At 55.6% G+C, this 121,896-nt stretch overlaps 4 protein-coding genes, 1 long non-coding RNA gene and 1 pseudogene across 7 annotated transcripts in view; 5 read left to right on the top strand and 1 right to left on the bottom strand.

Annotated features, from left to right (window-relative positions):
- Nucleotides 1–2,393: 2,393 nt before the first annotated feature.
- LOC124524737 (uncharacterized) lies at nucleotides 2,394–5,072 on the top strand. Its single transcript, XR_006965304.1, has 2 exons — nucleotides 2,394–2,901; nucleotides 4,845–5,072. It is a non-coding gene; the product is annotated as an uncharacterized LOC124524737 (long non-coding RNA).
- On the top strand, nucleotides 3,367–3,465 carry LOC124525218 (uncharacterized; annotated as a pseudogene).
- Nucleotides 5,073–10,533: 5,461 nt separating the features above from the next.
- TLE5 (TLE family member 5, transcriptional modulator) lies at nucleotides 10,534–18,720 on the top strand. Its single transcript, XM_047095369.1, has 7 exons — nucleotides 10,534–10,640; nucleotides 11,757–11,854; nucleotides 14,195–14,258; nucleotides 15,533–15,577; nucleotides 16,188–16,250; nucleotides 17,665–17,739; nucleotides 17,822–18,720. Exons 1-7 carry the CDS (start codon nucleotides 10,614–10,616, stop codon nucleotides 18,041–18,043), a joined length of 594 nt encoding a protein of 197 aa, XP_046951325.1. The 5' UTR covers nucleotides 10,534–10,613; the 3' UTR covers nucleotides 18,044–18,720.
- A 13,356-nt stretch (nucleotides 18,721–32,076) lies between these two features.
- On the top strand, nucleotides 32,077–55,600 carry TLE2 (TLE family member 2, transcriptional corepressor). Of its 2 annotated transcripts, none has more exons than XM_047095368.1 (20): nucleotides 32,077–32,114; nucleotides 32,189–32,286; nucleotides 32,742–32,805; nucleotides 33,203–33,247; nucleotides 35,660–35,722; nucleotides 38,416–38,490; nucleotides 38,722–38,902; nucleotides 39,260–39,279; nucleotides 43,991–44,098; nucleotides 45,321–45,365; nucleotides 45,913–46,062; nucleotides 47,519–47,657; nucleotides 48,383–48,543; nucleotides 49,596–49,672; nucleotides 50,388–50,637; nucleotides 50,837–51,084; nucleotides 51,174–51,321; nucleotides 52,863–53,013; nucleotides 53,910–53,986; nucleotides 55,295–55,600. In XM_047095368.1, the coding sequence occupies exons 1-20, from the start codon at nucleotides 32,091–32,093 to the stop codon at nucleotides 55,400–55,402; spliced, it is 2,232 nt and encodes a 743-aa protein (XP_046951324.1). In that variant the 5' UTR covers nucleotides 32,077–32,090; the 3' UTR covers nucleotides 55,403–55,600. The 2 variants fall into 2 exon arrangements, with proteins under 2 accessions (XP_046951324.1, XP_046951323.1); XM_047095367.1 differs by having other exon boundaries at nucleotides 38,719–38,902.
- Nucleotides 55,601–57,592: 1,992 nt separating this feature from the next.
- On the bottom strand, nucleotides 57,593–66,759 carry TLE6 (TLE family member 6, subcortical maternal complex member). The gene is made up of 16 exons (XM_047094711.1): nucleotides 66,691–66,759; nucleotides 66,078–66,136; nucleotides 65,677–65,722; nucleotides 64,628–64,669; nucleotides 61,502–61,630; nucleotides 61,096–61,414; nucleotides 60,966–60,988; nucleotides 60,620–60,680; nucleotides 60,437–60,540; nucleotides 60,308–60,345; nucleotides 59,485–59,737; nucleotides 59,141–59,391; nucleotides 58,712–58,853; nucleotides 58,143–58,293; nucleotides 57,853–57,929; nucleotides 57,593–57,697 (listed from the first exon to the last, which is right to left on the bottom strand). Exons 1-16 carry the CDS (start codon nucleotides 66,757–66,759, stop codon nucleotides 57,593–57,595), a joined length of 1,869 nt encoding a protein of 622 aa, XP_046950667.1.
- A 32,284-nt stretch (nucleotides 66,760–99,043) lies between these two features.
- LOC124524862 (zinc finger protein 77-like) overlaps nucleotides 99,044–121,896 on the top strand; it is a 23,236-nt gene continuing 383 nt past the window's right edge. Inside the window, exons 1-4 of one of the 2 annotated variants that reach the window (XM_047097289.1) lie at nucleotides 99,044–99,130; nucleotides 118,303–118,429; nucleotides 119,676–119,856; nucleotides 120,264–121,896. The exon at nucleotides 120,264–121,896 is cut by the window's right edge and continues 383 nt beyond it. In XM_047097289.1, coding sequence (XP_046953245.1) covers nucleotides 99,128–99,130; nucleotides 118,303–118,429; nucleotides 119,676–119,856; nucleotides 120,264–121,896 — 1,944 coding nt within the window. In that variant the 5' untranslated portion in view covers nucleotides 99,044–99,127. Of the gene's footprint in view, nucleotides 99,131–118,016; nucleotides 118,430–119,675; nucleotides 119,857–120,263 lie in introns of those variants that run through there. The other variant, XM_047097288.1, reaches the window with a different exon arrangement.

Below are 121,896 nucleotides of genomic sequence, written 5' to 3'. Positions count from 1 at the left end.
GCCCCGCGTCGGGCTCTGCGCTGACAGCTCAGAGCCTGGAGCCTGCTTCCGATCCCGTGTCTCCCTCTCTCTCTGCCCCTAACCCACTCGCATTCTGTCTCTGTCTCTCTCAAAAATAAATAAACATTAAAAAAAATTTTTTTTGTCTCAAATGGCTAAAATAGGGGCACCTAGGTGGCTCAGTCGGCTAAGCGACCGACTTCGGCTCAGGTCATGATCTCACGGTTCATATGTTCGAGCCTCTTGTCGGGCTCTGTGCTAACAGCTCAGAGCCTGGAGCCTGGTTCGGATTCTGTGTCTCCCTCTCTCTGCCCTTCCCCCATTCACACTCTGTCTCTCTCTCCTTCAAAAATAAATATTATTTAATAAACATTATAAATAAATATTATTATATTTATATTGTATTATAATATATTATATTTATATATTATTAATATATTATATTATATTATATATTATTATATTATTATATTATATTAATATATATTTATATATTATATTATATTATATTATATTAATATATAATGTTTATATATTATTGTATTATATTATATTATATTATATTATATTTATATATTATATTAATATTTATATATTATTATATTATATTATATTATATTATATTATATTATATTATAATAAGTATTATTAAATAAACATTTTTAAAAAAAATTTTAATAAAAAATGGTTGAAACGGTAAACTTTTGTTGACCCCGTCGTCTGCTCACAGACGTTTGTTTCTACTTGGGCTATTATACAGACTTCTGCTATCAACGTGGGGGCGCTGGGGTCTTTGGGGGTCCCCGCTTTCAAATCTCTTGGGTCCGTACCCAGCGGTGGATGTGCCCGGTCAGCCGGTGACTCCGTGTGTAAGTCTTTAAGGACTGCCGGGGTGTTTTCCCCAGTGGCCGCCCCGATTCCTGCACATCCTCAGCCACGCTGGTGTTTTCCAGTTGTTCACGATAACCGTCCCAGTGGGTGTGAAGGGGCGTCTCACCGAGGTTTCGATTTGCATTTCCCTGACGGCCAGGGGGGTGGGGCATCTTTTCATGCGCTTCTCGGCCATTCGAGGGTCACCTCTGGAGCCGGGTCCGTTCAAGTCCTCTGCCCGGTCTTGCACGGGGTGCTTTATCTTGTGTTGTTGAATTGTGGGAGTTCTTTATATATGCTGGACAATGGAGTCTTCTCAGGATTTGCAGCGGTTTTCTCCCATTCTGTGAATTGTCTTTTTATTCTCTCTTATTGTCTTTTATTCTCTCGATGGTGCTTAATTTCCATGAGGTCCTGCGTGTCTAATTTTCCCCTCCTTGGCTAACTTTTGAGGGCGTTTCACTGAGTTCGCAAGCCGGATTTGCCCGTGCCCCCGGCCCCGTCTGCCAGGCCGGCTGGCTTCCAGGATGGCTCTGCCGTCCGTCCCTGCCACCTCCCCCCCCAACCCACCCCGGTAGCCCGGTCAGTGGTGATCTGAATCTCCTTCAGACCCAGCCCCTTCCCTCCTCGCCAAGCCCCCACCCCGGTCCAGCGCCTCTCTGCTCTCCGGGTGGCTTTTCCTGCCTGGCCAGCATGTGCACTAAGCAGTGCCCAGGGCTGACGACAGTTTAGGGGCCCGTGAAAATGTTTTCATTCCCTCTAGAATCAGAAGAAAACAGCGACTACAATAACCACGAACAGGTCATCGTATTTCCACCCTGGATTATATCAGTCTGTATACCAACGCCATCATAAAATATACTCTTTAATGTCGTTGGTGGAGGAGGGAACCCACAAAAGTCAGGAGGCCACCCTGCATCCTGGTGATGGGAAGGAGACAGAGGGAGGTCTCCAAAGCCAAATGGGACCGTGCTGCCCTCTTGTGATACCTGAAAACCTTCTGTGGCTCCCCAGCAGCCCCAGATGGAGGTGGAGTCCAAGCACCTGGGTGGTCTGTCCCCTCCCTCTCCCTGCCTCGTCCCTTCCCCTCCAGCTTCTCCCGCTGCCTCCGCCTCCGGGCCTTGGCACAAGCTGTCTTCTCCACCTGAGCACTTGTCACCTAGGTAACCCCCACCCCCTTCACTTTGGGGGAAGCCCTCTGACCTCCCAGCCCCCGGCCAAGGTCAGTTCCATTGTTAAAAGCTCTCCTGGAAAGAAACCCCCCACCCCTCTTCTCTCAATTTGCCATTTGGCTCTTATCAGAGACCGCAAAGCTCTCCCGCCCCAGCTCGGCCGACATCCGACGTCCGGAGGTCACTGTCTGTGGGGCATCCCTGGCCCCCACCCATTCCAGACCGGGAGCAGTGTCCTGGTGTGACAGCCACAGACGTCCCCTGGAGGCAGAATCCCCCTGGCTGGGAAGGGCCTCATTAGAGCGGTAATCAGATAAATGCCCGCAAATGCCCGCCTCCTGCTCGAGCTGCGGCTCTCAAGGCCGCTGTCTGCCCTTCCTGGGGCTCCAGGGCCCCGCACAGGCCACCACGTGCTCCAGTAGAACTATACCGTGGGCCGAATCGTGTCCCCCCCGGTTCCTGTGGGGCGGCCCTGACCCCAGTGTGGGTGCATCTGGGGGTGGGGCTTGGAGGAGGAAATCGGGTGAGTGAGGGCCCGATCTGAGAGCACTTGGTGGCCTTGTGATAAGGGGAGCTGCAGGCCCGGAGGAAAGCGCCCCCCACCCCCGCCCCCATCCCCGGAGGACACAGCCGGCCAGCAGCTGTTTGCAAGCCGGGGAGAGAGCTCTCACCAGACCTCATCCGCCAGCACCTTGATCTTGGACTTCCCAGCCTCGGAACCGTGAGAAATAGTGGTTATGGTTCGTAAGCGGCCCAACCGTGTGCTGTGTGGTTACGGCGGCCCCGGGCTGACCAAGCTGCGTCCTGCTTTGCCTGGGCAGCGCAGTCCTGAGGAAAACGACCTTCACCTTCACAGCAAGTAGGATTTACTGAGCACCTACTGTGTGGCAAGCTCTGTGCAGGGAGTAAGAGCCTACATCCCGGCCTTGTGGAGCCGACTTTCTAGAGACAATAAACACAGAAAGGAAAATATAAAGGCAGAGGTGTTCGTATAAAGAAAAACGGGGAAAGGTGAGGGAATGGACGTAGGGCTATTTTAGGGCCCAAGGCGGCCTGTGTGAGGGAGTGATTCCTGAGCTGAGACCTGCAGGAAGGGATGGGCCAGGAGAGTTCCAGAGGGAGAGCCTCCCAGGCAGGGGGCACAGCCTGTGCAAAGGCCCTGGGGCAGAACTGGGTCTGGCGTGTTGGAGGAACCGAGCTGGAGCAGACCAAACGAGGGGAAGAGAGGGAGGAGGGGAGGGCAGGGAGGGGACGGGGCAGGTCATGCTAGGCCTTGGGGGCCACGGGGAGGACTTTGGGTCTCATGGACACTATATTAGGGCACTCGCTTCCTCAGCATATACACTTAAGTTGGGACGATACAGAGAAGATTCGGCCCCTGTACAAGGACAACACACAAAGTCATGCAATGTTCCAGATTCTTACAAATTTAAGCCAAAAGTTATAGGTTTCTTTATTTTTCACTAAACAGGCAATTGAAATACATAGTACAATGAAAGGCACGGCATAAATATTCAATTTCGTTTTCCACCTATGGGAATCTCACAATAAAATCCTAGTTATTTTGTACAAAGAAAAAGGAAGTAATAAGCGTATTAGGGAGGGGCGCCTGGGTGGCGCAGTTGGACCGGGCTGGGTCCAGGTCATGGACTTGGGCTTGGGCTCAGGTCATGATCTCGCGGTTTGTGGGTTCGAGCCCCACGTCGGGCTCTGTGCTGACGATGAGCCTGCTTGAGATTCTGTCTCTCTGCCCTTTCTCTGCTCCTTCCCCACTCATGCTTTCACTCTCTCTCTCTCTTTTTAAGTTTAAATAAACTTAAAAAAAATTTAAATGTGTTAGGAAATCCAGGGAGGCTCTTTCCCAGGGAGGGACACCACCTCATCTCTGTCTTCAAAACTCTCCCCCTGAACCAGGCAAACACAAAACAAAACAAAACAAAACAAAACTCTCCCCCTGAACCTGGTTCCCCTGCTGGAGAAGGAGATAAACTATGGGAAGAGGGAAGGAATAAATCCTGGGGTGCCGGAATGGGATCGGAGGGGTCAGGGGGACTCACAGTGCCCAAGAGAGACAGCTGAGAGGTAAGACAGATACACAGCCGAGAGACAGACGACCAATAGATCATAGATAACAAGAGAGACAGACAGCTGGATAGATGATGCAGAAACACACAGTAGATAATACATGAGCTCAATGGATGTCAATCAATAGATTGACAGATTATAGATTTAGATGCACACACGTGAATATTAGTGTGTGTGTGTGTGTGTTTCGCTCACTGGAAGGGTCTGGGAACAGCAAATCCCAGAAGTCTGAACACATCCCGGCATCCTGTTCTTGGATCCCAAATATCACTCCCGTTCCAAAGGAACCAGGCTCCCCGGAGAGACAGCTGAGACCAGGAGCGGGGCCTGGAGGACAGGTGGGCTTGGGTGGTCTGGTGGGGCCAGACAGAAGGCTCAGAGAGGGGGACGGCCATTTCAAATGACACAGGGCCGCCTCAGGAGGCTCCTGAATGGGGGACAAATTCGGGGACCGCTTGATTCTGGGTACATTTGTGAAGCTGGGCCCAGTGAGGGCACTCGTGGATCATAACAGCCTATCTGTGTTTGTTACTTAATTCGCGTCTCACTCCCCTGCTGGACTGTGAGGTCAGGGTCTGAGTGGGTCACTGTATCCCTAGGATGTAGACCAGGGTCAGACACACACAGGGGGCGCCTACTAAATGCTTGTGGAGTGGCTGAGCTCTGGGGATGAAGAAGGCAGATACGTAAGTAACAGAACCTGTCCTCGCCTTCCAGAGCCTCACCTGCAACATGGAGGAAATAATTACCACGCCATTCGTTCATTCCAGAAATACCTAAAATACTTTTTGCCGGACCCCGGGCCCCAGCTCTGTGCTGGGACACCACGGAGAATAAGATAGGACGGGGCTGAAGGGCAACACAGACGGCCATAGCTCAACGTGATCTTTCCAGCGCCATACGCGCCGCTGAAAATAATAATAAAGCAGGGCGATATAATACAGACCGATTTCAGCGTTGGTTTGTTTTTCCTGGTGGGAAAGAAGAGGCCAGAGAAGGCCTGCCAGCCAGCGCATGTCATGTGATCCACGCCCGGCCAATCGGAGGATCCCAGCAGACCGAGCACCTTGAATCCAGGTGGCCTGTGCCAGCACCGGGTACAAAGTGCTTTTCCGGGTCTGTCTTGGGGGGATCCTTCCAACCCGTCCGTCCATCCGTTCGTTGCTTTGTTCATTCATCCGTTCACCATTTGTCCAGCACTTAGGGCGAGGCAGGCACCGCTCTAGGCAGGCAGCAAAAACCCCTGCCTCCCGGAGCTGACATTCCGGGGGTTAATTCTAGAGAGTCCACAAAAGCAACGCGTCACACACTTCCTGCGTCCAACAGCGAGGAGTCCTCCAGCTGGGAGAAAACGCTGAGCTGTTACCGGTTTGGGGAAGGGGGCCCGGGACCAAGGGCACGCTGCCACAGGACTGGCAAGGGGCGCGGGGAACAGGTGCGGCGGGCAGCGCGTGCGGGACTGGATCCCGTTCTTACGAAAATTTCGAAACGTTGCCCGTCACGGAGTGTTTTTCATTAATTTCGGTTTGTTCAAATATTGCCTTATGCAAATCAAAACTGCATCGAGATACCGCTTTTCACCCACCAGAATGGTTATTGAGTTTTCTTTTTAAAAAAATTTTTTTTCAACGTTTATGTATTTTTGGGACAGAGAGAGACAGAGCATGAACGGGGGAGGGGCAGAGAGAGAGGGAGACACAGAATCGGAAACGGGCTCCAGGCTCCGAGCCACCAGCCCAGAGCCCGACGCGGGGCTCGAACTCACCGACCGCGAGATCGTGACCTGAGCCGAAGTCGGACGCTTAACCGACTGCGCCCCCCAGGCGCCCCGAGTTTTCTTTTCTCCAAAAGGGACAACAGCGAGTGTTGGCAGCGACATGGAGAAATCGACAGCCTCGCGCACGGCTGGCGGGGAGGGACGCTGGGGTGGGGGGGGGGGGGACGTGACATGGGGCAGCGCCGCGGGGGAAACAGTTGAGCGGCTCCTCGGAAATGAAACGTAGAATTACCATGGTGACCCAGCAGTTCCACTTCTGGGGATCCATCCGAGAGAAAGGAAATTAGTCATCCGCGTGAAGACTCACGCACAAGCGTGCACAACAGCGGGATTGACAAGAGCCAAAAAGTGGAATCACCCCGAGTGTCCATCAGTGGGCACACGATGCAAGCACGTGGTCTGTCCAGGCAGGGACACGGCCCTCGGCCACAAACAGGAGCGAGGCGCCCGCACCCGCCACCCCGAGGACGAACCCCGAACACAGGACGCCCAGGGAGGGAACCAGACACGAGAGGCCACACGGGGCGGGAGTCCACGTGTGTCAAACGTCCGGAACAGTCTCATCCACGGCCAGGAAGGGGGTTCGTGGGGACAGGGGGCTGAGGCATGGGGATGGGGAGTGACTGCTGATGGGCACAGGGCTTCTTTTTTGAAGTGACAGAATGTTCCGGAACTAAAGGTGATCATTGTACAACGTGGCGAATGGATTAAATGTCTCCCGTGGTAAATTTTACGTACATTTTACCACAATAAAAAAAAAAAAAAAAAGTTGCATGAAAATAGTGTTTAGCGTGTAGACTGAGATCTTTGGTGCCCCCTTAAATGTTATGCCTGAAGAAAGTGCCTCACTCAGAAGTGCACTCGTCCTAGTCCCAGCCCTGCCAGAATTAAATAGGGAAGTCACAACGAGGCCTCATTGAGAAGGTGACCTTTAAGCCAAGGCTGGAAAGAAGGGAAAGAATGAGCCAAAGTGGCATTTGGGGATGAGTATCCCAGGCAGAGGAAGTTGCCCATGCAAAGGTCCGGGGGCAGGACCGGGCCGGGGGTGTTGGGGCCCGTGTGGCCGGAGCAGAGGGAGTGAGGGGGAGAGAGGGCGGAGGGCAGGGCAGGTCGGGGATGCTACGGTTCGAGCAGGGCCTTGGGGGCCGTGGGGAGGACTCGGCTTTTACCCCAGGGAGATGGGAGCTCTGGGGGGCTATGGGCAGAGGAAACGCAGGACTTGAGCCAACTTTTTAAAGCCTTTTAGCTCTGCAAGGGGAGGGATTTCCATCTTCCTCCCCCCCCCCCCCCCCGTCAGCGCCATAAACCTCCACTTAGAATCCCACCCGGCCCACAGTAGGTGCAGTAGATACTTACTGAGGGAGTGAATGAATACCAGCTCCGTGTGGGGGGGTGAGGGTGCAAAGTAGGAAAGTCACACTGTCCCGAGTCACGTAGCCAGGTTAGGGCGGGCCAAGGGCTCAAAGCCGGAGCTGGGCAGCGGAGGGAGGTCGAGGGCCGAGCCCGCGGTGGCCACCTGTTTCCTCCCCCGCCTGTGATTAATGGCCCTGCAGCCCATCCATCATGCACCAGCCAGTGCCTGGCTCTGCCCCGGAGGCCGCGGGGCCCGGCGCTCATTTGTAAGCAGGCTGAGAGGCTGGTCTCAGACGGTTGGATCCACGAGACAGACAGATCCCTGCTCCGACCTGCCCCCCCAGACGTGGGCCCCCCCCGCCCTGGAGCAGAGGAAACACCAGGATGCCGGTGCAGAGGCGGGGTTGGGTGGGACGGGAGGATGCCCCCCCACTGTAAGCCCCAATCCCTCCAGATTAATTAGACAGTCAAGACTGTTCCGTCCTGAACACTCTCCCTGCCTTTCCCGCACCTGCTACTCCTCCGCGCAGGGCCCGGCCCAGCCTGTCCCCCCCCTCCAGCCTTACTATGGGCACCCCACCTCGTCTCTCGGCCTCCCACCCTGTCCCCCACTCGGCCACCCAGCACACGGCCTTCCAGGGGTTCTCAGCTGGGGACGATCTGGCCCCTGGGGACACTCAGCGACTGCCCACACTTCTGCTTGTCAACACTGGGCGGGGGGGGGGGTGCTCCTGGCACCACGCGGGGTGCCCAGGAGGGGCCCTCACAGACAACGATCCAGGCCGGCACGGCAAGGGTGCAGAGGAAACCTGGAGAGGCAGTGACGCACAGTGGTTAAAGGCCCGGGTACTTGGCTTCACATCCTGGCCCTGCCATCATCTCGCTGGGTGATTTTGACCAGGTGACCTTAACCTCTTGGTGCCTTCATTTCCCCATCTTTCCAATGTCGTGACACCTAAGGTCAAAGTGCATTAAGCAGAGACTGGTACATAGTGAAAAACATAGACAGGTGGATCGGTTGGTTTTTGTTCATGGTCTGGGACACAATTCTGGGCCTCTCCACCTGCTGGAAGGCCCAGCCCTGACCCCACCCGACTTGGGGTCTCTGCATCCAGCTCTGACCCTGCCAGCCTCATCTGGGGTCTGCTAAAATGGGAGTGTCGGGTCCCCAGATGCCCGAGTATTGGGATGTGCCTACCCAGAGCAGGCTCAGCCCCAGGGGGCTTCCCAAGGGAAAGGGCGCCTGGCGCGTGGCTCATGTCGTCCCACGGGACCCGGCACCCGGCTTAATGCTCTGTTGTCAACATCCTGAAACGCCTAAATTCCTAATCATTTTTCAGCAAGAGGCCTGCATTTTCATCATGCTCCGCCTGAAAATTCTATAGGCCGCCCCCATCGGGGACTCTGATTGCATTTGTGGGGTCCACGGATTCCAGAACCTGATAGGAATGTGTTAGAAGCTTTCCAAACATTTGTTCCTTTTTTCTACAGCATTGGGACTAGGGGGACCCACGTCTTCCTAACTCATCTCTGGCCCATCAGATGCTGTCTTTATTTAACGCACTGACATTCTGCTCATCGTGAATATTTTTGGCATTCATTTTTATTTTAAAAGATATCGTGTTAAAGTATTGTTTATCTCGAAGGGCTTTGGGGGAGGGCAGGAAGAGGCCTTACGTTTTGCTTTTTCATCTCGTACTGGTCTGGCCTTTTCATCTGCCCCGGAAAGGTGTCTGGGATCCTGACTCTCCATCTTACAGACTGGGAAAACCCAAGGCCCAAAAAAGTACCAAATAACCAGAGGCGAGCTGCAGAGCTGACGATGGTAGTGATGGTGGTGATTAAGAGCCTGTATTTAGCACTTGCCGGATTAGTTGGGCACTATTTCACTAGCTTCTCTGGGGCCTGTTCTCCACAGCAAGTGAGATCCTATCAAAATCCCAGTTGGGCCGGCCCTGATGGGGCCAGGGCTCCAGCCTCCCTGCCTCCCTTGGAGTAAAAGCCCAACTCCTCCCAGCAGCCTCCAAGGCCCTGCACCATCTGGAATGCCCCTGGCACCAGCTACAGAATCTGCATGGGCCAGCTATAGAACAACATTGCGAGACCCCCTCGTTCGAAAGCGATGAGGAATTTCCAGGCCACAACAGCAGGTCACGAACCCAAGCGCAGGCCCTTCTGAGTGCAGGGCCCCTGTGTGAATGCATGAAGTTGCCTGCCCTGCCTCCCTGCCCTCCTTCCCTGCCCTGCTTCTCAGTACCAGGCTCGCTCGCTGCCTCAGGGCCTTTGCACTTGTTATTCCTGCCTCCTTGAGTAAGCTGCCAGCCTCCATCCCTGCCGGCTCCCCCCTCTCACCTTCAGGTCCTCTCGGTGGTTAAGGAGGCCTCTCGGACGTTCCCCTGTTTGAAAATCGCACCTTCCTGGCCCTCCCCGCTGCTGCTTCATTTGCTCCATAGCCCTTACCACCTACCGACGTGCCAGGGATTCTGGCTCGCGCGCTCGGTCTGTCTCATGTCATCGCCACCAGGGCCGGGACGTCGTGCCCCGCCACCCCCACCCCCGGGTCTCGGAGCAGGGCCTGGCACACAGTAGGCGCTCAACAAACGTGCGCCGAAGGAATGGCTCCCATGAGGTCGGCGGGATCACCGCGGCCTTTCTACAGAAGAGGAAACCGAGGCTCGGAGAGAAAACAGTCAGTGAGCCAAGGTTACAGAGCACGTCCCTGGCACGCGTCCAGGTCGCGCCATGACAGAGCCGGCGGTTTAGATGGGGGCGGCCGGGCCCTTTCTCCGCCACATGGGGAAACCGAGGCCCGGCGGCGGCGGCGGCGGCGGCCAGGGCCACCCCGCCGGGAGGGGCCGCGGCCCGGGGCGGGGCGCGCCGGGCCCAAGGTCACCGCGCCGGCCGGCCGGGGAGGCGGGCTGGGTGGGGATCCGCAGGCCTCCCCGGGCGCGCGCCCCCCTCGGCGGCGCGCACGGGGCCCAGGAAGCAGCAGCGGCGGCGGCGGCGGCGGCGGCAGCAGGTGGAGCCGGAGCCTCCGCGCAGCCGAGGCCGCGGCCACTGCCGGCGTCGCCGCCATTAGACAATAGGAGCGGCGGCCGGGCGTGCGGGGAGGCGGGCGGCGGGGAGGGGCGGGGAGGGGCGCCGGGCGCGCAGGAAGCGGGGCCCGGGGCGCGCCGGGGCCGGGCGCGCGGGGAGGGGGCGCAGGAAGCGGGCGAGGCCGGGCGCGGGAGGCGGCGGCGGCGGCCCCGGGAGCTGCCGATCGGCGCCGGGACAAAGGCGCGGCCGCCCGGCGCCCCGAGCCGCCCGAGCCGGGGCGCACAGCCGGGGCGCAGCCCGCGCCCCCCGCCGCGACTGACATGATGTTTCCACAAAGCAGGCATTCGGTAAGCGGGGCCCGCCGGCCCGGCGCCCCCCCACCCCCGGGTCCGGGCCCGGCATCCCCCTAGGTCCGCGCCTGGAACCCCCAGTTCTCAGCCGGGCCATCCCCCCCCCCCCCACTCCGGTCCGGGCCGCGCGCACCTCCCCCAGGTCGGCGCCTGGCACCCCAGTTCCCAGCCGGGCCGTCCCCCCCCCCACCTCCGCTCCGGCTCGCGGCTCGGCGCCTCCCCCCCCCCTCCAACTCCTGGGCCGGGTCCCCAACAGCTCCCGGCCCAGCGCTACTCCCCCGCCCCCATCGCCGCCAGCCCCCGGGCTCCCCCCCATCCCCCGTAGGTCCCGGTCCCTCTCCCAGCTCCCAGCCCAGATTCCCCCCCCCCCCTCCACCCCCAGTTCCCAGGCCCGGTCCCCTCCAGCTCGCGGCCCGGATTCCCCCCTCCCCCAGCCCCTAAGGCATGCTTCCCGCCCCCCCCCCCCGCCAGGCAGGGCCTTGGGGCGGCCTTGGCCTCGGGCCTGGGGCTCCCCGGGAGCCCCACCGGGCACCTCTAACACCGGGGCTGCTTTTGGGGCCTAGGAGTGGGGGGAGATCCGAGGCGCACCCCTCCCGGAAGAGCGCAGCCCGGAGGAAGGGTGCTGGGAATCTGGGGTGGAGGGCCCCCCGCCGGGTGATTTCGGGCGCTGGGAGAGGCCCCTTCCCCAAGGGGACTCTGCGGGGAGGCCTTGCTCCCCCACCAACTTGGGGAGGGGCACTCCAGGACACGTTCTCCCCCCATCGCAGAGGCAGTTGGGGCTCTCTCGGATGTGCACCCCCCTCCGGCGCTGTGGAGGGGCGGTAGAGGGCGCACGCTGCCCCCCACCAAGGGCGGACCTTAAAACGCACCCCCACAGCCTGGGGGTGGCGGGGAACGAGGCGGCTCGGGCGCACCCACCCCCTCGCCTTCCCCCGGGAGAGGCGGGGGCAGGAAGCGAGGGCGGGGGCCGCGCCAGGGGCTGTAAACACGAGCCCGGGAAGTGGGGCGAGGGGGGGGGGGGCGCGCTGCAGCTGCGCCGCCGGCCGGCCGCTGGCTGCCTCGGGGGTCGCCCCGCCCCGCCCGGCCCTGACCCGGGCCGCCCCCTCCCCACAGGGCTCCTCTCACCTACCCCAGCAACTCAAATTCACCACCTCGGACTCCTGCGACCGCATCAAGGATGAGTTTCAGCTGCTGCAGGCTCAGTATCACAGGTGAGCTGGGAGCCAGGGGCCCTGCAGGGGGGGATGGTGGGCACCCCTCGAGGGGAGGCCTAGAGGGGAGGTTGCGGCCCCTACTGTATACGTAGACTTGAAAAAATGTAGGTGGAGAGTGTCCTTTCATGTGGTAGGCGCTGTCGTGAACACTTTTCCAATATTAAACTCCCCTAGACTTCAAAACAGCCCATTTCGCAGGTAAGTAGACGGAGGCACAAAAAGTGAAATTATGTGCCCAGAGCGGGCGGCAACCCTGCCTGGCTTCAGAGCCTCTCTCCCCACCCCCACCCCCACCCCCATTGGATAGAAGACCTCCCAAGAAGTTGGGGGATGGACCCTCCACCACCCCACCCCACAGGAGATCTCTGTGTCTTAGTTTTGGAGGAAGAGTTCCTGGGGTCCTGAGGCTCCAAGGTGGTTCTTCCTCCAGAATTTAATCTTCTAACGTTGTGAAGGGCTTGCCAAGTGCGGGATCTAAGGGGAAGGAACTGGTGCTACCTTCAGCCTTCCACTTAAACAGGTTTAAGCCCAGAGAAGTTAAGAGATTTTTCTGGGGATGCCCAGCAAGGAAGTGGCACAGAGACACTTGCACCCAGTCCCTGGGTAGAAGAATGCGAGCCGTCAAGGCTGTGCTCTCGAGTGTGGGGCTTTGCCTGGGAATCAGAAGGGGGTCCTTGGTCACGAACCCCAGCGGGGCCTCGGGCCCTCTCTGGACCTCCGTTTACCCACACAAAAGCGATCTAAGAAGCTTCCTGGATTTTCTTCAAGGAGAAAGGGAAATAGTGAGATAGAGAGATTTACAAAAATCTCACCTTTTGAGGGTACTTTCCACGCTCCCCATGTGGTAAATACTCAACCTACATCCCCTTATGTTTAATCTTCCCCCAGTGTCCTGTCGCTGGGCCTGTTTTGCAGATGAGGAAACTGAGGCACAGGCAGTTGAACTTTGTTCCATCCCCTGGAGAGTTTAGGGGCTTGGCTTGGCAGGTCTGGCTTTTATGAGGCCCCCACCCCCAGGGGGTCCTTCCCTCCCTGCCTGGCCCGTGCCCAGGAGTACTGGGCCTGGTCCAGTCCCATAGACTGGAGGTCACAGTACGGTCACAGTGCTGTGTGACCTCAGGTAATCCAGATGCCCTCTCTGAACTTTGGGATCTCCATCCACTGGACCTGGGGCTCTCTCCATACAATGAGGGGTCCTACCGTGTTGGGGGTACACACGGGATTTACCAGATCAGAAGTGCCTGATTTTTTTTTTTTTTTTTAATGTCAACAAATAGCGTTCTTAAAGAAAATGAGAGGAAAGAAACTCACGGGGCCCCTGGCGTCATAGACTGTGGCCTGTCTCTGAACCTGGATGTACAAGGCAGTCGGTTTGCTGGAGGGAGACGCTAGGCCCCACAAGACCAACATGCGTTCATTGGGTGCTTACTGTATGACAGGAGCTGTTCTAGAAGCTTTCCTTGTCTTAATCGGTTGCATTCTCCCCACCCCACCCCGGGAGGTTGGCACTTAATAGATGCTGGGGGCTTGGCACTTAACAGATGCAGAGACCAAGGCCCAGAGAGGTAGAGGGTCACACAGCGTCAAAGCAGCGGGGCCGAACTTTGAGGCCAGTGTGCCTGGCTCGAGCCGGCCGTCTGCTTTCTGCCTCTTTCTCTGCCCTCCTCGGTAGGGCTGGCGGCAAGTGGGCTTTGAGAAACGCTCTAAGCTCATCCTTGCGGGGAGAGCCTGCAAGAGGCCAGGGGCTCCCCGCCTCTGTCGTCCAAAAGTGGAACTTGAATCCCCTAGTGAAATCAAGGCTTGTAAGAGGGGCCTGGCCGGTCCCCTTGGAGATTCCTCGGTGAGTCCAACCCAGCTCCCTGCCAGCCAGCCAGCCCTGCACCCTCTCTGCCCTTTTGTGGTTTCTATTCCTTCCTCCGTGGCTGGATCGTTTTCCCCAGCGGTTGGGACTGTGGCCTCTGTAGCCAGCTTTCTGGCTGTGTGACCTCGATCCACTTACTCAACCTCTCTGGGCGTCCATTGCGTCATCCGTGGCACGAGGGTCGACGCTACTATCACGGATTCCATCGAGTTTCTGGACGGGGTCCCTGGCGGACCTGGGGTTCAGGGTGTTTGTAATCCGTGTGGTTACCCGCAACTTTCTCTGCAGCCGTGTCTCCAAGGCTGAGTTCTTGATCCTCGGTTTACAGTCCGGGAGCCCGAGCCAACCCACCCCCTGCCCCATCTCCACAGAGGGGCGCGTCGTTCTGCCCCCACCAAAGCTCTGGGCTCCCCTGCGCGGTGGTAAGGGGGGACCTCAGCCCGGCCCCTGGCCCTTCCCTCCTTGTTCTGTTGCAGCCTGAAGCTCGAATGTGACAAGCTGGCCAGTGAAAAATCAGAGATGCAGCGTCATTACGTGATGGTAAGCTGGCCCCGGGTGGGGGGACCCCAGACCCTCCGCCGCCTCCCGCGGGATGTAGGAGGATTCGGGGTCTGCTCTCCATTCAGCCGGCCCCCGGGGCCTGGCTGAGTCCGCCTTGCCGGCCTGGCCGCCGGCCCAGGCGGTGGCCGAGGTGCCAAACCACCGGGTTGCAGCCTGGGCCTGCCAGGTCCCCCGGCTGTCCTTGGCAGCAGAGGAGGCGGCTGCCGTGAAAGCCAAGGCCAGGAACTGACGTGGGGGAGCAGCCGGATCCCTCCCTGCCCCCACAGTTTGGGCATCCCAGCGTTTAACCCCTCCTGGCCCGGGGCGGGGGGGGGGCAGGAAGCTGACATCCTTTGAGGTCCCAGGGAGGGAGGGGGTGACACTGCATTCTTTGCCTGACATCTGAGACCCTGCCTGTGCACACTGCCAGAATCAACTTGCCGGGATCCACACCCACCAGGTGGCAATTTCTACATCAAAAACCCCTGCGTTGGTCCAGCCCAGAGCCCAGAGCCCGGCTCTCCCAGGCTACAGGGGAGGCAGAGGCAGATACTTACCCTCCTGGCCCCAGAGGGATGGGGCTGGGGCGGAGAGAGGGACCCAGGACGGGCGGGGGGGGGGGGGACGGTTCCAGAGAGGGGCACACTGCCTAAGGAAGGCTGCACGGAGAACGGGGCATTGCGGCTCGGGTCTTGAAGAATGAGTAGGAGCTTTCTGGGCAGAGGAGAAACTGCAATGTCCTGGGAATGAACTTGGCTTCCCCTGCCCCACCCCCAGGGATGATGGGGAGCCATGAGGGACTTGAGGGGAGGGGAGGGGGCAGGGTCAGATCTGGGACGTGAGGAGGGGGGCTCCTGACCCCAAAGCCAGACCCAGCAGGCTTTGTTTATCCTGATTATTTATACCCAGGAAGGCAGACTTCCCGGGAGTCTGGGGCCACCCGCCGACAAGACACATAAAGAGAAAAGATTAGGAGCCCTGGAATGTTTGTGTGCCGGAGAGGGGCTGGATAATTATTCCAGAACCCAGGGGAGCCAGGCCAGGCTGGGGCCCTGAAGCCCCCTCCCAGCTCCCTCAAGTGCCCCCCCCCCCCCAGGGGCCTGGGCCCCTGCTCCGGCTCTGGGTGCCTCCTACATGCCTCTCCTCTCTCCTGCCTGCACACTCTCATCTGGCTGCCTCCTGCCCTGTCTCTCCGTCACTCCCCCGTCTCTGTCTCTGGAGCCCCCCATCCTTTGCCCGCCCCCCATTTCTCTCTCTCTCTCCTCCCCCAATAGTACTACGAGATGTCCTACGGCTTGAACATCGAGATGCACAAACAGGTACGCCCCCCGCCCCCCTTGAGCACCCCCAGGCAGGTGGGCCCGGCCCCTTGGCTACGAACCAAGTCTGTCCTTCATGCTGTTACTTCCGAGCCCTCTGCTCTTTCCTGGGCCCCCCCGGGAGGTTTATCTCCCTGAGGGGGAGGGGCAGAGACTTTCCCCCAACCTACCACCCCCCTGCCCCGTCGACCCCCCTTTACGACAGTGGGGGAGGGTAACGTGCCCGCGCACCGTGGACCCCCAAATTGCCCCTCACCCTGCAGCCTCGCTTTGGCCATCCGTGCGCTGAGGAGGCCAGCTGAGGGGTGTCATAAAAACAATGATGCTGGCCACCCCTCCCCTACAAGCAGCCGCTCCTTACCAGGCGCCGGCCATCATCTCAGGGCCCCCCGGCCCCCCCGAGCCCGGTCCTGCGTCTTCACTGTCAGCGGCAGGGCCGGGAGCCAGCCTCAGATCCCACCTCTCCCGCTGGTTGGGTACCCCTAGGCTTGAGGTGTTGATCTGACCCCGGGCCGAGCTGGCCTCTTAGCTAGAACCTCGCGGGCCTCCTGGGGCTGGTCTGCACCTGCCCCCGCCGCCTGCCCTGGACTGAACCCTCTGTGCGTTCCAGGCTGAAATCGTCAAGAGGCTGAATGGGATTTGTGCCCAGGTCCTACCCTACCTTTCCCAAGAGGTGAGTGACCCTCCGCCCCCCGAGGGCTGCTGGGAGGAGGAGGTAGACAGACCGTGGACTTGCCCCAGGCCCTCCCCGCTGCAGCTGCAGCCCTCAGGCAGCGCTGAGCCGGCTGCCCCGACCACACACCTCCCCTCTCTGGACCTCCCAGACACCAGCCTGGCCTGTGCGGAAGAATCCCCAGGCTGGAGAAACCCCCCGGGGGTGCAGGGCAGTGGAGGGAGGGGCCTCCCCCTGCTGCAGAATTCCCAGCTGGAGTGAGTCACTTCACTGGTGAAAATGTCAGATATGCCCAAGAGTTGCTCCTGCCTGTCCTGCTCCTGCCTCGGACCTTCCTGAGGTTTGTCTGCCAGGCCCCGCGGGCCACCTCGGGCCACCTCAGGCCACAACACCAGAAGTGTGTGTGTGTGTGTGTGTGTGTGTGTGTGTGTGTGTGTGTACGGGGAGGGCACTCAGCACACGTCTGCAGACGTGCACGCAGACGTGCACAGACGCGACACCCAGATACACGAGGCACACACATGCACGTGTGCACGCAGATGCACGTCCGTGCAGCCACGCAGAGACCCACAGGTGGACGCGTGGACACACGCACGCGCCCTGGGGGACCGGGCACCGGGCTCTCACTTCTGCTTTTTGAGATTTTAAGACTCTTGGTGTGAGACCCGCTCCGCGTTCCCCGCCCCTGCCAGGTTTTGCTGTCGATAATTCATTTCCTCTTTAAGCCCAGACGATCGTGGGGCCCTTGGGGAACCTGCGTGCCCAGGGACAGTTCCAGAAGGACACTGTGAAAACCCCAGAGAAAGGGGTTCTTGGGGCCTGGAAGACCTGGACTTGGGCTTTCCTTTCGTGACGGGGGCTTCCTGGGAGGCAAGGCAGAAAGAGACATTGGCAGATTCTAGCGTCTGACGGCAGAAGAGACGGACGTTCAGGGAGTGCTGGGGTGCGGAGGGGGCAGATTGCTCTGGGGAGGGATTGTGCTGAACCGAGACTCCTACTCCGGCACTGCCAGAATCCTCCGGGCCTTCCTCAGCCATGGAAGGAGAGGAGCTTGGATTAGCAGATGTTCGACCGCAATCTGCGAGATCTTAGGATCAAGGCTCGCCTGTACAGTTGGCCACGCTGTGCACTGTGCATCTATTTCTTTGTAGGTGGCAGATCCAGGGTGTCTCTCAGACTCACCCAGTGTTGTTTTCTTAAGTATGTTTGGCACTGGCTGAGGCTTGGTAAACAGAAGGGGATGGAGAGGGGTTTTCTGGTGGGGTCGAGAGCCATGGGGGTTGGGGGGGGGACGGTGCATGGCGCTAATAGCCTGGATGGGAGAGTGGCTTCTCTTGGGCTCTGTGCCCCAGAGCCCCACCTGAGATCAGGGTGCAGCACCTGGCTCCTCTCTGCCCCCCACTCCCCTTTCCAGCACCAACAGCAGGTCTTGGGAGCCATCGAGAGAGCTAAGCAGGTCACGGCTCCGGAGCTGAACTCCATCATCCGAGTACGTCTGGGTCTCGGGTGGGCGGGCAGGTGGGAGGGCAGGTGGGCCCGGCAGCTAATGCTCCCCTCCTTCTGCCCTGCAGCAGCAGCTCCAAGCCCATCAGCTGTCCCAGCTGCAGGCCCTGGCCCTGCCTCTGACCCCGCTGCCCGTGGGGCTGCAGCCGCCTTCGCTGCCGGCCGTCAGCGCGGGCACCGGCCTCCTCTCGCTGTCCGCGCTGGGCTCCCAGGCCCACCTCTCCAAGGAAGACAAGAACGGGCACGACGGTGACACCCACCAGGAGGATGACGGCGAGAAGTCGGATTAGTGGGCGGCCGGGATGGGGAGGGTGGGGGGACAGAGGGGAGACAGACAACGGAAGAGAGAGGAACGTTTAGCGCAAGACACAGTAGAGCTCGGGATTGGCTGAACTCGGTAGTATTTATGGTAGCCGCCTGCTGGGGCCCTAGCCCTGCCTGTGTGCCGCCCCTAGCTTCGCTCACACCCCCGGCCTCCTTCCTCCTCCTCCTCCTCTTCCTCCTCCTCCACCCCCCACCCCTGCAGCCTGAGTGGGTGAATACCTTGCTCACGCTCATTCCACACCGGAGGCAAGCTGAGGCCTGGAGGCACAAACGGGAAGCCAGGTCAGAGGAGAGCAAAGCCTCCAGAAGCCCCGCACCCCTGCACTTCCCCGTCCGCACATGCGCACACCTGACGTCCGCCCACAGGGCCCCTCAGGGCGCGCCCCCCAGCCTCTCACCCCGGCACTGCATGCAGACAACACGCTAGCTGCCCCTTCCTGCCCTGGGCACCACCCCCCCCTCCCGTCCTCCCCCCTCCCTCACCTCCTCTGCCCGTTCCGGAGCCCACGCCCACCTGTCCTCGCCCCTCGCCCCGCAGGAGAGGGGGCGGGGAGAGTGAGCTTAGCCAGGAGCAGGGGGAGGGGGGGGCGGGCGTCCCAGAATTCCCTTTCTCCCCTTCCCGAATAAAGATGAGGGTACTCAAGTTGTCTTGGTTTTTATTTTATTTTTTTCCTTTTTCCAGTATACTAGCTTGTCTTTTAAGAAAAGGGATATTACGGGGGGGAAAAAAAAAAAAGACAGAAAAATGTTAAAAAAAAAAAACAAGCAACACCCACACCTGTGTCTGTATATAGCCTTTTAGACTGTCAGCTTTTGTTGTGCTCAGTCGTCTGATCGCTGCGGAGAAGTGACAATGCTGTGTCGAGGGTGGGCTTAGCTGTGCCTTTCAAATAAAGATGTGAGAAGGTTGGTCGCCTTGTTCCTGCCTCTGTGTTGCGGGCTGCCGCGGTGCCCCCCTTCCCAGGGGAGGAGGGGGTTCCCTCACGTCTGAGCTCCCTCCTTATGGGGGACGGGTTAGCGAGAGTCCCGGGTGAGTCCGGCTTGTCGGTGTAAGTCTGTCTGCAGAACTTGGTGCATAGACCAGAGAGGGTCAGCTGGAGGATCTAAGTCACACAGCCCCGCCCCGGTGCCGGAGGCTTAATGGAGCTGGTTTCTGATCACCAGGCCACAGGGCTCCTAAGTGGCGTTCTTTTCCCTTAGAGACAGATTTCCAGACTGCTGGGATCAATTGCCACTGCCCACACGAAGACCCTTTTTCCAGAGCTGAGAAGACAGACCCCCAGCTGAACGTGACCGTGACCGTGCCAGGACCTCTTGAAGGTCCTCGAGCCACCCCCTGAGCGGGACCACCTGGGGGAGCCAGAAGGAAAGGAGGTTCCCAGAGTGCATCTGGCGCTTGGGCCAAGAGGCCCTCAGGCTGCCCGCCCAGGACGTGGGGAGAAGCTAAGGGTGGGGCTGGGCGGGGCAGCCAAGGAGGGCTGGGGCGTAGAATTCCCACCCTCAGGGACCTGGGCACCCAGGGACTTTTCAAGTCCAAGAAATTCTCACCTGCCCCCCATCCAGTGGGTTCCCTTGGGGGACCAAGGGCAGAGGGGAAGGCGGACTGCTCACCGCACAAGAAATGGCTCATGTCCCTGAGCAAAGAGGAGACAGAGGAGTGGGGACAGGGACCGAGCCACCCAGGCGCCCCTGCACCTCTAAAAACGCCAGTGTGACGGGGTCACTCCCCGCCTAGCGTTTATCCTCGGGTTAAAACCCCAAACTCGGGCACCTGGGTGGCTCAGTTGGTTAAGCCAGACTCCTGGTTCAGCTCACGTCACGATCTCACGGTTCCTAAGCCCTGCCTCGGACTCCACAGTGACATCGCGGAAGCTGCTTGGAATTCTCTCCCTCTCTCTCTGACCCTCCCCTCCTTGTGCGTGCGCTTTCTCTCTCAAAATAAATAAATAAGCATTAAAAAAAAAAAAAAAGGCATGAGTACTGAGTGATTCCATTTATATGAAGAACAAAGTCCAGCCCAAGTGACCTGTACTGTCAGGTGTCATGGGGTTACCCTTGGCAGAGGGCGAGGGGCACAGGGGGCTTCTAATGGGGCCGGTCGTGTTTCACTTCTCAACTTGCCTGCTGATTACATGAGGGTGTTCACTTTGTAATAATTCATCAATTTGTTCACTTCACAACCTGTGCACCCTTTTGTGTGTTACATTTCACATATTAAAAAAATCATAAAAAATAGGTTTGTGGCCTCCGTGGCATTTGGATCTGCTCCCCACCCCTCCAATCATCCCTCTTCCGCAGGCGGCAACCAGCTTGAAACATCTCGCCATTCCTTGCCTAGAGGCCTTTGCACATGTTGTTCCGTCTGTCTGGAACAGTGTTCTCTCTTTTTTTTTTTTTAACGTTTATTCATTTTTGAGAGACGGAGAGAGACAAAGCGCAAGTCGAGCAGGGGAGGGGCAGAGAGAGAGGGAGACAGAATCCGAAGCAGGCTCCAGGCTCCGAGCTGTCAGCACAGAACCTGACGTGGGGCTCGAACCCACAAACCGTGAGATCATGACTTGAACCGAAGTCAGAGGCTTAACCGACTGAGCCACCCAGGTGTCTCCAGGTCCCTGGATGACATGTTTCTTAAGTCCTCTCAGGCCCCTCCACCCAGGTCCTGCAGGGAACAACAGGTGCCATTAATATGTCACATGGTGGTTCCAGGCATCTGGTCTCTAGCCTCAATTTAAATCCTGGCTCTTCAGGGGTGCCTGGGTGGCTCAGTCGGTTGAGCGTCCGACTTCGGCTCAGATCATGATCTAGAGGTCCGTGGGTTTGAGCCCCGCGTCGGGCTCTGTGCTGACGGCTCAGGGCCTGGAGCCTGCTTCGGATTCTGTGTCTCCCTCTCTCTCTGCTCCTCCCCCACTCGTGCTCTGTCTCTCCTTCTCTGTCAAAAATAAATAAACATTAAAAAAATAAATAAATCCTGGCTCTTCCTCTCATAGCTGGGCCATCTAGACAAGTGGCTTCTCCCCTCTGGACCTTGGTTTCCCTGTCTGTAAAATGGGTGTAATCTCAATACTACTCCTTGTTATGAAGGTCATACTATTTAATCCGTGGAAATGCTTACAGCACAGCCTGGCACGTCCCTTCATTCCTTCATTGAGACCTACTGTGAGCCCCAGGGACACAGAAGACATAAATTCCTGTCCTCTGGCTGGAACAGACAGATAACCAGGAAAACACAAAATGTGTCAGCGCGTGTGTTGACGGAGAGCCGGGCAGAGAAGGGATGGGGAGTGTTGGCTGCAATTTTTTTTTTTTTCCTAATTTGCACATAGAAGCAGCTCAATAAACGTTAGCAGTTTGCTGAGGGCAGACCTGGGTTTGTAGCCGTCTCAGAGCCTAACCAGTGATTTGAGGCAAGTGAAGTCACTTGTCTGATCTCAATTTCTGGGAAACTGTTCCCGAGAATTAGCAGGAAGCCTGCAAGGGCTCACAAGCTGTCAGCTGGTGTTATTATTACTGATGTTGCTGGCAGATGAAGGGCTTCGTGGGGGGGGGGGGGTCACAAATCCGACACCCCCAAAACAGGGGTCTCCTCCGGAGAAGGGGGCGCCCTGCCCAGCCACGGAGGATCTGGGACCTCGGGGGGCCTCCCTTTGGGCCTCGGAGCACCCCCCGCCCAATCCCACCTGCGGGGCTTGGATCTGGGAGCCCCCGGTGGAGCAGAGGCTGACAAGAAGGTCGGGGGGGGGGGGGGCGGGGGGTGCTCGAGAGCGGCCGCGGAGCCGGGGCGGGCGGAGGGGCCGCCTCCGGTGCCCCCTCCCCACCGCGGCCTCCCGCGCTTAACGACCGCGCCGCCGGCGACCTCGGCTAATTGATCCGCTAATGGGCCCCGCGCCGCGGCCGCGCCTAATGAGGCGGGAGGAGGGGGCGGAGGGGGCGGTGGGGAGAGTGCAGGGGAGGGGGAGAGGAGGGGTCTAGGGAGGGGGAAGGAAGACAAGGGAGGGGTGGAGGGAGGGGGTGGGGGAGAGAAGGGAGGGGTGGAGAAGGGAGGGGAGGACAGGAGGAGGGAGAGCGAATGGAGGGAAGAGCCGGGAAGGGGTTAGGGAGAGAGGAGGGGGAGTTGGAGGAGGATGGGGAGGAACACAGCAGGAAGGGGGAAGGCTGAGAGGGAGGGGCCCAGGGAGAGGAGGGGGGGGGCAATGCCCCCAGCCCTTGGGCACAGGACTGGAGGAGAGGGGAGCCGTGCAGACAGGATGAACCCAGCCATTTCTGACCACCCAACCCCCTCTCAGACCCCATCCCTTGTGGGGGGGGGTCCCTTCTTCTTAAAAGCCCCTCCCCTTCTATGATCATTCCCCTTTGGAAGGGGCTTTTTAGCAGGGGGATGTGCGCATCAGGGGTGTGAGCCGCCCCCCTACTCTATCCTCGAATGTGCGAATGTCCTCAGTGTTGGAGAATTCCCCCAGGCCCCTGTGGCCTGAGAGGAACCCAGCCCCTGTCCCCAAACACCCCTTCTGTACCTCCACCGACTCCTAGGCCTGAGAGCACCCCAGTGGCTCAGAAAGCCAGCCCTCTTCCTCCGGCTCCTGGTTTGAGCTGGAACTCCCCACGTGATCCACGAAATGGCCACAGTCCGGCGGGCCAGGCGCACCTGCAGCCTTCCTCCTTCCTGAGTCCTCTGGGCATCAGCAACTTGGACTTGGATGCAGTCTTGGGGGAGAAACAGTGCTGGTGGAGTCTGGGACCCGGAAATGTCACGCTGCCCATTTCGCAGACAACAGAACTGGGGCCCAAAGACGGACAACAGATTGTCAAGGCCACAAAACAAGGCAGCGCCTCAGAAGGTCACCCGACCTCAGGTAAAGGAGCTCTTGGCCCCACTAGGAGCAACCAGAAATAATCAGGAAGCCAAAGCTATAGTCATCAGGATAACAGAAATCATAAACAGCTACGATTTGAACATCTATCAAGGCCCCAGCCTTGGCTGAGGGTTTTGACTACATGTCTGTTAATTCCTTTTTTTTTTTTTTAATTTTTTTTTTAACGTTTATTTATTTTTGGGACAGAGAGAGACAGAGCATGAACGGGGGAGGGGCAGAGAGAGAGGGAGACACAGAATCGGAAGCAGGCTCCAGGCTCTGAGCCATCAGCCCAGAGCCCGACGCGGGGCTCGAACTCACGGACCGCGAGATCGTGACCTGAGCCGAAGTCGGACGCTCAACCGACTGAGCCACCCAGGCTCCCCTCCTTTTTTTTTTTTTTAAGTTTATTAGTTATTTATTTATTTTTGTAATCTCTATGCCTAATGTGGGGCTCGAACCCACGACCCAGACAGCAGGAGTCACATGCCCTTCCCACAGAGCCAGCCAGGCGCCCGTCTCCCAGTTAATTCTTGAAAATACCTGTGAAGGAAGGACCATTAGACAGACAAAGAAACGGAGGCAGTGACTTGCCCAAGAGCACACAGCCACGAACCTGGGTTCTGATGCAGGAAGGTCCAAGCTACAGGGCCCAGGGTCTTAGCCATTTTGTTTAAGGGAAAGAGGAAGCTTCTGGAACCAGTGCTGGAGAGCAGGGCTTCAAGGGTGGGAGTGCCGGGCAGGGCAGGGCAGGGCAGGAGGCAAGGGTGAGGGGGGAGTGGGAGGGACTTTGTGCAGGCCTTCACCCTAAGCGCTCCTGGCCTCTTTCTGACACCACCTGAGGGCCTTTCCCTGGCCTGGAACACACTGTCCCCAGAGCCGGGGACTGCCATCAACACCCCCTCTTTTGCTGGCTTTATCAATCACAACGCACAACTTAAGGCAACAGATACTCCCTTGTTCTCCCTTCCCCCACCCCCGACCCCCACTCTGAGTCTGTGACAAAAGCATTCGGCCTGATGTGGTCACTACTGCCTCTCCAGGCTTGGCATTGTGTCTGGCTCGCGGTAGGTGTTCGGGGAAGATCGAACGAGCGGGCGAGATGGCGGCGCACGAACCAGCCCCTCCGGACCCCGCCTGCCAGCCTGGGAGCCACGGCAGGTGTTAGAGCGGAGGAGGGGCCGGGCTGGAGGGGAGACGGAGGCTCGCGCCGCGTTTACACGCGTTCTGACCTTAGACGCGGCGGGAGGGAGCCCAGGCACCATAGGGCCCTGCCCGCCGAGGACTCCCCCCGACGGTCTCTCGGGCTGTCGCACTCGTGCCCTTCCGTGTGTCTCCGCCCTTGTCTCTGGGTGTCCCAGATCCTCTGTCTCTCCGGGTCTCTCTCCCTCACCCGCCCCGCCCCCCACCGTCCTTCAAGGTCTTTCCAGCTCTCCCTCTCCTCCCTGTCTGTCTCTCCTTCCTACTCTCCCCACGTGTCCCCGCTCTGTGCCCCCTCCCCGCCACCCCCGCCCCGCAGCCGCCCCCGCCCTGGATGCCCACCCCCCACCCACCGCCTCTCCTCTCCCACCCACTCCGGCCCCAGGGCCCGGACGCTGGGCGCCAGCCAGGCCTGGAAGCCCGCCCCTCCCCCGCCCCGGACCCTCCCGCCCCTTCCCACCCCCTCCCCCCCTGCCCCCCCGCCCCTCCCTCCCCCTGCCCCCCCCCCGCCCCTCCCTCCCCCGTCCCCTTCACCCTTCCCCTCCTGCCCACCCTCCGCCTCCTCCCCGGCTCCCCAGCGTTTCCTCCTCCCCGCGCCCCGCTCCCCTCCTCCCTTTTCCTCCCCTCCCCGCTTCCCGATCCCGGCCCCGAGGAGGGGCGGGGCCCGCGCTCCCGGTGCCCTGCTGGGCCTGACCGGGCCTGTTGGGTAACGTGCAGGCCCGGCCCGCGCGGTTAATGGTGGGTTTCCCGGCCTGGGCGGCGGGCTACCTGGCACACGGTCTGGCCGACCCGGGACGCGGGGCGGGGATGCCCCCCCCCCCCCCCGGGCCCCTGAACGGCAGCCGCTGAGCGCCCACCCTGAGTGAGCTTGGCGCTGTGTGACCCCGCACGGGTCCCTAGGCGTCTCTGGGCCTGGCCGCTTCCACTCCACCCTGCCCTGCAGCCAGACCCACTGGTCACCGGCATTTATTGGACGCCTGCTGTGTAACAGACCCTGGGGTGGGTGCCCAGGGACCCAGGACAGCGCTGCTCTTGACCGTGGTGGAGCCCACAGCGTCTAGGAAGACAGATAATAAACCAGCAAATAAGAAAATAAGATGATTTCACAGACCAAATGCTACAAAGAAAGATCCAACAGGGGCTGCAGACGGCGAATGACAGAGGCCTCTCTCTGTGGAGGTGACGTCTCAGCTGAGACTTGGATGGCAGGAGCCTGGGGGGGGGAGGAGGGGAGGGAGATGGAGGGGGAGGGGCTGCAGGCCTAGGGAACCAAGAGGGCAAAAGCCCAGAGGCAGGAGGACTGCTGTTCTGTTGCAGGTTCGCGCACAAAGTAAAGGGAATAATCCAGTTGGCCCCGCAGTAAAGGCAAGAGGTACCGTTATCAAGGGCTGGCTCACCCCCTTTTCAAGATGAGCAAACTGAGGCCCGGGGAGAAAGGGCTCCCAGCAAACCTGAAGCTGGGAGAGTAAGCTTCCGGTTGGGCCACACAGAGTGTTCCACACACACACACACACACACACGTCTGTGCGATGCCTGCTGGGGACTGGGCGAATCTGGGGTCCAGCAGGAGCCCCCCAAGAGTAGGGATGGAGACGGGGTTCGCGGAGATGCCGGGAGCGGGGGTGGGGGGTGTAGAGGGTGAGGCCCAGGCTTGGGATGGAGGGTCCCTGTGTATGGTGTGGGGTCTGGAACCAGGAGAGCCCCAAATAGAGGTTGCCTTTTCGGGCCAGGTCCCGCCCTGCTTCGCCCCTGCCCACACTCACAGGACAGGCAAAGCCAGCCTCCCCATCCAGCTGTTTGATCCTATGACAACACAAGGAAGGTCCTGTTGTTCCTCTCAGTTTACAGAATCACGGTGGCACAGCAGCAAAGTCAGATTGGAACCCGGGCCTCCAAGGGAGGTGTGACCTCAGGTGGCCACTGACCCCTGCAGGCTAGGTTAGCAATGGGCAGGAGGTCAGGGACTCTGGATCCGTGCCCCGAATATGAATACTGGGCGACCTGGAAGGGGTTCTGCCCCTCCCTAGGCTTGCCTCTTCATCCTCCCAGCAAATATAAGGGGCAGGCACTGTGTTGGGCCTGGGCCGACCGTAAAATAATCAGCGTCCAGAGAGGGATGAGACTTTACCGAAGGAAATAAAATGAGAGGGGCTGGCCAAGTAGGGAGGTTGAGGGCTGTTGTAGCCAGGCTGGCCGGACCAGGCCTCACTAGGATGTGATGTTCCATCCAAGACTGGAAGGGAGAGAAGAGTCAGCCGTGATCCAGGCAAAGGAAACAGTGCATGCAAAGGTCCTGGGGCAGGGCCTTACCTGGTATGTTAGAGGTAACAACCAAGAGGGCCGAGAAGCTGCAGGGAAGTGAGAGTGATGGGGAGAGAGGGAGGAGGTGAGGGCAGGAGAGGACAGGGGTCAGCCCATGTAGACACAGGTGGGAATTTGGATTTTATTCTGAGGGTGATGGATTTTTAAGCAGAGGGAAGGATGGGATCTGATCACATTTTTTAAAAGCAAATCTCTACGCCCGAGACGGGGCTCGAACTCAGGACCCAGAGATCAAGAGTCGAAGGCTCTACCGGCTGAGCCACTTTAATGCATCATCAAAAATGTAGGGGGAAGGGAGCGTGTGTGTTAGTGTATTAGAAGATTCTGTCACCCACCTCGGCTTCCAGGTGAGGAAGCCCACTGAGCAGGGGCCATCCTGGACTGCCTGAGGCCCCTGCTTTTCTTTCTGGAGCTGTCCAGTTCTCTCAGAGGCGGCAGCTGGGGTTGGGAGCCTTCGGCCAATCCTAGTGCCTCCCGACACTGGCCGCCCAGTCCCCGACTACACATGCACTGCTCAAATGAGGCAACTCCTATGCATTCTGCAGAACCCCAGCTTACACACCCCCATCTGACATCCAGGAAGCCTTCCCGACTTCCCAAGCAGGGACCTCACTCCTGGCTCTGTCTCTGCCCCCACCCACAGTCCCGTTTCTCCGTCCATCTCAGCCCTGACTGCAGGGGGCCCAGAGTGCTCTGCTCTGTGGGCCTCCCACACGCCCCGTTTCCCAATCTCGGGAACCCCTCCTTGAGTCCCCATCATGGCCCGGCCTGGCTGCTCACACACGGGACAGGGGACAGCAGAGCGCCAGCACACTGGTTTCACGAACAAGTCTTGCCCAACTATCTCACAATACAGGTGAGCGAACCGAGGCTCAGAGAGAGGCGCGCAAGTCTTAAGGTCACGGTGGGGGGCGCTAGAACAAGGGGGAGGCCTCCCCACGTTCCCAGGTGGAAGTTAACGTGTGTGATTCTTCCGAGGGGGGCTCACCGCCAACCTTGGCAGGAACAGAGGCTCCGAGGTCACCTGAGAGCCCTGGCCCTCAGGAGGGGACAGGCCTGGCTGGTGGCCCAGGAGCTCGGCTGGGGGCGGGGGCGGTAGGCAGAGGTTGGCGAAGTCGGAAGCCAAAGGCTTGGCCTCCCCGAGGGAGCCGCTTTCCCGGCCCGGGTCGGATCAATGGGCTGTAATTATACCGCGCCGGGCCCGGAGCCGGCGGGGAGGGAGCGGGAGCTGGCAGGAGAGAGGCGGCGGGCGGGGGAGCGCGGGCCGGGAGAGGGACCCACGTTACTTTGATTGACAGCCCGCGCGGGCGCCGCGCGGGAGCTTCTGGGGATCGTAGTCTTTCCGAGAACCCCGCTGCCGCCTCCTCTCCCGTTTGCGCTCAGGGAAACCGAGGCACGGAAACGCGCACGTCCCTCCCCTCCGCCTACACGTAGGCTTATCCTCCCCCCGCGGGGCCTGGAAACAAAAGCTGAGTCGTGCCAGGGGCCTCCAGTCCCGGCTGAGCGTCTCCGCTCTTCCCGGGGATTGGAGGTGGGAGGTGTCCAGCTTGATTTGAAGTCTGCCTCGGTTTACCCATCTGTGAAATAGGGCGAAAGGCGCCTAGTCGGCCCCGCCAGCTGGCCGGGCTTTTTCAAGGCACTTTGCTGGACGAGGGGCTCCTGCTTTTAAGGAGAGACTCGCCAGCCTCAGGGGGTGGCTGGCGTCTCCGGATTTTCGGATACTAAACGGACCGGATCCCCCCCAACCCCCACTCCTGGTGAGCTCTGGTGTCCACGAGGCTCTCAGCGGCTCCAAGGGAGGGGGCGACCCGCACTCTCCATACCCCGCTGGCAGCCTTCCGATTGGCCCAGCCGATCCTAGAGCCTCCTGCCATTGGTCGCGGGTTTCTTGATTTCCATTGGCCAGTGCCCATTGTGATGTCATGGACCCATGTGGGAGCGCCGCGGGAGGATTGGCTGGCACACCCAGCCAACCACCGCGGAGAAAGGAATTTCCACAGTAGCTGAGGCGGCGAGGCTGATTTAAGGTGGTCTGAGCAATCCCGGGTCCCAGCGCTGCTTCTCAGCTTTTTCCTTTAAAAAAAAAAAAAAAAAAAAAAAAATCCACATCATAAAAACCCAGCCAGGAACCGGGGCTGAGCTTTCCTAAGTGGAAGGAGAGAGATCGGAAGCTAAGTCCCTTCCCCCATTTTGCAGCTTCTCCCTGGATTCTGCAGATGGGGAAACTGAGACCTCGGGAGGTGGGGCGAGACGCCCTGTAAGGCCCAAGAGTTAGCTGGGCGCAGCCTTCTCGGTGTAGCGGGAAGGTTGTGCTAGACTGCCCAGACTGTAACTCACCCCTGGCGAGTCCTTTCCCTGCCTCCTGCTCTGGCTGGATGTGACATTTCAGCGAGTTATGGAGTCATGGGCTGCCTGGGGGTCTCCCATCTCACAGGTTGCTCTCAGCTAAGTCTTCCCAAATTCTCACAGCTGCTGCTCAGAGCAGAGTGTCTCTTCCTTCCTGGCAGATCATATACACCGTAGCGTGTGTGTGTGTGTGTGTGTGTGTGTGTGTGTGTGTGTGTGTGTGGTCTTGTGGCTTCTCAGGCAATCCACAAATCTGTATTTACCCTCCCTTGTGGCGTGTGCCTGGTAGAAACATCTAAAGCCTGGTGGGTAAAGGTGCCCTCCTCCAGGAAGCCTCCTCTGGACTCACCAGGCAGAGGCCCTGGTCCCTCCAGATGCTCCCTCTGTCACGACACTAACTAGGTGGGCCCAGGAGTGAGTGCTTGACTCTGCCCCCCCACCCCCTGCCTCCCGGGCCCTCCCTAGGACCCCAGCGTCTTCCGTTAGGAGGATGGGTTCTAGAACAAATCCCTCCCTGAACAGCCTGAGTTCAGTGTGTGTAATGGAGGGGTTGCCTGCAGGAGATGCTTTGGGGCTGGGCCTGGAAGACGTGGATTTGCTCCAGGCAGAAAAGGAGCAGGAGTGAATTCCAGGAAGAGGTAACAACACAAGCAAAAGCCCAGAGGTGGGAGAGAACACAGAGTAGGTACTGGGACTGGTGTGGCTGGAGCAGAGAGAGTGTGTGAACCGGTGGACAGGAGGTGAAACCTGGATGGGGGGCGAGGGTGTGTGTGTGTGTGTATGCAGGGCATCTGATGCTAGCCTGAGGACCTGGGGATTTGTCCCGAGGGCAATGGGGAGCCATGAGAAGGTCTGAAGTGAGGGAGGGCCAGACTCACAAAAGGTGACAAGAGTGAAATCCACTCGCATGGGGGAGGTAGGTGGCTTGAGCTCAGATGGGAGGGGTGAGGAGGCCGGAGGGGGGTGCCGTGGGGAGAGGGAATAGGATTGAGTGGTAGGCGGAGGGGAGAGAAGGGGCTGGGTTGAAGCTCTGTGTTGGGGGAGCAGGATGGACTGTGGGGCCTGGCAGGGTGAGGCACGGTGGGGGGGGGGTGGAATGCTACATCTAGCGCCCCGGGGGACATCCAGGGGAGGCACGACACTTCCTGGAAAGGTTTTGGACACGGGACTTCACAGACCCCCCAGAACCTGGAGTTCCTGGCACCGCAGAATGGCGGAACTCTCGTTTGTTACAAGTTCCCAGCAGGAGTGTGGCCAGCGGACCTCTGGCTTTAGCTGGATGCTGTGTTTCTGTTTCTGGATGCACTGCCCGGCCTGTTCTATTCATTTATTGAGCACTTACTGTGTGCCTGGCTCTGCGAGGGAGAGGCTCTGTCCCCACACAGCCTCATCGTGATCCTGTCAAAACAGAACAAAACAAACCGTGCTGGGGCCCAGAAGGATCCAGAACAGGGCACAGTGTTGGAGGATCACAAGACGGGAGGCGTGAGCCATTTGTGAACACCACTTGAATGGGCAGCTGGAAGGGGGTCTCCTTAGGAGGTGACATGCGAGCTGAGACTTAAATGGTGGGAAGCATTCCAGGCAGAGGGAACGGTAAGTGCGAAAGCCCCGAGGCAGGCCCCTGTCTGGTCAGCTGGGAAAACAGCGAAGGGCCTGAATGTCCCTCTGTCCCTGGGAAGAGGGAGGAGTTTGGGTGTTATTGTGAGGACAATAGGGAGCCATTGAATACTCCAACACACACACACACTCAAATCCTTATCCTCAGGATCTCTGTTCCTCCCCACCCTCGCCTCCTCCAGATCTCATCTCCAATGTAAACCTCTTCAAAGACGCCTCTCCCAGACACCCCGGATAAGCAGGTTCCCTCTCATTCATTTCCATACCTGCTCCCCAAACTCTTCCTTTGTACACACAAATAATTCCATAATTACCAAGCTGTGGTCTTGTCTTGTTCCCGGAGCTCAGAGAAGGCAGGAATCTGTATTCCTCCGCTCTCCCTTATATTCCCGGTACCTGGAAGGGTGCCTGGCAGGTAATAGATGTTCCAGAAACACCTGTTGGCTGGAAGGCAATGCTCTTTTAAGTTTAACAGGGTTTGGGGCACTATTTGCTCACTCCCCTGCAGACACAGATGCAGGGATTGATACAAAGCAAGGGTTTCTCTCTGTTTCGCTCTCTGCTGTGCCCAGTGCCCAGCGCAGTGTGCCGTCCACAACAGGTGGTCGATACGCGTTTGTTGATCGACTTAACAAAAGGCCCATGAGGTTTTCCATAAGCAGGATGGGAATAAGAATGTCCCCCCTCCCAGGTGAGTGTCAGGTGTCTGTGGTCTGTGGTGGGAGGTGCAGCCCCTGCCCTCAGACACCTGAGTCTGATGGCAGGGATTCAACTGCCGTTCTCCTGGGAGCTGAGTCTGAGGGAGGAGACAGCCCAGTCTGCTGGAGGTAGCAGTGGAAACACCAAATCCCACCTGTGGGGGTTTTTACTCTGTGCCGGGCCAGGCTGAGGGCTGTTCATGTACCGCCTCGGCAAAAGCAGCCCCTGTGTCTGCCATTTTACAGGTGGGAATACTGAGGCCCAGAGAGGGGCCCAGAGAGACGCAGGTGTCCCCGCCAGCACCGGGCCAGGCCGCCTCCTAAGTCTCAGCCCACTCCCTCAGAAAGGCCATTTCTGACCCCAACTGTCCCCTGCCCGCCACGCTGCTCCCCACTGCGGGCCCCCAGGTATTTCTTGGTTTCCTCGCGTGTGTCTCTCTCGCTTGGGCCCTCGGGTAGGGGGGGGGGACGACGTGCCGGGAGGGGGAGGGGGACTGGGCGCGAGCCTCAGTTTCCCCACGGGTCGCCGGCCCGGGGTGGGGGAAGGGGTGGGTTCCCGGGGGAGGGGGGTGCCCGCAGCCCGGAGGTGGCAGGGGCGCGGCGGGCGGGCCGGGTGGGCGGGCCGGGGGCGGCGGCGCCACCTTAAGGCGGCTCTGCCCGCGGCTCCCGGCCGAGCCCCGCCGGAGGGAGGCGGCTCCGCGCGGGGCCCGCCGCCCGCGCCTCCGCCGACACCGGCCGCGGCTCGCGCGACCTTCCGCGCCGCCCCGCGCGCCCCCCGCCCGGCCCGCGCCCCTCCGCGTCCCCGTCCCCCGCGCGCGCCCGGGGAGGGGGGGCCTGCCCCGCGCCGCCGCGCCCCCTCCTCCTTTCTCCGGGCAGCACCCCCCCCCCGGCCTCGCCCCCCACCCCGCCGCCGCCTCGCGCCCCCGGATCGCCGGGCTCCGGCGGCGGCGTGGGTGGGGGGCTTCCGGACCGGCAGGATGTACCCCCAGGGAAGGCACCCGGTGAGTGGGGGCCCGGGCTGCGCGGGGTGGGGGGCGCGGGCGTCCGGGAGCTCAGACGCCGCCGTCCCCCCCAGACCCCGCTTCAGTCCGGCCAGCCCTTCAAGTTCTCGATCTTGGAGATCTGCGACCGCATCAAAGAGGAATTCCAGTTCCTTCAGGCTCAGTACCACAGGTGAGGGGGGGCGGGGGCGCCCCGCCCCGGGGGACCCGGAGCTCACGCGGGAGCCCACCTGGGAGCCCACCTGGGCGCCCCCGGGGAGAGCGGCCGGGCCGCTGGGGGGCCGGGGGGGGGCGTGAGGTGCGCAGCCAGGCGGGGGCGGGGCCTCCAGGGTGCGGGGCCGAGGGAGACCCCCCTCCCCCAGGGGCGAGGGAGGGCTTCCAGGGGGAAGCGCAGCCGAGGTGGCTGGGGACCGTCAGTGCTGGGACACTTGGAGCCTGAGAAGGGGCGGGAAGGGACCGGGACCTGGAGGTGGGCCGATAACGAGGAAGTGGGGAGGGGGCCAAGAGCCAAACCCATCGCTTTGGAAACTGGCCCAGATGGGGTGTCCCTGGGTCTTTCGCGGGGTGGGGGCGGGGTGGGGGTAGAGGCGGGCGGAGCAGGACCCCCATGCCTCGTCTCCTTTCCAGCCTCAAGCTGGAATGTGAGAAGCTGGCCAGTGAAAAGACGGAAATGCAGCGACATTATGTCATGGTGAGGGGGTTTTCGTGCCAGGATGGGGCAGCGGGAGGGCTCCCTGTGAGTAAAAGTGCCTGGGGTGTCAATCCCCACTCACCCTGCCACTCTGGGCCTCATTTTCCCTGTCTGTAAGTTGGGAGCCCCCCAACTCTTACAAACAATGGGACAAGGATGTCCCCTCTCCCCACTGACATCTCTGAGGGGCCAGGGTCTCTGGGCACTTCCTACCTGCCCCCCCCCCCTCCCTGCTTCTTCCTCTGGTCTTGCCCTCTGGGCTCCCAGGAGGCTGGGAGGCTCTGCTCCCTGCTGTGATCCCCCAGCCTGGGAGCCCTTGGAAAACCCAGCATCACCCCGAGCGGGGCTGGGCACCCACTGGCCCAGCATACATCCCAATTGAGTTTCTCCTTTGTAGTACTATGAGATGTCCTACGGGCTCAACATTGAAATGCATAAGCAGGTAACTGTGGTGGGGGGTCGGGGAGGGGGGTGCTCAGTGGGAAGGGTGAGGGTCTGGAGCTTGAGGAGAGACCCAGCGATCTGGCAGTCTGGGGCAAAGCAGACCCAGGGAACAGGGGTCTTACCCGGTTTCAGCCTCACGAAGGAAAGGAAAGCACTTCTGAACTTCTAGAGATACGGTTCAGCAGAGGCAAGAAGCGGGCAGGGAGGGCAGGGGCCAGGTGGCAGAGGCTGGCAGCCAGGTCAGGGAGGAGGTAGGGGAGACATCTGTCCCAGGGTGGGGGCCGGCCACACGGTCTTGGAGGAGGTCCCATTCAGCCCACGGGGTCTGATGTTTGGACGTGGAACCTGACGGTCTGCGATGGACCTCAAGCTTCTGTTGGTTCGGAGGTTGACCGCGATGTTCTGAGACTCTCCTAAGCTTCTAAGTCTGATTCAAGGTTCTCAGTTAGACCAAAAGGTTCCGAAATTGACTCCAGTTGTTCAAGATTGACCCCTCCAACCTGAGGCTGAACTCAAGGCTCTCTGATAGATAAGAGGGGCCCTGAAAGATTCTGAGGTTGATGGAATCTTAGATTTGGTCCCTGCGACTATCAGGGCAGTGGGCGGAGCCTACTGGGTGGGAAGAGGAGGGGGGTGGGCTGAGAGGGTGGGGTGGCCTGGGGGTGCCTGCCCTGGTGTGCTGTTCTGGGATGTGCGGGCTCTACGGGATCTGGGGATCTGGTGCGCGCCGGAGGGGGCTCGTCCGCCCGGAGCATGGTGTGGTCCCTTGGGTGCGTGAGATAGACTCTCTTGCAGGGTGAGGGGCATGTGCTAGGATCCGGTCTCTGTCCTCCTGCTGGGAATTCAAACTCTGCCCAGACCCAGCACCCAGCACCCCTCTAACCCAGGCAGAAGCAAAGCATGGACTGGCCGGGCACACACCTGGATGTGCCCTAGCGGCCCCCCGTCCCCACCCACACAGCCCTCGCTGTGCTCAGCCCCCGTGGGGCACCCCTGGCCCAGGCCCTGCCCCCGATGAAACCTGCAAGTAAGACCAGACTGTCTCTACTCCACTCCCTGGATTTCCCTCTACTGCACCCCCTATACTTTGACACCAAATATGGGGGTTTTCTGCACCCCAACCAGTTCGCACCCTGGCACCAGCAGATGTCCTGCGATCTGGCTCAGTTCTGACACTCTCTGCCTGGAGTTAGTGCGGACCCCCTCCCCCCACCACCACCAAGTTCAGGGCTCAGCCCCACCGGACTGCCCCCATCGGACATGCCGATCAAAAAGTCTGGGTCTCTGGCCCAAACTCCTGACCAACCGGCTATATATACACGTCAAGGGGTCCCATAATCCCCTTCTCGGGTTCAATAATTTCCACGGAACTCGGGAAAGCGGTTCACTTTCCTGGATCACCCGTTTGTTATGTAGGATCTAACTCGGGCACAGCCAGGGGCAAGAGAGGTGCAGAGGGGGCGGGGGCGCACCACACTCCCAGAACCTCCATGCGGTCACCCCCCCAGAGCTCTCCACCAACCCAGTTACAGACATTTGTGGAGGTTTCTTTCACTGGACAGGCCTCACTGATTAAATCACTGGCCATGGGGCGCCTGGGTGGCGCAGTCGGTTAAGCGTCCGACTTCAGCCAGGTCACGATCTCGCGGTCCGTGAGTTCGAGCCCCGCGTCAGGCTCTGGGCTGATGGCTCGGAGCCTGGGGCCTGTTTCCGATTCTGTGTCTCCCTCTCTCTCTGCCCCTCCCCCGTTCATGCTCTGTCTCTCTCTGTCCCAAAAATAGATAAACGTTAAAAAAAAAAAAAAAATTAAAAAAATAAATAAATAAATCACTGGCCATCGGTGATTAGCTCAAGCTTCATCCCTCTAGTAAACTCAGGTGTGATCGAAAGGGGCTTGTTGAGGACAGAAAAATGCCTCCCCCCCCTTGCCATTACCCATCACTGAGAAATTCCAAGAGTTTTAGAGCCTCTGTGCCAGGAACTGGGGACAAAGCAGAGTAAACAGGTTTTTTATCCCAACACTACAAAGCCCTCCTGCTGAGTGTGGTGCATGGGGGTCTCTGCCTGGCAGTGGCCTCAGCTTGCAGACGCGACCCAGACCCAGAGACGCGGCCCGGTGAGGGCCACTCCTTTGTTCATGATGACCCCACGGCTTCTAAGTGCCCCATCTGAGTTGGGCGTCTGCGTGGCTGCTTCCTGGGAGTCTGTCGATGGCGTCTCGCGGCTGGTGTATCTGTCCTTGCCTTCCGGCTCAAGGCCGCCCTGGGCATCAGCTCAGCAGATCGCTTCCTCAGCAGCCCCTCCGTCTGCCCCCGAGCCTGTGTGCCACTCTGGCTTTAGTGCCTCCGTTTGCACCTGCTGGTGACAGCCCGCGCCCCCTCCAAGCTTCCTCCTCATTGTTTCCCGCCAGGCCGAGATTGTGAAGCGCCTCAGTGGTATCTGTGCTCAGATTATCCCCTTCCTGACCCAGGAGGTGAGTGGGCTGCTGGGACGGAGGGGAGCTGGAAGATGGGGGGGGCGGGGGGCTGGCTCGATGCCGATGCCGGTGCCACAGGCACTGGTTCTGCCAGGTGGCCTGGAGGGTACGGGGCTGGGGCAGGGGCTTCGGGGACGGAGGGAGGTGATCGCTGACGGTGACGAGCGGGTGCAACCAGGCTGCCTGGGTCCGAATCCTGGCCTTGTGCCCTTGGCGGCTTGCCTTGTCTGTGTCGTTGTGGTGATCAGACAAGCTGATCCGTGCAAGGGTGATACTGGGTGCTAAGGAAGCACCCGATAAAAGTTAGCCCTTACGTATGTCCAGTGAAATAAGCCGGTCACCGAAGGACAAATGCCGTCCAGTCCCACTCACAGGAGGTCCCTAGAGGAGTCCCGTCCTGTCCGCAGAGACAGAGAGTAGATGGTGGGAGCCAGGGGTGGGGCAGGGGGCGGGGCACCAGTGTTTCATGGGGACAGAGTCTCCGTTTGGGGAGATGGAAAGTTCTGGAGACGGATGGTTGCACAACAACGTGGATGTGCTTGCTGTTGCTGAGCTGTGCACTTAGAAATGGTTGAGAGGATAATGCTTATGTGTTTGTAACCACAATAATAATTTTAAAAAGCTGGAATCAGGGCCGGTGAAATGATAAGCAGTGTGAACAGCTCACTGAAACTTAAAAAAAAAAAAAAATCAGCCCTTCTAAGAATGCTCTGAGTGTGTGCCAGCCTCAGGACCTTTGCATCAGCTGCCCCTGCTTCCATCCGGAGCATTCCGTCCACAAGAGACATGAGGGCAGGTTCCACTGCGGGGTGGATGAGTAGGGCAGCCTCACTGTGATGGGGAACAAAAATTTTGGACCCCACTGAATCTGAGATTTTCTGGAAGCTTGGGATGGAGGGATATCCTGGCTGGGCTGAGATTGTAGACATGGTGTCTGAAGCCGGGGGTGGGGACAAGGTGGCTTAGTGCATAGGGAGAAAACGGCAGAAATGAAGATAAAAAAAAACAAGAAGTGAATAAAGACACACATATGTGCCACAGCGACTCCCTTCTTCTAGATCGAGACTCAGCAAACTGCAGTCCAAGGGCCAAATCCCCCCCTCTGCCTGTTTTGGTTTTTTAAAAAATGTTTTTAATGTTTATTTTTGAGAGAGAGAGAGAGACAAGACCGTGAGCAGGGGAGGGGCGGAGAGAGAGGGAGACACAGAATCCCAAGCAGGTTCCAGGCTCTGAGTTGTCAGCACAGGGACTGATGCGGGGCTCGAACCCACGAACCACGATATCCTGACCTGAGCCGAAGTCCTATGCTCAACCCAGGCGCGCCCTCTGCCTGTTTCGTTTATAATAAAGTTTTATTGGCACAGGGTCATGCCCACTCACGTGCATGATCTCTGTGACATCTTTCCTGATAAAATGGCAGAGAAGTTAAGACAAGAACCTTCTGACCTGCAAAGCGGAAAATATTCTCTGTGACCCTTTGCCGAAAAAGTTTACCAACCCTTGGCTCAGACACGCTGACACACAGGTGTGCCACACACGGGAGCTTCCTGTGTCTCACACGTCCTCAGGGGGAGCAGCTCAAACCCCCGACCTCAGGAGTGTGGATAAACAGCCTTATACTCATACAGGAGCCACCAGCCACATGTGGCCATTTAAATACACATTAAATTGTATTTCTTTTTTTTTTTTCTAAATCCATTTGTTTCTGAGAGAGAGAGGATGAGCAGGGGAGGGGCAGAGAGAGAGGGAGACAGAATCCGAAGCAGGCTCCAGGCTCCGAGCTGTCAGCACGGAGCCCGACGCGGGGCTCGAACCTACAAACCGTGAGATCGTGACCCGAGCTGCAGTCGGACGCAACCCACTGAGCTACCCAGGTGCCCCAGGAAAGCCCGATTTATAATTACTGGTGTTCACTGCGCTTGTGTGCCTGTTTCTTTGGCTTTGTGTTTGTTTCACGGTTTAAAATGGAAAGGGAGAGGGGCGCCTGGGTGGCTCAGTTAAGCGTCCGGCTTCAGCTCAGGCCATGATCTCACGGTTTGTGAGTTCAAGCCCCGCGTCGGGCTCTGTGCTGACGCTCAGAGCCTGGAGTCTGCTTCAGTTTCTGTCTCCCTCTCTCTCTACACCTCCTCCACTCTCACTCTGTTTCTCTCTCTCTCTCTCAAAAATAAATCTTAAAAAAAGTTTTAGGGGCACCTGGGTGGCTCAGTCAGTTAAGAGTTCAACTTTGGCTCAGGTCATGATCTCACGGTTGGTGGGTTCGAGCCCCCCCCCCCCCACCTTGTCAGGCTCTATGCTGACAGCTCGGAGCCTGGAGTCTGCTTTGGATTCTGTGTCTCCCTCTCTCTCTACCCCTCCCCTGATCGCGCACCGTGTGTGTGTGTGTGTGTGTGTGTGTGTGTGTGTGTGTGTGTGTGTCTTTTTCAAATATTCTGTGTCTCCCTCTCTCTCTGCCTCTCCCCCGCTCATTCTCTCTCTCTCTCTCTCTCTCTCTCAAAAATAAACATAAACATTAAAAAAATTAAAAGAAAATAAAATGGAAAGGGAGAGAGACAGAAGAGAAATAACAAAGCTCTGGGAACAAGGATGGGGTGGAGGGAGGCGGGGGGCCTCAGAGGGCACTGCCTGGCTGGGTGGGGGCTCCCAGCAGACGGGGAGCCTGAGCACCCCCTTCCCGGCCCCCCACCTCCCAGCATCAACAACAGGTGCTCCAGGCCGTGGAGCGGGCCAAGCAGGTGACCGTGGGGGAGCTGAACAGCCTCATCGGGGTGAGTCCGCCCAGCCCCTGCCCTGCCCTGGGGAGACCCCACCCCTGGGTCCCCTGCACCCAGTAGGTGCTAAAGCTGGAGGGTGCCGGGCGGGCAGCTGGCCTGGGCTCCGGCCTATCCCTGGAGACTCTGGGGGACCCCCCCCCCCAACCTCCCCCCCGGCCCAGGGGCCCTGCTGGGCTCCCGTGTGGCCCGGCCCCGGCCCCGGCCCACCTCTCCTCTCTCCAGCAGCAGCAGCTCCAGCCACTGTCGCACCATGCTCCCCCCGTGCCCCTCACCCCTCGCCCCACTGGCCTGGTGGGTGGCAGTGCCACGGGGCTGCTGGCCCTGTCCGGAGCCCTGGCCGCCCAGGCTCAGCTGGCCGCCGTTGCCAAGGAAGACCGGGCAGGCGTGGAGGCCGAGGGACCCAGAGGTGAGCGGGGCAGCACGAGGTGGCCCTGGCCGGGGAAGGGGGTGGGGGAGGGGTGAGGGTGGCACGGGGACTTAAGGGTGAGGGAGTGAAGGAGAGGGCCTGCAGGGCCGTCGGGGTCAACTTCACTCCCCGCTGGCTGTGTGTCCTGGGGCGAGTTACTGCCCCTCTCTGGGCATCTACCTGAACGGTTCAGGAAAGGAACGATCCACCCCTTTGCAAGGGTGCTGGAGAAGGGAGATCCTGAGCCTGGAAGAGGGCTCTGCCAACGCTGGAGGGGTGTGCCCTCTGGCACCATGGGCTGTGAAACCCTCACCTCTTCTCCTTCTCTCTCTCTCTGCCTCACCTCCAACCGGCCAGCGGAGAGAGCTCGGAGCAGGGTAAGTCGAAAGGCATCCGGGAACTTGTGCGATATTGGCCTTGCACTCGAATGCGGCTGAAGCCAGTGGCTCTGAGCTGCTAAGGTCCTCCCGGCAGGACGCCCGCCCAGTGTTGCAGCTGGGTCCTCTGGAGCGTTTTGGTATAGGGGATGCCCCTACCCCTAGAGTTTTCTTTACGGAAGGTTTTCAATCGCGAGCTGGCTTTTGGGGGTTTTGTTTGGTTTTTTGCAATTGAATACATGCATGCACGGTGGCACCTTCCGCTCATGAACTTATCCATCATCCACTCGATATCACCATCTATCAGAGCGGTGCCCAATGGGGAAATAGAGGTGAGCCCTGTGTGTAATTTTTTTAAAAGACTGCTTAATTTGGAAACAGTTACCAATGCATCGGGCATTGCAAAGAAAAGTGCAGGGAAGCCCCGTGTACCCTTTACCCAGCCTCCCCCAACCGTAATGTGTCGGATAAAACACAGTACAGGATGCAGGAAACCGCACACAGGTGCAGCCCACAGTCTCCTCAGCATCTGTCATTGTGCTGTGAGCTTGGTGTGTGTGTGTTGGGGGGGGGCGGGTTCCGTGTGGTTTTTTTGCCTTTGTTCGCAGCATCACAATCTGCTATGTGATTGCACATTTTCTAGTAGCCACGTTTATTTTATTTATATTTTTAAATTAAAAAAAAATTTCTAGCATTTATTTTTGAGAGAGAGAGCACACGCGCACGTCAGCAGGGGAGGGGCAGAGAGAGAGGGAGACGCAGAATCCGAGGCAGGCTCCGGGCTCTGAGCTGTCAGCACAGAGCCCCACGCGGCGCTCGAACCCACGAGCCTCGAGATCATGACCTGAGCCGAAGTCGCATGCTTAACCGACTAAGCCACCCAGGCGCCCCTCTCGTAGCCACGTTTAAAAAGTTAAACAGATGAGATGAATTCCGATAGTATATTTTACTTAACGTCATGTATCCAGAATATTTCAACGTAGAATCGACATGAAAACTACTAACGGTATGTTTTGTGTCCTTTTTATTGTGCTAAATCTCCACGATCCAAGATCCAAATGTGTTTCGCTCTTAGAGCTCATCTCAGCTTGCACCAGGCCCCCACTCCCACCCCCTGCCGCCGGGGACACTGGGCAGTGTCTGGGGACATCTGTGGTTGTCACGACCACATGGCTTCTGCCCTTAGAAGGTCCCATTTCCCAGATGCGAAGCTTGAGGCACAGATCTTGAGAACAGCGGCGGGGACCCTCAGTCTTCGCTGGGCCTAGAGACGGGCATCTCGATCCCCGTGTCCCTGTTATGTGTGACACATATGTTCGTGTATGTTTAAGTACAGGTGACAGTGGTACCAGTTTACGTCCCCGCCCTGGGCCCTGTCTGTTTAACACAGTGTGTTGGAGACGACTTCAGGTGGCCCTTTCTCACCTTTGGGTCGGAGAAGAGAATGCCCAGAGAATACTCAGCTGTAAATGCCTTTGCCCAGGCGGAGGTTAAGTTTGCGATAAATGCTGCCACTTGCCAACTTGCCTTGTTTGTTTAATGTAAGACAATTGTGGGCACCCGGGTGGCTCAGTCGGTGAAGCGTCCGACTTCAGCTCATGTCACGATCTCGTGGTCCGTGGGTTCGAGCCCCGCGTCGGGCTCTGTGCTGATGGCTCGGAGCCCGGAGCCTGCTTCGGATTCTGTCTCTCCCTCTCTCTCTGCCCCTCCCCTGCTCACACTCTGTCTCTCTCTCTCAAAAATAAAAATACATAATATATTATATAATTATATAAATATATATATCATATATAAAATATTTAAAAAATATAAGACAATTGCTTAAAAAGATTTTTTTTAAATGTTTTAATTTATTTTTGAGAGACAGACAGAGCACAAGCCAGGGAGGGGCAGAGAGAGAGAATCCCAAGCAGGTCTGAGCTGTCAGTGCAGAGCCTGACGCGGGGCTTGAACCCATCAACTGTGAGATCATGACCTGAGCCGAAATCACGAGTCGGAAGCTCAACCGACTGAGCCCCCCAGGTGCCCCGAAGACAATTCCTACAGAGAAGGGGACCATGTGGAAAGGGGGCTGCACTTGTTTGCCACGGTTGTTAGAACACATTAGCACACACTGCATGGCTTAAAACAACACGGATTTGTTCCCTCCCTTGTTCTGGAGGCTACAAATCTGAAACCGAGCTGTGAGCCCTTCTAGCGTCTGGTGGCCCCTGGGCTTGGGGCTCCTTGGCCTGTGGCTGAATCATTCCGTCTCTCCTTCTGTCCTCAACGTGGCTTCTGCCCTGTGTGTCTCTTTCCCTTTAAGGACACCAGTCCGGGGCGCCTGGGTGGCTCAGTCAGTTAAGGGTCTGACTTTGGCTCAGGTCACGATCTCACGGTTCGTGGGTTCGAGCCCCGCGTCGGGCTCTGTGCTGACACCTTGGAGCCTGGAGCCTGCTTTGGATTCTGTGTCTCCCTCTCTCTCTGCCCCTCCCCCGCTTGCCCTCTGTCTCTCTCAAAAATAAACAAACATTTAAAAAACTGAAAAAACAGGACCGTAGTCCCGTTGCATTAGGACCTACCCCGACCCACTATGCCCTCATCGCAATTAATCACTTCTGCGAAAACCCTACTTTCAGATAAGGTCTCCTAGTGAGGTTCTGGGTGGGCACGTGACTTTGGTGGACCCTGTTCAACCCCGTAAAGGGACCGTGACCCCCTGACCCTTGCCCCGAGCCCCCTCCCATCCAAGTCTCCTGAACGACCCCTGTCGTTTTGCATGCAGCGCCTCCTTCCAGACTTCTCCCCTGTGTAACACGTGTCACACACACAGAGACACAAGTTCGAGGCAGTAGAGGCTCCGCGGTGGGAACATAATTGCCAGAGAGGGAAGGGGTATGAGGAAGTGGCCGTTGTCGCACAAGAGATCCCGCCCCCAGGGGACACCAGCCCGTGTCTGGGGACATCTGTGGCTCTCACGACTAGGGGTACGCCTGGCATCGAGTGGGCGGGGCCAGGGTCGCTGCTCAGCCCCCACAGTGCCGAGTGGGGGGAAACTCAGGGACATCCTATGCGTTTCTGCGTTTCCCTGCACGAACGTGGGCTCACCGCGCGCCGGGCCCCGCGTCACGCTAAGTGTCCGCAGCTCGCTGTATCTTCCCCGCAACCCTAGGAGGCGGGCACTGTTGCGGTGATCCCCGTTTCACGCGGGACACGGGACACGGGTTGAGCGTGCGACAGGTTGTGTAACCTGCCCGAGGTCTCAGAGCCAATGAGAAGCCGGGCTGGGATTTGCGCCCAGCCAGTCGCCTCTCTGCCGGCCGATTTCCGCCTCAGTGATACATTGAGGCCATCTTTCCGTGCTGTCACATCTCTGACGTCTCTACTTGTTTTTTTTCTTTTTTAAGATGTTATTTTTGGGGCGCCTGGGTGGCCCAGTTGGTTAAGCGGCCAGCTTCAGCTCAGGTCATGATCTCGCGGTTCGCGTGTTCGAGCCCCACATTGGGCTCTCTGCTGTCGGGGCAGAGCCTGCTTGGGATCCTCCGTCTCCCTGTCTGTCTGCCCCTCCCCCTCACTCTCTCTCTCAAAAAAATAAAAATAAAACCACTTTTTAAAACTGTCTTTAGGGGCGCCTGGGTGGCTCAGTCGGCTAAGTGTCCGACTTCAGTTCAGGTCACGATCTCACAGTTCGTGGGTTCGAGCCCCGCGTCGGGCTCTGTGCTGACCGCTCAGAGCCTGGAGCCTGTTTCCGATTCTGTGTCTCCCTCTCTCTCTGACCCTCCCCCGTTCATGCTCTGTCTCTCTCTGTCTCAAAAATAAATAAACGTTAAAAAAAAAATATTAAAAAAAATACTATCTTTAACAAGAGATTTTATTTTACTATTTTTTTATTAAAAATTTTTTAATCTTTGTTTATTTTTGAGAGAGAGACAGAAAGCAAGTGGGGGAGGGGCAGAGAGAGAGGGAGACGCAGGATCCGAAGCAGGCTCCAGGCTCCGAGCTGACCGTGAGATCGTGGCCTGAGCCGAAGTCGGAGGCTCAACCAACTGAGCCCCCCGGGCGCCCCTCTGCTTTCTTTTTTAAGCGGCTGCACACTTTTGCATCTGTGGCCTGCTTTATTTCCTAGTGGCCCATCTTGCTGAACGTGGCTTTGAATCCTGTGTGTGGTTTGCACAGAGCCACCCAGCTCTCAGGGCCCAACGTCTCATCTGCCCATGAAATCAGGCTTCAAGATAAGATCTCAGTTGAAGAAATGGTTCCATCCACAACTGCAGTGCTTGAGAAATCACTGTGTGGGGCATCCCCTGTGTACAGCTGGAGAGACTGAGTCCCAGGGAAGGAGAAAACTGTCCGAGGGCACACAGGCAGGTTGATGTTGTGTCTCTGTGCTGGCACACCCAGCCCTTGACCTTAGAAGGTTGGTTGTCGACACCTGGTGGGCTGGCTTGGCATCCTGCCTCGGCCCCTAATTCGCTGTGCAGCCCTGTCTTCCTCAGGCTCAGTGGGATCCCTGTGTGTGCAGTGGGATTAATCGTCACTTCCCCAAAGAACTTGCTGTGGGGTCAAGACCTTAGCATCGAGCCTGCCCTCGGGAAGGTCCCATTTCCCGGATGGGAAGCTTGAGGCACAGATCCTAATAACTGTGTTTGGGGACCCTCGGTCTGGGCTGGGCCAGGACGGAGTCTGGGGCCCCAGGGCCCTGACCCTTTCTCCGGCCCTTGTGTCTCTGCAGAGCGCGTCCCCCTCCCCCCCTGAGAGCGTGGTGGAAGAGGTGCGACCCGGTGGCCCAGGGGGCAGTGGGAAGCCGCGAGCTGAGGACAAGGATCTGTCGGGACCTTACGTAAGTGGGGGGCGAGCGGGAGATGGGTGGGCCCCCCAGCCCCGCCCCTCAGGGCCTCCCAGAGCCCAGCTCTGGCCGTGACGCTCTCACTCTGGGGCCTTCCATAGCTCCCCACTGGGCACGGAGCACTGAACAACGAGAGGAGCTGTGGGGCCAGGCCCAACTGTAGTTGTTCTGTCTCCGTGGCCTCTGGGGCACAGATCTGTTTGCCCGCCTCCTGGCTTTGGCTCCGGCTCTCCAGCGCTCTGGCATTCCCCTCCCTCTGCCCCTCCACGAGGCACAGAACACTCTCTCCGGGGCCCTCCTCCTGGGTCAGGACCACCCCCGCCCCTCGCTGCACCTGCAGTTTCGGGGCCAGGCTGCAAGTTGGGGCTGGGACTGGCTGGCTGGAAAGCACCTGTCCCATCCACAGGGACAGCCTTCTCCTCCAGCTGGCAGGCCCAGTGTTGGCCAGTCCTGCTGTTTCTCAGAGATGCCTTTGATCTTTAAAGAACACAGCAGCCTGTTCTATACCCGTCAGCAACGGGTATTTTAAAGAGGAAAACTGGGGACGGGGCGGGGGGTGGAGGGCAGGGGGCAGTCAGCCCCCCTCTGCTGGGAGATGTGGCCTTCAGGCTGCAGCCTTGGTCTTCCCTTGCTTTCCAGCCAGACCAGAGGGCAGCCCCACACGCCAGGGTTTCTCCCAAGGGCAGTGGGAAGCCACAGAAGGACGTAGTACAGATGTGGGGACAGGTGTAAAGAAAGTCCTCTGGGGCAAGCTTGGAAGGCTGCCTGGAGGGGGCGAGGCTGAAGGCCAGGAGCCTAAGGAGGGGATGAGGTCTGTGCTAGGCCATGGGGATGGTGCTGGGCAGACGATCCCGAGAGGTTGACTGGATCCGCGGAGAGAGAGAGCCGGTTGGGAGTTTATGGATGAGTCCTGGTCCCCGGCCGTCCCATCCCGTCACCGAGGAGGAGACTGGGACCCAGGGAGGGCCGGGAGGCGCTCGGGGCCCCACAGCAAGTCTTGGGCCCTAAGTTCCATCCCCTCATTTTTCTCCATGAGAGACCCGCCCCCAACCCCTTGCACCTGAGCAAATGGCAGCCTTCTCTCTGAACTAAGCACATGGGCCTCTGAAGCCCCAGAATCCCGGTCAGACCGCGGCTGGCGGTCTCCTGAGATCAGTAAGGGGGCACGGAGGTAGCGGCATGGCCAGGGCAAGCTCTTTCCCCCGTGTCCCCCCAGGAGAGTGATGAAGACAAGAGCGATTACAACCTGGTGGTGGACGAGGTGAGTCGGGGTCTGGGCCCAGAGGGTGGCAGGCTTTCCCGAGTGTTGGGGGACCCAGAGGGAAGGGGGGGTCCTGGCCCCCTCTGTGGATGGCTGTGTTGAGGGTGATGTGGGGGTAGGGGGAGTAGGGGATAGAGGGACACCCCAGGCTGACCCCCTCTCCATAGCACAGGTGGGGAAACTGAGGCCCAGAGAACCCTGGCAATGGGGCAGCAGAAGTAGCATCCGGCCCTGGCTCACTGTGTGACTGGGACAGTACGCCCCCGTCCCTGGCCTCACTTTTCCCCATGTGTTTAATGGGGGACAACAGAGCCAAGCCCTTACACAGTCGTTTCTATGTGGGTTTATGGAATAGGTACTATCAATCCCATTTTACAGATGAGTAAAGTAAGGCACGGGGGCGGGGGGGGGTTCATAATCCTCCCAAGGTGGATCGTAGGAGGGACCCAGGCTGGAGTGCGGGGTGGGGTTGGGGAGGGGTATATAGAGAGGGGCTCTCCTTCTTTGCCCAGTTCACCTCCACTCAATGTCACCTCCTCAAACCCAGGACCAACCCTCGGAGCCCCCCAGCCCAGCTATCACCCCATGTGGAAAGGCGCCCATATGCGTCCCCGCCCGTCGGGACCTCGTGGACAGTCCGGCCTCTTTGGCCTCCAGCCTCGGCTCCCCGCTCCCCAGAGCCAAGGAGCTTGTCCTGGTAAGGAGTAGGGGAGGCCTTGAAACTCACTTTCCGCACCCTGGGGACCTGGAAACAGATGCCACCAGGTTAGATGTCGAGCAAGGAGACACCAGCCCGGCTGGGGTCTTTCCAGCGGGTTGTCCAGCATTTCCTTCGTGATTATTTGCCACCTTCCTAAAATCTGCCTCGACTTTATCCAGGTATTTTCCCCAAGTCCACGTGCTCTGTTGAACCTAAATACATATCAAAAGACCACTCACCCTCTTAGGGAGAAAGGGAAGCATCTCTTGCAATAAATAGGAAATCCCTTGGATATAAACACACTCAGCTGCAGAATGGCTGCTCTGGGACTGACTCCAGCCTGGCAAGTGTTAAGGCCTTGGCGAAGCAGGAGATACAGCAGCCCCACCTGAGAGGTTGTCCCCCGTTTCCCCCCCCTCCCTTCCAGAAAGGCAAGAGCATTACTATGGGAACAACTTTCCCGGTGCCAGGTGTAGGAACCCCTCAGAGCACGCCCCTTAGGCATTCACAGCCGGGCTCCGTTTGGTCCCACCCCTGCCCTCACCAAATCTTCCCCAGACCCCTGCCCTGCGCTTACCCAGAGAGTGCGTCGGTTTCTAGGCCTCCCCTCCCAGCAGGTTGCTATGGCAACCGCCGAGGCTGGGGCTGACGGTTGCATCTCCTGTGACCTCCTCCACTCCGGGAGGCCAGAGGGGGAGGGGCAGCTCTGCTCTCCAGGAGAAGCCCCCAGAAGGCCTCCCTTGTCCCACGTGTCCCCACCCACTCCCCCTCGTGGAGTGGGGTTGGCAGGAAACACGTGATTGTGTAGTGGAAAGACGGGACGGGGACGTGAAGTTTCTTGAAAGGCAAAGGAGGTGACAGCAGAGAGACGACAGCGCGTGTGCTCCTCCTTGGAGATCCCCTCCCCCTCTCCTCAGGTGTCCCCGCAGGGAGAGACAGCTGCAGGGGCACCCCGCCCCCTGAGAGCAGCCAGGGGCACCCCAGTGCTGGCTGCCGGTCCCTCGCCTGGGTGCAGGCCTGTGCTCCCCCCCTCCTGAGTCCTCCGACTGTCGCCTTCCTCCGCAAGGCCCGCTCCCTGCCCCGTGTGCCCTTGCTTGAGGCCTGTCTGCACCCGCGCTCCTCATACCTGATCATGTGCCCGCTGGGCTCTGGCAGCGGGTGCCGGTCCCCCTCCCCACGCCGTGTGCAGCCCTGCGGGCAGTGCGTGCCCATTCCCACTCTGCTGCCCGCCTGGCGCTCCCGGCCTGTGGACCCCGCGTGTCCCTGTGCTCAGGGCATCAGCGGTGGGGCCCATGCCCTTGAACCCCACGTGCTCGGCGTGCAGACACCTCCTGTGAGCCCCCGCCTAGCTCCCCCCTCCCGTGCCAATTTCTCACCAGATCGTGGGCAGCAAGGGGCCAGGTGCTGGTGCCAGGGTGGGGGTGGGGCGTTCAGTCCGGACCTTTCTCCCCAGAATGATCTTCCCGCCAGCACTCCCGCCCCCAAGTCCTGCGACTCCTCCCCGCCCCAGGACGCGCCCACCCCAGGGCCCAGCTCAGCCAGTCACCTCCGCCAGCTTGCTACGAAGCCAACGCCTGGCACGGACAGTGTCGGTGAGTGTCCACTGGGGCCTGAGCAGGTCTCTTCTGGGGGGTTGGATTCAGCTCTGGGATGGCCTTGACCCCTTCCAGGACTCTGAGCCCAGTGCCGCCTCACCCCGGGCCTCGGTTTCCTGTCTTGGCTGGACGGCTGGGGAAACAGAGGCCCAGAGGGGAGGCGATCTACTCAAAGAGGTTTAGCCTTCTGCACGGACAACACAAGCTTTGGAGTCAGACAGCCTGGGGTTTGAGGCCGGCCTTGGATACTACTCGTCAGCCGCATGACCTTGGGCAAGCGACTCAAACTTTCTGAGCCTCGGGTCCCCCCTCGTTAACGTGGGCTCTGCTGCCATATGGCCAGGCCCCGCGCTGGTTCTGGGTTCCCAGAAAGAAATCCGCCCTGGAACGCGCCCTTGAGGAGTTCCCAGATAGTGGGGACGGAGACGCAGACCCCTAAGCTTCCAGCCCCGTGTGATCGTGGCGGGGATAGAGGCAGTTAGCCAGAACGGGCTAGGGGTGGGGCGAGCAGGCTCAGTGATGTTCCCGAGATGTTGCTGGACTTTGGGTCTACTAGGTGTCGAAGGGTGAGTAGGAGTTCAGCAACCGAGGAAGGAAAGGGAACAGCATATGAGCCAGAGGGAACGGTATTCTCAAACATCTGGACACATGACCGGAGGCAGTGGAAGGCCGGATCTGGGTCCAAGGTCGCTGAAGACCTATCTTTGTCTCTTCTCACTCAGCCCTGAGGAGCCCCCTGACCCTGTCCAGTCCCTTCACCACGTCCTTCAGCCTGAGCTCCCACAGCGCCCTTAACGGGGACCTCTCTGTGCCCAGCTCCTACGTTAGCCTCCACCTGTCCCCCCAGGTCAGCGGCTCTGTGGTGTATGGACGGTCCCCCATGGTGAGTCCTCAGTGTGGGGGCACCGGGAGGTATCGGAGGGCACAGGGGCTGGGGGCCGGGAGGAGAGACCAGTTACACAAGAGGAGACAAGGGGATAGGGAAAGGGACGGGAATCCTGGCTTGGCCAGTGCATGCGGGGAGATGATCTGAGGGTCTCAGGAGCTCCACAAGCTTAATACAAGTAACGTGTAACTGGGAAGAGCAGCTGTGCTTATGCCGCATTAGGAGGAGCAGGGAGCCCCAGCCACGGGGCACAAGGGGCCCATTCAACCTCCTGGCAGAGGGCATACAGTTGTCGGCCCTGATTTTTAAGGGGCTGCGATGACTCTGGTAGATTCCTGATGAGGGACTCACCTGGGGAGAGGACTGGAAGCGAGGTCTCACGAGAAGGAGTTGAAGGAATAGGGCCTGAGACCCTGAGCTGGGGCGGAGGGAGCAGACAGGGACTGGGTGGGCCCCAGAGGGCAGCACAAGGACAGATGGCTGACAGAGTGAGCCACCCTGGAGGAGACAAGGGGGCCTCCAGAGGGAAGAAAATGCTGTCACGGGGGACATCCCAGACCCAAGGGATGTTGTGCAAAAGGGGTCAGCAAGTGTTTTCTGCAAGAGGCCAGACATTAAATGGTTTTGGCCTTGCCGACCAGTTGGTCTGGGTCAAAACTACTCACTTCTGCCTTCATAGCTCAGAGCCACCGTAGACAACGTAGAAATGAACGGGTGTGGCTTTGTACCGATAAAACTTTATTTACAAAAACGAACAGGGGGCCATGGTTTGCCAACTCTTGGCTCTAGAGCCGGTCAGACTCTTCGGGGTCCTTCCAAGTCTGGGATTCTAGGATTCCCCGGGCAGAGGCTTTGGGGTTCCTTCAAGCCCAAGCCTCTGCTCTCCTGTCTGTAGTGCGGCGGGAGGAGAGGGCATCTCTGCCTTCTTAGGGAGGGGCTGACTGGGGATCCTCTGATGAACAGAGAAATATGGCAGGTGAGCATGGGGGAAGGCAGAGGTGGGTTTGAGTCACCTGCCCTAGGACCCTTCCTTTTCGGCATTTTGGCAGATGGCATTTGAGTCTCATCCACATCTCCGAGGGTCATCTATCTCCTCTTCCCTGCCCACTATCCCTGGGGGGAAGCCGTGAGTATTGGCTCGGGGATCCCTGCCTCCTGTCGGGTGCTTGCATTGTGGGGTGGGGGCTGGGGTTCCCTGCTGTCTTTCCAGAAAGTCTCTGGAGAGAGAGGTAGGTAACAAGAAAAATGCAGAAACGGGGGTGGGGGGTACTCGTGCCTTCCCCACCCCCACCCCGGAGACATTCGGCACGTCTTTGACATTTTTGGTGGTCAGGCCCACATCCGGCCTCTATGGGGCCTGGGATACAGTTGTACATCCTGCAGTGCGCAGAATGCCCCCCCCCCAACCCCAGGGCGCCGCAGCCCCAAGTACCCAGGAACTCTCGGCCATGATGGGAATGTTCTATACCTACAGCTGCCATTGGCCACCTGTGGCTTTCGCCACTGAGAAACTGAAGTTGTAAGTTGATTTCAGTCTAACTGGCCACCCGGGGCTGGGGGCTCCCAGTGGGTCCCAGTCTCTGGAGCTCTCAAGGCGTCTCCCTGGATCCTCGCTGCTCAACACGCATTTACTAAGTGCCTGCTTGCCAGGCTGCGGGCCACGGGCTAGGCCACGCTGACTGTCCCGTCCGTCACCTGGGATCCAGGGTTCCCCCCCGCCCCCCCCCCCCCCCCCCGGCCTCCTACTCCCCCGAGCCCCCGGAGCGCGGCGGGCACCAGGCCGGGCCGCTACCCCCCAGGGCGGTCCCCTCCCCGCGCGTCACCGCCCTCCTCCCGTGCAGGGCCTACTCCTTCCACGTGTCTGCCGACGGGCAGATGCAGCCGGTGCCCTTCCCCTCGGACGCGCTGGTGGGCGCGGGCATCCCGCGGCACGCGCGGCAGCTGCACACGCTGGCGCACGGCGAGGTGGTCTGCGCCGTCACCATCAGCGGCTCCACGCAGCACGTGTACACCGGCGGCAAGGGCTGCGTCAAAGTGTGGGACGTGGGGCAGCCGGGCGCCAAGACGCCGGTGGCGCAGCTCGACTGCCTGGTGAGGGCGGGGCCCGCCGGCGGGGGCGGGGCTTGTCCGCAGGGGCGGGATTTCCGGGCCGCCGGGGGCGGGGCTCGAGGCTCGGGGAGAGCGGGGGCGGGTTGGGGGCGCCGCGCGCTTGGGGGCGCTCTGGGGGTGGGGGGGGGAAGGCCCCGTCGGGGAGGGCCAGCCCCACACCGTCGCTTCTCTCCCGTCCCAGAACCGGGACAACTACATCCGTTCCTGCAAGCTGCTGCCCGACGGCCGCAGTCTGATCGTGGGAGGGGAGGCCAGCACCCTGTCCATCTGGGACCTGGCGGCGCCCACCCCGCGCATCAAGGCCGAGCTGACCTCCTCGGCCCCGGCCTGCTACGCCCTGGCCGTCAGCCCCGACGCCAAGGTCTGCTTTTCCTGCTGCAGCGACGGCAACATCGTGGTCTGGGACCTGCAGAACCAGACCATGGTCAGGTGGGTGGCCCCCGCGCCCCTCGCTTCGGCGCTGGAGCAGAACCAGCCCCCACGACGGACGCCTGACGCCTGGGCCCTTCTCCCTCCAGGCAGTTCCAGGGCCACACCGATGGTGCCAGCTGCATCGACATCTCCGACTACGGCACTCGGCTCTGGACGGGGGGTCTGGACAACACGGTGCGCTGCTGGGACCTGCGGGAGGGCCGCCAGCTGCAGCAGCACGATTTCTGCTCTCAGGTGCCGCAGTGGGTCTGCCGGGAGGGCGATAGAAGCTTCAGGAATCCGGAGCCCCCTCCCCTCCCCACAAGGCACTCACTTCCAGAAACTGAGTGGGGACCAGATACCTGTGACCCGTGTCCATCTTTTTTGTCCTTCTCACAAATCCATAGGCCTTACCCCGCCCCCAACCCCATGGAAACACAAAGGCACTGATTCAGAGTAAGCTGTGGGTCTACTAAGACCCTCAGATCACTTTCCCAGATGCTTTTGCTAAGTCACGCCCCCGTTCATTCCTTCCTCTTCTCCGGTAGCCCAATTCTCTTCCTTCAATCTCTTGACCCGACTGAGAGCTCCTGACCACCCCCCAGGACCCACTGGGGAGCCACTGATCTAGGTCGGCAGGGAGAGGTTGACATAGGAGTCGGGCAGAGAGGTCTCCGTTGAGGGCTCTGTGAGAATCCAGGCTAAAGGATGAAGTGAAGGAGCTGGACAGGATCTGGAGACTCCTCACGGCTGAACAGAGTCACCCAGATCCTCTCTCCCACTGCCTTGGGGGCAGGACGTGAGCTCCTTGGCCTGACATTTAAGGCCTCTGTGCTCTAGTCTCTCTCACACACACCATGCCCTCAGATGCGTCTAGACCTCTCCACTTACTGTTCCCTCTAGCTGACACGCTTTTCCTTCCCTTTTCTCCAATTGGTGAACTCCTACTCATCCTTCAAAACCCATCTCCATTTTTGCCCCCTTCCTTGAAGCCTGGAGATAGTAGCTAACGCCCGAACTCTTTCTGTTCTACCTTCTCTTCTCTTTAGCTTAAAAGTTTCTTTGGTAAGGAACTCAAGGGTGCAGGTGGATATGGCTGTCCATCCCCTGGCCCTGAGACTTAGATGGGTTGTTCTCTGGGGACCCCATGGTGAGTATCTCTCATCCCACCGGGCCCCCGTCTTTGTGCAGGAACTCTGTACGGGCAGGAGAGCACACGTGAAAACTTCCAGTCCTCTCTCTGCTGTCCATTTGTGGTTCTTTCCACACGCGTCCTGTCCGTAGGACTTCGACAGGGTTAGGATAGAACAGGGCGTTATGCCTCTCTCTGCCTCGCTTGGGGTGGGGCACGGAACGATGAGGCCACTGAGTCCTTTCACATCCAAGCAAAAGGAGGTGTTGGCAAGCGGGGAAAAGTTCCGAGCTGGGAGTCCGAAGGCCTCGTCTTTCACGGATCTCTGACCTTGAGCGAGCCCTGGCCTCGAGCTTCCCTTCTGCCATCTGCTCAAGGGGGGCGACTGTCCTCGCCCGGCTTCTCCCTCTCCCTCCTTCCCTCCCTCCCAGAGCTGTTGTGCGTTCTGAGCAGATAATGGATGTGAGGCCCCAGGGTTCCGTGTAATTCTGATTAATATTAATGATCCGACATGCAGTTGCCTGCTGCGTTCCAGGCCCTGGGCCAGCTGCCTCTCCACGCAGGGCTGCCGCGGGAGAGCGGTGGGCCCCTCCCCTGCCCCTCTGGGCCTCCTCCAACCTCTGCAGGGGGGGTTCGATGTCCCCTCTTTCCTCTGCACCCCCAGATCTTCTCCCTGGGCCATTGCCCCAACCAGGACTGGCTGGCCGTGGGCATGGAGAGCAGTAACGTGGAGGTCCTGCACGTGCGCAAGCCCGAGAAGTACCAGCTGCACCTTCACGAGAGCTGTGTGCTGGCCCTCAAGTTCGCCTCCTGCGGTGTGTGTGCCTGGAGGGCGTGGGGCGGGGCGACCGAAACCCCACACCCACCGGACAGCCCCCACAACAAAACACAGGACGCCCAGCGGAATTGGAATCTTTCTGTTTAATGTTTATTTTTGAGAGAGAGAGAGACAGAGCGCAAGTAGGGGAGGGGCAGGGAGAGAGGGAGACACAGAACCCGAAGCGGGCTCCACGCTCCGAGCTGTGGGCACAGAGCCTGCTGCGGGGCTCGAACCCCCGAGCCTGGAGATTGTGACCTGAGCCCAAGTCGGATGCTTAATCGACTGGAGCCACCCAAGCACCCCCTCGGTGGAATTTTGAACCTTAAGGAATCGTTGGTTAGCGGAAGTTTTTCCCAAGTGCAACCCAGGACATGCTTATGCTTAAAAGCAACTGATTTGGTAATACAAATATATCCCCAATATCGCCTGAGATACACTGACACTAAAAAAAAAAAAAAAAAAAAAAAAAAAAAAAGCAGCCAAATGATTTTCAGCATAAGTGTGCCCCGAGTACCGCATGGGACACGCATGCATTAAAAGAAAATAAATAATGAAATCCTTGGGGCACATCTGTATTAAAATGGTTTGTGATTTATCTGCGATTCAAAGGTACCTGGGCATCTTATGTTTTATCTGGCCACGCTCTCCTGGGGGCTCCCCCTTCTTGAAGGCCAGATGGGCCCCCGCCCCCGGGGGGCCTTGACTTCACCATCTGGAAAATGGGGGGGAAGGAGGGGCCCACTGTTCCCTTTGTGAGAGCGGAGGTGCCAGAAAGAAAGGGAGAGACCAGGCCTGCTGGACCCTGTCTGCCTGCGGCCCACAGCCGGGGAGGAGGGGGGGGGGGCTCTCTCTGGTCTCTCCTGCTGGAACCCCCTGCTCTCCCTCCCCCAGGGCGCTGGTTTGTGAGCACCGGGAAAGACAACTTACTGAATGCTTGGAGGACGCCATACGGAGCCAGCATTTTCCAGGTACCCAGCCGCGTGCAGCCACCGCTCTGCAGGCCAGGACGTGCTGCACGCAGGGGCCCCGGGGTGGCTGAGCTGGTGGTTAAGCCGCGGAACTTCCCCCGGGTCCTGCGAGGTCCCCCCCTTCCCCGCCAGCCAGCAGGCTACTAAAGCAGGGTCTGCAAACTGCAGCCTGCGGGCCACGTCCGCGTGCAGCCTGGGTTCTTTTTGTGCGTGCTTCCTTCTTTTAATACATTAAGACTTGCCATCGTGACCATTTCTAAGCGCACACACACTCACACTGTTGCGTAACCACCCCTGCCATCCGTCTCCAGAGCTCTCCATCTCCCCAAACTGAGGCTCTGTCCCCAGGAAGCACGGACTCCCCGCCCCCTGCCCCACCCCCTGGCTCCCACCGTCTACCCTCTGTCTCTCTGGCCGGGACTCCTCTGGGGACCCCCTGTGATGGGGTCACGCAGGACGTGTCCTTCTGTGTCTGGCTTCTGTCACTGCTCAGTGTCCTCCGGGTCCGCCCACGTGGTGGCAGGCGGCAGGCTGTCCTTCCTTCCTGAGGTGGGGTCACAGCCTGTAGTCTGGGTGGACTGTGTCTTGCTTACCCATCCACCACTTGACGGACACCGGCTTTGTTTCCGCGTTCTGGCTGCTGTAAGTCGCGCTGCCGTGGACGTGTTTTCATTGCTCTTGGGCAGAGAGGTCTTGGGGTGGGATTGCTGGGAGCTGTTTAACCTCTGGACTGTCCTCCAACTTTTCCATCCCATCAGCAGTGTTCGCGGGTTCGAAACTCTCCGCGTCCTCAACAACTTGTTATTGTGTCTTTTTTTGTTACAGCCATTGTAGTGGGCGTGCAGTGAGTTTTACCTCGTTAAAGGGGTGTAAAACGAAAGGACGATAATGTGACGTAGATTTATTTGGCCCCCGGACTTGTTGGCTAGAGACTCATTTGGACCTTTGGCAAAGCCTGAAAACTTACTGCCGGGTCCTTTACAGGAAACGTGTGCTGGTGTAGGGTCATTGCGCCGTAAGCCTCGGCTGGCCCTCTGCTGTGCTGTGTGGCCTCATGCCCGGTCCACACCCTCTCTGAGCCTCCTAGGAAAGGGCGGGGCTTCAGTTGCGGCTCTCTTGGTGTCCCGAGAACAGGGGACCCGCCCTTCCCAGGATCTGTCACCTGTCCACCCAATCCCACTAGCCGTGCCTCTTCCCTCTGAACGTCGTGCAGGGCGGTCAGGGGCACGGACCGGACACCAGACAGACGGTGCTAGTATCGGCCACGCCTCACCTCCCCTTCTCTCCCTCCCCCACCCCTGCCCATAGTCCAAGGAGTCATCCTCCGTGCTGAGCTGTGACATCTCCGGAAATAACAAGTACATTGTGACGGGCTCGGGGGACAAGAAGGCCACGGTGTACGAGGTGGTTTACTGAGCACCCCCCCCCATCTTCCTGCGCCCCTGGCCTGGCTCCTGGGGGAGGGGCATCCAGGACAGAGAGCCCGGCACCCGTCTCCGCTCATACCCGTGAGCGCCAAGCCTCGTCTGCCCTCTGGCTGGCTCCCTGCCGTCTTCCCCTGCCGGACACGGCGCTGGACGGGCAGGTGGGCTTCGGGGAAATAAATGTGCTTCTCGCAACTACCTTTCTGTCCCGGGCTGGGGAACCAGGGCTGTTGCTTCTCTCGGGCGCTGTTACCGCGGAAGGCTGTGCGGCCGAGGGCGAGTGGCATCCCGTCCCTCCGCCTCCCTTTCCTCCTCCGGACCCCGGAGGACTGCATTCTGCAGGGGCGGCGGCTGTCGAGCAGCAGGGCTTACGCGGTGCCGGGTGACGAGGAGCCGCCAGGCCTCAGTGGTTGAACGCGGCGGACGTTTCTCTCCCGCTCGTGTCCACGTGCTTTGCGGGGCTCGACGGCGGGGAGTCACTCGGGGCCCGTTTCTGCCGTCACGTGTAGCTGCAGGATCCGGCGTGGCAGGGGAGAGGAAGTCGCACGTGGCTTGCATTTAGTTACGTCTCTGCATTTTTGTCTTCATGTGCGCTTTTGAGAGACAGAGCGTGAGCGAAGGAGGGGCAGAGAGAGAGGGACACACAGACTCGGAAGCAGCTCCAGGCTCCGAGCTGTCGGCACAGAGCCCGACGCGGGGCTCGAACTCCCGAACCGCGAGATCGTGACCTGAGCAGACGCTTAACCGACTGAGCCGCCCACACGTGGTGTCCCACACGTGGCTTTTCAGTGCCCTGGCCCCAAAGTTTCCTGTATCTCTTTCATGCCAGCCCTTCGGACGGAATCATCCCAAGACACTGCCCGTGTACAAAGGGTGGGGAGTATAGAGGAGAACGGAGCTCTTTGGGGTGCAGTTTTCCTTTGAGGCCCACCCACCGATAATTCCTGAGAGCCTGGTGCACGATGACACCTGGCCTGGCCTAAGCTGCCAAGCAAACACCGGAACCCCAGGGGAGGTGATGGTAAGCCGGGAGCTAACAGGAGAAACCACCAGCTGGGAGGGTCATGCAAGACTGTGGGTACACGGGGAACAGCATGTGCGAAGGCTCAGAGGTAAGGCGCTTGGCCAGGTGGAAATGGAGGGAAATCTGCTCCTCCTCGGCTACAGGGGGAGCGAGGTCTCCAACCCAGGCTTAAGCAGAGAGAGCCCCTAGAAATGTGGGTCAGCGCGGACGGGGACATAACACGTCTGTGTTCCTGAAGCTCCTAGGGGCTGCTGTGGAGGACGGTGAGTGGGTGGCTGGATGGGAGGCCCAGACACCCCTGGGAACCCTTCTGGAGGGAGATGCAGGGTCCCCGGGTGGAGTTTTGGAGGTGCTTTTTGGGGGAGAGGACACTTCTCTAAGGAAAGCAGACCTCTTGGCACGATTGGGGGTGCTTATGCTGGAGGGGACAGGGCGAGCAGGTGGGGTCAGAGTCCCCGTGGGGGGAGGACAAGCCTGCCAGAGACTCATTGCTGTTTTGCTGTGAACTACTGTGTTCTGGGGGTGGGGGGTGGGGGGGGGGAGGGACCCGATCACTCTCGGGAGGGCGCCCTGGGCACCGTGGGGCTGAGCAGCATCCCCGGCCCCCACCCCCTTGGTGCCAGGCATAGCCCCCCACCCCCAGTCACAACGACCCGAAATGTCCAGATTTGCCATGTGCCCCCCCGGGGGTGAAGTTCACCCCCAGGTGAGATGCGCCCATCTAAAGCGATAGGGCATCTTGGGAAGGGCGGAGAACCCCACCCCTCGATGGCACAAATGGCCGGGAGACCCGTCTCCGGGAGATGAGGGGACAGGAAGAAGCGGTCCACGACCACCCCCACTCCCAACAGGGCGGTCAGTGGCTTTGAGGAGATTCTCAGTGAACGTGGACTTAAGGCTGGGTCCTTCCAAACCTCTGCAAGACGAGCGGGGGCGGGGGCGGGGGCGGGGGCGGGGGGGGGGGGGACGCACAGAACCCTCTGCTATTTCCAATTGCTTTATTACACGTGACAAAGATCGCCGGCCTGATCGCGCAATGCGAAGAGACCCGGCTCGCCCACCACACCCCTCCACCGTTATGCCTCCACCTTGCTGGGGGAAAAGGACAAAAAAAAAGAAAAAAAGGATCCCGAGTCAGGACAACTGGTACCAAGCCCCTCAGTAGGTGACCTGGTACACAGAGGCGTGGTCCCTGGACCCCGTGACAATCAGGCGGTTGTTGGGGGACACATCACAGCACAGGATGGAGGAGGTCTCGGGTACCTTGGAAGGCAGAAGGCCAGCATGAGCTGAGGGGGCTCACCCTCCCCGCCCCTCACCTCTGCTGGCAGTTCAAGCCTGGTCCCTCGGGGGGCCTCTGCATCAGGACCCCTGCGTTCAGCTCCGAGACCTGAACGCTGCCCCCCCCCCCGGGGTACCTGGAGCTCCAGGGCCCCCGCGGGCATGCTATAGACGCCAACCAGGTCGTCCGTCCCGACGCTCACCCACCACTGGCCTGGGAGGAGGCAGAAGGGACCAGTTTGTGGGGGAAGTTGGCATCTGAGGGCAGGGCCCCTGGGGGTCTGGGACGCAGAGGTGGCCCCCCACCTCCCTCTTGCCTCTGTGGAAAGCATCACTGAGTGGTTCCTGCTGATGAAGGGTGTTGGGGGGTCAGGAAGGCGAGTCTGGGGACCACAGGGGACTTGCCTGCCCCTTCCTGGCCACTCACCGAGGGGGGAGAACTTCAGACCCAGGATGGTGCCGTCCTTACACCCCACCATGTGCTTCTGGCCCCCTCGGGTGGGCTGCAGCCACTGCTGGCCATTGGCTGTGCCCACCAGCACCCAGTCCTCCTGGGGACTAGGGGACAGGCTCATTATCTGGGGGGCAGGCGGCAGGGAAGAAGCTAGTCAGGTCCCAGCCTGGCCCAAGAGGCGGACAGGGGCACAGGGACCCACCCTGGGGGCTGACCTCCTGCCAGCCTCCCGGCTTCGAGGGCCTAATGAGCAACTTCACACTGTGGGCCTCAATCTGCTCATCTGTAAAGCAGGTCGGTTCCCTCTACCTTAAGGGCTGACTGCGGAGACTAAAGGGGGCTATGAGCACCTGAAACAATATGAAAGTGTCTCATGCTCTTGGGGCTGGAAGGGGGAGAACATCTCTAACGACCCTCTTCCCGCCGGCACCACTGAGACGTGGGGTCCCATCCGGCCCCCTTGCCCCGACATCCACCTCCTTCTCTGTTCTGAGACCCAGCTACTACTACCTGGCCGACCAGACCCTTCCCAGCCCGCACACCTGAGACTCAAACTGGTACTCCTGAGGCTCTCTGGCAGCCCTCAGGTCCCAGCACCGCAGACAGGTGTCCAGACCCCCTGTCCAGACGTTCTGGTCTTTGACAGCAATGCTCTTGGCCCCATTCGGGTGGCCCGGCAGGTCCCTGGCCAGAAGGGGTATTGGGAGAGGGTCAGGGCTGAGACTCTGAGCCTTAAGCCCCAGGAATTCCCCTCCCCCACCGAACCACACCCGGGTGACAGATGGGGAAACCGAGGCAGGCAAAAGTGCCAGGACTGGGTTCTGAGGAAACCCAGCCAAAGTCTGAAGTCAGGCCTTCAATGCTCTCAGATGCAAACGTAAGTGGTCCAGGGGTTTCTCTGCTTTGGGGCTGCTGGATCCCTACTCGGGCTTTCAGGATGACTCCGCGCCCCTCCCCCCCCCAGGCCTCACCTGATGACACTCTGGTCCCGTAGGTCCCAGATCCTGACTGTGCCCTCCGTGAAACCAGCCAAGGCCAGGCTGTCCTCAGGCTTGGAGGCCAGGGCCTGGCAGGTGAGGCCCGCGCAGGGCAGCTCACCACTCACGTGCAGGGAGGGCGCGGTCAGGTCCCACACGCCCACGCCGGCCAGGTTGTGGCCGCCCGTGAGCAGGGTCGTGCTGTCCGAGGACAGCAGGCAGGTGCGCAGGTAGGCCCGGCGGGTCTGCGGTGGGCAGAGATGCAGGGGACCGTCCTCGTCCTCCGCGGCTCTTTTGGCTCCCGCAGGCCCCGCCCCCAGAGCCAGCCCCTCCCTCACCTGTACACACAGGTGGCTCTCGGGATACCTGTCCTCCACCACCTGGCTGGCCAGGCTCCACACTTTGACACCACCCCTGCCACAGGTGAAGGCGTGTCGCACGAAGCTGCTGACAGCCGCGGCCAGCACGGGCTCCCCGTGTTCCAGCGTCCGCACCTTCTCCGTTCTGTGTGGGATGGCCCCCTTCTTGGATTGCCAGGGCAAGGCGTCCGGTCTCTCCCACGTGTCCTCAAAGTCCTCAGGGTCCCAGCATCTTGGGAGGGGAAGCCCCGGGGCACCAGCCTACTGGTGAGCCTCTCCGCCCGGAGGGGACCACCCCTCAAACCCGAGGAGCTTCATTCTTTTGCAGACGTTGGGGTTCTCAGGCCTCGCTTCCCCCACGGCGCTACCCATGCCCCCTCAAGTATTCTCCCTCTCCTAGAACCAAACATCACCCCCTTCCACCTGGAATGCCTTGCCCCATCCTAGCAAACCCCTACTCATCCGTCAAGACCCTAACCGTTACGCCCCTTCCCTCCAGGTAGCCTTCTCGTCCCCAGCTGGGCTCCCCCAGCCTCAGACCACAAGGTCAGGACTGTCTGCACCCCGCTCTAACACCCTCTTTCCATGGGAGTCCTTTCTGCAAAGCCAGAGCCAGTCACGTGGGGAGGAACAGTGATGCTGGCCTGACGGTCTCCGAGCTGCCCCTTTCCACCCAGATCCCTCAGCTCTGGTTACTGAGGACGGTAATACGGTGGTGGGGAAGGGGAGGACACACCCACATCCCTGGTCCCCTCTACCTGCCAGGGACAGAAGTGCAGGTGGGAGAGTGACAGATACTTACATGGGCTTCAGGAAAGGGCGGGCTCTCCCAGCAGGCTCCTGTGGGCGGGACCAGGGTCGCCCTCAGCTCCTTCCGCCCCAGCCCTCCCAGCCTTCACGGAGGCCACCGCTCCGGCTGGGGCCTCCTCACCTGGGCCACTCGGGAGAGCATCCCGTCCGCCTCGGTGCCTGGCTCTGTGCTCCCTTCGTGGGAGCCCTCAGGGGAGCTGAGGGAGGGCACAGGTGGGCTGAGAACTGGGCAAAGACAAGAGCAGATGAGTGGCGGGTGTGGGTCCTCGGGGCAGGCTGCCCCCCCTCCCCGCACTGGGATTACCCAAAGTGTCTTCCATACGCGGTTCCGGTCCTGAGTAGCGCGGTCCCAGGTCCTGACTCTCCTGCCCGTGGGAATTGGGGCGATCAGTTCAGACCAGAAGACCAGCCCAGGGTCAGCCTTAGACCCTGGAAACCTCAGGGAGGCCCAGGCGGTAGAGACAGCACTCGCCAACAGCCCCAAGTCCCGTCCTGGGTGGGGCTACAGTCTTGGGACACAGTCCTGAGTCCCCCGAGGGCATGCGCGGCTAAGGACCGAACCGGAACCCAGGACCCCAGCACCCAGCCCGAGGGCCCAGTCCAGATCACGGCCAGCCAGGAGCCCAGCCCTCCAGGTACCAGTCACTCACCAGGCCTGGCGCCTGCTCTGTCACTAGGACGAAGGGGGGGGGGGGGCAGGAGGACAAGGTTCAACCGTGCTGCCCCCCCGGACAGCCCCCTCCCTCCCCACCCCCGGCCCCTCGCCCGCGGGAGGCTCACGTGCGTGCTGCAGCCGCTCCCCCTTATCGTGGGTCCCCGCGAGGACCTCCCAGAGCTGCTCGGTCAGGACGTCCTGCCAGAGCCGGGGCTCCGGGTCCCAGGACGCCGGCGTGTCCGGCCGGTGGGCTGGGGCGTCGTCCACCCCCGAGCGCCGCGTGAGCCGGTCGGAGGACCTCGCGGCCACGACATCCTCGAAGTGCGGCCCCCGGAGACCGCAGCGCGGCGGGGTCGGGAGCGCCGGGTGCGGGGAAGCCTCGGGGCTGGGGGGCCCCCAGGAGTGCCGGTCAGCCAGCCCACCCGAGACCTGGCTCGAGGGCTCCTACAAGCACACGGTTGGGAGGGGTGGGAGGGGGCGCCCTTGGCCCCGAGCCCGTCCCCCCCCCCACCTCGAGGGCCGGGCACCCACCTCCCCCGGCTGGAAGCCCCGGGGTCGACTCCAGGTCTCCATGGTCCGCAGGAAGTTTTCTGCCTGGAGGGGCAGACGCGTCCCAGCTAAGCCTCTGCCGCTGGACAGCCCCGGGGCGCAGACCTCCTCCTGCAAGGGTCCCTCAGTGTGCGAGGCGGGGACACACTGCCTGCCTTGAATGGTTCTGGGCGGATTGATTGGTGGTAACACAGAGCCCTCGGCTCTAGTTTTAACTAGACTTCTGTTTAGTTTTAAAAGCAATACATAACGGCATGTGTGTGAAGCACGGCACAGAGGGTGAAGAAAGTTCTTCGCACCCAGAACTCAGCAGCAGGTGGTAAAGCCTAACCCTAAAGGCCAGTCAGTTTCATAAAATGGTAGAAGGTAGGATCCGATCTGGTCCTCACCCCAGGACATATGCCCCTCTGCGTGGGGACGTGTGCGTTTGCTTAAGTGTTGGAAGCGTATTAAGAAATCGACGAGGGGGACGCCTGGGTGGCTCAGTCGGTTGAGCGTCCGACTCTTGATTTCCAGGCAGGTCATGATCTCACGGTTCATGGGTTGGAGCCCTACGTCAGGTCTCTGCTAACAGGGAAGAGCCTGCCTGGGACTCTCTCTCTCCCTCTCCGTCTGCCCCTCCCTCTCCCTGTCTCAAAATAAACAAACTTAAAAATGCAATTCCTCCAGTCTCAGGCAGGTGCTCAACAGCCAAGCAGGACAGCACAGACCCCAGAAGCAGGGGTCCCGAGAACGTGCCTGCGTCCGGGCTGCGGGCAGACCAACCCTCTTGGCCACTATTCCCAAGAATCCGTGACGGGGAGCCCCCCCCTCGTGGTGAGATAAGGACCTCGATGGGAACAAAGTGCAGCTACATTTAGTCCAGTGCCAGACTAAACACAGCGGGAATGTTCTAGACCTGCCCGTCTAACGCAGTGGCTGCTGGCTTCGAGTGGCTACCGGGCACTTGAAATGTGGCTGGTGCCACGTGTTTAATGTCAACCCAGCTCCCGTGGCCTCCCGGAGAAGACGGCGTGGAGCTGGTCTTGGGTCTGTGGCTGTGCCAGCAGCGTCCCTGCCTTGTCAACGCGCACCCCTCCGTGGTGGGCACGGAGAAGCCGCCCAGAGTTGTCTGGCCCAGGGCAACCTCCAAAATCCTGGGAAAACGCTCTGATCCATGAAGAGAGAGAGCCGATAAAGCAGTACGGTGTGGGTGCCAACCGTGGTCTGTCCTATTTAACAGGAGCTACTGGCATTCCCGTTTCGCAGACGAGAAAACAGAGGCCCGGAGAAGCAGAGGCAACTTCTCAAAGTCAGGACGGGGCTTACCTGCTTCCATCTGGAGCCCGGTCGGGCAGGCAGAATGGTGAGGGAGGGGGCGGGCAGCGGGACCCCCTCCCGTGGCCGTGGGCTGGGGCGGCCTCCTGGGGCAGCCGGTGATGGGTTCCCCAGCTGGGCCTCCCAGCAGCACGCGCCCAGGGGAGCCTTCCCCAACTCGCCCTGGCTCGTTAATCCGCAATTTACTGGCACTTGAGTGCACTCAGCATGGAAAGAGCGGCTCCCTCCTGCCTGCTAGCCGGCCCTCCCTGGGGAGAGGAGCTGGCTGGGCCAGCCTGCTGCTCGGGATTTTAAATGTGCAGCAAGGAGGCTGGGAAGACAGGGAGCGGGAGACCGAGGGGAGAGGACACAGGAGTCTCTGCGGCACTACGCGGCCAGCAAGGGTTCTAGGGATCTTCCCCTGAGTGGGTGTGAGGGGGGCTCCTGGCTTGAACAGCAACTCTCGGGGGGGCCTTGTGTCCCCTACATCCTTATACTCAGCAAGTGCTGTAGGGATCCCCCCAAATCCACAATCTGATTAGTTCTCACCAGCAAAGCATTAAGTGACCGCCCCACCCAGATGGTCCCGTTCTCCTGCCCCGCCCCCACAGTCCATCCTCCAAAGGGCGCCCACGAGCGCCCAAGTCAGGTCTGCCCTTCCCTGCCTGCCGCCCTCCAAGGCTTGCACCACCCCGTGGGAAAAGCCAAGTCCTCCCCGAGGCCCCCGCAGCCCTGCACCACCTCCCCTCCCTTCCTCTCGTCCCTTTATCACTAGGCTCCAGCCACTCACACGGGCATGGTCTTGCCCCAGGACCTTTGTCCCGGCTGTGTCCTCTGCCCATTCCGCTCCTCCCATCCTGGACATCCGCACTCCCTCTCTGGTCACCTTCCCAGCAGGCCTTCTCACTCCCACCCCTGCCCTCATGTCCCCCTGGGCGGCTCGGTCCCATCCCCGCGCCTTGCCCAGCCTTCACCATCCGACACTCTTGTTTACCAAGCTCTCATCACCCCAAGGGCACAGGTTCGTCTGTGTCCTTCTCTGCTATTTCCCTGGCGCCTGCAACCACACTTGGCAAGAAGGCGATGGATAAGGAGCTGTTGAATGAATAACCGTGTTCCGGTTGCTTCCTGCCCTCCCCCCCCCCCGCCACCCCCCCCATCAGTCTCTCCCTGTTCTGTGCACTGCCCACCCCAGGCCCTGCTAAGTTGCAGACACGGACCTGGCCTTCCGCCAGTCACATCTGGCACAGGCAGAAAGTCCTGCCAGCACCCAGGAGAGAGGGGCCAGGTGGCGGAAGGACAGGCAGGAGTGGAAGACAGGCTTCTGCTCGGGCACGGAGCCCTGTGCTGGGAGCCCGGGCCCCCGTGCAGACCTGCCCCCCACCCCCAAGCTCATGTGCGATCCAGGCCCTGAGAACCCTCAGGCGCACGGAAGGCCACAATCCGGGTGTGCCTGGCACATGACAGGCCCTTTGGGGCAGAAGTGACAGACCTGCAAAGTGCTGACTGAAAAGGTCCCCGGCCTCCTCTGAGCCACGCAGGGACCTGGGAGCAGGCCGGGGACGAGCCTCAAGAGGATGGGGGACGGGCTCCGACGTGCGTGTGCGTGGGGGCTCCGGGTCAGGCCGCCCTCCTCTGCCCACAGCACTCCAGGGCTCCCACCTCCTTCGGGGTGAAAGCCCACGTCCTCCCCACGGGCCCCACAAGGGCCCCCACAACCTGCCCCTGTCATAGCCTCTGTCTCTCCCCCCATTTTTCCTGTCTTTCAAGGAGGGGCATCCGCACCCCAGCTCCTGGTCATCAATCACTCACCTGCTTGTGATGTTCCTGGAGACCCTGTCGGATCTTCTGGAGCTGCAAGGGAACGGCAGGGATTGCACCGAGGTGGGGGAGGGGTGGGGTGGCCAATGGAAGCGGACAAGAGTAGGAATCGAACGCTGTGCGTGCTTCTCCCCAACTATGTGATCCTGGATAAGGTGCTCTACCTCTCTGGTCACTACATCTATCAAATAGGACACCACCCACCACACAGAGTGGGAGCTAATCAGGGACACCCTTGGATTTCATTCTTATGGTGAAGTTCAAAGACTCCCCAGAACCGCAAGGCCCTACACACCTGCCCCTGTCCGTGTCCCCTCCCTGCCTCCCTCCCTCTCTCCCTGCTCCAGCCACAGGGGCCTCCTGGCTTTTCCTCCTCCAGGCCCATTCCTAGCCCCAGGGCCTTTGCACAGGCTACACCCTCAGCCTGGAATGCCCTTCCCTGCTCTCTCTGGATCGAAAAGCTCCTTATCCTCCCTATCTCACAGGGAACATCACTTCCTCCAGGAAGCCCTTCCTGACTATCTCAGCTCAAAATCTTTACTCCCGTCCACCCCCATCATCTTCCGGCTTCTTTATAGCGGTTACGGCTTATGAATCCGGTTTCTCCGTTCACTTCTCTCTCTCCCCCCGCCTAGAGGTGCCCTGTGTCCAAGGAGCTCGCCACGAGTCAAGAGTGTATACTTAGTCAAGTTAAAGATCCAGTTCCTCACAAGTTCTCCATGGGCCGCGTGTGGCCGGTGGGGTGCCATATTGGGCGTCTTTGATATAGAACATTCTCCTCATTGCAGAAAGTTCTAGAAGACGGCACCATACTTAGCGCATACCCTCCCCAGGAGCAGGGGCTCCTGTTACCTATCCTTCAAGGATGAACTGGCAGCCAAAGAAACGCGTGGAATTTCTAACTTTTGCAGCGAGGCCAGGATTCACGAAGAAGCCCCTTGAAGAAACTGGCCCAAAGGAAGCAGGAGTAGGCCCAGGAGGGGGGGGGGTCCCCAAACCCGGCTCGCCAGGCCGCCCGGGGGCCGCCCGGAGGGGCTCACCGCGTGGTACGTGCTCTCCACCTGCGCCGTCAGGTGAGGGGGGAGCCTGAGCGGGAGAAAACCTCCGGTGAGACGAGCCTTCAAGCCCCGCCCCCCAGCCAGCCCCGCCCCCGCCCGGGGAGGCCCCGGAGGCGGCGTCAGGAGACGCGATCATAGGTCTTGAAACAGACAATCGAGGCAAGTACATTCGTGCTCAACAACACAACTCGAGAAAGTACGCGGGGGCCCGGACTGGTGTTGCCGGCTTTCCGTTTGCTTCGGGCTCCAAGGCGGCTCCCCGCCTGCCATTACTCGTTCTGTCTTTGGGGCGAGGGGCTCCGGGGCCACCGAGAGCGCGGACGGGACGCTCTCTCCCTCCGGGGGCCACAGCGGGACCTCCAGCCCCTGAGCGCGGCCGTCACCTGGGAAACTGCCGCCGGAGCTGATCCAGGACGTCCGGGGAGTTCAGTTCTGGAGAAGCCTGGGGAAGGGGAGAGGAGGTAGATGAACCGCGGCCTCCCGCCGCCCTCAGGCCACAGCTCCCATCCGCGCCTCCCTCCCCGCCCCCCAGGGGGTGGGCTGGGGCCTCCTGAAACCTCCAGGGGAACGCGCTTTCTCCGGTCACGTGAGTCCCCACCCAGCCCCCCTCACCCCGGGAGTATCTCCCATTTTGCAGCTTGGCCTCAAGTCTCAAACACGGACTCTCTGCAAAGTCCTTGCGAGAAAGTTTGCCCACACTGTTGGAAAGGGCAACGGAAAGGGCTCCAGAAACGACTTCTGGAGCAAGGGGCTTCTACGTGTAAAATATTAACCAGAGATGCTGCAGTCATGTGTTGGTCACCTGGGGGATAAGAAGCAAGTGTAATTTACAAAGGGCCTTGGCACCTGTCGGGAGGTGTGACCGGTTAGCGCCCCCAGCCTGAAGGCCTGGCCACTTGCCCGTGACCCTCCAGCAGGAGCAGGACAGCCAGGTTTGAGCCCAGCTTCCAGGAATAAGCACCCACAGGGGTAAATGCCTCACCAGGCCCTCCTCACCAAAGTTCCTGGGGGCCTCCTCATGCCTTGAGGGTGCTCCTGGGGGCGGAGATCGTCCCAAGAGGTCATCTTCAGGCAGTAGCCACAAGGACTTTAGCCAGGAGACTCTAAAAGCGACCAAGTGATGGCAGGTCCTGAGGGCAGAAGGCCAAGCAGCCAGGGACAGAACCAGCACCCACCCCCCCCCCACCCGGTCTCCCCTCCAGGACCCAGGCCTGGATCCCCATCACCTCCCTGGCCTGAGCACTGCATGACCTATATCCTGTGTTCAGTTACCAAACGCCGGGGCCTCCAGCTGCCCCGACGGATGCTGGGCCGCATCCAGGGGCCTCATCCCATGGGCTGGGAGGGAGATGGTGTCAAACACGTACACCCCCACCAGCTGCTGCCAGGGCTGGGGGGCCCCCCCCGAGAAGGACGCTAAACTTCAACCTCAGTTTTGAGACAGTGTGAGACAAATTTGAGTACGGGTGAACATCACTGGCAAGGGGTTTTGAAGGATGCGTAAGAGTTGGCCAGGGGAATTAGGACGTCTCAGACGCGAGGAAAGGGACCGCTCTCCACCCCAGTCACTCCTGTGGCACCAAGCCCCCTTTTTTACTTGGCTTCTGCCCCTCACCAGCCTTCCAGCCTCCTCCCCAACCCCGCGGACTCTGGGGCCCTCCAGGAGGCTCGCCTGCCCACTCACCTCCCTTAGGACGGAGGCCCAGAACAGCAAGAAGGAAGCTACGTGGGGGGGTGGGGGGGGGCAACCAAGTTCAGGCTGAGAATGAGCGCCCCTCCAGTTCTCCCCTCGTCCCGCAGCCCTTTGACCCCTCGGGCCCCGCCCCGGCCCGCCCCGGCCCCGCCCCGCCGGGCGCCACCTGCACCACGAGGACGATCAATGAACGAGCGGCAGCTGCACGTGGGCTCGGACTCCGCGGGCGGCCGCTGCAGGCTCTGGCCAATCGCGAGGCCGCCTGCCCACGTGGCCCACGGCCGCTCTCGCTGATTGGCCGGCTCGCCCCAGCCGCCGGCCGGGCTGTCAATCAGCGCGCCCGGCGCCGTCGCTTAACCCTCGCGGTACCGCTGTGGGGGGAGGGCAGCGGGCAGAGCCGCGGGCAGTTTGGGGTCCAGGCAGGGGCGAGGATATTTAGAAGGGTCTGGGGCTTGGGGTCAGAGGGTGCGACCTGGGAAGGAGCTGGGCGGCGTGTAGTTGCATGGTTTAGAGAGGATCGTCTTTAGCCTTGCCCGGGAGTGGCTTGTGGCTAGGGGTGGGGCTGGGCATGGGGGCCGGATCTTTCGCACTCATTCCGGTCCTCACACGGGGGCTGATAACGTTTTTCCCTCAATATTAACAACGTGCAGTGCAGACGAAGGACGCTTCAAGCCCCCTTAATGGGGACAACGTAACAGGTCTCTTTCACCCAGCACCAAGCCCTGGGCTCTGTATTTTTGTCAGTGAATTTTCCCAACTGCCCTCCCCCGCGCCCCGCCCCCCCCCCCAGCCCGGAGTCTGAGCACCAAAAGCGGGAACTGCAGAGGCCTTGACTCTGGTACAATTTTTCAAGGCCAGGGTAGGAATGGGTCATGGGTATTCCAGGCTTGGGATGGTAAAAAGATAAGCCGGGGGGGGGGGGGGTTGGGAAAATTCAGGAGTTTGGGTTGTAGGAGGCCAGGGATTCTAGATTTCTGTTTTGGCCTGGTTTGCAAATGCCTACTGGAGGTGTGCCGTGGTCTTGCCTACCCCAGGACCTTTGCACTAACCATTCTCTCTGCCAGGAATAGTCTCCCCCTGACAGCCACTCAGAGGTCACATTCCCTTTAAAAAATGAACTTCCACCACCACCACCACCCCCATTCTGCCTTTCTTACTTAATTTTTCCCCAAATGCGGTTTGAATTGGCACTAGTCTTGCAGTCTCAGTGGCTATAGGTCATGCTGTGTTCAAAATCCACATAACACACAACGCTGATAGGATTCTCAGACATTCTTGCACAGGCCCCGGGGCACCTGGGTAGGTGTGCTGGCTTCGGATCCAAAGGAGAGAGTGAGTGAGTGAACAGCCCGCTTGCCCATCATCTGCGCTTTGTCTGGGGCTGGGGGAGGTGGGCGCTCTGGGAGTTCAGATCCTGGGATGCACCATCCCCAGAGGTCCTCATGTAAACACACAACTTGGCTTTTGTGGCTGGTCTGTGGAGGAGAAAGCGAGGGCTGCCGCGTAGGAGCCGCAGGAAAGGTTTTCACCCACGATCCCTCAACTGGCCCTTAATTGAAGCGTATTTTATTTATGGGCCAGTCTGCCAATTGCCTCCCCCTGTGCGCTTGGCTCTCCTCTCCGTGGTTGCTGGGCACACCGGCTCATCCAAGGCAGTCGGCCTCATACGGTATCCGCTGGGTACCTGTGGCTATTTAAATTCAAAGAAATTAAAATTAGACAGAATTTAAAACTCCGTTCCTCAGGCTCACTGTCTGCGTGTCAATTTCTGCACAGTCACCCGCGGCTGGGGACGACCGTCCACACTGGTCAGTGCAGACCTAGAACATTCCCATCCTGGCAGAAAGTTCCAGTGGTAAAAAAGAAAAATCCCTAGGTCCACAACAGAGGTCAGGAGCCGTCCACGGCATCCATTCTCCTCTCGCCCGTGGACGCCCCGCATGCCGGTGGGCTGATAGCTGGGACTTGGGCTGGCCTGTGCTCACCCTGTCCTTCCTTTCGCTGTCCCCCGCTTGCCCTGGTCTGGCTAGCAGGGACGCAGGCTTCCTTGAGCCCTTTGGAAGGGCTCAGGGCACAGAGGAGGCGGGGGCAGGGAGGAAGCAAAGACTTCCTTCTTGGCTTTTGAGTTGTGGTCGCCCGGGAAGCCCCAGGGTCTGGATGAAAGTTTGACAGAAAAGGGGTTTCCATTTCCAAAGCTTTGGAGATGACCTCAAGCCCCCCGAGGCCCAGGGTTACTTGCGTTGGGGACAGGCCAGGCAGGAGGCTCAAGAGAAAGCCCGGGGTGCAGAGGGGAGGTGACAGCAGGGAGGTGGTGACAGGTTTCAGCCTTGGGCTTCCATTTTCTCCCCTATCCCCAGGACATCTCAATGGCCTTCGTGGGCAAGAGACAAAAGGCAAGTGACACAGGTGAAGGAACAGGTGTAGAAAGCCAGCGGGTAGAAGGACCTCGGTGTCCGGCCAGCAGATGAATGACTGACAGGCAGAAGGACAGGGACCCTCCCAAGACAGTGGCGGGGCCCAGTGACACTCGAGGGTAGGAGGCCCCTCAGCTGCCCCTCTCCAAGGCCACAAGGAACACCCTTGAACTTAGACCTGGCCCCAGGAAAAGCGAATTGATTGAATTACCCAGAATTGATTGAAGTTTGCCTCCTGCCATCTGGTGGAGAGAGCCTTGTATTCATTTCCGGGGCTGCTCTAACAGTCCCCACATGCCCAGGGGCCTGACACAACAGAAATCTATTCTATCATGTTCTGGAGGCCAGAAGTCCAAAATCAACGTGTCAGCAGTGCTGTGCTCCCTGCAGCGGCTCTCGGGGAGGATGCTTCCTGCCCTTCCTGTTTCTAGCGTGGCCACTGTGCCTTGGTGTCCCTTGGCGTGTAGACACATCTCTCCAATCTTTGTGTCTGTCCTCACTTGTCCGGCCTCCCGTTCCACATGTTCTCCCTGTGTGTGTCTGTGTCCAAATCCCCCTCTTATAAGGACACCGGTCATTGGATTTAGGGCCACTCTACTCCAGTAGGACCTCATCTTAAATAGTTACACCTGAAGTCATTCTGTTTCCAGATAAGGTCACATTCCCAGAGACGAGAGATGAGGATGTGAAAGAAACTGTTTGAAGGGCACAGTTATATTCTCTCTGAGCTCAAAGAGAAATTAAGCGGATAAATCAACCCATTCAATCCTCCATGAATCCAGAGAGGTTAACTGACCTCCCCAGGGTCACACAGTTATTAAATGGCTAATCCAGGATTTGAACCCGGGTCACCTTGCTGTGAGAAGTATCCTTGTAACCCTGACACCATTATGCTCAGGTCTAAAGTAGGTTCCTGTCATTGAACTGGACCCGGACATGGAGGGAGGTGTGTCCATTCTAGGAGTGGATTTGGGATCACCTGGACCTGGCTCTCGCTTCCAATGAAATACAGATGTGTTAGCTACTGCTGCATAACAAACTGTCCCCAAAGTTAGTGGCTTAAACAATAAACATGTATCGTCTCACACAGGCTCCGGTAGTCAGGAATCTGGAGGTGGCTTTGCTGGGTCATCGTTGGGTGGCTGATACATAGCTGTTCCAGGGCGCCTGGGTGGCGCAGTCGGTTAGGCGTCCAACTTCAGCTCAGGTCACGATCTCGCAGTCTGTGAGTTCGAGCCCCGCGTCGGGCTCTGTGCCGACGGCTCGGAGCCTGGAGCCTGCTTTGGATTCTGTGTCTCCCTCTCTCTCTGCCCCTCCCCTGCTCACGCTCTGTCTCTGTCTCAAAAATAAATAAAAACATTAAAAAAAAAATAGCTGTTCCAGCTTCCCTGCCCCCCTCCCCAGTGAACATGGTCTGCCATCCAGAAGTCATTTGAAAATCTCAGTGAGGCCCCATCACTTTCCTGCGTCCCTAATCCTACTCCCGACCCAGTGCTTTGTTGTTAATTCTTCTTTGTCCTGTTCGTGGGCGGCCCTAAGGGTGACTGAGTGGATAACACCTGCATCCGTCCACATGCCTTTTTCGTGTTCTTCTCCCTCGGATGTCTCGGGTGTCTCAGTCGTGGGGTCCAAGGTGACTTCACCTTCCCCCCCCCCCCCGGACATGCTCCCCCATTGGGGCTCGTGCTAAGGCTGTCAGAGGACTTGGGGAGGAGATGTGACCCGAATGAGGCCCCCATATCACCGCTTCCTGTGACGTAGTGCAGAGACTCGCGCATCCAGCCAGCTCTTGGGGGATTTAAGACGAAGTGTAACCCAGGCTGGTTAATTGAGCGCTGGGCTGCTGAGGGCTTCCCAGCAGATCCGCACGTGGCCAGTTGTGAACACCAGTGACGTCCTCCCAGTGAAGGCAGCAGCCTTGTCCCGGAGAGACCCCCCTCAAGGCAGGGAGAGGGTGCGTTCGCCTTCCGGAGGGGCCAGTTCCTTGCCTTTAGGAGGTGGGAACAGGGGAAGGTGGATCCTACTAGGCCCTGTAAGTTCATTCATAGTTGAACTTGTGGTCTCTGGCTCCCTCTGCTGGCGAGATATTTTATTACAGCGCTGTTGCCGCAGCGTTTCTGCACCGTGAGGCCGCCAGCTTGCAGCCGCGCACGTAAATTTAGTAAATTTAGTAAATTTGTCCCGGCGCGCACAATCATCACCACAACCGAACCTTAGCACGTTTCCGTCACCTCAGAAGGGTCCCTCTGGTCCATTTTGACCCCCCTCCCCCCATTCCCTAGCTTTCTGTCCTCCAGGGGTATCTCCTTTCCTAGAAATGTCATATAAATGGGCTTATACATGTGTGTCTTTTGTATCTGGCTCCCTTCACTGGAGGTAAGTTTTTTGAGGTTCATCTACGTTTCTGCGTGGATCAGCACTTCGTGTGCCTTGTCGTCGCCCACGAGCATTCCGCTGCGTGGACGGACCCCATTGTGTTTACCCACGCGCCCTTGATGGTGGTTTCCAGTTTGGGTGATCACGAATCCGGCTACTACGAACATCCGTGTATGTCTGTGTTGGGATTTGATTTCATCTCTCTCGGGTGGATCCTCTGAGTTGAATCGGTAGGTATATGATAACGTGTCTCTTTAACTTTTCTGGAAGCTTCCAGAGGCTTTCTTCCCAAAGTGGCTGCACCATTCTGCATTCCCACCAGCTGTGTGTGAGGCCCCAGAGGCTCCCCATTATCACAGTGGGGAAACTTTTCAATTAGGGGATTCCCGGACCAGGGACTTCTTCCTTCTCAGAAGGGTCTCCCGGCGGCCAGGCCCAGCTTGCCCTCATCTGGCTGCGGGCCTCATCGTGAGCTCCATTTCTGCCCCCATCCTCTGAGATTGGACGCCAGACTCAGAGTCAGGTGGGTCTGGGATGCCCACGCACTGTGAGTCCTTGTGGGTGAGGACCTGTGCCTTCAGTTTGCCTCTGTTAATCCATCTTTCTATTATTTACTGCCTATGGATGCTTTTAAAAAATGTCCCACTGGGGGCGCCCGAGTGGCTCGGTTGGTTGAAGCGTCTGACTCTTGGTTTTGGCTCAGGTCATGATCTCACGGTTCTTGGGTTCGAGCTCTGCGCTGACAGCGTGGAGCCTGCTTGAGATCCTCTCTCTCCCTCTCTCTCTGCCCCTCCCATGAGTGCGCTCTCTCTCTCTCTCTCTCTCTCTCAAAATAAATAAAATAACCTCTAAAATAAAGTAAAATAAAATAAAAGTGTCCCACCAAAGAACTACACTGGTGCGTTGCTTCTAAACACAAAACAAACCTCAAAGGTTTCAAATGAAGAATTATCATCACCTGCTGGGTCCTCGGTGGGATTCCCAGGCATCAGCCACGTGTTACTTTTACCCTTTTCCTCGGGTGTTTGCCTATATATCTTTAAGTCGGCGGTTCTCAAGCTGCTGGGCACCAGCATCCGCGGGGGAGGGGTCGTGGAAACACAGATCACTGCACCCCAGCCTCAGTTTCCAATGCCGGAGATCTGTGGGTGGGGGTCCAAGGGTCTATAGTTTGAGTAAGCTCCCAGGGGACCTCGTTACAGCTGGTGCGGAGCCCTGCTGGGAACCGAAACTCTCCATGGCTTTTTGCAGTGCTGGACGTGGTGGCTCCATGTGACGACGCAGGGCTTAGCCCGTCGCACCCAGCCCTGTCTCCCCATCCGCTTCCCTTCCCCACCGTCAAGTTCAGTTAGATCGACTAGGGGCCCCGCTGTTACTGTGATGGTAAGTGCTGCTGTCTTCTGACCTCTTTGGTACACGTGGCGACAGAAACGGGCTAGTGGATGGGGGCAACTGGGGGGTTCAGCCGGTGAAGCAACCCGACTGACTGATTTCCGTTCAGGTCATGACCTCACGGTGGTTCGTGAGTTCAAGCCCCGCGTGGGGCTCTGCGCTGACAGCTCAGAGCCTGCTTGGGATTCTCTCCCTTCTGTGTCTCTGCCCCTCCCCTGCTCACTGTCTCTCTCTCTCTCTCAAAATAAATAAATACATAAACGTTAAAAAAAAAAAAAAGGAGGAAACATGTGCTCATGGAACCGAGGAAATGGATGCCTAATTTTCTTTAAATTAAATTAATTAAAGTTTAGATTTTAAAAGCGATGCTTGATTAGGGGTGACTAAGCCTCCCGGTGTGTCTGGCAGGATGTAAGGGACCGAAAGTGGACGGTGCTGGTCCAACCGGGACGATAAGAGAAAGTGTTTCTGTTTGGGACAACTGGGGACGATCTGGGTGTGCAAATCTAATTTTCTCACGGCAAATTTTATGACATCTCGGTGGGGGTCAAGGATTTGCAGTGCCAACCACGTGGCCGAACTGAGGGTGTCAAACACTCGGGAATTTGAAGAGTCTGTACCCGAAAAAAGGTGGGATGCTCCTGAATGTTTTTCATACCGATTACATTTGAAAGGATACGACTTCAGACAAATTGGGGTAAATATACTGTTAGAGGTCATTTTACTTCTTTTTTCTTCCTTTTAAAAAAACGTGGCCAGGGGCGCCTGGGTGGCGCAGTCGGTTAAGCGTCCGACTTCAGCCAGGTCACGATCTCGCGGTCCGGGAGTTCGAGCCCCGCGTCGGGCTCTGGGCTGATGGCTCGGAGCCTGGAGCCTGTTTCCGATTCTGTGTCTCCCTCTCTCTCTGCCCCTCCCCCGTTCATGCTCTGTCTCTCTCTGTCCCCAAAATAAAAAAAAAAAAAAATGTTGAAAAAAAAGAAAAAAAAAAGAAAAAAAAATTAAAAAAAAAAAAAAACGTGGCCAGAAAAATGTCAACTGCATACGCAGCTCACCCCTTATTTTCCTTGGCCGTCACTGCCCTCTAGATGACCCTGTTATCAACCTGCTCCTTCTTCGTTTTCTGGCTCATCGCTTGTTTGGTAACGACTTTTTTGAGCTATAACTCCCATGCCACGCAACTGACCTATTTCAAGTGTAGAATTCCATGTTTGTTTGAAGTATGTTCACAGGGTTGTGCAATCATTAGCACAACTAATTGTAGAACATTCTGTCACCCCAAAAAGAAACCCAGTCTAGACTCCATCAGCGGTCACCCCCACCTCCGCCCCCGGCCCCCACGAGCCCCCTTCCCGTCCGTGGATGGGGCTGTTGTGGACGTTCCACTCGCGTGGCCTCATATCCCGCGTGGCCTCTCACGTCTGGTTCCCTCCCTGCGCGTTGTATGTTTGGGGTTTGTCCGCGGGGGCGGCGGGCGTGGGTGCCTCGCTCCTGCTCTGGCCGAGGGACGTGCGCGTGCGCGGTGGACACGGTCATCTGTGGACGTGCGCGTGCGCGGTGGACACGGTCATCTGTGGACGTGCGCCTGCGCGGTAGATGCACCCGAGGGGCGTGCGCGTGCGCGCTGGACACGGTCGTCTGTGGGTGTGCGCGTGCGCGATGGACGCATTGTGTTTCCGCGTTCGCTGTTTCGCGTACACTTAAGTTGTTCACATTAGTATTTGGTTGCCTTTTTCATCCTGTTTTTCCTCTCCTTACAATATATTCTTAACAAGCAGCCGGAAAATGGTTCAAACATTGAATGGACTCCTGTCCCTCCCCTGCTCAAACTCTTCCCCCCCCCCCCCCCCCCCCCCCGGCCCTCCCGCAGATGCAAAGCCAAAGTCTTCAGGTGGCTTCTGAAAGTGCTGCAGGGCCTTTACCGGATTACAATCCCTTCTGATTAATCCCCGACCACAGTCCCTTAACTCAGCCCCACAGACCTTCCTGCCATTCCTCACAGACGACCACAGGACTTTTGCACCAGCTGTCTGCCCACCTGGAACAGTCTTCTCCGTGACTGTGTTGTGACTCATTCCCTCTAATACTTCCGGGTCTTAGCTCCAGGTCACCTCTTCGGAGAGGCCTTCCCTGACCCCCACCTACATGAAACCGCACCCTACCTCTGCCCAAGGCGCTTCCCAGTCCTTTTACCTTGTTTTCTTTTGTTTCACACCGCTTTTCGCCATTGGACAGCTGTATATTAGTTTGGAAACTAGGAGGCGAGGATCATTGGAAACCATTCCAGAAGGTCTTACGATGGATGCTTCTTGCCTGGAGCAGGCTCTGCCAGGATCCATCACCTTGTACCCCGAGCACTCCCCGCATTTGCCAGTGGGCTCTTAGTATTCTACCATAAGCCAGAGCCTTCCTTTCCCCCCGTGAATCTGTTTATTTCAGAGCCCCACTTTTAAAATGGCTTATCTATTCATTATTCTCTGTACTTATCTCGATGGTCCCATGGTCTGAGATTTGGCCAGACTTCAAGCTGGCTTCCGTACTTTGGTGACATGCCCCATCTTTGTTTTGAGTGCCTCCTGGCTTTCAGGTATAACTAGATGGCCCAGGCTCCTGCCCTTCTCCTGCCCCAGCACTGGGATCATCCTTGCAAACATGCAGATTTCTGAGCCCAAGCACAGTAGGAGAGGGAGTGGAAATTAGGGGCTCCTAGGAGACTGAGCCTCTTTTTAAAAAGCTTCCTGCTAGGGGCGCCTGGGTGGCTCAGTTGGTTGAGCGTCTGACTTCGGTTCTGGTCATGATCTCACGGTCGGTGAGTTCGAGCCCCGCGTTGGGCTCTGTGCTGACAGCTCAGAGCCTGGAGTTTGCTTCAGATTCTGTGTCTCCCTCTCTCTCTGACCCCCCCCCCCATTCATGCTCTGTCTCTCTCTGTCTCAAAAATAAATAAACATTAAAAAAATAAAAATAAATTTAAAAAGCTTCCTGCTGGAATAGGGTAGCCTGAGAGTGACGTGGGTATGAGTATAAAAAGGACACAGGATATCCTTGTGCTGTCACAAATGTTCTGTATCTTGGCTGTGGCTACATGAACCTACCCACGTGATAACACACACGCGTACACACGCGCGCGCACACACACACGTGAAAGGGAATGTCTGCCTGAGATGAACGGACTGTATCAATGTCAATATCCATTGCACTCCAGTTTTGCAAAATGTTGCCACTAGACAAAGGCGAAGGAAATGTAAACTGGGGTCTCTCTGTATATTTCTTACAACTGCCAGTGAATCCGCCATTCTTTCAATAAAAATTTCTATTAAAAAAGAGACCTACTGATAGGAACATAAGAGAATAGCATCACAATGGGAATGCCAGTAACATGAGAGGCCATGGAAAGAAAATGGAAGGATCTCGTATCGCTCAATGAAGGAACTCCTGCGCTGGCGTCCAATGTCCAATCAGTTTTACGGAAAAGATGTGAGGATAAAATTGGGAATGAAAAACAAAAAGGACACCTTCTGGATGACTCAGGGAAATGGCGTTGTTTAGGACCCACTGTTTTCAACTGCACATAAGCCATTCTACAATTCTGGAAGGAGTAATAAGACCAGTTATATTCTCGGCAAATGCAGCAATGAAACCATAGCTGTAGGCAAAAGAACGAAAGGAAATGGTTGCAAACAATTAAAATCGCTCACTCTTTACTCCCTGATCATTAGCTGGCTTTCTATATACAGGATAGTCCAGAATAGGAAACTACTTTTGGGTAAATTTCCATTTTGATATCATTTCAAACTTACAGAAAAGTTGCAAGAATAGTACCAAGATTTCGTGTATGTGTGTGTGTGCGTGTGTGCATGTGTGTGCACATGTATGTGTGTATGGTGTACGTGTGTGTACATGTATGTATGTGTGTGTATACACATATACAAATTATGTATATTTCTCCTCTTAACTCTGAGAGTGAATTGCGGTCTGTGCCCCTTTGCTCCCAAAATACTTCAGTGAATGAGGAGGTTTTGAGGGTGAAAGAGGCACTCTTGTGGTCACACTCCACTCCACTGGAAGAATTCCATATATATTCTAGAAATAACCACTTTGTCAGTATGTTTTGCAAATATTTTCTCTTGTCACTTGCCTCCTAGTTTGCTTTAAAGTGGCTTTCAGGGGCGCTTGGGTGGCTTAGTCAGTTAAGCACCTGACTTCGGCTCAGGTCATGATCTCGTGGTCCAGAAGGTCAAGCCCCGCATCTGGCTCTGTGCTAGCAGCTCAGAGCCTGGAGCCTGCTTCGGATTCTGTGTCTCCCTCTCTCGCTGCCCCTGCCCCGCTCATGCTCTGTCTGTCTCTCTCTCAAAAATGAATAAACGTTAAAAAAATTTAAAAAGTCTCTAAAAGAGCAAGTATTTAAACTTTTCACAACTCACTTAACCTTTTCTTTGTGTTTCTCACATTTTGCATGCTAAGAAATCTTTGCCTGACCCAAGGTCATGAAGATTGTTCTCCTGTGTTCTTCCAGATGTTGAGAGTTGCAGCTCCTGCGCTCAGGTCCACCACTGACTCACAACTGATTTGTGTACACTATGTTATGATGAATTTATTGATTCTGAATAGACAGGCATGTCCTTAAAAGGAATGCCTGAGGGGCGCCTGGGTGGCTCAATGGGTTGAGCAGCTGACTTGGGCTCAAGTCATGATCTCGCAGTTGGTGAGTTCCAGCTCTACATCAGGCTCACGACTGTCAGCACAGAGCCTAATTTAGATCCCGTCTCCCCTCTCTCTGCCTCTTCCCCGCTTGTGCTCGTTCAAAAATAAAGAAAACATTAAAAAAGAAAAGGAAAACCTGTAAGAATTTTCAGTTTGCCTTAAATTGAGCCTGTTCATTTAACGAAATTGTAGCCAGCTGTCCCAGCACATCTGGGCTTCTCCGGGTCCCTGAGATAGCAGCTCACAGCCAGCAGCTGCTCACAGAGTCCCCAGGCCTGCCCCAGCCCTTTCTCAGGCACCCTGGGCCAGCTCCCCACCCCCCAGAAGCGCCCTGCCTAGAACGTGGAAAGTCTGGGGCTGGTTTCCAGAAGGGGGAGTGGGGAATTTGGGGAGCGTGGGGGGCAGGGTAGGGGCTTCCCTGGGAGTGATGGGTCTCAAACAGCTGTGCAGGGCCTGGAGGACGCAGCAGAAAGGACGGGTGCTCGCCATCACTCCCCATCTACATTGGGCTATATTATATTTATTATATATATATATATAATTTATTAACATGGTTAATTGTTTTGCCCCTCCCAGCTGCAATCTAAGAAGGATGAGGGCAAGAATTTTTGTGTCCATTTACTGCCGTATACCCCAGTGCAGAGAACAGACTCCGGGATACAAAAGTTGCCCAGTGAGTATGTACGGAAGGAATCCACACGCACTTTTCCTGAGCCCACCCAGTGCAACAAACAGAATAGTCACAAACGTGAAAATGTGAACTAGGTCGCCATCGAGTGGCCAAGACAGGATGCTACACCCATCAGGAAGAAAAAAAAAAAAAAAAACACATGTCGAGAAATGCCCAAAATAGGACCCCATTTCTGGAAGAAATAAGAGACATTCCAGGGAGAATCATTCCAATATGGGACTATCTTTTCACAGGAGTGTTTGGCAGGTGGAAAGTGTTGTGGAAATAAGCATTTGTTGCTAACGTAACGGGGCGCAGGGAGAGAGCTCGGCAGCCACGCCCCCAGCCGCACCCCAGGCCTCTTCCTGCCCCTAGCCACGCCCCAGGGCGGATCCAGTCTCAACTACGCCCACAGTACCATGTGACTTCAGATCCGCCCCAGGGCGGATCCGGAGACTGGGCCCAATCGCGTTCCAAAGGGCGGGGAGACTAGTGCCTCTCTGCTCACCGATTGGAGGACGCGGCTAGCCCCTCCCGCCGTCGAGACTCCACCAATCCCGAGCCCCAGGCTTGCCTCCTTTTCCGCTCCAGGCAGTCCCGGAAGCGGAAGCGATGATTCGGCCGTGGGCCGCGGCGGCGGTACCTGTCCCGGGATGCTAGTCTTTTCTGGGCGTGGTTTTTTGTGTGTCCACCGCAGGACCCTGCGTGTGCTCTCGGCCGGGGCAGAGGCGGGGGGCGGTGCCGGGGCTGGGGCAGGGGGCGGGGCCCAGCACGCGCGGTGGCCGCGGGGACGGGGCTGGGCTTCCGAGGTCTGGACTGGGGGGTCTTCCGACCCTTTGGACCTTGGGGTCCGGGCCAAACCCACGCAAGGTGGGTGGGAGTGGTTGCAACATAAATGCGGCCTGGTTCCCACGGGGTCAGAACAAAGCAGGGCCGCGTGCAAGGGGTCAGCGCCGCGTCTGGAACGCGAGGTGGACCCCGGTCCTGTTTCCTTGGGAACCGCAAAGATGGGAGAAGCGGGAGGTGGTTGTGTCCGGAAGCCCCTTATCCGAGCCTCCGCACCGGTGCTGGAAATGGAGCCTGATTCTCGAGTGTCAGATGTTCCAGGCAAGACAGGAATGTTTTCTTCTTCACCGAATGGACAGAGCTTGCAGCGAGTTAGAAAATGGGAATGGCTCAAAAGGGGTTTGTTTTGACACTTGACGCTGCAGGGAGGAAATGCTTCCTGTTAGTTTTGCTGCTGGCTTTACTGCCCCTGTCCTCCCGGCCTGACGAATGTCAGGGCAAGTACTTACTTCCTCAGCTGATTTTTAGTATCTCTCACGTCCAGTGCACCGAGACTTTCTGCCCAGTAGGGCGCCGGCCTTGGGCTGCAATCCTGGCCCCATAGCCGCAATCAATTCTCTGGGGATATTACACAATTGGCGGAGCCTTTCAGAGCCTCAGTTTCCACATCTGTAAAATGAGAGTACATAACCGGACCTGCATTTTGGGGAAGTAATGACTGCTATGTAAAGTGTGGATTGTTAACGTGCGCTCATCGTCTTGGTCCTCATTCTCAATATTAAAGGCTTAGACCACTGACGTGCAGGTGGCAGAATGACAAGTGGTTATGACCGTGGACTTTGGCAAAAACTCCAGGATCGAATAAAGGGTCAAATGAGACTACTGATTTCCACCCTTAAGAACTAGTTTATCCCCAGGAGACACTTGACAATGTGGTCGTCACAACTGGGTTACAGGGGGTTGTTACTGGCATTGGGTGGGTGGAGGCCGGTGATACTGCTCGCCCCGCGTGTTTAATAGTGCCGCCTTGAAATGCTCTGCTTATGGGAGAAGAGTGCCTGGCATAGAGTAGACATTTGCCAGGCGTGTATCGTTATTAACGTTAACGTTATTTTGTGACTGATGAATTTTCATGGAGAGATGGTTTATCCAGATCCAGGTTATTCCCTTAATCTCAACGAAGCAGTTAGACCATTTGTATGTTTGCCTTTTCACGTAGTAATTTAAACAAAAGCACAAAAGTAATATGTAATTTTAACAGGTACCCGTATTTGCTGCAAATATTTGTACAGAAAAACAGTACATAAAAAATAAAAACAGTACAGCTATCCTCTCTCCCCAGAGGGAGCCGTTTCTAATTTGACATGTAACCTTGTCGTCCATGTTTATATGGGGTTTTGTTTTGTTTTTCAACGTGTGTGTCTGTGCCCTTAGACAATACACGGAAATATTTTGTGTGTGATTTTAAAAGCTGCCATAATGGAGTCCTGCGCACGTTCATTGTCAGCCTTGCGTCTAGAACTTCAACGCGAGTTTTCAGATTTAGTGTGGATTATACATCAAGGTTTCTCAAACTCAGGACCTCCCTGGCCCCCACCCACCAGATGCCAGTAATAGACCTGCTTTTGACACCCACCTGCTTTTGTCGCCCTGGAGGGCAAAAATCGCACTTGGTCGAGCACCAGCTGTATGCGAAGCTGAAATTAGTTCCTTAGACCTGCCTGGTGTATACAGGACTTACTGAACTGTTTTGTTGGTGGCGTTTTAGTCTGGTTTGTTTGTTTGTTTGTTTGTTTTACTTTTATACACACCGCCCTTCCTTGCTCCTGAATCCTGCGGGCAGCTACGGGAGCCGTCCAGGAGAGGAACTGCCCAGTGTGGCGACTCCACTTTTCGGGGAGCTCCGTGTTTGCAAATTTCAGTTCCTGTGGGACACCTCTATGACTTGTGCAGCTGTGTGAGCTTATTCTCCTTGAGAAAATTGGGCAAAGTATGGCCCCCCAAAATTATACACTGAAAAGTGGGTCTCCTTCCACACATCCCCTAACCACTTGGTTGAGCCCCTTGAAAGCCCCCGAAACCTCCAATCGCTTGTATGGATCGTCCCGTCTCTGCCCGTACAAATGTGTGTTCCTTAAGCCCCAGGAGACAATTAGTGTGTACCTTTTAAATTGTGATAAAAACTGCCCGATTGTCCTTGGAGCGACCTGCAGGGCCTGAGAAGAGCCGTTTTTACCCAGTTTGGCCAATACTTGAAAGCACCATCACTCTCAAGTTCATGGTCACCTGGAAGGGTTGAGTCAGCCATCACCTGTATGGCTGTTCAAATTATTCACCAGGCTTCTGTCTTTTTTTTTTTTTTTAGTGTTTATTTATTTTAAAAAGTTTTTTTTTTAATGTTTATTTTCGAGAGAGAGAGCATGAACAGGGGAGCAGAGAGACAGGGAGACACAGAATCGGCAGCAAGCTCCAGGCTGTCAGCACAGAGCCCGACGCAGGGCTTGAACCCACGAGCTGTGAGATGATGACCTGAGCCGAAGTCCGATGCCCAACTAGCTGAGCCCCCACGGCGCCCCGGCTTCTGTCTTTTTAGAAGCTGCCTTCCGTGGCAAGACTCTCCGGCCAGGTTTCACAGACCTCCCTTTTGTCAAGAAGATTTGATTCTTCCGTCACTTTTATGCAGGTTTTCCCCCCCGTCATTTCTCAGAATTAATTCTTGCAATTCCATGTTCCTTACGAGCTGTGATTGCTGGTTTTCCTTTCAGCGTGTGCTGTCCCATGTGGTAGCTACATGTGGCCGTTCCCAAAACTTGTATTTTTATTTAAAGAGTTTGGTGTGCATTTTTTTTTTTTTGGCATCACTTTACTGAAAGAGAAAGTGTAAAAGGCAATGGCCTTTAGTACCCACCGAGCTGCACAACCGTTGCCACAATTTTAGAATATTTTCATCACCTCCAAATGGAATAAAAGTCCATACCCTTCGTTTCACCACCGCCCTGTCTCCCTAATCTCCCACCCCAGCCCTAAGCAACCGCTGATGTATTTTCTGTCTATACATGTCTCTCTTTGGGTATTTTGTGTGAAGAGAATCATACGATTTGTGGCCTTTTTTATTTTTTAATGTTCGTTTATTTTTGAGAGGGGGAAAGGGCAGAGAGAGAGGGAGGCACAGACTCTGAAGCAGGCGCCAGGCTCCGAGCTGTCAGCACAGAGCCAGACGCGGGGCTCGAACTCACGGACCGCGGGATCATGACCTGAGCCGAAGTCGCTGCTTAACCGACTGAGCCACCCAGGCGCCCCAAGCCAATAAGATCTTTAAAGTGTACTCAGACGGGCACCTGGGTGGCTCAGTCGGTTAGTTGTCTGATTCTTGATTTTGGCTTGGGTCATGATCTTATGGTTCGTGAGTTCGAGCTCCACATCGGGCTCTGTGCCGACAGCGTGGCGTCTGCTTGGGATTCTGTCTCCCTCTCTCTGCCCTCCCCTGCTTACTCTCTGTCTCAAAATAAATAAAAGTAAACGTTAAAAAAATTTACTCAGATAAATTGTGTGTGTGTGTGTGTGTGTGTGTGTGTGTGTTTTAACAATACCTAGGAGTAGAATTGCTGGGTCATACGGAAACTCTATGTTTAATCATTTGAGTAACTACCAAATTTTTCCACAGCAGCTATACTGTTTCACACTCCCACGAACAGTGAATGAAGATTCTGAATTCTCCACATCATCGCTGATACTGTTCCTGCCTGTCTTTTTGATTCTAACCATCCTAGTGGCTGTGAAGTGGTATCTCGTGGTATTTTTTTAGATTAAAAAAAAAATTTTTTTTTAAGTGTATTTGTTTTTGAGAGACAGAAAGACCCAGGTGCCCCCAGACATGGAGGGGTCTTAAATGCATCTCCCTCAGTGAAAGAAGCCAGCCCCAAAGGCAAGTCCTACATAAGTCCAACTCTACGACATTCTGGAAAAGGCAAAGCTGTGGACAGTACACAGATGGGTGGTTGTGGGGGTTCGTGGGAAGGAGGGGATGCACGAACAGGGGGAGACAGGGATGGGGGGGCAGTGAGACCACTCTGACACAAGGACGGACACATGTGATTATACATCTGTCCAGACCCATGGAGTACACACAGCACTAATATCAACACTAATGCCAAGTGTGGACTCTAATTAATAATCTACCAATATTGGCTCATCCCCTGTAACAAACGTTCCAAGAATGCAAGATGCTAATAAATAGAAGAAAGGCCGGGTAGGGCATATGGGAAAACTACTTTCTGCTCAAATTTTCTGTAAATCTAAAACCACTTCTAAAAAAATAAAATCTACCCGGGGTGGGGGGTGGGGTGGGGGCTGGGTGGCTCAAGCAGTTCAGCATTCGATTCTTGATCGCGGCTCGGGTCATGATCCCAGGATGGTGGGATCGAACCCTGCATCAGGCTCTGCACTGGTAGCGTGAAGCCTGCTTGGGCTTCTCTCTCTCAAAATAAATAAACATTAAAAACATAAAACAAGGGCCGCCTGGGGGGCTCAGTCCGTTAGGCATTCGACTTTGGCTCAGGTCGTGATCCCACCTTCCCCGGTTGGAGCCCTGCCTCTGGCTCTGGGCCGACAGCTCAGAACCTGGGGGCCTGCTTGGCACTCTGTGTCTCCCTCTCTCTCTGCCCCTCCCCTGCTCACGCTCTGTCTGTGTCTCTTTCTCAAAAATAAACATTCAAAAAAAAAAAAAAAAAAAAAGACTCCTCCATGTCTTTCCCGGCGCGATAGTTTCTTGCCCTTTGGTGCCGGATAACGTCCCCTTGTCTGATTGCCCCACGCTCCGCGAATCCATTTCCCTCCAGAAAGACATCTTGATCGTTCCCGGTTTCGGCAATTAGGAATAAAGCTGCCACACGCATCCGCGCGCAGGTCCTTGTGTTCTGGAAGCTCCCTGAGCCTATGGTCGGTTTTGTGAGAAGCCGCCCCGGGACTCGAGCGAGTGTGGCTGTGGCCCGTTTGCGACAGCGCCAGGGGTGAGTGCGCGCTCCTGCTGGGTCCCCGACACCTGCTGCTGGGTCCCCGGGTGGGGGCGTTCCAACAGGCGTGTGCGGCTTTAGCTCGTGTCCCCGACCGCACGCCAAAGGGGGCATCCGTCCGCGTGGTTCCTTGCCATCTCTGCACCTTTGGCGAGGAGTCTCTTCGGATCCGTGGCCCGTTTGTAACTGGGCTCTTATTTCATTGTTGAGCTTTAAAGATTCTTTGTGCATTTTCAGGACACGTTCTTTACGAGCGTGCAGGTTTCGCAGGCGCCTTCTCCAGTCTTCGGGCCGCCTGGTTCCCCTCCGAGCGGTGTCGGCCACCCAGACCCGAAGGCTTCATTAACGTGAGCGAAGTCAGCGCTCCCTCGCGTGGACCCGGGGGAGCCGCTGGCTGGGTGGGTGGGCTCGCACCAGGGGGCGCTCCGAAGTGGTCAGGGCCGCTCGTGGTCTGTGTGTGCCAGGAGGAGGGGTCGGCACAGCTGGAGGGGAAACGGAGGCAGCCGGGGGTTTGGGTTTGAGACCCACCGGGGGTGAGCATGGGTGAAGGCCGAGGGCAAGGGCCACCGGCTCGCACGGTGCCGAACCGGAGGGACAGGGCCCGTCCCGGATCTGGGTCTGAGATCAGGGTGTGGCAGGGCCGTGCTCCCTCTGCAGGCTCTAGGGGTCCTCCCTTCCCCCCTGCTGCCGGCTGCCGGCTGCCGGCTGCCTCAGGCCTTGGCCTTTCTCTCCGTGCGTCCCCTTCTCGTTTTCCCGTCTGTGAGGACCCCAGCCGCTTACTCTCCAGTATGATCTCATCCTAACTGGTCAAGTGTGCAGAGACCCTGTTTCCAAGTAAGGTCACAGGCTCAGGTACCGGAGGGTTAGGAGTCAAACAGATCTTTTTGGGGGGACACATTTCACACAGTGCAGCAGAAACCCCTGCGGGTGACGCCAGGGTGGCGCAGGGCCCCTGGGAGTTGGGGACAAGATCGGGCAGTGAGGACGTGCCTGGAGGGCCTGGAGGACAGAACACTGGGTCCTCCCTGTCCGGAACTTTGGGACCCTGGATGTTGCAGGTTTGAGGGTGGGAGTCAGAGCGGGTGGGGGGGATGGAGGGTGGCAGGGGAGGGCATGTGACAAAGACCAGGGAGGAAGTAGGTGATGGCCGCTGGGTGGGTGGGGGGCACCCCGAGGAGAGCAGCAGAAACGGGGAGGGTGAGCCTTTGGGGAAGGAGGGGGACAAAGCCTCCTGCTCGTGGAGGGACTGGGCAGCAGCCACCGTCCTCACTGCAAACAGGCCCGAGCGAGACCTGAGATAGGAGAAGGTCTCGGGGAACAGAGGCTGCAGGGCAGGGGCGGCTGTGGGAGGGCGGCTGGGGGGGCCTCCTGGTCTTGCTGGAGTTCTCCCCCTTCTTCCCTTTGTTCTCCCGTCTGGCCACATTTCCACATTCATTGAGGGTTCCTGGGCCCAGTGCCCACGTGTGTGCGGGGGACTGGCCCCCACCCGTAAGCCCAAGCAATCCTCAGACACCAGCTGGGGCCACGGCCTCTTCCTTACGTTCTGTTAATTTACACAGAACTCAGAGAAACCCACTTCCCTATTTATGTATGTACGTATATTTACTTTTGAGAGAGAGAGAGAGAGCACACATGCAGGGGAGGGGCAGAGAGAGGGGGAGACACAGAATCGGAAGCGGGCTCCAGGCTCCGAGCTGTCAGCACAGAGCCCCATGCAGGACTCGAACCCGCGAACCGTGGAATCATGACCTGAGCCAAAGTTGGACGCTTAACCGACTGAGCCCCCCGCCAGGCGCCCTGGGATGAGATTTATTCTACTCTCTGGTCCTTTAGTGCAGTATTGGTACAACTTTAAACTCCATCGTTTTTCCCCATTGCCTTCTCTTTTCTCCTCAAATTAAAAAAAAAAAAAAAAGATCTCTATCGCTTTGATTCTTTTAAATCCACGCTTAGTATCTGCTGGGGTCTGAATGTCTGTGTCTCCCCACACCCTTATGTTGAAACTTAACCCCGCGTGTGATGGCGTCAGGAGCTGGCGCCCCCAGGAGTGGGATTACCACTTGAGGAGAGACCCCGGAAGGCTCCCTCCCACCTCCTGCCACAATGTGATGGGCACCGAGGAACTGGGCCCTCACCAGACACCGAATCCACCAGGGCCTTGATCTTGGACTTCCAGCACCCAGAACCATGGGATAGGCCTGTTGTTTACAAGCCCGGAGTCTGTTGTTTATTCTCTTACAGCTGCCAGAAAGGACCGAGACCGTACCCATTTCTCAGATGGGGAAAATCTACCTGCCAATTTCCCACCCAGCAGCACCTGAGGCCCCAGGAGGCACAGCCTGGATTCACACTTCCCTGCTGGGCTGTGCCAGCCGCTCCTACCAGCACCCCCCACCCCCCATCTTGAGTCAAAATCATAGTTTCCCCCTTTGCAGGACTTACTGGCTGAACTGTGACCCCCGGGACCTCAGAAAGCGGCCTTATTTGGAGAAAGCGTCTTTGAGGAGGTGATTAAGGTTAAGGCGAGGCTGTTGGTGTGGGCTGTAATCCAGTCTGGCCAGTGTCCTCGTAAGAAAAAGAGATCAGGGTACGCCGTGGCTCTCGGGCACGCGTGCACAGACGGGGACCACGTGAAGAGACGGCAAGAGGGGTGACTGCAAGCCCCGGGGGAAGCCTCCGGAAAACCAGGCCTGCCCGCACCTTGATCTCAGATTCCCGGCCTCCAGAGCCGTGACGGGACGTGTCTGTTGTTTCAGCTGCTCTGCCCCTGGTATTTTGTTTTGGTGGTGGAAACCGACTAATTGCATCGGCTTATTATGAAAATGTACCGAGCCCTCCCGCGCCCGTGGCCTCGTCACCGCTGCTCCGCCGTGGTGTCTAATCATTACCAAGGCTGTGCCCTGTTTCCAAGGGGGAGTGGCTTTCACATTAAACCTACTTCCCTGGGATGGGGAAGGAGCCGAGGCTGGTGTCCGGCTGATGGCCGCTGATCGGTGTTAGTGGTTCAGACAGGACTCCAGAAACCACGCTTCCCAGAGGGGCCATGGGCCGATCAGCCCAGCAGTGAGCCTCCTGTGACCTCGCCAGGTGGCAGCTGCTGATTGGAACCTTGGTGAGGCCCCGGTCCCGGTGATGCCGGCTGGTGGGCACCACCTCATCACATGATGGGGGATGCCGCGTGGTCAAGACAGAGGCCGGCCGGACGAAGGCCCGGGCACCAGCCGGCTGGTGTCTGAGATGGGGAGGGAGTTTTCTGGGGAGGCGGTTCCGGAACCCCATTCGTGAGTTCATTTGCCACCCCGGCCCGGCCAACAACCAGATCTCTGTGAGCTGGTTTCTAATCTGCAAAATGGGGATGTTGCTGGCCTTCATGTGGGGTGTGCAGGCTCTGAGAGGATTCGTGTCCATGAGGGAGGGAGCTGTGTGAAATCTGTTCGTGCTAACAGGCTTCCCTGGGTTGGACCTGGACGGTGGGGGGGGAGGACCAGGGAGCAGGCACTTTCTGTGGCTTTATTAATATTTCCCCACTAGTATTTGTTATTGAACATATCGTGTTGCTTTGGGCCAGTCGTTTATTGCATGTTCAATGGTGAGTAGTGGATATTGTTGCATGTCTGGTAGGGCCAGATTGGTTTTTGGTCCAAACCAGAGTTCTTCTCCCACCTTTTTTTTTTTTTTTTTATTTTTAAGTTTATTTATTTATTTTGAGAGACAGAGCATGAGCAGGGGAAGAGCAGCGAGAGGGGGAGAGAGAATCCCAAGCAGACTCCATACTGTCAGTGCAGAGCCCGACGTGGGGCTCGAACTCACGAACCGTGAGATCAGTGACCTGAAGAGTCAGACGCTTAACCAACTGAGCCCCCTGCCCCCCGCCAGGTGCCCCAAGTTCTCCCTCTTCATTGAAGTCACAGTGATTAGATTTCCAATAATGTTTTCGCATTTCTGGGGCCCATTTGGGGGGCACCGCTGGTCAATTTCTCCATGTTATTATTTGGGAGAACATCCCTTTGAACTATGACGGAGGTTTGCCTCTTGGTTTCCTTGAGCTGCGTTTCATTTTTGTGTGTGTGTTTTAGAAATGTCAGTGAGGTGGTTTCTGTTGGCTTCCGGGGAGTCAAATCTGGAACCAGGACCCTTCATGATGCCGGAGCAGTCAGTTCAAGTACGGCATCTAATAAATTTGGGACAGGGGAGCCATTTTATCTATCTATCGATCTATCTATCTATTGCTTGCATGCAAGTGAGTGAGTGAGGGGCAGAGAAAGAGGGAGAGAGGGAGAAGCAGGGCTCGAGCTCACCCAAGGCGGGGCTCGAACTCATGAACTGGGAGATCCTGACCTGAGCTGAACTCAGATGCTTCACCAACGGAGCCACCCAGGTGCCCCTACGATTTTCAATGCGTAAATAGGAACCATCAGTAAACCATGGAAACTCAGTGAGAGGCACTTCCTGTCCCTTCGCTCGGGGAGTCGGAAGGTGCTGTGTCCGTGCTCGGAAGTCACGAGGGGTTTCACGTGGGTCCACGTGTCATGCTCATTCCCGGATCGGACGCCCTACGTATCGATCATTTTGTCCTTTCAAGGCCAAAAGGTGTAACAGGTGGATTCGGGCTTCCTGGGAAGAGGTCTGAGAAGGGCAGCAGAGACCGAAACCATCTACGTATCATCAGAGAGCAGAGCCTTCAGCAATTTTCCATCATCCAGACCAGCTTTTGAGATTCAAGAAAAGCAAGAAAGCCTGTGCCGCCCTGGGCGTGAGTGCCCTGGCGTGTTTCTGTTCCTTTCAAATGAAAGCAGAGGTAACTGCGTTCATCCTCACAAACTGCAATACGAAAAATGCACTGTGCAGTTTCATTTCCTTGAAAATTTGCTCTCAGTGGGAGGGGATGTCAGCGTGTGGGAGTTGGGAACAGCAGGTGCCAGTGATCACCGTGTCCTGGACAGTCCTCCGTCGTCTGGGCACTGGGTTTTCTCACAGGTAAAAGAGGGGTATTACACGGACGGGTGCAGGTATGATGGGATCATAAGCCTCAGGCTGGTAATCTTTTATGGGCTTGATGCCTTTAAGGGCTTCTTTATTTAAAGGGAATTAATTCCTGGCAGCGCTCTGAGGGATTTATATGAATCTTCATGGCAGGTACACTGTGGCTTCTGCCAATATCAATTGAGGATTTTGCTCAGAAAGAGGATGGCAGGTGATCCAATCGAGACAAATGATCAGTGTCCCCAGATGCCACTCTAGTGTGTCAGAGATGAAGTAGATAAAAGATGTTCAAGGATCATTTCATGCCCCTGGTTAATCTGGTTACTAGTGTCAAATTTTAATTTTTTTTAATGTTTATTTATTTTTGAGACAGAGAGAGACAGAGCATGAACGGGGGAGGGTCAGAGACAGAAGCAGACACAGAATCGGAAACAGGCTCCAGGCTCCGAGCTGTCAGCACAGAGCCCGACACGGGGCTCGAACTCATGGACCGTGAGATCATGTCCTGAGCCGAGGTCGGACGCTCAACCGACTGAGCCACCCAGGCGCCCCACTACTGTCAAATTTTAGAATTATGTCCCCCTTTTGGAGGAAAGAAATCTGTCATGATCCTGTTCTAAGAAATCTCAGCCTAATACGTGACTAGAGGAGGAAGAAGGAAAGAGAAGAGAGTATCTCTCAAAGTACATAGACAAAAGGAATAGGCTGACAGACAGGAACCTGTTGTGATATTTTAGAGGCCCCCTGCTATTGGAACTATTTTAGTCCTTCCAGGCGGGGGCTGCATTACAGCAGGGGGCTGGGCACCATGGGTGTAGTTCCAGGGCTCACAAGGACAGAGAGAGATTCGTTCCCAGGGTGGAGAGTGGTTTCTCTGAGCTGCTTACGAGAGAGGACTTGGGAATTGGAAGGACTCTGGAAAGGCCAGCTGGAAGGACGCAGGTTTGCTGAGTGCTTACATTTGTGACCTTTTTTTTTTTTTTTTTTAATGACTTTGGCTCTTTGCAATAGCAGAATAGGAGATACTAGGATAACAGCAGAAACTGGGAGATAACTCATTTTGTTTAGAGTTTTGGAGTTGAAAATTAAGAAATTAGCATTCTTAGATGACTCATCTATGGCGCAAGCAAGCTGGTTTGCAGATTCACTAAATCTGCAGTGGACACAATTTCCCACTGAGGTCCTTTTAACTAAAGAAAAAGATACCAGTTGAGCTCCTTAATAAACATGGATTTGAACGCTACCCGGCTGGCCTCGGTGTCTACGGAAAGGCCAGAATTCCCTTTGATGACAATTTGGAGTTGCTCGTAATAACCGTGAGCAGGTTCTGGGCAAGCCTGGGCTTTGTTCCCATCGGCAGGCTTAGGAGAAGCTACTTTCATTTCTTGGAGATTTCCAGCAAGTGTTCTAACGTTTGCCCAATTTCGGAGTTCGAATATTTAAATCCATTTCGGGGAGTGTCTGGCGGGCCTGCCTCATCCTGTGTGCAGCCTGGCCCTCACCAACACGCTTGTGGACTAGTTGATATCAGTCTGAGAAACCAGGTTGGTGAGTTTGAAGAACTATTGTTAAATCCTCCACCAAACCTCTGGTGATCTTGAGTCACTTTAGGAAATGCTTTATGGCTTAGAATTTGGCCTTAGCCCAGGGAAGACAAGGTTCATGGTTGTTTGTTTTTTTTCTAATGTTTATTTATTTTTGAGAGAGAGCATGCACAGGCAGGGGAGGGACAAAGAGAGAGAGAGGGAGACACAGAATCCGAAGCAGGCTCTAGGCTCCGAGCTGTCAGCACAGAGCCCGACGCGGGGCTGGAACTTGTAAACCACAAGATCATGACCTGAGCTGGAGTCAGACACTTAACTGACTGAGCCACCAGGCGCCCCACAATGTTTTCCACTTTCTCTCTCTCTCGTGCATTGAATCCACTCTGTGCTGAGGGCACAGTGGTGACCAAGAATCGTCTCATCCATTCTTGTGGACAGAGTCAGCTGGTCCAAGGGAATGAACAGACATCACATACCTTGCCATGTGAGACACCATCTGTTTTTTTCTTTTCTTTTTTTTAACGTTGATTTATTTCGGGGAGGGGAGGGGCAGAGAGAATTCCAAACAGGCTACACCCTGTCAGCGCAGAGCCAGACCTGGGGCTCGAGCCCACACACCCTGAGCCCATGACCTGAGTTGAAATAGAGTCAGATGTTCGACTGACTGAGCCACCTAGACACCCCGAGACGCTATCTGTTTTAATCATCTCCCTTTGACCCATTGGTGAGTGAGGGACCCCCACCTCAAGGTTACGGGGACAACCAACACGTGACACGCAACACTGAGCAGATGTGACCCCAGGAGGTTTATCGGCCAGATGGCTCACAGCCTGGGGGAGGACACCACAGGCCACGCAGGGCCACTCAGGGGGCACACTCAGGGACAGAGTGAGGCACAGGGGCTGCGGGAGGCAGGCTTTGCAGGGATGCGGGGCGGTGGTGGTCCTGGTCCTGGGGGAGGACGTGATTGTCTTGTTGGACTGATTTCGAGGCTGTGTGTGTGTGGGGGGTAAGTGACAGCCATGGCCGGCCCCCCGGAGGGAGGCTTTGGGGGCCTTTATCGGTGGGAGCAGAGTTGGGGGCTGGGGACTTGTGCTCAGGCCATTCAAGGCCCGATTTTACCGCATGAACGCAGAACATAATATTGAGCCCTAATCTGGGGCCCGACACCACACCATCCTAGGATACAAACTTCCACATTGCACTGAGAGAACCACTGACTCATTTTGTTTCTTAAATAACTGCTTTATTAAGCTACAAATCACATATCATGTATTCCACCCACTCAACGTGTAGTTTCTAGCACATTCACACGGTGTGCGTACAACCATCGCCACAATCAATTCCAGAACATTCCATCACACCAAAAGGAAGCCCTGTTCCCATCAGCCATCACCTTTGCCCCCTTCCCGGCCCCCACGAAACCCCTTCCTGTCCGTGGATGGGCCTGTTCTGGACGTTTCACACACGTGGACTCACAGCCCGTGTGGCCTCTCGTGTCTGGTTTCCTCTCTGAGCGGCGTGGGTTCGGGGCCCATCGGCGGGGAGGCCGGTGTGGGCGCCTCGCTCCTGCTCCGGCTGAGGGACGTGCGCGTGCGCGTGCGCGGTGGACACGTTCCTCCGCGGACGTGCGCGTGCGCGGTGGACACGGTCCTCTGCGGACGTGTGCGTGCGCGGTGGATGCACCTGATGGACGTGCGCGTGCGCAGTGGACACGTTCATCTGTGGACCTTCGCCTGCGTGGAGGGAGACCCTGCGTTTGTCCCTCCGTTGATCTTCAGCTTGTGGATTACACTGCAGTTAACACAGATGTGCAAGCATCTGTTTGAACACCGGTGTCCAGATCCTGTGGGTATATACCAATGAGTGGAATTCCTGGGTCACATGGTCATTTTATGTTTAACTTTTTTTTTTTTTAATTTTTTTTTTTAACATTTTATTTTATTTTTGAGACAGAGCATGAACGGGGGAGGGTCAGAGAGAGAGGGAGACACAGACTCTGAAACAGGCTCCAGGCTCTGAGCAGTCAGCACAGAGCCCGATGCGGGGCTTGAACCCACGGGACAGTGAGATCGTGACCTGAGCCGAAGTCGGACGCTTAACCGACTGAGCCACCCAGGCGGCCCTATGTTTAACTTTTTGAGGCACCACCAAACGTTTCCAAAGCGGCTGCACTGTTTTTGTTCCCACCAGCCGTGCACAAGAACCCCCAATTTCTCCACATCCTCTCCAATCATTGGTGCCTTTTTGCTTTCTATATTTTCTAAAACTTTGTTTACTTTGAAGGGGGAAAGGACAGAAAAAGGGCGCGCGAGAGAATCCCGAGCAGGCTCCTCACTGATAGTGCAGAGCCTGATGCAGGGCTCCAACTCATGACCCATGAGATCGTGACCGGCGCCCGTTTTTTGTATTCTGATGCTGTCACATCTGGGGCCTCACTGACCCTGGAGGGACGGCCCCACAGAGGCTGCCAATGGCTAGAGACAGGAAACAGCTTGCCCACAGCACACCTTTTATATGCAAATCAGCCAATTCAGAGTCCACCTCCCCGTCCCCTCCTCTATGGGGCTTTCACTCTCAGGCCACTGTCCCCCTGCCCTAATCACCCCAGGGCCGGGTACCAAGCAGGAAGGGGTAGCCTCTACACCCCAGAGTAGCTGCACTCAAGCTAGCCTGTCCCGAGCCTGCATCCCTGCCTCGCCTATTTCCGCCCAATGGAACCACAATAAACATTTGGCTACATTTCCCCCTTTATCCCTCTCCTCATGGTGTTTGGTGTTTCTTCTCCGAGTGGCCCTGCGTGGCACAGAGTGGCATGCCCTCTCTTCTGGGGCTGTGAGTAACAGATTATCTTTCCATTACAACGTTGTGTGGCGGCGGATGTGAGCAGACGGCGTGGTGATGGTTTCTCGGGGTTCACGGCTATTAAATCTTAGGTAATACAATGTCCTATGTCAATTGTCCTCAAACAGCCTTTTCAGTGCCCTTCGTCTCCTAACCTGCTGGCCTCGTCAGACCTGAACAATAATAAAACCTACATTCCAAAACAGCCAGGACTGATTTTCTTTTTTTTTTAAGTAAGCTCTATGCCCAACATCAGGCCTGAACCCACGACCCTGAGATCACGAGTGGCCAACTCTAATGACTGAGCCAGCCAGGCGCCCCCAGAAGAGACAGAATTAAACCAAACCCTGCTTAGTCATAAATAATAGATGGTGAATTGATGAAGAGCAGCGGCGTGATTCAGGGTAGTGATTATATCCAGTGGCTGAAGGGGGATGAGTCAGGTGGTGGGCACCCCAAGATATGAGTAGCTGCCCAGTTTGTTCATGAACGTGGGTGCCCAGGCTATAGCACATTTATTATTTGTTCCTTCAGCTTCACATAATTTTTTGCTTAAAATTGTTTTTAATTTTAGAGAGAGCATGAGTGGGGAAGAGGGACAGAGAGAGAGAGAGAGAGAATGAGACAGAGAGAGACGGAGAATCCTAAGCAGGCTCCACGCTCGGCGCAGAGCCTGAGTGGGGCTCAATCCCACGACTCTGGGATCATGACCTGAGTCGAAATCAAGAGTCAAGATGCTCAACCGACTGAACTACCCAGGCAGCCCTAGTTAAAATGATTAAACTTAACATTAAAACATTTAGTGCGTTTTTTTCCTCAGTCCAGTGTACTTCACAATACCAATCTAAATAATTTTTAAAGCATGAAATAATACACAGTTTTCAAATATTTATTTTACCACATGATGTGACCATCTCCCATTTTTTTTTAATGTTTATTTATTTTTGGGAGACAGAGAGAGAGAGAGACAGAGAGAGGCAGTGTCAGCAGAGGAGGGGCAGAGACAGAGGGAGACACAGAATCTAAGCAGCTCCAGGCTCCGAGCTGTCAGCACAGAGACAGACGGAACTCATGAACCGTGAGATCATGACCTGAGCCAGAGTCAGACGCTTAACAGACTGAGTCACCCAGGCGCCCCTGACCATCCCCCAGCTTTGATTTCACTCTTAGTTTGGAAGAGGTTCTCAAGCCTTTCATACCGGGTGCTTTGAAATTTAGTTGGTTTACAGGCAAATGGAACTGAGAGTAAGAGCTTTCATTCTCCCTGTTGAAAATGAGGAAACAGATGGCTCCCTCCTTTTTTTCTTAGAGCATTTTCTTTAGAGAACTTGTGTTTATAAACCCCTTCGCCTTTGAAATGTACGTAAACCTCTGTAAAAGCTAAGGAAAGCGTTCGCCTGCTTTACCACCGGGACTCTTTCCTGGGAGCTCACTTTGAAATGCAATCAACAAAAGAGAGAGCGGTCTCTCCATGGGGGCTTCTCTCACTTGCAAAACTACCGACCGGACCGTCATAAAGAGAAGCTTGTTTTTCCTTTGCACAAAGCCAAGTAACTAATACGGACGGTCACCGAGTCACCAGGTGGGTGGAGGATGCATGATTGTATGACAAAGGCTGTTGGGATTGGCCACGGGAGGACGGGTTATCACTTATCCTGAGAACGTGTATGGAATGGCTTGACTGTGCTTGGCTGCGTAAGGGGGAGAGATTTCTTTGTCTTTCCAGGTTCTCAAGAGGATTGCCCGAGATGCAGGTCACATTCTGGCTTAGTGCTGACTCAGAAATAAAACTGTTCTCCTCGTCTCTTTCTCTTCAGTCTTTGTGACAGGTTTCCTGGGTTGGCAGGAGGTTTGGTTTTCAGTTATATTTTCCCAACAGAGAGCAGTATTTGAGTAGCAAAAGTTTGGAAATAAACCCAGTGTCCAGGGCGGAGACCAACACGGGGTCTGAACTCGTGACCCTGAGATGAAGACCTGAGTTGAGATCAAGAGTTGGACGCTTAATCCACTGAGCCTCCCAGGTGCCCTGCGCGGGATTTATTTCTAATTGAACCAAAACATCAAATTCTATTGCCTTATAAATATGTTCCTTTTTTATGTAACAAAGAAAGCAAGATAGGTATATGAAATTGTTACTTTTTGCATAAATACTGACCAGATGTACAGGAAATGAATTGCTGAAGGACATGCTACCAGAGAGTCTTAGAAGGATTTCTGAATCCCAGGCTGGATTTTTTTATATGTGGCATTTATTTATTATTAATCCATACCAAGAAAGAAATGTTTAGTTTGTAAGTCAAAAGGGATTTATTTTTGATTGGAAGTCACTTTTCTACATAGGAAATTATTCTCAAATATGTTCCTCTTCTTTAAAAAAAAAATGTTTAATGTTTCTTTATTTTTGAGACAGAGAGCGGGGGAGGGGCAGTGAGAGGAGGACAGGGGATTCGAAGCAGACTCTGTGTTGACAACAGGGAGCCCGATGAGGGGCTCAAACTCATGAACCTCAAACTCAGGACCCGAACTGAGGTTGGACACTTAACCGACTGAGCCACCCAGGCGCCCCTATGTTCCTCTTCTTTTTTTTATTTAAAAAAATTTTTTTTAACGTTTGTTTATTTTTGAGACAGAGAGAGACAGAGCATGAACGGGGGAGGGTCAGAGAGAGAGGGAGACACAGAATCTGAAACAGGCTCCAGGCTTGGAGCTGTCAGCACAGAGCCCGGCGCGGGGCTTGAACTCATGGACCACGAGATCATGACCTGAGTGGAAGTCGGACACTTAACCGACTGAGCCACCCAGGCGCCCCTATGTTCCTCTTCTTAAAAAAGAAACAGCAGATCTCAAATGGAGTCACTGGTGCTAAGTCCCACATCAGCACCGGGAGATTTAATACCTAATCTAATTGCAGTTTTGGCCTCTCTTGAGGAACGTGAACTTCACCGGTCAGTCTGGAATTGCTGGTCAGCACCAGTGAGATAACCTGCCTGATACACACACTTTCCACCAAAGGAAGGTGACCTTGCCTGAAACAATCCAGCCTTTGCTAGAAACTTCTTTTCCCCATCCCCTTCTTCTTAAGAAAGGCTTCTATTTTGTGTGGTTCCTCAGAGCTCCTTTGTAAGATGAGATGTAGTCTGATTCATGAATCGTGAAATAAAGCCAAATTACATATTCAGATGTGCTGAGATGAATTTTATTTCTTAACACCCTGAACACTCCTTTTTATGAAAGTGAATAATACCTTTTTGCAAAACAGAGAAAATTGATTTTTATAATTACGTTTGTAAGTAACAGGGTCAATGATGCTGGAGTTTACACTTCTCTACCCAACGCTGGGGGCGTTATTTTTGAAATGAGCAGTCTAAATGCTGCTGATGTATTTAGTGTTTCAGGTCCAACATAAATTTATTTCAGCTTTTAATGCTTTTATTTCATTTCACTTTTTTCAGCTTTTGTTACTTTTAAATCAGTTAAAATAGGAATTCAATTGCCTTCAGGATATCGTAGCCTTTAATTGTACAAAATTCGCTAGAGATCTGAAAAACATCTCCTTGCAGAGTGTGAAAGACGACTCAATGAAGAAGGTAGCCCTAAAAGAGTCACTCAAAATACAGTCGGAAGGACATTCAGGAAGCTGGGACTACGCACGTCCCCTGTTTCAATTTTCAGAACACCGTGAACTTTTGACTTTTGTCAATTGCAATTCCACCTCCTCCTGGAACACTTCCTCCTACTGGGGACCGAAATAGAGATCATGTAATGCCTGTTAGCCAAGTAGCCAATCGTGTATTAGACAGTCAGTTTAAACTCTGCCAGCACCAATCATAATTCTTTCAAAACAACTTATGTAACCTTGTATTTTTTTGCCTTTATAAGCCTGCTCTCCTTGTTAGCATTTCGGAGCACACTTTGTATTTTGACTCTGGCTCTCCGGATTGTAAGCCCTAAGACCCCAAATAAACGCTTTGGGTTGTTTTACAGTCTTGTGGGCTTTTTGGCTGAAAAAGAGTAAAATGCAGGTCTGAGAATTCCAACATCCCACCCCTGTGGCTGTGCTGAGGGGTGAGGTTGACTGACCTCAAGTCCCAGAGGTGGGGGACGGGAGAGGAGGCGGGGCCTCCTAGCGTGAAAGGTCACAGGTCAAAACCCACGGACCCTGGCTCTGCCCTTACTGTTGAGGATCTTTGTTCTTTTTTAATATATATATTTTAAATGTTTGTTTATTTTTGAGAGAGAGAGACAGAGCTTGAGCAGGGTAGGGATAGATAGTGGCAGACACAGAATCTGAAGCAGGCTCCAGGCTCCGAGCTGTCAACACTGAGCCCGACAAGGTACTCGAACTCACGAACAGCCAGATCATGACCTGAGCCCAAGTCGGAGGTTGAATCCACGGAGCCACCCAGGCGCCAGGAGGATCTTTGTTCTTAAACAAAAGTCACAGATCCGCTCTTGACCTCGCCCCCGCGCCAACCCTTGACCCTAGGGCTCACCGGCCCCTCCCGTCCGTCCCCTCCTGTCCAAGCTCCCGACAAGGGGCGCTCCGCAGGGAAACTGAGTCAGGATCTCACGGTCCAGGAGGAAGACGCAGGCAGGATGGGTGGCCGAGCCGCAGGCGCCGGAGGTCCAACCGCAGGGAGCGGTCTCAGCTCTAAGCCCACGCTGGCCAGACACGTGTGTCCGAACGACCTGTCACTCAGGACGCAAGGGGCAGGGTCTGGGAGGGTTGTCCAATCAGGGGGGGCAGGGGCGGTGCGGAGGCGCGGAGGCACTGTGGGTGGGCAACCGCAGGCCCGGTCTCGGAGGGGGCGGGGTCCGGAAGACGAACCAATCAGGACGCATGGTCCCGTAGCGCCGTCCAATCAGGACGGGGGGCGGGCGCGCTCCAGAGGCGAGTCCCTCGCTGCCCTGCTGCCCTGCGTCGGAGCGCACCTGCCTCGCGCGGCGTCTAGCTCGGTCTCGCGGTCGGTGTCGTACAGCCGCTTGCCTGGACGCCGGGACAGTCCGGAGCGGGCTGCGAGATGGTGAGTGCGCGGGTTTGGGCGGAGCCCCGAGGGGCTGGTTCGAACCGGCCGGAACCGGCTGGAGGGGGCCCCGGCCCAGGTGGCACCGCCCCTGGGGGTCCTAATCCGAGCTTGTGCCCTCGGCCGGGAGTGGGGCTGCAGCGTCCTGCCCTTTCCTCCTCTTCCCGGTCCCCACCCGGGTCGTCCTTGGGCGGGGGTCCGAAGCGAGGGTGGGAGGACCCCAGCGCCGGCGATCAAGGGCTCGGGGGCAAGTGGGGGTGGCTGAGGTGGAAGGCCCCCGCCCCCCACCTGACAGATAAAATCAAATCCATACTTGGTTAAGGAGACTTTGTTCTTGCTAAAAAACAAAATTCAGCTGAGTAATTGGCTTTATTCAATGATTCATGAATCGGGCAGCATGCCATCTCGCGGATACAAGGGAGCTCGGAGGAGCTGCACAAAATGAAAGGCTCACAGGCAGGCGGAGTGGGGACAGGAAGTTCTATTAGACAAAAAGTGGATGGATGGTGGGAGGTCACCTTTCCTTCCGGGAGGGCAGGGGTCTAGCAGCCCGGCGACCTCACTAGTGCTGACCAGGTCGTTCCTGATTGACTGGTTTAAGATTCCATTTCTGGGAGAGGCCGAAACTGCAATTAAGTTAACTCTTGGTCTGGTGACAAGGAGCTTAGTATGAGGGACTCCATTTTGGCTCTGTTGTCTTGTTTTTAACATTCCGAAGACCGCTGCAGAGGACACTGGGTTCGGAGACTCCCCCCACCCCCCACCCCCAGCACCTCCAATACTCAGAAACGGGCTTTCTGTATGAGGAGCAGTGACCGAAAGGTGTTTGGACAGGAACGGGCTCCCTGTGCTCGGAGGTTTCTTTGCTCAGGTGGGCAACTCAGTGCTTGTTCTGACCAGGTGCCGATGGGGAGGCAATGTCAGGGGCCTGTGGGGAGGACAGTGGCCTGGATAAACTTTGGGTAGGAAAGGGGCGGTGGCCGACAGTTGGTCAGACCAGTGTCAAATGAAGAATCCGAATTGAGGAGGAGAGACAGGTATTGAGAAGAATGACTGCAAAGGCTGGGAGGGAGGGGACTGTTGCACTAGAGGCAGGGGCCGGGCAGGGGGTTGGGGGGCTGTTGCATTAGGGGCAAGGGCTGGGTGGGGGGGAGCTGGGGGGGCTGTTGCATTATGGACAGGGGCTACGTCGACAGGGAGGACACTGAGTATAAGACCTGCGAGTGTCTCAAGAGTCGTGTAGAAGGAGAGGAGGAAAGAAACTAGGCATGAGCAGGTGTGGTGCTGACGTTGGGGTTCCCTGAGGCCAGCCTGTCCCCCTGTCCCCAGGAGGGGCTGTGTGTGGCTCAGCCTGAGAGCAAGCCCACGTTCAGGGGTCTGGAGGAAGGAGAGAAGCCAAAGCAAAGCGGGACCAGCCAGCATTTTGTGCCCCTTGGTCACGGGGACAAGCAGCTGAGCTGATCACAGATGAGGCACAAAGTGTGGGTGTGGGGGGTCTGCGCGTGGCCCTGTCGTGGGTGAGCCAGGGGGACTTCCTGTCAGTCTTCTCCTGGTCTGATGGGGGAGGGGCCCTCGTGCAGCCTGCTGTTTTCCAGACCCCGACAGGGAGGGAGGAGGGAGTGCCTTTCCCACTGAGGTTTTCCTGGGAGCACAGGGCTCAGGTAGGCGTCTCCATGTCACCTGTGAGCAGGACCTGTCACCCTGTCCAGCTCAGTACTGATGGCTCTGTCCTCCGCCAGCCTCACGTTGAGCAGGTGTAAAATGCCCGAGTTCTTTCTGCCTCCTTTCTTCCCCTTCAGGGCAGAGGGTAGTAAGTGTGTCAGGTCGTTCCTGTCCCTGCTGACTCGGGTTACTGGGGGCTTTATCCAGAGAGCGTCCCCTGGGGAAAAGTGTCTCAGGACAGAACTGTCCTTCTCCATGAGGGTTGGGGGCTCCACGCCTTCATGCAGGTGGGTGGAGTCATGCATCAGAGGATTCATCCAAATGGTGGTGACGATTCCATGCAGGGTCCAGAGGTGGAAAACTGTCTTCCTGATCTGTCCCCTGGGAATTGCCGGTGTCAGAGACGCACACAAATTCTGTGAACTGAGACGGGTTCAATTCTAACGGTACCAGGTCCCTGTTCTCTGAAAGGGATAAACAGCTTCCATTCTTGTGAAACCACACAGGGGCCCTAGAGCCGCCCCTCCCACTGTGGCCTTGACCTCAGGGTGGAAGCCGTGATGCTGCACCTGGTTGTCCACACAGCAGCTTGGGGTCCCCGTGTCATTCGGATGACCCGGGTTGCTGGAAGCTGGGGCCTCCTCTGGGCTGGGGACCGGCCACCCCCAAAGCTGGGCCTTGTGGGAGGCGAGGGAAGGTGCGGTGGGGTCTCGCTCACCTGCAGGTGGCCTCCAGCCCCCGGGATCAGTGGGGACCAGTGGGGAAGGGGCTGGGGCCGTCCTGGGGTGTCTCCCGAGGACCGGTGTTGGCATCGTCCAAGGGGTTGTGGGGTTAAGTGGGATCTGTGGAAACAGGAAGTCTGTGCAGGTCAGACTGAGGGAAGGCTCCTCGGGGTCAAGTGCCGTTGGAAGGGTCATGAACATAAAGTGTGTAGGGTTCAGATCCTAAACTGGGAGGGTTTCCTCTCTGGTGAGAATTGTGGCCCCAGAGGAGGGGGTTCAGGGCGTGTGGAGCTCAGAGTCCAGTCCCCAGGGGTCTCTGGTCCCCTCCTTCCATCCCAGAGGACCGGTGTCGGCAGGGAGAGCTTGGCGCTCATGGGGGGACTGGGTGTCACCCTCTGCACTGGGGTGTCATGTGTGGTGTGGGCGCCGTGGGTGACCAATCTGAGCGGCTCCTGCTCTGGTGCTCGGCCCGTTGTTCCTGGAGAGGCTCTCGCTGCCCTGGGAATCCAGTGTGGGTGACACTTAGGACTTTTGTCCCTTGGCCATACCTCTTTGTGCTGGCAGCTTTCCGTGTCGTCACCCCCCAGCAGGCGTCACTCGACCTGATCTCTGTTGCGGTGCGAGAAGGGAATGTCAGCAGTGCCACGGTGATGTGTGGCTGCCCAGGGCTCGTCTGTGTCTCTCGGGCGGGTGCTTGCGGCTCAGTGTGTCCGGTGAAGCCCTCCGTCCCGGGATGGTGGGGCGTGGGGTCTCCAGTTCATGTTTTCCTTTTGTGGGCTTTGCTGCTGCCGGCAGTGTGGTCTTGTCTCCAGGGTAAGTGCCTCGTAAGTCCTTCTGTGCTGGGGGGACATTGCATGTTGTAGCTAGTAAGTTACATGTTAGCAGGAACGGGGTGCGGAGTGTGAACCACGTGTCGGTTTTGGGTCCCGTCACTTGCGACTTCATGGCGTCCAGCTCGAGTGTGTGACACGGGGTCTCCTGGACGTCACATGTTGGTTTATCTGATTCCTCCAGGGCTGAGCATTTCTCACGTGTGGGTTCCCTCTTCCGTGGAAGCGTTTCCAGCGTGTTGTCTCCTGTATCTCACGTGTCTGCTTCCTGATGGTCTGTTTCCTTCACGTCCTGGACATGTGTCTGTTTCATTTCTGCCTGCTGTGTTTTCTCCACGTCAGGGTGTATCCTTTCTCTGGGTTGTCTGCGTGGATGGATCCTTCACGGTGTTGGTAGAGTTGAACTTCCCGGTCTTTTCCTGTGTAGATGAACATCTTTTGTTCTGTGAGAAAACTCCTCCGTTGCTCAGGTCATAATCATACGTGCTGGAACTTTCTGTGTGTTCCACTTGTGTCCACGACAGTTAAATCCACAGGACTCAGTTACTGTCCATGATGCTGATGATTCTCTTTACCCTTTAGAAAACCAGTCTTCCCTGGCCCCGTGTGTCCCAGTGTCCCTGTCTCTGCTGCTGTCCTAGGGTACCTGCTGGGTGTATACCCACCAGCCTAAATCAGGGGCACATATCTGTACATTCCCTTTGCCCATCAGGGTGTTTTTCTTCCTGTTAATGCCAAGTGTTCTAATAACTGATAACTTGAACATTTTTTTTACTGTTATTTTTTAGAGAGAGTGCATGCGCAGGGGAGGGGCAGAGAGAGAGGGAGACAGAATCTGAAGCAGGCTCTGCACTGTCAGCTCAGCGCCCGATGCGGGGCTCAAACCCACAAACTGGGAGATCATGGCCTGAGCTGAAGTTAGACGGTCAACTGACTGAGCCACCCAGGTGCCCCTAATTCTGTTGACTTTAAACATAAAACTGGGGCGCCTGGGTGGCTTGATCAGTTAAGCGTCCGACTTCGGCTCAGGTCATGATCTCACGGCCCGTGAGTTCGAGCCCCGCGTCGGGCTCTGTGCTGACCGCTCAGAGCCTGCAGCCTGTTTCCGATTCTGTGTCTCCCTCTCTCTCTACCCCTCCCCTGTTCATGCTCTGTCTCTCTCGGTCTCAAAAATAAATAAACGTTGAAAAAAAATTTTTTAAGTAAAACTGTCAGGTGATCTCTCTTTTCCAACATGGACCTCTACGTGAGGGTCAAAGGGGCAGGGGCCGCTGCACTGGACGTGCTGTGATATATCAGGGTGGGAGGCTGAAGGCTCTGGAGGGTGGATGTGAGATTTCGAAGGACCAACCTCAGTGCTTTCGGACATGGTGGTTGTGTGTGTGTGTGTGTGTGCGCGTGCGCGTGTGTGTGTGTCGGGGGGTCTCTACACAGTGTGTCCATTGAGTGTCACCAGTGCCATTAGTGTGTTCAACTGAGCCTGCGTATGGGGCACGGTACTCACAGCGAAGGTGTAAAACGGGCTGAACAGAACAGACCTGTTGAAGCACCTGCCTGGTAAACTGGGTCCCCGGACCCCTGGAAGTTAGAGGTGTGTTCCCCAGGTAGGGATAGCAAGTTCTCACAGCACTGCAGCCACAGGATAAGCAGTGGGGTATCTACAAGAGAAGGTTCTGTCCAGTGAGATAACATGTAAGCCGTGCCTAAACCGTATTCATGTCCGTGAGAGAGGGAGCTGTGTGAAATCCGCTCGCGTTAACAGACTTCCCTGGGTTGTACGTGGACAGGTGGGACCAGGGAGTAGGCGCTTTCTGTGGATTTATGAGTCTTGGGATTGAACATATTGTGTTGTTTCGGGCCAGTGGTTTCATGCATGTGTAGTGGTGAGTTTTGGCTGTTGGAGCATCTCTGGCGGGGCCAGATTGTTATTTGGGCCAAACCAGAATTGTCCCTTTTTATTGAAGCCACGGTTACTAGATTTCCAATATTGCTTATCCTTCATGGGCCCGGTTGTTGCGTATCTCTTAGCAATTCTCTCAAGTATTATTTGGGAAGAACATCCCTTTGGACCAAGACAGAGGTTTGCCTCTCGGTTTTCTTGAGTTGCTTTTCATTTTTTGTTTTCGAGTTTGTCTTTGTTTGGAAAAAAGTATCAGCAAAAATGGCTTCTGTTGGCCTCCAGGGAGTCAGATCTGGAGCCAGGACCCTTCGTAATGCCAGAGAAGTCAGTTCAAGTAGGGCATCTCACCAAATTGGGACAGAGGAGCCATTTTTAATTGGTTCCCGTGTGGGTAAGGACATCTTGTCTCTATAATAGTCCAAGGTCATGAGCTCCCTTACAGGCATGGCGACTGGCCTTATAAACATTTGTGGTTTTACCCTCGGCGAAGGTACAAGGCCAGAGGAAGGGCCGGTTGTTCAGCATGTCGAGCTGAAGTAGCCCAAAGGTAAAGTGCTGCTCAGTGACCTCGAGGGACTTGCAGTCGCATCCCCAGCACGACATTTGCCATTTTCAATTTGTAAATAAGAGTCGTCAGTAAAGCGTGGAACCTGTGCGTCAGTGAGAGGCGCTCCCTGTTTGCATGGGGAGTCGGAAGGTGCCGTGTCCGTGCCAAGCAGTCACAAGGGGTTTCACGTGGGTCCAGGATCAGGCGCCCTACGTATCGATCCTGAGTTTGAGCAACCTGCAATATTTCTTTAGAGACATTTTGTCCTTTCAAGGCCAAAAGGTGTAACAGGTGGATTCGGGCTTCCTGGGAAGAGGTCTGAGAAGGGGAGCAGAGACCGAAACCATCTACGTATCATCAGAGAGCAGAGCCTTCAGCAATTTTCCATCATCCAGACCAGCTTTTGAGATTCAAGAAAAGCAAGAAAGCCTGTGCCGCCCTGGGCGTGAGTGCCCTGGTGTGTTTCTATTCCTTTCAAATCAAAGCGGACACATTGGTCATCCCTACTGGAATATGAAAATGCACTGCATAGGGTAGTTATATCAAAAAGCTGCTTTCCGTGGGAATGGATGTCAGTAGTGTTGGAAGTTGGGAATGATGGCGTGCCAAGGGTTAAATAAAAGATGTTCAGGGGCGCCTGGGTGGCGCAGTCGGTTAAGCGTCCAACTTCAGCCAGGTCACGATCTCGCGGTCCGGGAGTTCGAGCCCCGCGTCGGGCTCTGGGCTGATGGCTCAGAGCCTGGAGCCTGTTTCCGATTCTGTGTCTCCCTCTCTCTCTGACCCTCCCCCGTTCATGCTCTGTCTCTCTCTGTCCCAAAAATAAATAAACGTTGAAAAAAAAAAAAAAAAAGATGTTCAGGGGCGCGTGGGTGGCTCAATCAGTTGAGTGGTTGAGCATCTAACATCAGCTCAGGTTATGATCTTGCCGTTTGTGAGTTCGAGCCCCGCGTTGGGCTCTGTGCTGACAGCTCAGAGCTTGGGGCCTGCTTCGGATTCTGTGTCTCCCTCTCTCTGCTCCTCCCCTGTCCAAAAAAAAAAAAAAAAGATGTTTAAGGGGCATTTCATCCCCTGGTTAGGTATTTTGAGTACCTTCATCCAGTTCTAGAATTACTTTCCCTTTGTGGGAGAATGAAATTCCAGCGTGATCCCTTCTGAGGATCCGTGCAGTGAATGACTAGAGGTGGAGGAACTAACGTGAAAATGGTGTGTCTGTCACATGGGACTAGACACGAGGGGGCGGGTTCAGAGGCAGGAACCCGTGCAGGTTCATTAGAGACCCCACTGTTGGAGCCCCGTGAGCTCTCAGCAGCGGGACCTGCTTCACAGTGTAGGTCCCGTGTCAGGCGGCACAGAGAGAGTCCCTCCCCATCTGGAGAGTGGTTTCTCCAAGCTGATCAGGAGGGAATTTGGGGCAGAGCCCCTGTGGTCCTTAGAGCCCAGCCGTTGGGCATGAGGAGGGCTTGGGAGGGGCCGGGAGGAGGGCTCCCACCTGGAGCATTCAGGCTGCTGGTAACCTTCCCTCACATGTCCTGGATGTTGGCCATAATAGTGCAAACTAGGAGGTATTTGGTGTTTTTTTTTTTAAATGTTTATTTTTAGAGACACAGAGTGTGAGTGGGGGAGGGCAGAGAGAGGGAGACACAGAATCTGAAACAGGCTCCAGGCTCCGAGCTGTCAGCCCGGAACCCGACGCGGGGCTCAAACCCACAAACCATGAAATCATGACTTGAGCTGAAGTTGGATGCTCAACCAACTGAGCCACCCAGGCACCCCTTAAAAAGAAGCCTTCAGTTGCCCGAGGTGAAAATGAAGAATTTTAGCTCTCTTTCTTTCATGTGGGGTGTCAGTGGCCTAGTTTGTCAAAATAACTAAATATGCAGGGCACGAGGTTTCCCAGCCCATCCTGGTCCTTTTAACTAAAAAGAAAGATTCCAGTCCAGCCCATTAAATGCTACCTGGTGGATTCCACATGTGAAGAAAGACCAGAAGTCTAAAATAAACAACTCGGGCAACGACAGATGTTGGCGAAGATGCGGAGGAAGAGGAACCCTTTTGCACTGCTGGTGGGGATGCAAACTGGTGCGGCCACTCTGGGAAACAGTATGGAGGTTCCTCAAAGTTAAAAATAGCACTGCCCTATGATCTAACAATTGCACTACTAGGTAGTTATCCAGGGGATACGGGTGTGCTGTTTCAAAAGGGCACATGCACCCCCATGTTGATAGCAGCACTATCGACAAGAGCCAAAGTATGGAAAGAGCCCCAAATGTCCATCGATGGACAGATGGATAAAGATGTGATATATATGCACGATGGAGTATTAGTCGGCAATAAAAAGAATGAAATCTTGCCATTTGCAACTATGTGGATGGAACTGGAGGGTATTATGCTAAGCGAAATTAATCAGAGAAAGACAAATATCATATGACTTCACTCCTATGAGGAATGAAAGATACAAAACAGATGAACATAAGGGAAAGGACGCAAAGGTAATATAAAAACAAGGGGACAAAACATAAGAGGCTCTTAAATACAGAGAACAAACTGAGGGTTGCTGGGGCAGTTGTGGGTGGGCGGGATGGGCTAAATGGACGAGGGGCATTAGGGAGGACACTTGTTGGGATGAGCACTGGGTGATATACGTAGGGGATGAATCAGTGGAATCTGCTCTGGAAATCATTATAGCACTATATGATAACTAACTTGGGTGTAAATTTAAAAATAAAATTAATTAATTAAAAAAAAAAAGACCAGTTGGAGTCCATTGTAATAGCCACGTACAGATTCATCAGGCTTTTGAGTGGAAACCTGAATTTTGTGTTCGTGCAGTCTTCGGAAAAGCTACTGTTGGGGCACCTGGCTGGTTCACTTGTTGGAGTGTGTGACTCTTGATTTCAGAGCTGTAGGTTCAAGCCCCCACATTGGGTGTAGAGATTACTTGCAAATAAAAAAAACTTAAAAAAAAAAAAAAAAGGTACCTTAATTGCTTGGTGGGGATTTCCAGCCAGTGTCATAAGCATCTTTTTTTTTTTTTTTTTAAATTTTTTTTTTTCAATGTTTATTTATTTTTGACAGAGAGAGACAGAGCATGAACGGGGGAGGGGCAGATAGAGAGGGAGACACAGAATCGGAAACAGGCTCCAGGCTCTGAGCCATCAGCCCAGAGCCTGACGCGGGGCTCGAACTCCCGGACCGCGAGATCGTGACCTGGCTGAAGTCGGACGCTTAACCGACTGCGCCACCCAGGCGCCCCTGTCATAAGCATCTTTCCAGAAATGGGCGTCTGTCTCTCTCGAGTTAGTTTCATCCCATGTGTGGCCTGGGCCCCAGCAACACGCATGTGGACTAATTGATCTAAATCTGGGAAACCATGTTGGTAAGTTGAATAGCTGTGTTATGTTCTTCAGCGAGCTTATGGGTGTTCCCGGGCACTTCTGGAAACTTCTGCCTTAGTCCAGGGAACATGAGAAACATGGGGTTTCAAATCTTGAGATGCTTTACCTTAAAGAGGCTGGGTTAACAGGTTGAGGTAAGGAGGGATCAAGGGCAGGTTCAGAAGAAAAGGGAAGTTCAGAGCATGTCGAGGGAAGTGGTTGGAGGCAGGTCCTGGGTGTAGAGTGAAGCCGGGGCAGGAGAGAAAGACCCTTCGGAAGCCATTTGTCATATTTCAGTTGTTTGCCTTGGTTCAATTTAAATAGTCTTTTGCAAAGAGGTACACTTAGATCCTGAAAATATTTGCAAGTCTCGAGGTACTGAATAAAATCTGTATCAAATTCAGTTTGCTGGATTCATGACTTCCTAATTTTTTTCTTTTCCTTTTCTCTTTTCTTTTCCTTCCTTTTCTTTTCTTTCCTTTCCTTTTCCTTTCTTTTCTTCTTTCCTACCTTCTTAATTTTTAATTTTTTTCCCTAACAATATTCAATAAAACAAGTTTGGGGAGATCGAAAGTTCCCCATAAAGGCCCTTGTAGTTGTAAATTATATTTGTTCAGTTGCTCATTTTGTTAGAAATGCACAAGGACGCACCATGGTTTTTAAACCTAAGATTGGCCAGGGTCCCAGTTGGGTCCCCCCTCCATGCGCTTTGATAACTGGAATCCACTTCTTGGTAGTTTTCTCTAGACCAGAAAAAAAGTTTATAGACACTGGTCTCTACAGGAGTAGCCTTGTTCCAGAAGAAATCAGACGAAGGGCCAGCGCATTTCCAACAGGCATGGTTCCAAGAGGAACAGTCCAGTTCTGGAAAGCAGTCGGAACAAAAATGAGTTCTCTGAGAAAGGACAAGCCCCTAAAACAGGTTCCGAATAATCCCCCGAGAGCAGAGACACAGGAGAGCGCAGACCCAGGGAGTGGGGCTCTGATCCCAGCACAAAACTTAACCTCCGCTTCAGGGTTGGGGAGAAAACAGAGAGCTCATTGGGCTCTGTGGGACCTGCACCTGTTTGCTCGCCAGCCTGGAGTGGTTGGAGTCTTCTCTGGGATCACTAACGTTAACCTTAACAATGAAACCGTCAGGGGTGCCTTGGTGGCTCAGTCTGTTGAACTCAGATCGTGATCTCGTGGTTCAAGGGTTTGGCACCCTGTTGGGCTCTGTACTGACAGCCCAGAGCCTGGAACCTGCTTTGGATTCTGTGTCTCCCTCTCCCCCCTCCCCTGCATATACTCTCTCTCTCTCTCTCTCTCAAAAAAAAAAAATTAAAAAAATTAAAACTGCCAGTTATTTTTCAGCGAAAATGGGATTACCTGGGAATAGCAGAGAATTATAATTTGGGACACGCCAGCCCCAGCAAAACCACAGGCAAGTCTGGAGAAGAAACGGAAGAACAAAGGGAGGAACGCTCTTTTCTAGAGGAGAGGGGACATTGGGAGGGGCTGTGGGAAACTAAACAACGATTGGAGCAAACTACTGGAATCCAGGTGTAGTGGCTTCTCATTGGCTGGACTGTGATTGTCTCTCATTGGCTGGACTGTTGCCAGGGCAGGAAAACCCTTCCTTCCTACTCCTGGGACAGTAATATACCTCATGTAGACTTGCAAAGTCCTGTTCTTGATGGTGAGGTTTAGGGCTTGAGAGCTTCCCCTGCTGGTTTCCCCACTCAATTCTAAACAGAGTTTTCTCATGTTTTCATATTCATGTACTTTAAAAACTGATTTCTATTGGGCAAAATCCCACCAGTTCTGTAACATATCTCCCGTATTCTGAGAAATTTGTGTTACATTTCAATATGAGAAATAGTGCCCTTTGGGGCGCCTGACTGGCTCAGTCAGTAGAGCATGTGACTCTTGATCTTGGGGTTGTAAGTTGGAGTTGCACGTTGGACAGAGAGATGACTTAAAACAAAATCTTAAGTTCAAAGAGAACAGAAATAAATCCCATAACAAAGCCACAGACAAACCTGATTGCAGATTTAATGGGATTTTTTTTTTTTTTTAAATCTCTTGATGTTTTGGGAGAGTTGATATTATGGTCTCATTTTGGAAGACACACAGCATCTCTTCATTTATTTCATCGTGTTGTGGTGTCACTGAATGACGTTTTGTAGGTTTCCCATTAAGTTACTTTATACCCTTCATGAGACATATTTTAGGACTTAAGGAAAATTAGTTTAATAGCAGTTATAAAGGCTAATGTTACAAAGTATTTTTAACACTTAATTTTCAACTGCTCGCTTCTAGTGACTCATTGTACCCTGAGATTTATTTTTATGAGTTTGCCTCCTGCAAACTAAAAATCCGTTTCTGTGATAATCTTTCTATTCTTTTCGGGCGCGAGCTACACACTCATTTGAGTTAGGAGTAAAGGAAAAAATGTGTTTCGGTTACAATATTCTCCTTAGGTGAAACTACATTGTTAGTTTGCTCTCTAAACGATTATAAAACATCAAGCGTGTACTGCCCTTGAGCAGTAGAGAGATTTCTACGTCTATCATTACCGGTAGCTCAGGGTGAGAAGCACATTTGGATGCTTGAAAAGACTCAGACAAGGAATAAGACTTGAAATGTGGTTTCATGTGAATCCATTTAGAAAACCTCACTTATCTAACAGCTAAAAGTGCAGAGGAGGAGATAAAGAGGGATTTATTAAACTCTTTGTCTCCAACCATGCAAAGTAACCTGTGAAGGCACCTTTCGTTCCCATCCTGGTACATGCAGCGGGGACAGGTTTTAAATGGGAACCAGCCCTTCTCCTCAGATGCATTTGGCAGATTTATTTTTTTTTTTTTAATGTTTGATTTTTGAGAGAGAGAGCATGAGGGGCAGAGAGAGAGGGAGACAGAGGATCCGAAGCAGGCTCCGCACTGACAGCAGAAAGCCTGAACGTGGGGATCCAACCCATGAACGGCGAGATCATGACCTGAGCCGAAATCAAGAGTCGGACACTTAACCGACTGAGCCCCCCGGCCGCCCCCACCAATTCCTTGTTTTCGGTTGCAGCGCTGACTGAGCCCTCACAGGCATGTACATATGCATCCTCAGCAACTTGTTCCCGATCTCCCATTTCACCACCAAATAGGGAGTTGGCTCTAGATTTAGTGTGGACAGCATGGTTTTCTGACGGTGCATGTTTCCATGTGGTTTGTAAGCCAGTCGTCACTCATGTGTGATGACATGAGGCAGGCGTGTCCTCAGCCTGTATGGATTGGAAGCCTGTGGTTTGTCTTTTTTTCCATTAGTGGCATAAGTTGTACTTCTTGAAGAGTCAGTGTTTAATCCGTGTTGCATTTCTGGAATAAAATAGCCTTGGTTTTGCTGTCAAATGTTATTTCTACATTTATGTATAAGGTTTCCTTCTAAAAAGACTTCAGTCTTGGGCGCCTGGGAGGCTCAGTTGGCTAAGCCTCTGACTTCAGCTCAGGTCATGATCTTGCGGTTCACGAGTTCGAACCCCGCGTCGGGCTCTGTGCTGCCAGCCCGGAGCCTGGAACCTGCTTCGGATTTTGTGTCTCCCTCTCTCTCTGCTCCTACCCCGCTCGCACTCTCTCTTAAAAAAAAAAAAAAAAAAAAAAAAAACTAAACTAAAAAAGAATTAAGAAAAAAAAGTATTAGCCTGTATGCATGTTGCGTTTTAATACTATTTAAATTATTCGTTTCCTGTGTTGGTAATGCCCTGTGATTCCTTTCTACAGTTGGGAATCACAAATGTTAAAATACTTGGTGCTTGGCTCACGCAGTGTTTGAGGTTTGCATTTAGAGTGTGGGGGTAGTTGAACCTACGGGATTCATTTCCTTAATGACCAAGGACGTCCTCAGATGCTCTGTTCCCTTGCATCATCTCAGGTATGTTACCAGTTGGTACACATTCATTCCTTCTCTTCTGTTCTAAAACACCTGTAGTGTCTCCTCAATCTGCTTAATCTCCGAAACTGTGATTTTGTTTCTTTTTCATACTTCCTTTAATTTGCCCGATTTCTATTGTTTTTGATGACAAATGCCAAAAGATGAAGAAGGATATATTTTTAGCTTCTATGACTTTTTAAAAACAGCTTTCATGGAGGTGTAGGTTCCGTACCATGAAGATTATCTGCTTAAAGTAGAAATTCGGTGGCATTTATTGCAGTTACAGAACTGTTCAACCATTCTCACTTTCTCATTTTAAAACATTTTAATCATTCCATAAAGATAATTTGCATCAGTGGGTGGTCATCCCCATTCTAGTGTATCCCTACCGTGGGTTCTAGACAATTTCTTAATCTTTCTCTCTATTGATTTGCTGAGTCTGTACATTTCCGTATAAATGATATCCTGCTCTGTGTCGTCGTTGTGAAGTTTGTTAATGTTCTCGAGGTTCATTGATTTTGTGAATCAGTACCCGGATCAGTACTTCGTTGTATTATTATCAGTATTATCAGTATTATTTCTGAATAATATCCCATTGTTTGAATACACAGTGGTCATTTTGAAATGGGTTGTTAACCTTCAAAGTAAAACTGTCATTAATTTTACCAGCAAAAATGGGTTCATCCTGGAATAGGTGAGAATTGCAACTCGGAAAAGCAGGCTACAACGAGACCAAAGGCAAGCCAGAGAGCAGAGGAGAGGGGAGGCTCTTTTATAGAGGAAACTGGGAATTTGGCAGGGGGACGTTGTAAACAAAAAGTCCATTGGAGCAAGCTGGACGCGGAAGTATTGCGGCTTCTCATTGGCTGGGCTGTCACCACACCGGGAAATAATCTTCCTCCTGTTGCTCTAGTAAAGTGATACCCACTTGTAACCGCAGGGTCCTCCTCTTGTTGTTGGGTCTGCAGTTGACCATGAGTGGTAGGATGTCAGAACTCCACGTGCTGGCCTCCTGACTCCATTCTTAACAAGGTTTCCCTGTATTAATTCTCACAATTTCCCCCCCCCCTTTTTTTTAATGTTTATTTATTTTTGAGACAGAGAGAGACAGAGCATGAACGGGGGAGGGGCAGAGAGAGAGGGAGACACAGAACCGGAAGCAGGCTCCAGGCTCTGAGCCATCAGCCCAGAGCCCGATGCGGGGCTCGAACTCACAGACCGCGAGATCGTGACCTGAGCTGAAGTCGGCGCTTAACCGACTGAGCCACCCAGGCGCCCCGTCACAATTTCCCCTTTTGATAGAGACCCTTTCTTAAATGCATCATTAAGAGTCAGTTTTCCATATTTAGTGGTTTTGTTCCTTGGTGCCACGAAGGATCTTTCCTGATCGTCATGTCCCACGTCATAGGGAAACCACATAGCAGTTGGAAGCTCGTTAAGGTGACATTTGAGTAACAAGAAAGATTAGAGGGGAGCAGTGTCAGGCACTTCTCATCTCCAGTCCCTATTTATGAAGAGAGTAAGCGTTGGAGATTATCTCCTCATGGGTACATCACTTTTATAACGTTTTGGCACGTAACAACTGGGAAAGCAGAAGTGATGTGGGAATTCCAAATTGTGTGATGGTTCTGAACCAGGACCCTAGATCTGAAAGTAGCTAATCGAATATTGGCAGTTTTCAGACTCAGGGAAAAATTAAAAAAAAAATTTTTTTTTAACATTAATTCATTTTTGAGAGACAGAGTACAAGTGGGGGAGGTACAGAGACAGAGAGAGAGACACAGAATCCGAAGCCGGCTCTGGGCTCTGAGCTGTCAGCACAGACCCCAATGCGGGGCTTGAACTCAATGAACTGTGAGATCATGACCTGAGCCACCCAGGGACCTCCAAATTTTTTATTCTATTGATAAAAACCGGGAGTCATGTATTCCTCCTGGAATTTGCATACAGTAGGAACTGGGTCGGTAGTTTATGGGGGTTAGGAAGCACAGGGTACCAAGGGTTAACAATGGCATATGTTGCTCAGAGGTTCCAGACAAACCTCTATCTTCAGCCGTTGGGTTTTCACACCAGTAAAAACAGGCCATTACAGGGATTAGTGTAGAGGATGATGGGCCTCTGAGGCTTGTAATGTTCTATTATGGGCCTGATGCCTTAAAGAGCTTTTTTCTTTTAATAAAAAAAAAATTTTTAATGTTTATTTATCTTGAAAGAGAGAGAGGGAACATGTGCGCACAGGGGAGGGGGGTGGGGAGAGGTAGAGCGAGAAGGAGAGAGAGAATCCCAAGCAGGCTCCGCGCTGTCAGGGTGAAGCCCAACGTGGAGGGCGAACTCACGAACTGTGAGATCATGACCTCAGCTGAAATCGAGTCGGGCGCTTAACCAGCGGAGCCACCCAGGCGCCCCAAGAGTTTCTTTATTTATAGGTATTGATTAATTGCAAGGAGGTCCTTTGAGAGATCTATTTTCATCTTGATGGGAGATACACTGTGGATTCTGCCAATATCGCTTAAGGATTTTGCCCAGGAAGAGGAGGGTAGGGAATCCAACAGAGACAAATGATCAGTGACCCCAGGTCCATTACAGTGCGTCAGAGATAGAGCGGATAAAAGATGTGGACTGGCCATGTATTTCCTTTGGTTGGCTGTTTCGATTACTGTTTTCAGATTCTGGAATTATTTCCTCTGTCGAATAGGGATGTAGGAACTATCTCTCAAAGGGTCTAGACAAAGGGGAGTGGGTTCAGAGACAGGAACCTGTTAACGTTTACTAGAGATGCTGCCTCCCCCCTGCCCCCCCATTGGAACTGTTTTAGGCCTTCCAGGCAGAGGCTACTTTACAGCAAGGGGTTGGGCACCGAGAATGTAGCTCTCCGGTCAACAAGGACAGAGATTCATTCCCGATGTGGAGAATGGTTTCTCTGAGCTGCTTATGAGGGAGGACTGGGAAGAGTCCCTGTGGTTCCCTAGAGTCCCATCACTGGGGATGAGGAAGGAGGACGTTGGAAAGGCCGGCTGGAGGGATGCAGGTATGGGAGCACTTAAACTGGTAGCAAGTGGTCTTTTTTCCAGTGTCCTGGCCCTTTGCAAGAATAGGAGAACCTAGTTAGTTTCTGGTTTTATTTAGGAACCTGCATTGCCAGAATGGAAAACCAAGAATTTTAGTGGTTTTGGGGCACCTGGGTGGCTTCGTTGGTAGAGCATGCTATTCTTGATCTCAGGGTCATGAGTTCAAACCCCACTTGGACATGGACTCTACTTCAAAAAATAAATAATGGGGCGCCTGGGTGGCTCAGTCGGTTAAGCATCTGACTTTGGCTTAGGTCATGATCTCATGGTTCGTGGGTTCAAGCCCTGCACCAGGCTCTGTGCTGACAGCTCAGAGCCTGGAGCCTGCTTTGGATTTTGGGTCTCCCTCTCTCTCTCTCTCTCTCTCTGCCCCTCCCCTGCTCATGCTCACTCTCTTAAAAATAAGTAAACATTAAAAAATTTTTTTAAATAATAAAAATAAACCAGTAAATCAAAACAAAGAATTTTAGTGGTATTTTTGTAACTCATCTAGGATGTGTGTGAGCCGTTTGCCAAACTAAATCTGCAGTGGACATATTTTACCATTCTATCCCGGTCCTCTTAGTGAAAAGGGAAAGATAACTGGCTCTGCCCTTTATTTTATTTTATTTATTTAATTAAAAAAATTTTTTTTTAACGTTTATTTATGTTTGAGACAGAGAGAGACAAAGCATGAACGGGGGAGGGTTAGAGAGAGGGAGACACAGAATCTGAAACAGGCTCTAGGCTCGGAGCTGTCAGCACAGAGCCCGACGCGGGGCTCGAACTCATGGACCGCGAGATGATGACCTGAGCCGAAGTCGGCCGCCCAACCGACTGAGCCACCCAGGCGCCCCACTGGCTCTGCCCTTTAATAAACATAGACTTAGATGCTACCCGGGTGGATTCTGTATCTACAGGTGGACAATTTTCTTTAAAGAGAACGAGTTGATTTTAATTGTCATGAACAAGGCTGATCGTGATGCACTGTTGACCTTAAAAATAAACCCAAAAATGGCTTGTCTGGGAATAGCAGAGAATTATGATTTGGGACATGTGAAGCCCCAGCAAAAGAACAGGAACATCTGGAAAAGAAAGGGAGGAACACTCTTTTGTAGAGGAGAGGGGGCCGTTGGGCGGGGCTGTTCCAAACATGAAGTCCTTTTGAGCAAACTGGGGTTTCCATGTGTAGTGGCTTCTCATTGGCTGGACTGTGGTCGTCTCTCATTGGCTGAGATGTGACTCCCTCACTGGCTGAGCCCTGGCTCTCATTGGCTGAGCCATGGTTGTCTCACATTGGCTGGGTTGTGACTGTCTCTCATTGGCTGGGTTGTGACTGTCTCTCATTGGCTGGGCTGTGACCGGCTCTCATTGGCTGGGCTGTTGCCACCCCAGGAAATAATCTTCCTTCCTCCTGCATGAGCAGTGATGCATTACGGGTGTGCAGGTGCGTCTCTCCATGTTGTGTCTGCCCTTGGCCCTGAGCGGCAGGTTGGGGAGCTTCCCCTGTGGACTCCTGACTGCACTTCAGTCGTGTCGCCTTTACTCAGCCTGGAAGAGGTGCCGGGCTCCTGGGTGGTTTTCATCGCTGGCGATCGGGAGTCGTGCCGCGGAGAGCAGAGCGCGTGCGCACGCGTGTGTGTGATGGCGCTCGTCCTCCCGGGCCTGGGGCAGGTGGATACGAGGAGCGGACCTGCCGTGTTGGGTGGGAACTCCACGTTGCTCATGTTGGGGGTCCACCAGACTCTTCCAAAGCGGCCTCCCCCGCTTACATCCGCAGCAGGATAAATGAAGGAGAATGCGCCCTGCTCACGTCCTCGCCGGCGCTTCCTGGGGCGTCTTTATAGCCAGTGTGGTGGGTGCGAAGGGGCCTCTGCTGGTAGTTCGAGGTGCGTGTCCCTCGTGACGAATGTCTAGCATCTTTTCATCGACCTGTTTTCCATTTGTATATCTTTGGAGAAGTGTCCACTCACTTTCTTTACCCATTATTTAATCATATTATTTTTCTTTATATTGTTGTCTCTTAGTTTTTATGGTTGTCATTTTTGAAATGTTTGAAATATAAGACTTAACAGGTGTGTGATATGCAAACCCCGGTTACAACTACAGTTGAAGTAGAATTTCCTTTCTTCTAGGTGATATGGTTGGGTTTTTGTTTTTTTTTTCTCTCATTAAGTTTTGAGAACATAGTTTTTGCTTAAGCAATCTCTGATGTTTTAAAAAAATAATTTTTTTACTCTGTGTTTCACGAGCGTGGTGTCAACCCTTATTCCTCTAAAGTTATGAATTAGCCTTGTTTTTTTTTTCTCTGTTAAAGCTATCTCTGGATCTGTCCCCATCAATCCTTCAGGGACTCTTCCTTCTGGTGCCCTTTTCCTTGACTTCTGGGCACTGGGTCAGAGGCCCTGCTTACGCCCAATTTTCTTCAGCATCCAGAACTCGTTTTGCACACTAGGTGTGCCAGGCACCCGGGCCCTGGCCTTTGCCCATGCCCACAGTCCACCTAATCCGCGGAAAGGGTCATGTCTGCCTCTGTCGGAAGAGAGGGGACTCCACCAGGCTTCTTGCCCTTGTTCCTTCCAAGGCGAGAGCTCCTCACATCAAGCAGCACTGGAATCTGAGTGTCCACAGCATCCTGACATTCTGGTTCCAGTTCTTGGAGCTGATGACACATAATCGTCTTTTTTTTTTTTTCAACGTTTATTTATTTTTGGGACAGAGAGAGACAGAGCATGAATGGGGGAGGGGGCAGAGAGAGAGGGAGACACAGAATCGGAAACAGGCTCCAGGCTCTGAGCCATCAGCCCAGAGCCCGACGCGGGGCTCGAACTCACGGACCGCGAGATCGTGACCTGGCTGAAGTCGGACGCTTAACCGACTGCGCCACCCAGGCGCCCCACATAATCGTCTTTGAGCAAGCCAAACGTGTGTCCTCTGATTTGTGTGTTGTCCGAGTGAATATCTCACTTTTCAGTCTGTACAGTACTGGTCTGCTCAGATGTGTCTCAGTAGAAATAACCCAGTAAATTGGGTGTGTGTAAGTCCATGTCAGCTGTTGTCATCACCCTCTGTTGTGACTCAGGGGTCCTAGGAATGGAGTGCAGCTCCCCGCCTGTCACCCTTCATCCTCCCACACACATGGATGATGATGGAGCTTTGCTGCAATAGAGTGTGTGGTATGTTTCAGGCCTCTGTGGTCTTTGAGGATGTGGCTGTGTACTTCACCCCGGAAGAGTGGGCTTTGTTGGATCGAGGTCAGAGGAAGCTCTACAGAGATGTGATGCTGGAGACCTGCAGGAACCTGGCCGCAGTGGGTAAGGATGGCTCCATACCTTCACTAGTCTTTTAGGGAAGAGATGTTTCTTACAATTGTCCGATTTTGCTGGGGCCGAGGAATGGGAGTACGTTGGAGAAGAGACAGACACGGTCCAAGCCTTCATGGAGCCTACCTGGAGTCACATACCTTTTCCAGGAACACAAAGTTTTGTTGCTCTTAATCAAAGTCTGAGACTCTCTAATTTTATCAGTGTGAGGATGGTCTCCAGTGTTGCTCTGGGGCAGAGAGTGCTGCTCTGTGGAAGATACACTGGTTAATACACCTGTGTCATGGTAATCATCCTGCAGTTAAACTCACACTTCGTCATCTTCGGTGACTTTGAAGACCAAATTAAACAGCCCGTCTTCCAGATTGCTTGTTGCTCTTCAAATCCTCCCTCCTGCCGAGCTGTCCTCCAGGGGCAGGACCAGCAGCCACACACACCACCCACCCTCCCAATGGCAGCTGGGACAGTGCAGGCGGGCTTCACTGAGGGCCTCTGTGCCTTCGGAACAGTCCGGCAACCCTCGTTTGGACCAGGTTCTGGAGAAAAGAATGGCATTTGGAGATACCCATTAGAAACAAGACTCAGTCTTTGTTTGAGAAGGGTGATGGTTGTCATTTACCTGGCTTTCCTGTTGGACTTTTCATCCATCCTCATGCATGTGGTGAACCTCTTACACAGGTAGCGTGTGGATGTGTGTATCTTGCCCAGTTCCTTCTTTTCTTTAATTTTCTTTTTTCTTTTCTGTCCTTTTAATATGTATTTATTTTGAGAGAGAGAGCGTGAACATGAGTGTGGGGGGGCGGGGCAGAGAGACAGAGGGAGAGAGAATCCCCAGCAGGCTCCAGGTTCAACGAGGCGTCCAACATGGGGCTCAGTCTCAGGACCTCAAGATCATGACCTCAGCCAAAATGAAGAGTCGGACACTCAACCGACTGAGTCACCCAGGCGCCCCCTACTTTGCTTTTCTGATAATACCTATTTCCACGTTAGTCACCAGCTATTTTGAAGTATTTCTAAGTGAATGGGCTTCCATTTTACACACTTTTCCCATTATTGCCAAAGCCCCAAATCACTAGGGTCCTGAGAATTTTCCTTTGGTCACCTGTCCATTCATTCTGATGAACTTCATTTACATTTGGGATCAGTATATAAATAGAAATCTGCATATGGTCTGTTTTCTTACCTTTACACATCAGATCATTCCCAAGAATTTAAATTATGCTCCCAATTCTTGCAGATTGTTGCACTCAAGTTAAAACTTGTGGATCAAGGACTCAGCTGAATATTTTGGAGAATGAACTATCCAGTGAAGAGAAAATAGTAAGATTTACAAGAAATGATCCCTGGGCTCTTTTTCGAGAAAACCCGGTGTTTCATAACATTGGTGATCAGTCCCAATCCCAGGAGAGGCGTTTGAGGTGAGTGCCTCTCCCCGTAGGAGAAAGGGGGATCTTCCCAGATTGATCGACTAACTTGGAATTAAAGAAAAAGTATAAACCTAGCCCCGTAATTGTGTAGTTGGAATTATACAATATAATATCTTCATAAATGTGATGTAGATATTGATCATCAGAAACATAATTGAGTTCAAAACGTTTATCGGGAGAACCCGCATGTAAGAAATCCTGACGGCATTTCTGGGCCCTTCTCCTGAGCACGTAATTTCTTCCACTTTACAGCAGTATAGGCGGTACCACCAACATGCCCATTCCTTGAAAATGGCTACTAGTAATCCGATAATCATGAACAAACATCAATAGGTCATTAATAAAGAGATCACTTATAAGCGTCATCCCCTAACCGTGTGCCTTCCTATTTTGAACAGAAGTCCTTTGGTGGAGAGTGTCTGTGAACGTATTGAAGGAGATCAATGTGGAGAAACCCTGAACCCGATTACAAGTCTTACTGTGCATGAGGGGTATCCCACTGGAGGCAAATCCTGTGAATGTGCTAAGTGTAGAGAAGCCTTCGCAGATGGTTCCTTCCTTGAGAAACTGCGAAGATCTCACCCAGGACTCAAACCTAGTCCTGGTGAGGAGTGTGGCCCAGCCTGCAGCTCTGTCTCGAGCCTCAGCACTCACGTGGACGCAGACCTTGTAGAGAAACCCTATGAAGGTCAGGACGCTGGGAGAGCATCTGACACATACGCGAAGAGTCTCAGTAGTAAAATATCTCTAGAGTGCAAGAAATGTGGAAAAGCTTTCACTTGCACGTCTTCCTTTCAGGGTCATGTGCGAGGTCCCTGTGGACAGAGTGTCCATGTGTGTGACGTGTGTGGGAAAACCTTCTTGTATCACTCCTACCTTACACGTCATGTGAGAACTCACACGGGGGAGAGACCCTATGAATGTATGGAGTGTGGGAAAACCTACAGTTGCCTCTCATATTTTCGAGAACACATGAGATCACACACTGGAGAGAAACGCTATGAATGTAAGGAGTGTGGCAAGACATTCAAGTACCCTGCATCCCTGCAGGGACACCTGATGACGCACACTGGAGAGAGACCTTATCTGTGTCAGCAGTGTGGGAAAGCCTTCAGTTGTCCCAAATACTTTCGAAGACACGTGAGAACGCACAGTGGGGTGAAGCCCTATGAATGTACGTTATGCGAGAAAGCCTATAGTTGTTCCTTATCCCTCCGGGAGCACGTGAGGACGCACAGCGAAGAGAGGCCCTATGAGTGTAAGGAGTGTGGGAAGGCTTTCAGACACCCCCGATACTTCCAGAGGCACGTGAGGATGCACAGTGGGGTGAAACCCTATGTGTGTAAGGAGTGTGGGAAAGCGTACAGTAGTTCCACGTCGCTTCAGGAACACGTGAGGTCGCACACGGGGGAGAGACCCTTTGAATGCCAGCAGTGTGGGAAAGCCTTCACGCGTCACTCCTCCCTCCAAGGTCACGTGAGAGCACACAGTTTGGAGAAACGTTATGAGTGTACGCAGTGCGGGAAGGCCTTCCGTTGGTCCTCGTCCTTGCAGAAGCACGTGAGAACGCACCGTGAAGAGAAGCCCTATGAGTGCCAGCAGTGCGGCAAAGCCTTCTGGTATCCCGCGAACCTGCGGGCGCACGTCAAGACCCACACGGAGGAGAGACCTTACGAGTGTCCGCACTGTGGGAAAGCCTTCAGTTGTCACTCCTCCCTGCAAGTACACGCGAGAAAGCACAACGGAGTGAAACCCTACGAGTGTAAGGAGTGTGGGAAGGCCTTCTGGTATCCCGTGAACCTGCGCGCTCACGTGAGGACGCACACGGGAGAGAGACCTTACGAGTGCCAGCAGTGTGGCAAGGCCTACAGGTGTCCCGCAAACCTGCGGGTCCACGTGAGGACGCACACGGGGGAGAGACCCTACGAATGCCAGCAGTGCGGGAAGGCCTTCAGGTATCCCGCAAACCTGCGGGCACACGTGAGGACACACACGGGGGAGAGACCCTACGAATGTCCGCACTGTGGGAAG

This window comes from Lynx rufus, unplaced genomic scaffold (genome assembly GCF_022079265.1).
Source record: "Lynx rufus isolate CCGP_SWC_20201006 ecotype Redwood Valley unplaced genomic scaffold, mLynRuf1.p SCAF_4, whole genome shotgun sequence".
NCBI lineage: Eukaryota > Metazoa > Chordata > Mammalia > Carnivora > Felidae > Lynx > Lynx rufus.
The sequence above is the reverse complement of the archived record's forward strand: the minus strand, read 5'-3'. Positions and strand labels throughout refer to the sequence as shown.

Bases quoted from the DNA above. Each gene is read 5' to 3' on its own strand.
- TLE2 (XM_047095367.1), top strand. From the start codon at position 32,091: ATGTACCCCCAGGGAAGGCACCCG. The intron at 51,085-51,173 runs GTGGGTGGCCCC...TTCTCCCTCCAG, and splicing joins CAGAACCAGACCATGGTCAG to GCAGTTCCAGGGCCACACCG. The intron at 53,987-55,294 runs GTACCCAGCCGC...CCCTGCCCATAG, and splicing joins ACGGAGCCAGCATTTTCCAG to TCCAAGGAGTCATCCTCCGT.
- TLE5 (XM_047095369.1), top strand. From the start codon at position 10,614: ATGATGTTTCCACAAAGCAGGCATTCG. The intron at 11,855-14,194 runs GTGAGCTGGGAG...GTTCTGTTGCAG, and splicing joins CTGCAGGCTCAGTATCACAG to CCTGAAGCTCGAATGTGACA. The intron at 16,251-17,664 runs GTGAGTGACCCT...TCCCCTTTCCAG, and splicing joins TACCCTACCTTTCCCAAGAG to CACCAACAGCAGGTCTTGGG.
- TLE6 (XM_047094711.1), bottom strand. From the start codon at position 66,759: ATGACCTCTTGGGACGATCTCCGCCCCCAGGAGCACCCTCAAGGCATG. The intron at 64,670-65,676 runs GTGAGCCCCTCC...GTTCCCTTGCAG, and splicing joins TGGAGAGCACGTACCACGCG to CTCCAGAAGATCCGACAGGG. The intron at 60,681-60,965 runs GTGAGTGACTGG...TCCCACGGGCAG, and splicing joins CAGAGCAGGCGCCAGGCCTG to GAGAGTCAGGACCTGGGACC.